The sequence below is a fragment of the Meriones unguiculatus genome, chromosome 8 (genome assembly GCF_030254825.1).
Source record: "Meriones unguiculatus strain TT.TT164.6M chromosome 8, Bangor_MerUng_6.1, whole genome shotgun sequence".
Lineage (NCBI taxonomy): Eukaryota > Metazoa > Chordata > Mammalia > Rodentia > Muridae > Meriones > Meriones unguiculatus.
This window is the reverse complement of record NC_083356.1, coordinates 22,028,381-22,150,276: the sequence shown is the minus strand read 5'-3', so window position 1 is coordinate 22,150,276 and position 121,896 is coordinate 22,028,381. Positions and strand designations below refer to the sequence as shown.

At 53.4% G+C, this 121,896-nt stretch overlaps 3 protein-coding genes across 12 annotated transcripts; 1 reads left to right on the top strand and 2 right to left on the bottom strand.

Moving 5' to 3' along the window:
- Nucleotides 1-4,813: 4,813 nt before the first annotated feature.
- On the top strand, nucleotides 4,814-15,939 carry Maff (MAF bZIP transcription factor F). Of its 2 annotated transcripts, none has more exons than XM_060389050.1 (3): nucleotides 4,814-5,049; nucleotides 13,808-13,874; nucleotides 14,252-15,939. In XM_060389050.1, the coding sequence occupies exons 2-3, from the start codon at nucleotides 13,839-13,841 to the stop codon at nucleotides 14,684-14,686; spliced, it is 471 nt and encodes a 156-aa protein (XP_060245033.1). In that variant the 5' UTR covers nucleotides 4,814-5,049; nucleotides 13,808-13,838; the 3' UTR covers nucleotides 14,687-15,939. The 2 variants fall into 2 exon arrangements, with proteins under 2 accessions (XP_060245033.1, XP_021517277.2); XM_021661602.2 differs by lacking the exon at nucleotides 4,814-5,049 and adding an exon at nucleotides 5,140-5,526.
- Nucleotides 15,940-17,400: 1,461 nt separating this feature from the next.
- Nucleotides 17,401-59,189, bottom strand: Tmem184b (transmembrane protein 184B). Of its 6 annotated transcripts, none has more exons than XM_060389047.1 (11): nucleotides 59,066-59,182; nucleotides 41,794-41,896; nucleotides 34,851-35,100; nucleotides 33,481-33,646; nucleotides 26,899-26,989; nucleotides 26,677-26,752; nucleotides 23,540-23,631; nucleotides 22,612-22,781; nucleotides 22,042-22,236; nucleotides 20,402-20,422; nucleotides 17,401-19,592 (listed from the first exon to the last, which is right to left on the bottom strand). In XM_060389047.1, exons 3-11 carry the CDS (start codon nucleotides 35,040-35,042, stop codon nucleotides 19,351-19,353), a joined length of 1,245 nt encoding a protein of 414 aa, XP_060245030.1. In that variant the 5' UTR covers nucleotides 35,043-35,100; nucleotides 41,794-41,896; nucleotides 59,066-59,182; the 3' UTR covers nucleotides 17,401-19,350. The 6 variants fall into 6 exon arrangements, with proteins under 6 accessions (XP_060245030.1, XP_060245032.1, XP_060245029.1 ...); XM_060389049.1 differs by lacking the exon at nucleotides 41,794-41,896 and adding an exon at nucleotides 54,290-54,337 and having other exon boundaries at nucleotides 59,066-59,160; XM_060389046.1 differs by lacking the exon at nucleotides 41,794-41,896 and having other exon boundaries at nucleotides 59,066-59,189.
- Nucleotides 59,190-71,582: 12,393 nt separating this feature from the next.
- Nucleotides 71,583-109,238, bottom strand: Csnk1e (casein kinase 1 epsilon). 4 transcript variants are annotated; one of them, XM_060389042.1, is made up of 11 exons: nucleotides 109,220-109,238; nucleotides 92,994-93,081; nucleotides 83,981-84,091; nucleotides 83,667-83,815; nucleotides 80,250-80,478; nucleotides 79,447-79,617; nucleotides 78,779-78,927; nucleotides 74,732-74,924; nucleotides 74,504-74,643; nucleotides 73,739-73,803; nucleotides 71,583-72,915 (listed from the first exon to the last, which is right to left on the bottom strand). In XM_060389042.1, the coding sequence occupies exons 2-10, from the start codon at nucleotides 93,067-93,069 to the stop codon at nucleotides 73,771-73,773; spliced, it is 1,251 nt and encodes a 416-aa protein (XP_060245025.1). In that variant the 5' UTR covers nucleotides 93,070-93,081; nucleotides 109,220-109,238; the 3' UTR covers nucleotides 71,583-72,915; nucleotides 73,739-73,770. The 4 variants fall into 4 exon arrangements, with proteins under 4 accessions (XP_060245025.1, XP_021517290.1, XP_060245026.1 ...); XM_021661615.2 differs by lacking the exon at nucleotides 109,220-109,238 and adding an exon at nucleotides 96,234-96,410; XM_021661616.2 differs by lacking the exons at nucleotides 71,583-72,915; nucleotides 73,739-73,803; nucleotides 74,504-74,643; nucleotides 74,732-74,924; nucleotides 109,220-109,238 and adding exons at nucleotides 76,481-77,999; nucleotides 78,095-78,198; nucleotides 96,234-96,412.
- Between the last annotated feature and the right edge of the window lie 12,658 nt (nucleotides 109,239-121,896).

Below are 121,896 nucleotides of genomic sequence, written 5' to 3'. Positions count from 1 at the left end.
AGTGCCTGGCACAAATGATCTCTCTCTCTCGTTTTTTCTAGACAGGGTTTTTCTGTGTAGCCTTGGCTATCCTGGACTCACTTTGTAGGACCAGGTTGGCCTCAAACTCACAGAGATCCACCTGCCTCTGCTTCCCCCAGGGCTGGGATCACAGGTATGTGCCACCGCACCAGGCAGGAAGTGTCTCATGAAGGGCACAAACATCACTATTATAAATTGTTGTTAATTACCAGTAGGAAGAAACAGGTGCAAAACAGGTGGCTGGCAGAATCACTTGAACAATACCAGGTGTCTGAAGGTTCTAGAAAGAATCCTTTTTGCCATCATTTCCACTTTTCGAGGGACCCATGCAGATATGCATGGTGGCCCAGTGCTAAACGGATGTCCTGATGCTGAAGGGGGTCAGGAGGTCCAAATGACATCAGCTCACAGGGACTGGGAATCAAACCAGGGACTAGCAGATGAATGGGTCAAGCTGGACCAGTGAGAATGCCGTAGGGATGTGCAGGCAGAGAGTGACACTCTCTCTCTCTCTCTAGAAACTAGCAACATGGTACCTCCCTGCATGATGAGGTGTCCTGGCAGAGTGAGATCACACCCAACTTGGTGTGACTAAAGCCACTCACCGTGGGATAAGTAAGTCTCTCAGAGGGCGTGTCCTAGGAAACCTCGGGGGCCTCACCTGCATCTCACCCAATACTATTGATCTTCTGTTACACAATAAGCCCGGCATAAAGGCTTATAGGTGTGAGTGTATGAAACTATTCCCCAGCCCACGGAGCAGGCACTGTTACCAGGCCAGCCTGCAGAGCAAAGGAGGTCAGCTCAGAGGGGCAGCCCAGAACCCCGCTCTACTCCTCTCTTGACAGTCTCTGCGTGTCTTCACTATAAATCAAATTTAAAGAAAAACTACAAGCTTAATTTGCTTAGGATGGTCAGTAAGCGTTCCCAAACGTTGCTAACTTTGGAGTGAATTTTAGTGCGTCGCACTCCTTTCTGTCTGTCTTTGCTTTTTGATAGGGGCTGTTATGACAACAGGTCACGGCCTGGGTGGCTCCAGAGCTGAAACTCACTTCCTCACACCTCACACGGGAAACTGACAACAGAGCTACGGCAGGGTGGTTTCTCCAGAGGCCTCCCTCGCTGCTGGGCCTGTGTCTCCCCAGGACTTTCTCTGTGTGGGGCTCTCCCTGTGTGTCACCATTCCTGCTTCTTCTAGGGACCGAAACCAGGTGAAGTCAGGGTCTGCCCTAAAGACCTTATTTTAACATATACTTCTTTAAAACTCTGAGGGCCTGGCCCTTGCTGGTATCTCAGAGGACTCAGCACCCACAGGGTAACTCACAACCACCCACAACTCCGTTTCTGGGGAATCCGATGCCCTGCCTGGTGTCTAAGAGCACTGCACACAGGTGGCTCGAATAACCATATGCAAGTAAACATTCATAAGATAAAATTTAAAACGTCTCACTTTCACGCGCAGTCACATTCTAGCGTGTTAAGTGTGAAAATTCACTATCCATAATTTGGTGATACAGTGTAGCCCATGGCACGATGCCTTAGGATCTCTCTTGTTCTGATAAACGCCACGACCAGAAGCAGCTTGGGGAGGGAAGGGTCTATTTCAGCTTGTGGTCCATCATCCAGAGAAGGCAGGGCGGGAACCCAAGGCAGGAACCTGGAGGCATGTGCGTCAGAGGCCATGGAGGGGTGCTGCTTGCTGGCTGGCTCCTCATGGACCTGCTTTCTAGGACCGTCAGCCCAAGGGTGGCACCACCCACCATGAACTAGGCGCCCCCACATCAATCAAGAAAATGCCCCCAAGGCTTGCCTACCTGTACCAGTCCAGTGAAGGCCTTTTCTCATTGAGGTTCCCTTTATCCAGGCTCTAGCTTGTGTCAAGTTGATGGAAGAGCATCTAGCACAGATTATTTGTACACCCTTATATCTCAAAGCCTTCAGACACAACCAAAGACATGAGGTGCCTTTACCTAAATACTTCCTGGGTGTTTCCTAAAATCATGAACGCTCTCCCACAGCACCACAGAGCAACCACAACAGGGAAACAATGATATCCTGTGAGACCATGGCATTGTCTGCTATGAGCTATCATGCCCTCTAATCTGTCCGTTTGTCCCATGGCTGGTGTCTTAGCTGGGATCACTTAGTAGTGTCTGCCAAGTTTCTCATTGTACAGTTACTATTCTCCTTTTGTAGTTAATAATCAACTCTTTCGGGCCAGTGAGAAAGCTCAGTGTGTAAAAGTACTTGCTGTGCTAGCCTGATGACCAGTGTTTGAGCCCTGGAACCCACGGGGGAAGGAGAGAACTGATTTCTAAACTCTGGCCTTCTGATCTACACACACTTCTGATCTACACACCCACACTCACACACACACACACACACACACACACACACACACACACACCATATACATACAATACTAATAAATAAAATAAAAGCATAAAAATAATAGTTAATAGTTGTCTTGTGGGAAATCACCTTGAAACTATGAGAATCTCCTTTTTAAGGTTTTTTTTCTTTGACTACGTGAGTGTGTGTTTGTGTGTACACATCAGTACAGGTGCCAGCTGGAGGCAGAAGCAGGAAGTGTCAGATGCCCCTGAAGCTCCAGTTACAGGAGGTTGGGAGCCAGCTGATGTGGGTGATGAGAACCTGGCTCCAGTCTTCTGCCTCTAACTGTTGAGCCAACTCTCCAGCCTGGAATAGCCTCTTTTTTATTTTTAAATTTTGTTCATCATCATCATCATCAACATCATCATCATCATCATCATCATTTCTCGCTCCCTCCTTCCCTCTCTCCTTTGTGGTTGTGTGAGACATGCCAAGGTCAGAAGGCAACTTGGTGGGGTCAGTGCTCCTTCTTTGGCCACTGCATGGATTCTGGGGCTTGAACTCCAGTCGTCAAGACTTGCGTCCTTGGGTGGCAAGTGCCTTTACCTGCTGAGTCATCTAGCTGGATTCAAACAATGTGAATATCATGCTTCTTGTTAAACAAACACACCTGCTGATGATCCTTTGCGGAGTGTCTTATGACAGAGGGATGGCTTAATGGTCATTTTCTAACTCCATTGTTCTCTCCGCTTGAGACAAAAAACAAAACAAACAAAACAAAAACAACATTCGGTTCCCCCCACTTTTGTCCATTTTTTTCTCCCAGTGTGAACTCAGTAATTCTCACTTAACAGCTTATGATCCATTGCTGCTCTATTCAAACGCCCAGGTTGTCCCAGACTTGGACGGCTGGAGCTTCCACGGCCTCAAGCCAGAGAGCGCCACTCCACGTTTCTGTTTCTTCAGCTTACAGGAAGGCAATTTATTAACAGAAAATAACCAGAGAAGTCCTGTCCACAGACAGTGACCACAGTGACTTTACTTCCTGTGGGAGTTGTCAGAGGGGCTGAAGGTGACATCCTCAACGGGCTTAACCTTTCATTTCAAGAGGGCAAGAACGCTGAGGTTTGACAGGTCCAGAAGTCCTGTGGCCCAGGGTTTGGTAGAACGGACAACAGTGTGCAATCCTTGGAGCCAACCCCACAGCAGACCTCGTCTTGCTCAGCTTTCACCTTCATTCCACTGGACAAAGGCCTCATTGAAAGATGCAAAGACGTGACAGATAGCAAATAGTTCTCTAGCCAAGGACCTGCTCGTTCTCATTTTCCTTCCCCTTGCAGGGTACCATTTTTGTGCCTGTCTGGGGACTCTGCCCCTGGAAAGAGCGTGAGAAGGCCAGCTCCACTTTTAAATGCAGTGTTGCACAACATCAGCGCTTGGCCATTACCAAAAACGAGGGCTGCTTTTGTGGGCAGTTGGGTGTGGACACTGAGGCCTGACTCTTCTGTCCTCCTAGGCTGAGGATGAGGGTGATGGATCTGGGGTAGGGTCCCCACGTGTCATACAGATCCATTGGATTTCTTCATGAGTTGAGTATTTACTATTTGCCAGACATAGCCTCAGCTCTTTCTGTGTTTGTTTCTTCAAAACAGGGTTTCTCTGTGTAGCCTTGGCTGTTCTGGACTAGCTTTGTGGACCAGGCTGGCCTCGAAATCACAGAGATCCCACAGAGATCCGTCTGCCTCTGCCTCCCCCAGTGCTGGGATTACAAGCATGGGCCGCCGCACCCGGCATCAGAGTTAAGTTGAAAAAAAAAAAAAGTCTTTTTCTTATTTATAACTTTTATGCTTACCTTAAATTTGTTAAGTGTCTGCGTGAGTGCAGGTTTACCACCGTAAGCCTGTGGAGGTCAGAGGTCAGCTTTCAGGAGTCAGTTGTCGCCTCCTGTCCTGTAAGTTGTGGGGAGCGAACCCCGGCCCTCAGAATTAGTGACAGGCACCTTTTTAAACTGCATGGAGGAAGCGGGCGTCACTGGGGCCAGTGGAGGTAAAGCTGACACCCTGTGAAGGCCCAGGGTAGGCGCTCGCTGTGGCTCTGCGCATGCCAACCCACGGCTCACAGGTACAGAGAGGGCACTTCAAACGAGAACGAGACTGGGTGAGATCACCCGGGCAAAGGGTGTAGATCGAAAAGAGGCCAGACAGTAAACTGTAAAGTGAAGCAAGTGACACCTCCACCCACGCCATTCTCGAGAGGTGTCAGGTGAACGCAACCAGAGGACACGGTCCCAGGATGGAGAATCCCAGGCGGACGAGGCTGCGGGCGGGGCCCTAGAGCCGGGCCTAACCGGGGGCGGGGTCTCACTCGGGCGTGGGCGGAGCCTTAGTTCTCCCGGGCCTCTCCGGGGCCGGCTGGAGGCTGGGGCAGTGACGTCACCGCATGACTGGGTTTTTATGAATGAAAGGAATCCTGTGCGTGAGTAATTCCGGGAAGCTCGCCTTACAACTGCGCGCCGCTCCGGCCCCCTGCGCCGCCCGCCCCATAACAAAACTCAGAACGGCGGGGCTCGGAGCCGGGTTCCCAGCGAACTTCGGTCCCGATCGGAGGGGAAAGGGGCCCGAGAGTGACCCGGGACCGCCACCGCGACAGCAGCCGCGACCAGCGCGCGCGGAGCGCCGGGCCTGGGAGAGAACAGTAAGGACGCGTCAGGGACCGAGAGCCCGGAGTGCGCGCTCCGGGTCGTGCCTGGGCCGCGCGTGGGCCCGCGTCCTCGGCGCCCCCTAAGCATCTTGCTCACCGAGGGGCCTCGGAGGGGTTCGCGGGGAGGCGGTACGCGGGCCCGGGAGGAAGCCGGGGCGGAGGCGGGGCGCGCCAGTACGTGACTCGGGGAGAACAGTCCCTGGAGTCGCGCCCAGCCCCGTGTGTGCGCGGTTTGTTTACGTCCCCCGCTGGCGTGCGTGCGCGCGTGTTCCCTGGGGAGCGCCCTGGGTTCCTCGGGCTGCGTGCGCGTCGTGTACCTCGGGGTTTGGGTTTGCGTGTGGCCGCACGCGCTCCCTGGAGACTGACGCTAGCCCGGGACGCCTTGAAGTGAAGGCCGCACCGGTGTCCACTGGAGCAAATGCGGAATAAGAGCCCGAGTGAAGGAAGTGGCTCAGTCCGTGGTCACGCCAGGTCTGGAATTTTTTTTTTCTCCCTCTCCCTCTCCTCCACCCTGCGCCATCCTCCCCCTTTCCCACCAGCCGGTTCTGCCGGGCCCCCGGCTGTCTCCGGAGTTTCCCCTGGTCGGAGCCTTGTGACATCAGTGTTTGTTTCTTACCTAGCGCGGGTGCCTGCAGCCTTAGAATAGAAAAGCGGTGAGCGAGCTAGCCTTCTCCTGGCCACCTGGTGGATCTGGTGCGTGGAAGTTTTTCCTTCGCCCCAGCTCTTCTGTCTGGTTTATCCCTGGACTGGCCCACTCCTCCAGTCTCAGGAGAAACATGGAGGGCCAGAAAGCCTGTGGGCGGAGATCGGGGAAGGCCACGATCCCCAGGCTACTCTGGTGGCTATCGTGGTGGTCTGGGTGTCTGAGGCTTCACCTCCTGGGTCCTAGAGGATGGGGGGAGGCGGCCAGGCCACGCTCCTGGTGGTTTCAGTTCTCAGGCTGACTCGTTAGACTGGACTTCTGTGTGGACTGGTGGACCCCAGGGCTAATTAAAGACTGGGTCAGCTGGCACACCTGGAGGCCAGCCTGGGCCAGCAAGATCGGCAGGCGGTGCTAATCCCGGATCCCGGAGGGGAGGTTAATGTGGGAGGGGAGCGCTGCGAGAAAACACCTGTGTAGGCCGGCAACCTGAGGGAGGGCTGGTTCTGGGAACCCGGTGATCCTACTCAGATTTACCCTCTTGCGTGTACACCAGCATGAGGCTTCTAAAACCCAAGGAGGTGGCAACTGAGCTTGCTAGGGGGCGGAATCAATGATATTTTAACTCTGAGCCCAGTGAGCCCGGCTGCCATTATGGGGACTCCGGTGTCCCTGTCTGCAGCAGGACGGCAGGAGAGCCATGGTTCTGGTAGCTGCGATGCGCAGCCTGTTTTCCAGGGCGATCTGGAAAAAGCAGAGCCAATCCCAAGGCCTGGGGCTGGCGGTGTATGTAGAGTTGGTGGTTGGAGGTTTGCAGCCAGGACCACAGGACCTGGTGGGTCCATCCTCAGACCTGATCAGGAAACATCCCCCAGTAGGGCTGGGGGTCAGAGATGAGGGGTAGTAGTAGCTAACTGACCCACTGACAGACGGGCAGACGGAAACTCAGCATTGAAATGTTCTGTTTTCCCTTGGATCCGCAGAGATCTGCCGAGGCCCAGCATCCCTAGATCATGGACTCTTTTTTTTTTTTTTTTTTTTTGTCTGCATGTCTGTGTTTGCTCCGTGTGTATGCCTGGGGCCAGCAGAGGTCAGAAGAGGGTCTTGGATCCCTTGGAATTGTAGTTATGGACAGCTGTGAGCCATCATGTGGGTGCTGGGAACTAAATCCTGGTCGTCCTCTGCGGGAGCAACAAGTGCTTTTCGCCACCGAGCCATCTCTCCACTTTATTCTTGAGGGGAGGATGGACATGCCCTCATCGGGGCAGGGAGGTGGGACGGTGGGACCTTCACCCATGGCTGTGGTAGTGCGGGGATGCTGGCTCCCATCTTAGCCTTGCACAGCCACTGGGCCAGACGCTGGGGATGAGACAGACAGACCCAGAGACTGCCTTCTGGGGCAGAAGGTAAAGGAGCCAAAGAAATCAATGCAGAGCAGCTGCTAAGATGGGTGGCCTGAAGGGAAAGTCAGCTGGCCTAAGCTGGCTCCTACTTTAGTCAGTGCAATCATGGAAGGTTTCCCTGGGGAGGAGGCTAGAAAGCAGGTGGCTGGTGGTGGCTGTGGAACCCAGAGGACAAGGGCTATGATTCCTCTTTGGGCCTTCAGGGCTCAACCTGGGGGTGGGGTGGGGATAGCTGGCACACAGTAGGTGCTTTGTGGATATGTGGATAGTTGAGGAAGTGAGCAATGGGCCTATGTCCCTTGAGCTCAGTGATGGGGATAGAAAGAGGACTTGGGGTCCAGGGAAGCGGAAAGCAAGACTGTGGGCCCGAGGAGGCTTGAAGGAATCTTCCCCCAAATGAGCAGGTCTTCAGGGTGCAGGTGAGTTTCTGTTTCACACACACACACACACACACACACACACACACACACACACACATCTTCCTTTTGGCCAGAAGTCGTTAGGGAATCCAGCCTACTTTTTTTTCCCCCAAAGATCTTTTTTTTTTTTTTTTTGAAACTCACTTTTCATTTAAGTAGGCATTTGTGCCTTAGTGAATTTTTGTGTTCCACATGCGTGCAGTTGGCTGTGGAGGTCAAAGGGTGCTAGGCCCCTGAAACTGTAGTTACAGGCGGGTATGATCCGCTTGACATGGTACTGAGGACAGAACGCAGGTCCTCTGCAAGAGCAGCAAGTGCTCCTAACCACTGAGCCATCTCTCTAGCCCGATCTTTGCTTTTGTTTTGTTTTGTTTTTGACATAGGGTCTTATGTAGCCTGAGCTGGCGGTGAACTTCTGGTGTTCCCATCTCTGCCTCCTGAGGGTTGCGATCATGGTGTCCGTGACCACACCCAGCTAACACAAAGGTCTTGAAACATGCCAAACATGGTCAAGTTTGTAATAGTGACCCCTTTTGACGCTATCGGAGGTGGAGGCAGAGGAGGGGGCAGGGCAGCGGTGAGGCCACTGTGGTCTTGGTATCGATGGAAGAGGAAGTGGCCCCTAGCCGTGCAGGTGGAGGAGAAAGGAGGTCAGCTCTCATGCCTCTGCCTCCAGGAGGCCCTCCCTGGTTTCCTTTCCTTTCCTCCAGTGCCTCCACCCTGCTGGAGTTTTATGCAGGGCCAGAATCTGACACTGTACACCCAGACATTGCCTTTGCTGGGCGGTACCTCAGGCTCAGGGGAGGTTGGGCACGTTGGGAAATCCGGGCCCGGAGAAAGGGAGTGACGACCTGAAGTCACACGGTGACAGTGTGGGTAGCAGGATGGGGCTGGAAGGCCAGGCTGCTGCTTCCCTACACTGCTCAGTCCTCTCAGGCTTGCGCCCTTCCAGCAGGGAGGAGGCGCCCCGTGCTCGCTGCCAAGACCCAGGCAAACACATTTTTTCCCTCTGTCCTCACCAAGTAAGCACTGTGGCTCGGCAGCCAGAGAGGAACCCATGCCAGTGGGTGGGCCGTCTGCAGCATGTCTCCGGTGTTCAGCAAGGGGCCAGCGACAGGGACAGGAAGGCCATGGCCCCTGGCGGGGCAGCCGTCATGTACCCGGGAATGAGCTCACTCCTGGGTCTCCAAAGAATACTAGGAACCTCAGACCCGGAGTTGGCCCTGCTGGCTTCCCCAGGAAGAAGAGAAGCCTTGAGGGTGGGGTCCCTGGGTCGGGCGGACTGATGGCAGTGGGATATCCGTGCTCTGTGTGCTATAGAGACTGGGGCCTGCTGCTGGAAGCTGGAAGCCAGAAGTGATGGGAAAATCCCCCCTTCTTGTGTCGGGACATTCCCTGTGTGCCTGGCTGACTGCTGAGCTAGGACATTCCTGAGCAGATGTGGGCCCACTCGGACTTCCAGGATGCCACTGAGGGGCCTGAGGCTAGAATGGGGGCTGGCGGGACAGAGGAGGATGGCCAGCTCCCAGCCTTCCCAGGGCCAGCCGAACACTCACTGTCTATAAAGAGCATGGCTGCAGTCCCATCTCTTGGGGAAGCAGGGGAGGCTGGCCGTGTGGAGAGGGATTCTGAGGCCATGTGAAGAAAACAGGGAGGTTTTGAACGACCGAGGGGGGGGGGCGGTGTTTCATCTCTGGAAACAAGTGACAGGTCAAAGCTGTCTGTGCTCAGCCAACCAAGTCCGACCCTGACTTGACCTAAGAACGCCTGCATTTTACACACTGACCCCAGTCTACAAATGGGGAGAACAGGGTCAGGGAGGACTGCTGAGCCGTGAGGAGCCGGGCTATGCTGCCAGCATTCTGGACCAAGCACTGCATCCCAGGACTCAGCAGGCCCTTAGTTAACCCATTCAGGGAGAGACCCTTTCTTCCACCGGGTCTTTTGACTGAGCAGTTATCCACACTCCCAGCACCCCCCCCCCCCCAGATCCACACAACTGGCAAGAAGGCCTGGAAATGTAGGGTTGGTGTCACTCACACGACCCATCTTTCGCCAGCCTAACCCAGGTCCTGGCACAACACAGGCGAAGCTGCTCCCTCTTCACAGAGGCGAGGAAACAGGACTCAGAGAAGGAGTTGTGCAGAGGCCATACCGTGAGGAGGAGGTAGCTGGCTTCAGTCCTGGGCACTGCCTGCCCTGTGTGGCTGTGTCCCCTCTGCCCACCTCTCTGGGCATTACTTGACAGGGTTATCAGGAAGACTATGAAGATGATGGTAGGAAGTGATTGAGAGTCAGTCCTGAAGCCAGTGGGTGGGTAGTGGTGCATGCACCTCCCAGCATTCGGGAGGCCAGGGCAGGCAGATCTCTGAGTGTGAGGCCAGCCTGGTCTACAGAGCATGCTCCAGGGTAGCAGGACACAAAGAATCCTGTCTCAAGGGGGGAGAGGGGAGGTCAGTCCCTAGATTTCATGGGTGTCGGAATTCTGCCCCCATTGCAGACAGGGGGCCGTGTGGCTTCTATCAAGTGACTACCTTGGGGTGGTCTCTAGTAGGTGGTCTTTCTACATGCAATTCTCTAGGTGACTCTGGCTTGCTCTGCTAGGGCCTCAGAGCCAGCTGCAGCCCTGACACCTGGTAAGGCCCAGCAGTTTTACTGAGTTCCCAGATGTTCTCTGCCCCTCTGTTTACATGACAAGCGTCCACTAAAACTGTGGAAGAAACTGTCTCACGCTACAGGTGGGATGGTAGCGACCCACCGGCTGTCTGCTGGAGAGAGAAGCAGCTCTCCCCAGGTCGCACAGCCTGGAGAAAACTCTGGGCTTGCCTCCCGGCCAGTGCCCCTTTCCCTGTTTCCCATGCCCTGATCTAGGCCAAAGGTCACATGGGTGGGGGTCCCTGTGCTGGCTCCAATTCTCCTGGCCCCTGTGTCCTCTGCCCCACAGGGAGGCAGATGACAAGGAGAAGGACGAGGAGGCTACCAACAGGTTTCACTCACACTGCGTTCCCCTAAGCTGGTCTTGGAACTTGCCTGGGACACCAACCAGCTGGGTCACCATGACAGAGTTTCCAACCAATCCTCCCCTCCCCCCGTCCCAAACACACACACTGCATGCTCCCTGCTCCTGTCGGGCCATGGCTGGGCAGCCTCAAACATCCAGGGCTGAATCAGCTGTCTGGTATAGGGACAACGAGGAAATAGATAGTCACACCACCGAGGGAGACAGGCTGGGGGACAGAGGGCACCTAGCAAGACCTATGGGTCAGGGAGGGTTTCCTACGGTTGGAACAGAGGGTGATTAGGAACCTGGCAGACAGACTGAGGAGGAAGATGGTGTCAGAGGGTGGGGGTGGTCTGGAGGTGAGAGGGCAAGAGTGGGAGAGAGGAAGTGAAAGAGATTCCTTCAGGCTAGAGGCAGAATGGAGGGAGGCGGGCTAGTGGAAGCAGGGTGCGGCTGGGCACAGGGCCTGACTGGAGCAGTGCAAGGCTGTCTGGACTCTTGTGGCTGATACTGATCAATGAGACCTATGGGAGGTGTCCATGTGGGCCGAGGCATGTGAGATTTTCTCAGTGGACAGGTACCACCCCGACCCAGCTCCCTGGTGTGTGACTCAGGCAGGGGACTGTTAAAAAAGAAATGCCGCTGCGACCAGGCAGAGTAGCCCATACCTGGAATCCCACTATGGTAACGGAGGTAACGGAGGCAGGAGGATCTTAGGTTCTAAGCGCTCCTGTAAAGTCAAGTGGAATCCTTCACCCAGAATCAGCACCGGAGCCTAGAACTGCCCAAGCCCTGGTCCAGTCCCCAGGTGCAGCTTTTTCCAGCTACCTCGTAAGAGGCATGGTGGCTTTTTGATCTGTAGATACAGGGTCTTGCTCTATCATCCAGCCTGGGCTTGAACTTGATATGTAGCCAAGGATGAACCAATGATCCTCCTGCTTCAGCCTCCCCAACCCTGGGATTACAGGCTGTGTGTCACGCCTGCCCTGGTGGCTCTTTTTAAATTTTGTTTTGATTATTTTGAAACGGTCTCATGTAACCCAGGCTGGCTTTGAATTCGTGACCTAAGAGTAACCTGAACTTCTGACCCTCCTGTCTATCTCCTGAGTGCTGGGATCCCTGGCCTGTGCCTTAGTCCCCAGTAGACACCATTAGACCCTGCTAACCCCAGGGCCACAGTAGCTGTTTCAGTCAAAACAGCGTTTTCAATGTCCAGCTTCCCTTTCCTGCCCCGCCCCTTCCTGCTGACTGAGCGGCTAGAGCCCTGACCTGGTGGGAGTTCCTCACAAGCCCCAGACTGTCTCCACCTTGGCCTGACTCACACCGAGAATCCCACGGTTGCCACGGGAGCATCTTCTCATCTTCAGGGTTGAGAGCACTGTTCTCAACCCTGGGGAAACCATAGGGTACTCGACAGGGTCCCGTCCCCCCTCCCCCCTCCCCCTGCTGTTGGAGAGGGGACATCAGAGGGCAGATGCTGCATGCGAGTGAGTGTGACAGAGGCTCAGCGTGAGACGTGGGGGTTAAGCATGCAGGGTGTGAGTGTGTGTGGAGGCCAGAGGTTGGCGCTGTGTCTTCCTTGATTGCTTGTGGCCTTATATGAACATGGAGCTCCTGGTCCCGCTAGCCTAGCCAGCCAGCTTGCTCTGGGGATCCCATCTCCAGCCCTGTCCATGCTGGGATTACAGGTGGGGTACCACACTCACCCAGCATTTACATGGCTCTTGGGAGCCAAACTCTGGACCTCTCACTCGTCCTCTTAAATTCTCAATACTTAACTTTTATTTCCTTTGTATGAGTGTTTCACATGCGTTCAATCCCCAGTACAAACAGAAAGGGAGAGGGCTGGAGAGATGGCTCCGAGGTTAAGAGCTCACCGTTAACAGCACTTGTGTAACAGGGTCTCCTGTAACCCAGGCTGGCCTCAAACTTGCTGTGTAGCCAACACTGGCCTTGAAGTCTTTCCTCTACCTCTTGAGTGCTGGGATAAGGTGTTCGTCATCACATTAGTTTCCCTCCCTCAGTCTTTAGTCACCTGTCTCCTCAGTGCCAGGTACATGGCAAACTGCAGCTAATCAGGAAATGGTCGCTGAGGGAATGCAAGGCTCCCAGGATCATAAGAAGAAGGCTCTGGGGACCAGTGGGCTGGCTTTAGGCTAGCAGATGGCTGCTATTCCCTCTACGGCAGTGGTTCTTAACGTGTGGGTTGAATGACCCTTTTACAGGGGGTCACATATCAGATACCCCGCGTATCAGATATTCACACTACAATTCATAACGTGGCAAAATTAACAGTTAGGAAGTAGCAATGAAAATAATCGTATGGTGGGGGGAGGGGTCACCACAACGTGAAGAAAGATATGAAAGGGTCTCGGCATTAGGAAGTTGCAAACCATTGCTCCAGGACCATGCTGAATCGCTGCTGGTGGGCAGATCTTGGGCAGTTGGGGAAGCCTTTCTAAAACACGACCTTGGACAAATGCTGCTGGAAAGGAGGCTTGGGCGCTGCATCCTGAGGGGGTACCGATAGACTTTGGACTTGACGGGGTGCTCATTGACCTACACACACATGCTTTGGGCACGTTTCTATAGACAGCCTGTAACCCCAGCATTCAAGAGGCAGAGGCAGAAGCACAGTGAGTTCGAGGCCAGTCTGGGCAAATGACAAAGGTGACATGGCTCTGTGGGTAACGGGGCTTCTGCCACCAAGCCTCAGGATCAGAGCTGGATCCCCTAGAACACGCAGGTGGAAGGAAAAAACCGATGCCTGGGTATCATCCTCTGACCTCCACACAACTGTCAAATGGCGTGGCCCTGGTGTGCCAGACTGACACACGTAAATGTGGTAAAAAAATATTGAAACAAACCCAAAACACGCGTGCCCTGTGCCTGGGGGGGAAAGGGTGAGTGCGGGGACCGCCCACTCTCTCAGCTCACATTTGCTGAGTACCTAGTGCATGCATGCTGACCTTGGTGTGGCGAGGCCGTGGTGAAACTGGCACTTTGCTGGAGAAGGGGGTGGGAGGGACAGACCGTCACCTGGGGTGGGAGGTGGTCAAAGAGGAGGTCATCTCCTAAAAAGAAAAGGTCATCTGGGCAAAGACCAGATGAGGCGTCACTTTGGGGAGCTGGGGCAGCAAGAGCAAAGGCTGGACTGTTGGGGTCAGAGGAAGTTGGTATGAATTCTGAGATAGGCGCCTTGAATGCTGGGGTATGGAGATTGATTTTTATCCTAAGCAAGAACGTGAACAAACCAACCGAGGTGACCTTGAACTTCTCTCCGTCCTAGGCCTCCAGCCCTGAGGGCACCTACTGCGAAAATGTCCGTGGATCCCTTGTCCAGCAAAGCCCTGAAGGTGAGGCGCTAGCGCCTGCGGTCTTTCTCTGCTTCTGCTCCTGGTCGAGTAGCGACATCTCAATTCCCCTTTCCTTCCTGGAAGCCCCAAAAGGGGACTCAGCAGCGACAGGAGCAGGCCACTTCCCATCATGCCCGCTTCCCCCATTGCAAGGGGCTTTCCAGGCTGAGTCTCTCAGCTGGGGTCCAGGATTTGACGCTTGGTTAGTTTGAGCCCCCGGGGTAGACTCCTGTGCTAGCTCACCTTCGGGGTCTTAACTCAAGTCCAGAAAGCGCCAAAACAGGGAGGAGGGGCGTAGGGTGGGGGGTGCACACCGGGAAGTGGGGCGGCATCCCCAGCCCGGGCTGCGTGCCTCAGTTTCCCCCCTCGGTCCTCAGGTCAAGCGAGAACTGAGTGAGAACACGCCGCACCTGTCGGACGAGGCGCTGATGGGGCTGTCTGTGCGCGAGCTGAACCGCAACCTGCGCGGGCTGTCGGCGGAGGAGGTGACGCGGCTGAAGCAGCGGCGCCGCACCCTCAAGAACCGCGGCTACGCGGCCAGCTGCCGCGTGAAGCGCGTGTGCCAGAAGGAGGAGCTGCAGAAGCAGAAGTCCGAGCTGGAGCGCGAGGTGGACAAGCTGGCGCGCGAGAACGCCGCCATGCGCCTGGAGCTCGACGCGCTGCGCGGCAAGTGCGAGGCGCTGCAGGGCTTCGCGCGCTCCGTGGCCGCGGCCCGTGGCCCCGCCGCGCTGGTGGCGCCCGCCAGCGTCATCACCATCGTCAAGTCGACGCCAGGCCCCGCCCCTGCGCCCGCCCCCGCCCCCTGCTCCTAGTACCCGCCGCCTCCCTACCCCCCCCTCCGAAAAACTCCCCTCGGACCCGACTTCCTTCCCAGAATGCCAGAGTGCCTTCCTCTCCCGGTCCGTTTCTCTGCCACCGGTCTGTTTCTCTGCCACCGCCACCCACTGTGGTGACTTCACATTCCTTTCCTGGGCTCTTTCTAGCTCTTGCAGCCCTCCCTCCCCGCCAAGACTGGGATCTGATGGCCCTGGGGAGGGGCAACCTTGCTAAGTTCGGGGAGGGGGGGCGATTTGGGGTTCTGGGTTTCCCTGGGCTGGAAGTCTGTCCTCAGATTGGACGGAAGGGGATGTGGAAATGGCCCGGAGAAGGGCTGGTGGGAGAAGCTTTGGAATGTACCAGTATGCCCTTCCTCGACCCTCTCAGGACTAGGTGTGGCCTTGTGGGGTTGCCTCCTGAGAGGCAGAACTCCAGAGGCCTCCCAACTCTGCTTTGGACCTGGGAATGTCGGGCTTTCCCAAGCTAAGTAAGCTCAGTTGACAGATGGCGAAGCAGTAGGGCCTTGTCAACCCAAGGCCACTCAGCGCTGAGTAGTTGAGCTGCAAGCCCAAATGGGGCCTCTCCCAGCTGCCCTAAGGAACATTCCAAGCATGGATTTCACGGGGGAGGGGGGACCAGTACACAGGGACTTAACAGAGTGGCAGGAGAGCCTCGCTGGTCCGGGAGACAGCTGTCTATGGGATGGGGAAAGAGAAGGTGAAGGAGAGAGGAGGTGACACGGCAGATGAGGCGAGGAGCTGGCCAGCCAGAGAAGGGGCAATGGAGGTGACCACTGTGGTAGGTAGAGGCAGACACTACAGACCTGAAGTGGGGATTGGAGGGGGGGGTCCCTTGGAATTAAGGCTTCCGCTTTGGTCTGGAGTCTCCGTGGTGGAGTCGGGGCTCATCATTGTACCCCTGGGAAGTCCAGCCCTAGCCCCTCCCCAACACTGTATACAGCTGACCCCTCCACACTATTTATTGCACGAATCTAAGTTATTCTGGCCAGCCAGAGCCCAGCGCCTCTTCCCTGGGAAACATACGGGCCCTGAGCTGGACTTTTATTTTATATCTACAAATAAATCACATTTAATCTTATATTTAGGGAAAGCTGGATGGCAGCAATAAGGTTTTTTAAATTGCCCAGCTCCCAGAGTTTATTTATTTTGATGTAAAGTGTGCCAGTTATCTGCCTTGAGTATTTTGTAGACTTTCTGAATAAAGTCGAGTTCTCTTTTTCCACAGAGAAGCGCATGTCCTAGACTGTTTTGTGTGCTGTAAATGAGTGGCCTGAGAAGGGAGAGTGGAAGGGGCTTTTGCGTCACGGGAGGCTAAATCCCACGGCTAGCTTTTGCAAGCAGGTGTGGGCGGAGACAGGTCGGGAAAGCAGTGTGATTGCTGCACAGTCCCAGGTGGAGAGAGGTCCTAAGTTCTCCACTTTGACATAGGTCTGATTTTCTACAGCCCAATGGCAACTACTTCCCAGTGCACTTGAAGGCCCAGAGAGAGAAATGAATTGCTAAGTTCTAGGACAGGCTTCAGCCTTAATCTTAGGTCTGAGGAGGGAGAGATGGTGTGTGTGTGTGCGCTCACTCATGCTGACTCTGCCTTGCCTGGTGAGGAGGAATACTCTGGTCTTCAGGCAAGTGGTCTCTTTTGAGGGGTGGTTTTTACTGGTTTCTTGTAGCTCCAGTTTTACTTTAAAACAGTGGTTCTCAACCTTCCTAATGCTGTGACCCTTTAATGCAGTTCCTCAGGTTGTGACTCCCAACCATAATATTGTTTGTTGCTACTTCATAATTGTACTTTTGCTGTTAGGAATGATGTAAACATCTGTTATCCCACCCCTGTGAAAGGGTTGACTGACCCCACCAAGGGGTTGCAGCCCACAGGTTGAGAACCGGTGCTTTAATTGAGGCATAGTCCAGAAAAGCTGGAAGGGCTGCAAACCCTAAGAACACTACAAATGCTGGTCCACAGAACTAGGGTGCGGAAGTTGCTTGCGGCTGCTCAGGGGAGAGAGGGGCCAAGGAAAGGCGCATGGCTGGAGTGTTTCCAACAGCCAGATCATGTGGCTTGGCGGGACCCACGCAACTTTCTCCCCCTCAGACTGGGGCTGTGCCCAGCAAGATTCCTTCCTGAGAGGCTAAGCTCAGGCCCGCCAGCAGGAAGGGGTGGCGGATGGGGGAATGGGCGTGTGCACAGATGACGTAGGCTGTTTACCTTCAGGTTATAGGCTGCTCAGGAAGTTCCCCCGCCCACACGCATTCCAACCATGCCTGTCACCCACAGGCCAGGCCCTTAGAAAGGCATGGTGCAGGCAGGGAAGGTACCCATGGCCTGTAACCCCTGCCCTAGGCCTCCTGGTTCTCAAGGATGGAGGATGGGCTCAAGGAAGCCAAGGAGGGTGCCCAAGTCTTTGATCTTCTGAGAGATATCTACAGAGTTCACCCTGCCCCTGGGAGAAACAGGGAATGAGGCCCAACCCTCATGGGGATGGGGAGAAGGAACCCCTGTGGTAGGTTGCCTGTGAAGAAAGGAGAAACTGTCTAATAGGGATGTGGAACCCGATTTTGGTCCGTGTAAACACCCCCATGACCTACATACATGCCTCACACAGGAAGAGGGTGGACACCCCTGCCCAGGGCCATTACGCTTCTTCCAGACAAGAGGGAGAAGGAAAAAAGAAACACCTCACTGGTAGGCAGAAGAGATTTCGATATAATCTATATTATCTCATATATATATTTCTTCCTGACTTTATTTGCTTGCTTCTGTCACGCATTTAAAATATCACAGAGACCAAAATAGAGCGGCTTTCTGGTGGAGCGCATGGCAGTCACACGAAGTACAAAACTAGCGGGCTCTGTCTTCTCATACACCATACAATTAATTTTCAAGTATCTTTTTTATGTACAAAGAGCTACACTATCTGGAAAAGAAGTAAAAAATAAATGAAACAAGATAGGTTATGCGTCCTAGGAAGGAAGAAAGGGGCAGTCGGGGACAGATTTCTGTCCCGTGTTCCCAGGGACCACTAGCTTCCTGCCACTGAGCCCCTCCCCCCCAACAGCCTCACCCATCATGGCAGCAGGCAAGTGCTAGGGTGGGTGGGGGCCAGTGGGGACAGGAACCAGCAATATACTTTGGCCTGGAAGGAAAGGAAAAGTCTGAGAAACAAGCCGGTGGAAGCAATCCCAGGAGGGAATTGAGGCCAGGCCCCAAGGAGCTCCCACCTGCCTGCGGCCCTCTGGGCAGCTTGGGACCAGCCGGCCAAGCCCACTGGGTGGGGCTGAGTGCTGGCCTCTGTGCCGTGAGGAAGGTTGCTGGGATGCAACTGCCCCGTGAGGTCCCTCCCCAATGGACTCCAGGGAAGGAACCTGTTTGTTCCAGAGGTGGCCGAGGGGAGAGTTTCCAGTGAAGGCCACAAGACGGGGCTTGTTCTTCTCCATCACCTCAAGAGGCTGCTGAAGCCAAACCCAAGGACTGCTTAGATTCTGCTCGACAGGCCCTTGGCCACCCTATGTTGGAGGCCCTAGCCCCGGGAGGCAGCTCTGGGATGTGAGTGTAGAGGGAGCCAGGGGAGAGAGTGGGTGGTCCCAGACAAGGGTGCCCAACCCAGTGCTGCAGAACCCTGAGTGCCAGCAGCTCGGTAAGGAGCCCCCGGAGGTGCCTGGGACAGACGGGAACTGGGGAGGGGCTTTGATATGTGACTAAGGCACAGAAGAGATGGGCTAGGGGCCAGGTGGGGCAGAACACCAGGCCCTGTAAGGCCAGGGGACCTGGGAGGGTCTGAGACCACTCCTACCTTGGCCCCGCTGCACAACCATCCCTCCGGCCTCCCTCTGTAGGTGATCTGAAATGTGGAGACTCAGACTTCTCTGCCCCAGGGAGGCCAGGACCTAGCAGGAGTCTGACTGCTCCACTGAGGAGGTGGTGAGGAACCTAAGCCCTGGCACAGTCAGGAAATATAAGGGGGCTCTGCCCCAAACTATCAAGAACTGGACCCAAGGGAGAGGGCAGTGTGGGCTGCTGCCTGTCCTCTCAGGGCCGAGTGGTCCAGAGTCTCACGTGTTACCGGAGGGCCCACAGGCACAGAAGCATCCTTCCTAGGTGGGCCCTGAAGCTCCTGGGGTCTGGCTCTGGTCCTTGCAGCATGTCAGGCAGGCCTAGGTTAGGAGAGGGGGAGGGTCCACAGAGCATGTACATCTTCTCCTGCCCAGAATGAGACAGATCTCACATTGGACAAAGGTGAACAGGGAAGGGTGGGCAGGGGGGAGAAGGCCAGGTTGGGCCTGGGTATTGCACGGTGTGGGATGTGCTGGGCCTGACAGCTCGGCAGATATCCTGTTGGGGAGGGGGCTTAGGATGCAGCTTCTGGCCAACACACAAGCATTTGGGCCTAGGCATGGCTGGTTCCAGATGTGTCCCCAGGACAGGATGGGCGGCAGAGGTGTGGCAGCTATGGCCACTGTCCTCTGCTCTTGGCCCGAGCAGTGCAGGGTTGGCCGTGTAGACATATTCCTGAGGCCTGTTCCTCTGGAAGTGATATGCAAGTGTTTCTGGTCCAATAAATAAAAGGGCAACAGCTGCGCTGGCTGCTCCCCAGCCTGGCTGGGGGCTGCAGGAGGCACCGCTCCTCTCCCACCCATGCCCACACCTAGAACTCATCGTCAGAGCTGAGCAACAGAGTCTTCTCGTTGTCCCGGGCGCCGCTGAGGCTGTGGGACCTGGAGAGGCTGTGGGTGCCGCCACGCCAGGCGGGCCCAGGCTCCAGCGTGGACTGCTGCGTGTACTGCTGGTAGGCAGGGGAGAAGTTGTGGATGGCGTCCTGCACAATGTCGTGTGGGCTCATGGTCTCTTTGAGGCTGCTGGAGATGCTCTTCATGGGGGCACAGCGGCCTGCAGGGAGGAGGCGGGGAGGGGGCAGAGCAAGAGGAGGACACTTCATCAGTCCCCGCCCACAGTGGGCTGGGATGGACCCTACCCCAGAGCTTTCTTCACTGTTCCCTCCTGGGACATCAGAGGGGCAGGGCAGGCTGCTGCTGACTAGGAGAGAACAGGGGAGCTGTGATGGAGGGTACGACAAGGACAGGGAGCGCTCACAGGTGGGAAAGGACTGGGCAGAGATGGACAAGCTGCAGGCAGTCACCTGGGACACCCTGAGCTCCAGAGCCAGGCTATGATCCCCAGCTGGGAAGGCTGCTGGGCCAGGAACCAGACTCCCTCCACCCCTTCAGGAGCAGGCTGGCCTATTGGCTATCCCTCTGAGAGGGCAGAACTCGCTACCTTGGCATGTTTCCAACTCGCCCATCTGCGTACGTGTCCCCCAGGTCTGCGAGGTGGGGTGCAATCACAGTGCAGGCCACCACGCCAAGCCGGAGGGGTGAACCCAACCCTGGGCCCGGGACTTGGGACTCAGAGTCTGTCTACCCACTGTGTGTTCTGTCTTGAAAACACTGCTAAATGCCCCTGTAGTGGGGGCACTGTGCCCCAGAACCTGGCAGGGTGTATTTCAAAACTAGAGAATGGATGAAGGCAGCCAAAGCTCTACAAAGGGCAGCCCTCCTAGTCAGGGGCTCAGGGCTCTCGCCCAGGAGTGCCAGCCAGGAGGAGACGGGTACACAAAGGAGCTACAAAAAGACATGCCAGTGACATGACCAGACAGACGTGCGGGACGGACGTGCAAACAGAGTAGAGAACAAACCTACCGTATGGGCCGTACGTCAGCACTGCCCGAGGCCAAACCCAGGGCAAATGCAGAGTAAAGGGCAGGGAGAGGAGCCGGAGAGATTGAGAAGACAAGAGACAGCTGAGTGAGAGTTGCCTGCTCGCCCAGGCCCAGTGAGACACCCACACATCCCCAGACACCCCGGCTGCTCTGGCTGCCCCTGAAGGACGGTGCTCATGCTAACTGCGGTCCCCTGATGGCTGTAGGAGGTCCAGCCCACATCGGAGGACCTGTATTCCCGCTTCTCCCAGGCTTGCTGGAGCCCTGCATGGAACCCTGTTGCCTTGCAAAGCTCATTCCCCTCACAGCTTTGGCAATCACAGCTCAGGGGATGAACACAGAGCAGGGCTGGCTTTTCACTCCAGCCTAGTGTGAAGGGGGACTGGGTGCTGCGACTAAGAGGACGGACTACAGCCTCCAGCAACCTCAGCTGGTCCTGGTGGGGCTGTTTCTTCTAGGGTGGGTACGTCTATGAGGGGTGCTGCCTGAGGGGAATGCACGGAAAGACCGCCAGGTCACCAGCAAAGTGCTCATGCAGAGCTCCCAAAACACAGCACCCCTCTGCCACAGATACCCCGGCGTGCTTCTAGTGGCTTGGCTCCAGGCCTCGCGGCCTGTCAAACTGGGTTTAAGGGACGTAGATGAATGTTATCAGGTCCTTCCTGATGGGGCCCAGTGGGGGTTGTACAGCCAGCAAGTGGCTCAGGACGGAGAGGGGATGCCATCAAGGACCAGGGTGGCAACTAGAGCACCATGGGCAGGTTGGAGGGGGTGAGACAGCACAGTCCAGCAGGGGCATTTGAAGGCCTCTCCCCAACCAGGAACAGTAGAGGGGCTGGGCAGGGGGTCCTGTGCCTCTGGATCCCAGAGACCGTCCATGCCAAGCACAGGGACCTGTGGTGGGCACTGAAGCCTGGGGAGGAAGGCTTTCTGGCCTTCTGCCACCGGGAAAGCTAACAACAACTGGATGGCAGGTGCCCTGACAGGAGGCCTCCCCCTCCCGCCCCTGCAGTCTCTCACTGCATGCCAGTGTCAGCCATTCTCCTCTGAACAGGTCCTCTGGTCCCTGGCCACTGCTTCTCCAGACAGTGACACTACCCAATCACCAGAAAGCTGCTCAAGGTCCTAGCCAACCACAGAGGTGCTTGGGGTGGGGGGTGGGGCAACTCACTGAGACCTTTCTAGGGCACTCTCCTGTACCCCAGGGGCTGTGGAATATTGCTTTAGCAACAAGGATTAGAGCTGTAAAAGCAAGCTGTGGAAATTGCCCTCCGACCCAGAAGACAGGACAGAGCAGATGCCACACACTGCTGTCCACTAGTCTGTCCTCACTTTTACTTCCTTCCTTTTTTTTTTCCCTCAAACTCACAGTAACTCTCCTGCCTCAGCTTCCTGAGTGCTGGGATTATAGGTAAATACCCTCTATACCATCTGTGGGTCTCCACACTACATGGGTGAACTTAGCTTCTGGAAACAAAATGGGGGTTCCTCTGTGCTCTGATAGCCCTTCTGCTCTGACCTCTTTATCCCCTCTTTCAGTACAGTCAAGCTTTACAGGAAGCTGGGGGAGAGGGGTTCTGAAGCTGACCTCTAACCTCTGAAGCTAAACCCAGCCCATACCTTGAGTGTCCAGGCTCTTGTCAGCGTAGACCTTGTAGGTGAAGGCATGCCGCAGGGCCAAGGCTGCGAAGAACATCTCAACACAGATGATGAAGTCCTGGTAGCCAGCAGCCACAGTGCCCTCACCCACTGACACGCGGGCTGAGTTGATCTTGGGGATGGCCCCACACTTCTCTAAGATGGCCAGAAGCATGCCTGGACAGGGAGAGGCACTGTCTGGTCACACACTGGACCCCTTCCCATGCCCTTCATTCTCACAGTGCCACCCAGATAGCCACATACTCCAGGGTACATGAGGGCTCATTTGCTCCTGGAGGCAGGCCTCTGCAAAGCCGACCCTCAGCTACCTGTCAGCCAGAAAACTGGGTCGGCTGCACTGAAGCTTCCTGCATGTCTCAGCCCTCCCAAATGCCCAGTGGCCAAGGTGTCTGTGAGTTCCAGGCCAGGATCTTAAAGGACAGCACTTTGGCCTGGGACCCACAGTTCTGAGAACATGAACAGGAGTGGGACATGGGACTGAAAGGGGGGTGGGCGTAGGCACTGTGATCACCAGGCTGAGAGGAGGCTGACCTTGCCAGAAGGAGAGAAAGATGACGGACTTGACCATGAAGAACTTAAGGACAGGGCTGTAGGGGCTGAGCAGCTCCCGCGTGGCGAAGTAGAAGAGGAAGAGGGCGTAGAGGGCCAGGCTGACTGAGATGTTGTAGATGATGGTCACATAGAGGTACCCACTGGTGACACTGTGGAACAGGCATGCTGTGGCTGGGACCAAGCCTGCGAGGGCACACGGCTCCCTCCTCTGCCCTGCCCATAACCTGTTTCCCATGGGTCATGGCTGTGCTTTCTAGCAAGGCACAATGACCCACTGGAGGGAAGGGACAGGGGATGCGGGACACACCAGGAATGTGGCTCAGGGATGTGCTTGTGCACAGGCCAGCCTTCCATGCACCTCCCTCGCTCATGTGGCAGCCCCGCTCGAAGCCCATTCCTGAGGGAAGCTAGGGCTATGCCAGAGCTCAGAGACTGCTGTGAGGTGACAAGTGTCACGGTGGGTACTCCTAAGCTGCTCTCCCGCCTTGGTGCTCTCGTCTGCCCCAGTGGGCTGTGGTACAGGTTACAGGTGATGGTAAGAACTCAGAGCACAGGCCCAGATGTAAGGCCAACGTGGAGAACCCACAAATAAACAGGTGCATCTAGTTTACACAGCGGGGCCTTAAGACTGCCTCCTGGGGCTTCTTCACTTTCAGAACCTGTTTCAGAGTAGCCACTACCTACTGAGACTCAACCATGGTTGCTACCGTACATCCTGAATATGAACACAGCTGGCTAAGAGCTGGTAAAGATGGCCACTGCCAGGCTCAGGCTCAGAGATTCAGGGAGGTCTGAGCCCTGTGCAGTTTAGGGAGATCACAGGCATGGGCTCTGTCAAGGTAGGGCACCCACCCTTGTGACAATACTCTACTCTACCCACAGATCCCAGAGGAGGACCCCTGCTTACTCAAAGTCCCCGTCCCGGTACTTGCCGAAGGCCTGGAGAATAACGGTGATGACGGCCATGAGTGGCTTCACCACACAGAACTGTAGGGTGGCCTGTTTGGAAGACAGACAAGGCAGGATAAAGTAGGGGTGTGGGATTTGGCAGCTGGGCCTTTGCTGGTTGCTACGAAGGAGGAAAAAGGAACTGTCTGCGGGAGAGGTGCAGTGTGTAAGGAGACAAGAGGAGGCCGGGAACTCTAGGACTTAAAAATGTAGGGCCCCAGGGACCAGGAGTAGAAGACACCTCAGAGAGCTCAGGTGATGAGGGGCCTCAGGAAGGGGCAGGATCTAGTCAGATGGAGCAGCTCCGGGCCACCGAGATGGTTCAGGAGGTAAAGGCACTTGTTTGTCAACCCTGCTGACTTAAGTTTAATCCTCAGGACACACAGGGGAAGGAGAGACCCTCCTGAAAGTCACACACACAAGCACACATGCATACATGAATGAGTGAGTGCGTGAGTGAATGGGGCAGTTCATATAGAGGCTCGCCCAGGGCAGAGTGTGACTAGGACAGGGAGTGGGCGCTCCAGTGCAGCAGCGGGGAGGTGGCTGGGGAGAACAGCAGGTCCAGGACCTCGTGCTCTGGGAAAGAGGGCTCCAGTGAGGAAATGCCCATACAGGGAGTAAGTGAGGGCAAGGGCCAGGGCTTTTCCCATCTTCTCACCCTCCCTGTCTGCTTCCTTCCCATGCTCAGGCCCAGGACAGGGTTTCTATGGAGCCAGGGTCTGAACAGACTGGAGATAGCCTTCAAGAGCAGCAAGTGGGGAGAGGACACCCCTTTAATAGGTGGGAGCCCCAAAAGGTACGTGGGGATTCAGGCCTGGTTGACAATTCGCTGTAGTCACTCAGGCAGTGGCCTGGTCTCTGAGTGGTAGCCATCTGCTTAAACGTTTAATGACCCATGTCCACAGCACAGAGTTGCAAGTATGGGGATGGAAGAGCCGGACAGCAGTGTCCCCTTGAGGCTAGCTACTCTATGCACAGTCAGGCTTTTGCAAACTTGCTCAAACGGGGGAGGATGTGCTAAGCCAGTCCTGCTGTTCCTGTAATCCAGCGGGGTGTCACCCCCAGACTCTCACTGGCTTAAAAGCCATCATCCTCAGCCAGGAGCCCGAGTGAAGGGGAGGCAGTAGACGCGTGAAGCTCTAGCCACATGGCTTGGCCAGTGTGGCTCTGGAAAGGACCAGGGGCTGGAGCAGAAGGGCAGCAGAAGGGAACCCATCTCTACTCCACTGAGGACCTGGCCTGTGGCAGAGCCATGGCAGAGAAACACGTGACAGGGGAGCTGTGTGGTACTATCAGAAAGCCCCACAGAATCCCTGGGCTGCAAATCTCGATCCAAAGGGAGTGAGAGGAAGGGAGAAGGGCAGGGCTTCACACCACAGTGCCCAGTGAGCTGGCAGGGGCTGCTCCCTGTGGGGTACTTTCATCACCTCGATCATGGACAAGGAAACTGAGACACTGAGCTGAACTGGCAGTCTCAGGGACTGGAGCCCAAGGCCTGCTAGCAGGTCCCGACACTGTTGTCCATGGGTCAGTCTGAGATCTACAGACCAGGTGAGATGTCAAAAATGTGTCAGTCCCAGGAGTGAGCAGTCCTTTGGGCTGGCGGTTCACTGATCCGAGAATCTCTACGTCCCTCCCTCTCCCCTTTCCCTGCCTCTGTCCCTTCCCCCTTCCTCCCTTCCCTCTCCTCATAGGCAGTGCTAGGGACAGAACCCAGGACCTCACAGGCTTGAGGCAAGTGCTTTTCTACCACATTGTAGCCGCAGCCCAGGAATTTCCCCTTTTAACAAGCGCTCCAAGAGACTCAGACTCTGGGCTCTGGGCCCGAGGACATCCTGGCCCACCCTGTGGCTCTGGAATGAAGACAGGACTATGTGCCGTGGGCTGGCCTGTGGAGCCTTCACATGCTCCTCTCCTCTCACTGACCTCAGTGCCATGTCAGGGTACAAAAGCGGAGCCTCAGGGCCCAGCGGGAGGGGAAACCATATGTCTCTAGTGGTGACTGAGGTGAGGCTACTGTGCTCTCTACTCAGAGAGCAAAACTTTGAGGACAATGTAATGATCAAAAGCTGCTATGAGTCACAGCTGGGCCTGGACTGGGTAGCTGAACCATGTAAACAAAGGCTCTGCAAGCCCCACCCTGGACCAGGACCGTGTTAACCCCTTCTGGGTCACTCCATGGGAGAGAACCTGATGCTCCCTTAGGGAGGCAGAACTAGCAGCAGAGTCGAAGCCTGGGCATGTCCAGTGACATGCTGTTGTGTGGGTAGCCATGCTGTGGGCCCTGAGCCCTTCACAGAGGCTGAAAACAGGACAGACCTTGGGTAGGCTGCAGTGACCCCAGCAGTGGTAGAGGGGGTGTCATTTCTCTCTTGACTACTTGGTCATGCTGGAGGGACTGTCAGAGGCCCTGCAGAGGCCAAGGACAGTCATGAAGACTGGCACCCTCGGGTGCTAACTCTCTGAAACAGCCAGAGCTGTGCTAAAGGCTCACATCCCCTACCTCATCTGCTCCTTTTAGTCACCCCATTTTAATGATGTAAACATTGCCATCCCCATTTTACAGACAGACAAACAAGCTCAGAGAGGTTAAGTAAATGATCCGAGGTCACACAGTCAGAGAAGCTGGAAGTCCAACTCTAGCCAGGAAGTGGTAGCCAAAGAAACCAGAAGCTATGGCGATGCGACTGGAATGAGGGAGAGGGTAGGAACTGCGGTCTGGTCTGCTATGTATCTTTAATGCCTAAACCCGTTGCCCCAGAAACTGGGATGAGTTTTCAAACTGACAGTCTAGAACCCCTGTGTGCTTCCTGGCTCTTGAACACACAGCAAGATTCAGTCCAAATGAGCAAGACTCTGACCAGCTTCTCTGGCTCCAGGCTGCCCCTGATACTCCCGGGATGTCCACTGCCAGCCTCAGCAGATGCTGCTAACATGTTATCTCCAGAACGGCTTGGGGACAGCTGGGGGCCTGAGGACCTCCACAGGTATGGCACAAGTCAGCTTGGAACATGAATCGCCCTCGGGGCTGCAGGTCTGAACCAGAGCCCCCAGCCCTCGACTCCTGACCTGGGGGTCCCTCGGGACACTTACCTGTTTGCAGAACCGCAGGAAGCCAATGGAGTAGCTCTTCCCCCAGAGGCAGCACGTGCCGTACATACAGCTCGACCTGGGAAAGACAAGCAGAGAGGGCTGGGAGACGGAAAGGGCGGGGCCGGGGAGGGCTGCCCTCCACATCAAACAAGCCCGGGGGTGGGGGTGGTCCATGTGTCCACCTGCGAGCCCCCATGCCACTCGGGAAGCCGTCATACTCACTCGATGGCCTTTCCTCTGATCTCAGACATGATGGCACTCTCCCCCCCAAGGTACTCATAGCACAGGCTCAGGAAGTTGTAGATGACGAAGGCTGTGAAGTTCAGAGCAGAGTGTTCAGGTCAGCAGAATGGCCACTCAAAAGCAAACAGCAGGGACAGTAGCTGAGCCACAGCCACGCTTAGCCCCTGCAGTCTCCCAGTGTCTAACTGTTTCGGGATAATGGGGTAGCATAGAGTTGGGGCAAAGAGCCATGGACCCCTGGACCAGACCGCCCATCTGTGGACCATGCTTCTATTACTTAAGAGCTGTGTGACTCAGGTTTCTCAAGCTCTCTGTGCCTGCTTCCTCATCTGTGACCGGAGAACAAGTGCTTCCTTAGGGCCTGCTGTGGCAAGAACAGTGACCATATGAGGCCCTACCGGAGGTTGGGTTCCCAGGACAGTGCTCAGTAAATGGCATGATGCTCTTTCCAGGCTGTGAACACACTGCAGGTAGGAACTGCGTCCTACCCCCAGTAGGCAAAGCCCTGGTACCTGTGCCCACAGCTGCCACTGAAGAAATGAAAGTCAAGGGGATGGATGTGGCGCCTAGCCCCAGAAGGGGCTATGGCAAAGGCCCAGGGCAGGCCATGGGCCTGCTCTCAGACTGGCTCTCATAGCACTCTCCCTCTGACAGGCCAGGAAGGCAACCTTTCTCGAGGTGGCTCCTCCAGAGAAGCCACAGGGCCCAACACTGCCTCCTCTTGCCAAGCAGTCCCTGTGACGCCTTCCTGTGGAGGACCTGAGCTCACATCCTTCCCTTTCTGTGCCGCAAGGTGTGTCAGCGCGTGCCTGGGCTGCTGGTCAACCATGCCACACCCGTCTGTGAGTGAGTTGCTCCGGCCACCACCGCACTCAGCTCAGGACTGTACCTGAACGCCAGTGTGCTGCTTTACCCAAAGGTCATTAGTGAGTCAATGATGGACCTCATCAATTCTCAGAGAAAGGAGACCGGAGACAACCTCCTTAAACATAACTCAGCCGCTCAAATCAGGGCCCCTGGCCATCTGAAAACATCCCCTTCCTAGAAAAATGTAGGCTCACCTAGATCAGATCCAAACATCCAGCAACGGCGTTTACACCAGAGGCCTCCACACAGGCCAGAAACAAGAGAGGCTGACGTGTGACCAGGATCGGTGGAACTCAGGCAGCAGGTTGTCACCCCGCCACACACTGAGTTTGGTTCTAGATCTGGGCTCTAGGAAGGCCCTATTTATTCTGAATACTTGCCATAGCCTGTATCCCAGGCCGTGTCCTAGGCCCAGGGACACATTAGTGACGAGGAGACCCACAGTGCAGAGGGAAGTGATGGTCTCACATACTCCTGCCCTGGACTATTGGGTATCTAGAACTTTCTGCTCCATTCTAGATACCGCATGTCAAGTTATAGACAGGAGTATGCCATCAGGGGGAAGGATGAGGATCAAGATGAAGCACGGAAGCTTGTCCACACAGGAGACAGGAGCCTCATGGTCTCAGGCCAGATCCCATGAGGGCGTCACTTAACAGAATGAACAAACCTTTCTCCCTCCCTGGTTTTCAGGACAGGGGCTCGTCATGTAGCTGAGGCTGGCCCCAAACTGGCAGAGATCCTTTGACCTCTATCCCCTAAAAGTGCTGGATTACATGCATGTGCCATCATACCTGACTTAGAAAGAATATTTCTAATGAGCATCATCGTCAGAGGAGACTGTGAGCTGCCCATTAGATACAGGTATCACCACAGGCACCCCTTAGTAGAGATGGGATCCCTCTAGCCCTCGGTGGCAGCTTCTCTAGCAGGTAACTGCCTAGACAGGAGACTACAGTCCAAGCCACTCCAGCGCACTCAGTCTCAGCTGTAGTCCCCACAAACAGCACTCAGCCTGGAAGCTCGGGACTTCAGCGAGAACCTGCTCAGAGGAGTCCTCTAGCTGGTCCTGCAGCTGAGCCCCAGGCCAGGAGCTATGCACCAGCCCATGTATACCACCTATTGTACACTAGGTACTGTGCACAGACCTGACGGTCCTTCCTGCATCTGGCTGCTCTTGCCTCTGTCAAAGCTGAGCACCTTCAGCTGGTCTCTGCCCCTGCCACCCAGAAACTGAGTTGATCTGGAAAGACCGAGTTGTTTGGGACATTCCAGATAACTGAGGACATGTCTAAAAAACTGAACTGCCTACTGTGGACTGCACTCCTTTCTGCTTGGTACGCCGAGTCTCAGAACATTCCTTCCCCCTTTTCAGGGGCACATGGCCAATCACAGTACAATGGACCAATCCTGGTGGACGGGGACCTGCCCCTATGTAAATGTTGCCAGTTCTAAGCTGCTCCAAAACCCTCCTCCCTCCTGGTTCCTCATCTGTGAATCTTGCTTGTCCCTGCTCCCCATGCTGCTTCTGATCCCTCTCCCATTGGCCCTCTCCCTTTGCTCAGATCCACTGAGCTCTCACACTTCTTGTTTGTGAGCAGCATTACATGTCAGGGTGTGTCCTACTGGCAGCAAACTGGCCTATGGCTCTTTTTTTAATTACACTGGTTTATTTGTGTGGACACATGTGTGCCACAACATGGGTTTGGAGATGAGAGGACACCTTGCAGGGGCTGCCTCTCTCCTTTCATCATGTGGATCCTAGGGCGTGAACTCAGGTCATTCACCCTGGCGGCAGGTGTCTTTACCCACTGAGCTGTCTCGCTGCCCCTGAACCCTGTCAGGAAAGATGGTTCCTTTGGGGCCACATGTCAAGATCCAGGGTATCTAAAGTTTGAACTCTGGGGCCAGCTGTGATGTTGTACAGCTGTAATGTTGGTGCAAAGGAGGCTGCGGCATGAGGCCATGAATTTGAGGCCAACCTGGGCTACACAGCGAGACCTATCTCAAAAACCAGAATCTGAACTCTGAGACGGGGTGACAGACACGGTACATGTTAAGTCCTAAGGAGTCCACACTTCTGTGGGGGAAAAAGGGTTCTTTTCTTCTCCTTCACCAAGCCTGGCACACATCAAATCCTGGCTGCTAAGAACCAGGCAGGAGTCTGCCTCTCAGTCATCGATATCAGGTAATACTGGGCAAGCTTTTCAGTTCTGCTTTCACAGTGTGCCACGGGCGTGTGACACATGCGCCACCTGGTAAGGGGAGGTAAGAATGTGCTAACGACAATGAAGAGCCCAGGGCAAACTGTGAACGCCGCACAGACATCTGTGACAAAACATACTGGAGGGGGCAGAGGAAGCTGCATCTCCTCCTCGCCTCTAGTCACAGAGCCTCCCAGGCTCCTACCTCACCCCAAACGCGATCAGACAACAAAATGCATATGGCTCATCAGATGAGTGCTGTATGGAGCCGGGGAAAGGTACCCAACAGCTCTGAGACTCAGCTCTTGCCTGGTTGCTAACTAAACAATAAAATTTAAATAACTAAATACATAAAAGGAAAGGAAAAATACCAAAAACCAAACCAAACCAACAACATCAAAACCACGACAAGAGACAAGAAAAGGTCTCGGGCCCTGAGCTGGGGAGTTCCAGTCCACCAGTCCTCCAGTGTAGTGATGATTATTCTGTCTTCTATGAGATTTTGGAACTCTGAGGTTGAAAGCGAGCTCTTAACAGCCAAGGAGAATATGCAAGAGCTAGGCAGGATCAGAATCCAGCAGACTTCCCAAAGGCAGCAGCGGGAGCTAATGCCCGTGAGAAGAGGCTTGTGGGATCAGAGGACACTTCCAACCTGCAGGTGTAGCTCCTTCCCACAGGTGTCAACCACAGAGCAACCCAGAGACACTTCAGACTTTTCACTGGCACCCCAGCACATGCTTTCTCAGGAGGCTGGTGGAAGACGGCCCCAGCCAACAGAGCGAACAAACCACAAACGAAGGAGAAAACCAGTGCTAACAGACCACTGCCTTAGGGAAAGCGGGCTGGTTACTTAAAAATCCAACCGTAGTAGCGTTCAGAGATAAATGAATGACAAGCACAGAAGCCCGGACAAACCCAAAATTAAGACAAGTAGTTAGTAGCTGTAGCAAAACCCAGGATTCTACACAGAAAGGACCAGGAAGGACCTGCAAGCACAGCACCCAGGGGTGGGGACGGGAGGACCAACCCAGATGCCTGAGGAGCCAGTCACAAAACCCAACAACAAAAAAAGGAAGCTGAGCGTGGGGCAGTGCATGGCTCCACTGTGGACAATATTTACACATACAAATGCAAACACTAAACGCACACCCAGAAAAAACTGTGTGTACTCCGGGCTCACCTGCGAGGCGAGGAAAAAAAGAAGTGTTCGTGAGTGTGTGCGTGTGTGCGTGTGTGCGTGTGTGCGTGTATGCGTGTGTGTGCGTGTGTGTGTGTGCGTGCGTGTGCTTTCTTAGTTTGGTCACAGAGGCAGAAGAGATCTGAAAGGAAGTCCAGAAGGGACGGGTGAGTGCGTGGGCCAGGCGGCTGACTCAAGATACTAAAAGCCAGTGTCTTCAGGCAGCCTCAGCTCCAGAGTGGTGCTGTCTGTAGGCTCCCAGGGAGATGACAGGCCAGAGAGAAAAGCGTTGCTAGGGGATGAGTGGCACTTCCTGAGCTGACCCTTCCACTGGCAGCGGGGCTGGCTGCGACAGGTGGGAGGAACAAAGAGGCTTCTGAAGTGGGGGTGCCGCCCGCCATCTGCTGCTACTCTGGGATGCTGAATGAGGATAGACTGGTTGCTCCCCTCGGGTCCCCACTGGTTGCTGGATGCCCTATCTTCGGGGCCCAACAAAGAAGAAAGCCTTTATTTGCCCCCTGGGCTACCGGGAACACAGTGACACAAACACACACACACACACACACAAACGCAGATACCTACACAGCAAGGAACAACCTTTTCCTTCTGAAAGTAAAACCAGATGAGCAGCTGTTCCAGGTGCCCACTGCTGGCACCTGCAGGAAGGACACTCAGCATCTCCCCTCTCCAGCCAGAGGTTTCCCTAGGGATTCTGCTTTCAGAAGTATTGAGCACAGAGGAACACTGAGCATGTCCTATTCTGCCTCTACATCCTCTCCTGGAAGAAACTTATGAGAGTACCAGCCAGGGGGAGGGTGCCTGGGAATCAGTGCAGCCCCACAGAAGGGCTGGGCAGGGTTCGTAATTTTTTATTCAAAAATTATGGAGTTGGCTGAAATACAGTTTAAAGGAAGCACAGGCCTGGCATGTATGAGCCTCCCATTCGTCCAACACACATATACAAGTATTTTAGTTGGCAGAGTGCTTGCTTAGCATAGAAAGCCCTGGCTTCCATGCCCAGCACCACAAAACCAGGTATGGTAGTATATACCTGTAATCCCAGCACTCAAGAGGCAGAGGCAGGAGGATCTCTGTGATTTCCAGGCCAGCCTGGTCTGCAGAGCAAGTTTGAGAACAGCCAGGGCTCTGTTACACAGAGAAACCTTCTCTCAAGGGGAAAAAAAGTAAGAGTTTAAGGCTAGGGGGTCGAGAGATGACTCAGCAGTTAAGAGCACTGGCTGCTCTTCCGGAGCAGCCATCCTGGTTCAATTCCCAACACCTTCTTCTGGCCTCCTCAGGTACCACTACACATACATGGTGCACAGACATACATGCATGCAAGTAAACATTCATATCCGTAAGGGACAGACGGATATGCAAACGATATGAAATGCACACCTTTGATCTCAGAACTCAAGAGGTAGGTTTGTGAGTTCCAGGCTAGCACGGAGATATAAAGTGGAACCCTGACACCGCCCCCAAAAAAGTTTCAGGCCAGCCTAGGCTACATGAGATCCTGTCTCGAAGGGGGAAAAAAAAGGAGTCACGTGCTGTCATGTGCCTGGCTCTGCTCTCAGGGCACATGAGTGCAGCTTCCTCTCAGGGCGGTATCCACTGAAGAGGCAGGCGATGCCTTGCAACCATGTATGGACAAGAAGGAGGTGACACTGGGGAAGAAGAGACAGGATAAAGGTCAGGCCCACACAGGGCCACACAAGGCTGGAAAATCAGACCATGGCAGCTCCCAACACCAGAAAACTACCTGCCGCTCAGCCGGGGTGGAGGCTGATGGGTCTACTGAAGAGGGTGTGACGGACGCAAGAGGATTAAGGGAGGACACGAAGGAGCTAAGCAGAAGGCTCGAGTCCTTCCCTGTGAGACACAGCAGAGCACCACACGGGGGACGAGTGGGGATTGCAGGCCTGGCAACCCCTGTGTAGACCTTCCCACCAAACCTGGGGTTTCTATCCATGGAGGGGCCATTTAGAAGTTGTCAACCCAGCTAGAGAAGCTGTAACTGAGAAACAAATGAGCCAGAGGTGGGGCTCCTGCCTCCGGGCACCTGGGAGGGTGTCCCGGGGTTCCCCATACCAAAGCATGTCTGTAAGGGGACACTCGGGTTATCCATCCATTAGGGACAGATGGACAGCCAGGTGGGGAAGAGGAATCCAGATCAAACAGAGGCTCCAGGGAGGAACTGAAGAACGATGTCCCTGTCCCCCAGATCCTAGAAATGAATGGGGGGGTGCACCCCCTTTGCTCTTGCGGCCCCAGCTCCCCAGGCCTCCCTCAAGTCCCACTGTGTGTCCTCACCCTCATAGCAGTCACGGATGGTGCTGAAGTACACGTAGTACTGGTCGTTGGTGAAGAAGAGAAGGCTGAGCCAGGAGTCGAAGGCATAGATGGGCACGATGAAGAGGATTCGTACAATGTGGCGCTGCTCGTTGGGGCGGCTGTAGCAGCGCAGGTGCATGTAGATCTGGGCGAAGGGCACCAGTCAGTCAAGCCCTACTGCTGCCTCCCCTGCCTCCCTCCTGCCTGTCCGCCTGCTCCCTCCTGCCTGTCCGCCTGCTCCCTCCTGCCTGCTCTGTGGGAGGAGAACGGCCCCTTCCTTGTCTGATGGCCTGATGCAAGTTTACACATCCTGAGCCTCAGTGCTGCTCTATAGAAGTAGATGATAAAACTTCCGTCGTGGGAGTCAAATGGAAGGTGTGGCCGTTATCTGCAGGCCACCTTCAGCTACAGGGGACAGTGAGGCCACAGTGTGGTTGAAGTTGTGTCCTCCATGTGTCCTCTTGTCCGTTCTGCCTTCCCAAAGCCAAGTTCCCAGGGTCTCACAGCGGCAGCACTGAGGGAACTGAAGGGCCAATTAGGGTCACCTGGCCACGGCCCCTCTGCCTCGTCCCTTAACAGATGCTCGAGAGGGTGGGGCAGACGGAAGCCTCACTCTGGAGGACACAGACACACTTCCAGGCTGTGGGCCTTGGCGCTGTGCTCACGTCATGCCTGGTTCCTCAGTCTGCTGAACCAAGGCAGTTAGGAGAGCAATGTCCCCTGGGAGGCAGGAGAGGCAGTGCAACTCTGAGGAAGCAGAGCCAAGAGCGCAGCCCCAGTGCCTGGTCCCAACTCTCATGACATCACTCCTGGCCCGGCCCAGCCCTAGCTGAGGAAAAGGACAAAATATTCCCATCCCCCGTGAGCCAATCTCCTTGGACATTCATAGATCTACAAGAGACTGAGATGTGGCTGGTGAGGGGCCTAAGTAGACTCACCAAACCTCCCTCTTGACCTCCCCAGAGGCCATGAGTACAGCAGACAGGAGACTTGACTGCGCTCCCTGAGCTGCCACCCCCATAGAGCGACCAGCTCCTCAGCCACCTCCCTCAGGCTCTCAAATCTCTCCATTGAAAGGCACGTCCAACATGTACCGTGCCAACAGCTACTGATCGAGGCAGATACATGTCTGTGTGTCTCGTCAGGTTCCTGCTGCTCTGGCTGCTGCAGGGGGGAAGATGACTCCAGACCACCCGCTTGCAGCTGAGCTGGGGTGTGGGAGAGAAATCCTGGGAAGCAGAGCTTACGCTGCTGTCGCCTGGCTTGCCTAAAGCGTGCTTTGCTCGACTGGGGACCACACTTTGTTAGACCGGGCCACTTAGGGAGGTTACCCCTTCACTCCCAGGTACCTGGTGGCAGGTGATGAGGAGAGCTGTCCACACAAAGAAGCCGGAGATGGCCTGGGCGGCGGGGGTCATCAGGAACATGGGCTGCTCCATGGCTGTGGGACTGCCCTCGGGGGTGGCAGAGACGCTAGGTGAGGCTGCTGCGGTGGTGGGTGCTGCTGGGTCGGGGGCCAGCGCAGCCCCCCTCACTGTCATGGTTCCCAGCAGCAGCACGCTCCCTGAGAGAATGCCTTGGAATGAATGACGGGCTGGCCTAGGGAAGAAATCGGAGTGAGAAGAAGCGTTAGAACACTCTTCCGGGTCTGTAGCACTGGCCCCTGCCATGTTCTGCCCTCGCCCTGGCTTCTCTAGGCCGGTACACAGAGTCCTTGTGCTGTTCTGAGACCTTAGTCACATCAGGACCTTTGTCTGCCAAAAGTCCCCAACATTCCCTAGAAAGTTAGGAGAGGAAAACATGGCCGGGAACGCAGGGGGACAGAAAAGCACTGCTCTACAGCTGTCAAGAACAGCCTGGCCCACCTGCTACCCTGGCAGTCCCCAAGTTCTGCTGTTGCAAGCTGGAGCCTAAACAGTCTCCTTTCACTCTCTTTTAGAGGACAGTGTTGCTATGTATAGGCCAGGCAGGCCTTGAGCTCACAATCCTCCTGCCTCAGGCTCCCAGTGTTGGGATTACAGATGTGCACCACCCTGATGAGGTAAATTGTTTTCGTTGTTGTTTGGTTTTGGGAAACAGGGTTACTTAGTGTAGCCTCAACTATCCAGGAACTCACTCCATAGACCAGACTGGCCTCAAAGTCACAGAGACCCGCCTGCTTCTGCCTTCTTAATGCTGGGATTAAAGGCGCGCACCACTACTACCTCGCTTGGCAAAATTGTTTTACTGCTATGGGCATCTACCTGAAGGGCCTAGTTTTTGAGATTTCTCTCTGAATTCCCTAATGGCTACCAGCCAGCCATCCCTTGGGCCCAGCTGTGCTATCTTGGAGATTTTAAGGCTCTTCCCAATTTGTGTACCTTCAAACTACTGAATCCAGGACTTCACATATGCCAGATAAGCACTCTACCACTGAATTGTACACCAGTCCCTAAGAATTACCTTCTAACTCAGCATAGGAATCCTCTTTCCTAAAACCCAGCCCAGACACTCCCCCAAACGGACCCAGCAACCCATTTCACACGCCCTTACTAGTCTCTAGGGAACACACGGTCTGCATTCTCTCCATGTGTTTATCTTCCTGCCTTTTCGGAGGCTCTTTCAGTACCCTATTTCGGTGTCTGAATCCCCAGCACCCAGGCCATTTGTAATGCTCAACTTCATTACCGCCTTTCAAGCCCTATTTCAAGAGCGTGTGAGTGAGGTGCCCCCCACACAAGGAACAAGGCCAAACTGAGGGAATGGACATCAAGGAACTTTCCAGTGGGAAGGCGAAGTGGGGGGCGGATGGTGCCTCTGTGGAAGCAAAGCCTTTCTAGATAGAGAGCTGGGATCCCATCTGACATGAAGAAGGAACCTCCACGTGGCCCAGAAGAGCTGCTGTCAGGTACCCACCAGAGGTTTACCAACAGGAGCAAGGCTGGGCCAGAGGCCGGAGTTACTTTCAAAGAGCAAAGCTTTCTAGGATCATGGGAATGTGTTCTTGGGAGTGCGATGCTTCAGACTGACTGCCACAGTGACAGCACTAGGAGGCGGGGACTTTGGGGGTGATTAGGTCTGGAGGGTGGAATCCTCACAAAGGGGATTAGTACTCTGGTGTGAGACCCCTTTCCTTTTCTGCAACTTGGAGACAAAGAAGAGTTGCTTGTGAGCAAGAAATGGGTCCCACTGGACAGCGTGCTCAGTGCCTAGATCCCAACTGCCCAGCCTCTAGAACTGGGAGGAGCAGGCCAGCGTCCGGGGTTCTGCTGCAGCAGCTGGAGAGGAGTCCAACTGCCCCTCTACCCCAGCTTCGGAGCCCTGCGAGCCTTATCCTCTTCAGTGCTGCCACCTACTGACAACAGTGACTGCCACCCAGCCGTCAGGTGACCCGGAAGACCAACCGCCCAAACCATGACCCCCGCCTGCACCAGTGGAGCACAGCTGAGAGGGTAAGTGGAGAGACAGGGCACTTCCTATAGACTCTGGAGAAGAGGCTGGCCTGAAACGTAGATCCTGGCTTCATCACCGGCCCAGATGGCCAACTTCACAGTCCCTTCCCAACTGGGACCTGGCCAGAGCCCCTTACATTGCTCTTCTCTTTCATATAAACAATCCCTAACCCACCAACCAGAAGACAGATTCAAGACTCAAAAACGGAGAAAGCACCTAAATTGGGAAACTCAAAAATGGAGAAGGTGTCTATATATAAAGATTGGTGGCAAGTTCTGGAAAAAAATAAAATAAAAAAAGATGCCGTGACAGCCTAATAATAGCTGCTGTAAGGCACGGCTGCCAAGTTGAAAGCCAGCGCCTGAGACATTTCTGTAGAAAGGTTTGCACTGTGAAGTAACGTCTTTGCCTGTCACCCTAGATTAAAAGAATAAACATGGGGGTGAGCAAGCAAGAACAAATACCCCTAAATCTCCAGCATTTCCCCCCAAATATTATCTCATGTTTGTTTTCTTTCCCCTGATGGCAACTTTGAAGTGACATTACCTACATTTTGGAACTAGAAAAAGACATGGAACGTGGCTTACAGTTTCCTGCCAAATGATTGGAAGGTTTCTAGAACATTCTCTCAGGCAACAGTTAAAGCAATGCCCTCACTCACAGACACTGGTCCCTGGCCCCCTGGAAAGGCTGGTGTAGACCCAAGACCCACACGGAGGCTGCCGACCACATCTGCAATCCAGCCTACATCACACTAAGCTCTTCGAACTGTTTGTTCACAGTGTGTACCGGAGAGGAGGGATACTGGGTCCCACTGTTCCACACCTATGACAGACAGAAGTCTCCTGGGAGGAAGCACTCGCCGGCCTAGATCCCAGAATAAACAGAGCACCAGCTTGGCTTGGCTCAGCTCAGCACCTGAGCCTCAGCGAAGCAAGAGTGACTGTGGCTGGGGTAACCGCAGCTGGTACGGACCCCTCTGGTCCACATGGTCTCTGTGGTTTCCCATGTTCCTCAAGATGAAGGGAGACATACAAGACAAGGCTCAAAATTCCAGGTGTCCTCTGTGTACAGATGTGCTTGCGTGTGCATGCAGTTGTTTTTGAGGCAGAGTCTCTCATTGGCTTGGGGCTTTCCAATTCAGCTACCTCTTCTCCCTGTTTTCTACATGGCTTCTGGGATCAAACTCCAAAGCTCGCTCTTGTGTGGTTGACACCTTGACCACGAGCCATCTCCCCAGCCCATGGTTCCCACTCTTGGTTGGGCAGCTGTCAACATTCTGCCAGGGCTGCGGTAGAGGACTGCAGGGGTACAGGGCCTCCTCCAGGGCTTGGGAAGATCCGGCTTTGACCTTGAGGAACTCACAGCTCACACTCCTGCACCGCTGCACAGTGCGATGTGAAGGTTGCATCCCGCCACGCTGCTGAGAGGTGACAGCCTGGAGGTCAGTGTGGCCATGCGTCTGATGGGCAAGGACTTAGCAGCAGCATCTAAACACAGAAAAGTCTAAACGCACCGCAGCTAACGTCAAGCTCTGAAGACGCTGCACAGGATTCCCACCAGGTGAGAATTCTTGATCTACAGTATTCCAGGGCAACTATGTAAGTGACAGGGGTTTCAGTTTACAGAAACCCCAAAGATAAACAGGCTTACAGTTAAAAGTGGCCATCGTAGGACTGGCAAGTTGCTTGGGTAAAGGCACTTGCTGCCAAGCCTGATGACCTCAGTTCAACCCCTGGAACTACCATGAAGGTGGAAGTTGTCCTCTGATCACTCCTCACATCACTCACTCACTCACACACACACACACACACACACACACAACCACACACACTCTCACACATTCGCACTCACACACGCACTAATAATAGCAATTATGACAATAAGTAAAATGGCATTTTAAATGAATTCGGGCATAACCATGAGAACCCTGACAAGGACAGAACAGGCAGACTGCAGGGATCAACAACACACTTACAAGGCCTCTAGGGTAGCAACTGCCAAAATAATTAGCAGGGCCTGATAACGGCGGAAAAAGCAGGAGCTGTAAAGAGGGCCTCTTGCAGGACACTGAAGGCCGCCTAGCCTCTGCTGATCTAGGTCGGCTAGTGGTGAACACGACACGCTCTGTCCAGCTGTTCACGACCACCAATTAGTCTGTTTCTGCTTCAGCCTTTCCTCCTGTTACTCGATGTGGATTTCTGTTCAGATAAATGCTGTTTGCATCATTTCAGGCTAAACCTCAAATAAGTGCTTTTCTGGTGGTGGTGGTGCTGGCAGGGTCTCCCCAGGTATCGCTGGCTGGCCTGGAACTCAAAGAGAGCCACCTGTCACTGCTTCCCGAGCACTGGGACCAAAGGTGTGTACCCCCAGGCCTGGCCCTAAATAAATGCTTCTTTATGTGAGAAAATTTTAATGTAAAATGGATTGTGGGTTTTTTTTTTAATTTGCTTTGCGACAGGGTGTTAACATGTGGTGCAGGCTAGCCTTGGAGGAGCAGCAATCCCCCCCTGCCTCAGCCTTTCCTCCTGTTACTCGATGTGGATTTCTGTTCAGATAAATGCTGTTTGCATCATTTCAGGCTAAACCTCAAATAAGTGCTTTTCTGGTGGTGGTGGTGCTGGCAGGGTCTCCCCAGGTATCGCTGGCTGGCCTGGAACTCAAAGAGAGCCACCTGTCACTGCTTCCCGAGCACTGGGACCAAAGGTGTGTACCCCCAGGCCTGGCCCTAAATAAATGCTTCTTTATGTGAGAAAATTTTAATGTAAAATGGATTGTGGGTTTTTTTTTTAATTTGCTTTGCGACAGGGTGTTAACATGTGGTGCAGGCTAGCCTTGGAGGAGCAGCAATCCCCCCCTGCCTCAGCCTTTCTAGTGCTGGGACTACAGGCATTACCCACCGTGTTCACTTAGACCTTGGAGTTTAGTTGATTTTAGATTTTAATTTTTTTTAATGTAAGAGTTGTATGAATATTTTGCCCGCATGTATGTATGGGTACCACACGTGCCCCTGGTGCCCTTGGAGGTCAGAAGAAGGCATCAGATCCCCTGAACTAGAATTATAGATGGTTGTGCGCTGCCGTATGGATGCTGGTTCTCTGCAAGAGCCATGGATGCTCTTAACTGCTGAGCCATCTCTCCAGCCCCAGACTGGGCTTTTAATACAAAGTGTAAAACTATAAAAGACACCAGGTGTGGTGGCACATACCTTCAATGCAGCACTCAGGAAGCAGAGGCAGGCAGAACTCTACGTTTGAGGCCAGCCTGGTCTACAGAGAGAGTTCCAGTCATTAGGAGCTACATAGTAAGACCTCCTCTCAAAAGACAGGGAGGGGGAAAAGAGGGGAGAGAGAGGAGAGAGTAGTGCACATACAAATATGGGTGATTATGTTAATTGAGGTGGGAAGGCCTGCCCACTGTGGGTGACACCATTCCCTAGACAGGGAATCCTGAATGGTCTGACACTGGAGAAAGCAAGCTGGACACAAGAACACATGTATTCACTGGCTTCTGACTGAAATGTTGAGCAGCTGCTTCAAGCTCCTGATGCCTCGGCCTCTTCACCCTGATGGACTATAACCAGGAACTGTAAGCTACAATAAGCTCTTTCTCCTTTAAAAAGCCTGAGAATAGTCCATATATGAAGACTGAATAAACTGCTACATCCAGACCTCAGACTACTCAGCATTAAAAACGAGAGAGACGGCCTGGTAGTGGTGGTGGTGGTAAACATCGTTAAATCCCGGAGCTTGGGAGGCAGAAGCAGGTGGATCTCTTGAGTTCGAGGCCAGCCTGGTCTACAAAGTGTGTTCTAGGACAGCCAGGACTACAGAAAACAGGCTAAAACTCTGTCTTAAAAAACAAAAACCTCAACACTAGGTACAAGAAGCCCTCTGTGTTGGCCAGGACTATTCAGGAGACTCCTAAAACATTCAGCCTATTATTATTAGCCTTGGTTACACTCCAGAGGTGGAAGTTAAACTCCTATTGCTGAAGACACCATACACTTCAGACACACGGCCCAGTGGTCCTGAGCTGCAAATGGCCTGAATGTCTGTCTCCTTAAGGACTAACATCCACAGTATCTGAAGGCCTTATTACATAAGCTTTCAAAAGAGGGAGGCAACCAACAACAGTCCTACCCAGCTCATCAACAACAACCAGCATGACGCTATAACACTAAGGATACAGTAATGGCACGAACACTGTGGCCGCTACCAACAGCTTGCTAACTGAACTTAAGACCTGCTCAAAAAGAGAGAAATCATGCCTGGTACTGGAAACCTAGCCAAACGAAGGAATTTAAAAGGTAAGGTATCAATACACGCCCCACTGGGTTGGCCCCAGGGCATTATGCTCAGTCAAAGCAGCCAAGGCCGAAGTCAGAAACGGTGAGTCCATTTATGGAATATTTTCAACATGACAAGGCTATGAAGGTGGAGCTGAGGTGAGCGGTCAGCAGAGACCAGGGACAATGAGAAAGTGTTGGGCAAGCAGGTTCCTTCCAGTGAAGAAACAGCTGCCGTCTTGACAGTAGTGATGGGCCCACAAATCCACATGAGATAAAGCACACAGAACTACAGACACAGGCACTCCTTCAGGCAGCCACACAGGACTAAGTCGATAACCTGATTCCCATCGTGCTGTGGCCCCCCTGAACTACTCTGATGTAGCTACAGCCAAGGAGGATGTCACCAATGGTGCCACCATTTACACCAGGCCTGTAACTTCCTGCGGGTCTTCCTTTGTTTCAAATAGAGGGTTCGTTTTTGTATTTTAGTCTGGCTTTTTGATCTTAGATTATTTTATTTTATGTGTATGAGTATTCTGCCTGTATATGCGTTCTGTGCACAAGAGTACCTGGCATCCTCGGAGGCCACAGGATGGTGTCGGATCCCCTGGAAGTAGAGTTACAGATGGTTGTGGGCCACCGTGGGGGTGCTGGGAACTGAACCTAGGCCTTCTGCAAGATAAACAAGTGTTCTTAACTGCTGAGCAATCTCTCTAGCCCAAAATAGATTTTTTAAAATCTAGCATGTAGAGATGCATCTTAGTATACTATATGAGTCAAAAAAATAAATAAATAAAATAACATGGTGCTATATCCCCACCCCATGCCCACTGCCCAGGGTCGGCCTTAAGTTCCTGTGTCCTGTGTTCCCAGGATCCTCCTCGGGTAGGGGGAAGCTCAGTTGGCAGCGCGCTTGCCCAGCACCTGAAGCCCTGCGTGCAGCTCTCAGCACTGCACAGAAGTGGGCATGGCGGTCCGCAATGGTAATGCATGGGGGACAGGGGAAAGGGCACAGGGCTCCAGGTCATCCCCGATACAGATCAAGTTCAAGGCCAGACGGGGCTACACGGGTCTCTGTCTCAAAAAGGAAAATAATAATAATAATAAAAAATTCCTCCTGCCCCAGCCTCCCAGAGCCTGAGCTCGATACCCCTTTTAAAGTGAAGAGAGAAAGCGGAGGAAGATCGTATAGGTAACTGCTGAGGGCCACTGTGGGGGAGGGAGAGCAGGTTCTGCGGCGGGTAAGGAATTTTCCATCAAGAAACACTCAGAAGGCCAAACATCAACCCCACCCCACCCGCCAAAGTTAAAAGTAGACGACTGAGGAGGTGCCCAAGGGAGAGACTGTCTCCCACTCAGAAAGGCAATCTGAGTGGCCAAACCGAATAGGGAAACTGAGGTTAGACTGTGCTAGGTGCTCTGTCTTAAGCACTGAAAGAAAGGAGCAAACTGTCCCTCGGGTGGACATTAGTTCTACACTGCTTGTAGGAGGCGAGCTTCCCAGAGCTGCCTGCACAGTGTCCTCAGACACATCTCTGTGACGCCCCTTCACAGGACAGAGCTGCTGTCTGAGAGGCCCAGTGGTATCACTGTAAGAAACCGCAAGCATGGGAGGCTCTGTGCAGGGCTTTCTAACCAAAAATAGTGTATCTGGTAACAATTGAAAAAAAAAAAAGTTCTCAACCCTGGACTCCTAAGATACTATAAAATAGAATTTTCTGCTGATTAAAAAAAACCTCCCAGCGAATCTGAGCGTATTTTGAACGCTTGTGTTAGAGACTCTGAAGCAAAGGCCTTCTGTTTGGTTTATAAAAACATCTGACTGACAGGAAATGGAACTGTACCAGCTAAATTCTGACAGCTCCTTTGCACCGTCAGTAGCCGAGATGGAACAGGGAGCAGCCTGATTTGAGAGGAGCCACAGGAAGAAGCAGCGGCCAGTGCTGCTGCGGCAGGGCAGGGAGCTTTGTCAGGGAAGGCAGCCACAGAAACCAGGCGCGGGGACCCGGAAGGCAGGGCTGGGCCTTCCAGATGCTCCCTCCACAGCGCTGAAGCTCGCCTGCCCAACAAGCCAGCCTAGGAAGCCTGAGAGCATGTGCCGTCCTCAATGCCATCTTCGGCTTGTCCTCTGACCTCTCTGTGGAATGGGTCTTACAGATAGGGGTCCCCGGAAGGGTAAGTTGAATAGATGCTTGTCAGTACATCAAAACCCAAGTATAGGCGGCACATGCTCTTTATTTCTCTGTGGATGTGTGCTGTTTACGTGTGCACCCCTGTGTACATGTGCAGAGGCCAGAGGAGGGTGTCAAGTGTCCTCTATTGCTCTGCCTTATTCTCCCGGGACAGGTCCCTCACTGAACACGGAGCTCACTATTTTCTGGCTAGACTGACAGCAGGCCCTACCAGTCCTAACCCACTTGCACTGGAGTTACCAGCATGCGTGTCCACGTCTGGCTTTTCACATGGGCGCTGGGGAGACAGACACAGGTCCTCATGACTACAACAGAAAGGGCTCTACCCACTGAGCCATCTGACAGCCCAAGTCTGTTTGTTATGTTGTAGCCATTTTTAGACCTGGTAGCCTTGTATGTAGTAGCCTTCCTATGTAGCCTTGGCTGGCCTGAAACTCAGAGATCTACCTGCTTCTGCCTCCTGAGGGCCAGGATTAAAAGTGTGGTGAGGTTGGGGGTTCTGTTGTTGATAGAAGCATGTACTCAGTACGACAGCGAGCCAACGCTGCTGACACTGTCATCTTTCTGAGGTCTCTGTCCTTTATCTCCCAGCACAGTCCCTTAGCCCCCTCAGTCCCTGGCTGCAGATCACACAGAAAGTAAAGCCACGCCCTTGCCTGACCCTCCCAGTGGCCCACCTGCCAGTGCCCGCTCTCAGCCCACCACCCACCACTCACCCGCCAGCGGCAACCCTGCGGAGGCCAGGCCTCAAGCTGGCACTGCCCCAGATCCTCAGTCAGGTGGTAGAGCCGGAATCTGTGCCGTCACCTGAGCTGGGCCTGAACAACTGAGCAGGCTCTTATCTTGGGAGCAGAGCAAAGGTGCGTACTGTCCTGTTGCCATGGCCTTTGAGCCAACGAGCTTAGCAACCAGAACTGCACACGCTTTCAAAAGGATGTAGGCCTGGAAGCGTGGCTCAGTGGTTAGAATGGTAGCTTAGCATGCACGGCACCCTGGGCTCCATCCCCAGGACCCTATAAACCAGATGTGATGGCTCACTTCTGTGATCCCAGCACTATAGGGAGGTGGAGGTAGAAGGCTTGAAAGTTTTTTTTTTAATATTTATTTATTCATTATGTATACATTCTTCTGCCTGTATGTACACCTGCACCAGGTCTCATTGTAGATGGTTGTGAGCCACCATGTGGTTGCTGGGAATTGAACTCAGGACCTTTGGAAGAGCAGGCAGTGCTCTTAACCTCTGAGCCGTCTCTCCAGCCCCGGCTTGAAAGTTTTTAAGACTAGTGTTGGCTACAGAGTGAGCTGAGGCCAGCCTGGGGTGTATGAGGCTGTTCCAACAAAATTGAATACCTAAGTAAATAAATACAGCATTGCATATGGTCTGACATTCCCGAAGGGGTCTAGGCAACCCCCCGAAACCTCCCATGCACAGCACGCCCATGGAGAAAAATGCAGCTCACCCGCCTAGTAAAACCTTTTAGAGGTTATAATTAGTCTCACATCAATTCAGGTCAGATTTTTGCTGCGAAATGAGTCTGCTGCTGACTGAGGAGGAGCCTCTGGGGTTTCTGTGAGATCTGGAGTCTACCGTGGTGGAGAAGGGGCATGGCTGGGGAGGCCCTAGGGCACAGGGACTCACTTCTCCACCTGTGACACCCCCTCTAAGCCTGAAATCCACTCAGCATTGTCATAAGGGTGCTGTGGTCTTGACTCCCCAGCGACCACCGTACCTGGCCTCCTTCCCAGCCTCCTGTCTGAATAGGAGCAGCAGAAGCCCTGTCGCCTGCATGTGAGCACGCGCCTAGGGTCCAAGTGCTTCTCCTCGGCCCTGGTCCTCAGGGTCACGAGACTGCTACCTCTCACCTGGCCATAAAGAGCACCACTGCCCCCAGGCCGGGCCCACTCCAGCACAATCTGACTCGCTGTGCTCGGTGCTAAGGCCAATACTCCTGTCTCCCATGTTCTCCAGCCCCATGAAGCCAGGCATGAAGTAGGAACATGGGAAAAGGCAATTGTGTTAGCAACTGAGCAATGGGGAGCCTGGTCTTGGAGCCACCCAGCCCGCTCTGTGGGCTCTGTCCTGGACCCTCCCCACTGCTGACATTCCGAAGCTTGGCTTGAGCACCTGGGTGTGTGGCTGGCGGGAGGGTGTGGAGAGGGCAGAAGAGGGAAGCTGAAGCACATCCACTGTCCTCCAGCTTGCAAAGGCCACACCAAGGAGAGCAAGGACTCTTCCAGCAAGGTAAAGGCAGGTCTGTGGTTACAGTGCCTTCACCAGCTGTAACGCTCAAGCAAGGGGCTACTGACATTTAGAGTAAGGAAGTTCCCCAGTTAGGGCACTGACTGAAGGTAGGCTCACTCCTGCCTTCTCCGTGACAACACTGCAACCTTCTGGAGGTCAAAGTTCATGTCTTAGGGCACCTGCTTTGGGGACTGGAGTGTTCTGCCATTCTCATTAACAAGCTCTGTCCATCCTCAGCTGCCTGCACATGGCCACGTTCTGTCTTATCCATGGGTGAATCTTTGCTCTTCTGGTCTTTTCTTCCACAGCCTTTTCAACTATGATGCTGTTTGGTCACTTACCGCCTGCCTGGAGTGAGAGGAGCTCCAGGACAGCAGGGTGCATGGCTCTGAGGGCTGGCTGACAGAGAGGGTGGGGGCTAGAATGTATCAGCTGAACACTTACTTGGGGACAGGAGACACACATGGAAAATAGTGTGAGGCAAGCCTGTGCCCTCTTGATGTTTGAGCAGGCTGTGCCAAGACTGCCTCACACAGGGGCAGTGCAGGGCATTGGACAGGCCGCATGTCGCGCTCTGGAGCTCCCAAAACCCTCTGGCCACATGTGAAGTGGATCTTATCTGGTCAGAGCACCCAAACAGATGAGGGTCTTGGGCAGAGCTCCTGTGGGACCACCATGACACAAGGGCCTTGGGCCTATGGCTAATGGGAAAAAAGGAAGCAAGCTGAGCCAAACCTAGCTCAGAATATAAGGAGTAACCAATACAATATCCCCTCCACCTTGCACCAGAAGGTCAAGGGAGCTGAATCCCACCCAGAAGAGGCTTGAGAGCACAGAACACAGAATCAGAGGGGAGCGGGAAGGAGGATCCAGAATAAAATTCAGCCAGGCCCTGGTCAGTGAATTATGCCAAACTCAGAGACCCACTCAGTAAACCTCCTCTCCCCCAATACCACTCACACCTGCAGCGTCCTCTGGGAAAAGACAGGGACGCTGGTCCCTGTGTGGGAACACCCTCCACACACTGCCCCACCATGCTGCCTGACCCGCCCTCTTCAACCTTGAGCCCTGAAGCCACGTCACTTACACCTGACTGCAAGCTCTGCCCCTCCAGCTGTGTGTCAGGGGCAAATTATGCAACCTCTCCCTGCTTGGCACGAAGGGCACATGGACACACCCAAGTCAGAGGCACTTCGAGGAAAAAACAAGGCTCGAGCACCGCAAGCTGCTGCCATTACTATTATTGGTCTCTCTGCCACCACATCCTCCTTTCCCAGAGGGGTGGGGTGGGGTGTCACATTCTCTGAACCCAGGCTGGTCCTGTCTCTAGTCACTGATTTTCTTTAAATCCTGTGTATGTGTAGGTGTGTGTGTTTGTATCTGTACACTCGTGTATGATGTGTGTGTGATATATGTGGAGCATATATGAGGTATGTATGGCATGTCTATGGTGCATGTAGTATATGTATGCATGTGTGCGTGTGGTATGTTAATATGGTGTATGCATGTTTGGTGTGTGTAGTTATGTATGTGCGTGGTATACATGTGTGGTGTGGGGTGTGTGTCTGTGTGTGCGTGTGTGTGCATTACACACGTGCAAGCAGAGACCAGGACGGTGTCAGGTATTCCTTCGAGGAAGGGTCTCTCTCGGAACCTGGAGTTCATGTGTTTGGGCTAGGGCGGGCAGCCAGCAAGCCCCAGCAATCCTCCTGGCTCAGACCCCCACCTCCCCCCCACCCCAGCCCTGGGCTGACGAGCACACAAGAGACCACAGCCAGGTCTTCATGGTTGTGCATGCAGCAAGCACTCTTACCCACCTAGCCCTCCTTCCAGCTTCACCCCAACTTTCCCCTTTTGGGGGGAAAAGGTCTCACTATAGCCCAAGCTATAGCACTTAGGGTGATCCCCCTGCCTCAGCCTGAGTGTTGGGTTTATAAGCATGAGCCACGACACCCAGCCAGACTTTTGTTCATTCATTTCAGATCTGAACCCTTCTAAGCTGTAGCCATGGAGAGCCTGCTCAGGCAGCTGCCACCCACGGGCCAGGCCCACAGGCCAGGCTGCACGGCAACAGGTGACCAGGGGCGTCTCTGGAATCTGAATACACCCAGAGAGGAGCTTTACTCTTGTTTGTCTTATCCCCTGAGGAATCACCATTTTTACCCACCTCCCTCCCCTTCCCAAAGGGGCTCACTTGAATGCTGCCATCTGGGCTCCTGAGCCTGTGGCCTGGGAATGAGGAGCCCCCTGTGTCTCTAGGGCTGCTCAGCTAGATCAACCTCCAGTGGCTGCCTTTGGAGGGAAGCTGACCCACATCAGAGACAGACAAGAGCCCACAGGCTGGCCCTTCTCCAGAGGGGATTAGAGAAATGGTGGCTGGCTGGCAGCTGCCAGCTTCGCCTGGCGAGCCTTCTGAAAAAGGTCACATGCCTCACGACAGGACAGGGGTCTGCTTCTCTCACAATTCTATTCCCATCAAGACACACCACTGAGGAGGCTCCGTGTGCCCCTTCTCCAAAGCCCACGTCCCCACCAAAGTCTGAAGTGGGAGGAAAATTTATCCAACCTGGGCCTGGTTGCTGCTTGGGGGCAGCACCAGAGGAATCTAAGTCCTGCCACAGGGGATTACTTAATTCTGTCTTGAATTCAGTGTTTTTGCTTTGCCCTTCTTTGAGGGCTTTGTTGTTGTTTTGTTTACTTTTTAAGGATGAATTTGACTGTATGTATATGAATGTTTGCATGCATGTTATATCTGGTTACCACATGCATGCCTAGTGCATGCGGTGAGAGGAGGGAAATGGCTCTCCTGGAATTGGAGTTAGGATGGTTGTGAGCCGCCATGTGGGTGCTAGAAAAGGAACCTGGGTCCCTCTGCAAGATCAACAAGTCCCTTAACCACTGAGCCATCTCTCCAGCCCTAAATTCAGTGGGGTCGTTTCTTGGTTTTGTTTGTCGGTTTCTCTAAGACAGGGTCTATAACTGACCTACAACTCTCTATGCAGACAAGGCAGGCCTGTCTCCGATCTTCCTGCTTCTGCCTCCAGAGGGCTGGGATTAAAGGTGTGCACCATCACCGTGCCCAGTAAATCAGCATTTTTGTTTTTAGAGCGCACCAGGCTGAATTCTGGTCACTCAGTTCTCTTCCACACTGAGAACAAAGACATCAAGGTGCAGCCTCTAGGACTGAGCTCTGGAGCTTCTCCAAAATGTCGGCTAGCTAAGATCCCCTCCAGCACTGAGCACATGGCTGCAGAATCCTGAACCTCAACATTCCCACTGCCTTGCGGGAACAGGCCACCTAAACAAAGACTGCTGCAGGTGCCTTTCCCTGGGACCTCAGCGCAAGCCTCAGCCCAGGCTCAGTGGGTGGCAAACCTCAGCCAATAAACTCCATTCACAAATACCAGCCGGCAGGCAGCCCACCCCTGTGCACACCCACAACGGAGGGAGCTAAGGGCTCAAGGCAAGATGCCTGTCTACACAGGGAGGGCTGTGTAGTGTCACGTTCAGCCAGTGGACACCTCCACGGCAGTGGAAAAGAACAAAGGACGGCTGGGCAAAGCTGACACATGGCATGGAGGGGGGAAGCCAGGGACCAGAGAGACCTGCACAGCCATGCGCCTGATGCTCCAACCAGGCAGAGCGAGTACTAGGTGCTGAGTTGTGAGCAGTCCTTACTTGGGAGGCCTGGGGTGGAAAGTCCCAAGTGATAGCAGCAGGGAACAGAGGTGGCCGTGAGAAGGGCAGAGGGCAGTGTGGAGCAGACACTTGTGGAACTGGTACCTGGAGCTGCTGTGGGGGGAAGGGCAGCAGCCAAGGAGCTGGGTGAGCACGGGCATGGAGGCAGGCGGGGCACCAGGGACGCCAGCAATGCAAAAACCAGCTCATGGGGGTGGCTCAGAGGCCACCACGGAGGGGTCTGGGACACCCAGGGCTTTAGCTGCCCACGGGGGTTGGGGGGGGAGAAGCCCAGAAGGTTTCAGAGAAAGTGAGCTGACCGCAGCAGGGATTTAAAGTGACAAAGCCAGCCAACAGCAGTGGGAAGCTGGAGGTCCTATTTACTCAGGAACCCCCACACCCTGCTCAGACCCTTTTGTGAAAACTAGATGTGTTATTTTCACTGGATGAGGTCAGAGGCCCAAGCTCATAGGCTGGCTGCCTATGAACAGGTGGCCTTTCCTGGCCTCCCTACACTGGGCGAGGGTTAAGTTTGCTCAAAGCCTGTTTGATTTTTCTGCAAAGGCTATAACATTCACATGTTTCAGCCAAGCTGGTTGGGGAGCCCTTGTTCCTTGCAGGTGGAAGAGGGCACGCAGGGCATTCAGCAAGCAACGGCCAGCACACCCCACCCCGGAGGCAACATGGTCCCCAGCTTCTTGTGGCTACCCAGAGACCCTCTGCACACAGGAACACTTCCTTCACTTCATAGAGGGGCTTCTGGACACAGTGTCCTCCACCTGCCGCTTTCATTCAGTGGTTTAGCTACTGTGACAGCCCCTGAACCCTCTGCTGCCTCTGCTGTACCTGCACAGCAGTCCGTGGTTGCACAGGCCGAAATCCGGGTCTCCCTGTAAAGAGCTACTGAGGCTGAGTCCAATCTTTGGCTATTTCAAAAGCAGGAGCAATGCCTAGCCGTGTAAACCCATCGCTCTGCTTATGTGGTAAATAACACTTCTGTAGGCTGATCCCTCATGCAGCTCCTGGTGGTTCAGAAATGTACATTTCAGACACGCGAGACAGAGGTGGAGTACACTGCAGTCGTTCACCTAGGACACGAGTCTTAGTGTTGGGAATCACACTTCAGGTGGGGAAGAGGGTAAATGGTAGAGAAATGCTGGGTTTTCAACACCCACGGCTCTGTATGAGGAGATGGGACTGGACCTAGATTAGACCCAACTTGCTCAATGCTCTTCCCACGAACTTGCTCTCCTCACACATATAAGGAGACTCGGGCCTGGGGATGTAGCTCAGTGGCAGAGCCCTGGCCTAGCAATGCATAGGCTCTGGGGTCTGTCCCCAGCACTGCCAAAAGGGAAGGATGAAAAGACTAGACCCAGGCTGTCAGCTCCCAGTTCTAGCTCTGATGCCCTGATGAGCACAAATGGGTCACCAAGACAGCCAGCTAGAACGGATGTCCCTGAAAGAAGGTGCAGTATAGAGGGGTAAAGAAGAGTGACACAGAGAACCTAGGGTCACTAGCTTCCGGTCTAGCCTTTCCGAGGGAGAGAAACACACCTCTCATCTCACCTCGTGCCAAAGCTGTGGGGACGTCACAGTCACGCAAACACACTACATGACACTCGCCCTCCCTGCTCCTGGCCCTTCACTAACTGTTACGTAACCCGTGTGCCCGACAGCCAGCCCATCTGAGCAGCACTCTCCACCAGCCAGTCATGGAAGATGGGGGCAGCCTCAGGCAGGAAGCCAGGCGTCCTCCCTGAGAATGAGGGCAACTGAGGACATGTAGCAGGCAGGATGGGGCTTCCTCCTCTTCTCCAAATCAGGCCCAGCTACTAGAGAGTGTGGATGAAAGAAAAGGTCTCCTGGCCCCGGCTGAGTGGGAGAGACCTCTGCAAGAAAGAACCAGACAGTCCACACACGGGCTCTGCTCCCACAGAGACATCTAGGAACTCCAAAATATCAAGTCCCCTTGACTGCACTAGGATGGCTGCTTCACAGAGCAACGATTCAGTCTTAGCAAATCCAGATGGTCATATGCCTGCTCCCTTCAGTCACACCGTAACACTCATGCATCATACAATGCCTTCCCGGAAGTGAGTCAGGACCCCAAACCATACAAGAAGACTCACCCTACCTCAGTGCTACATCATCTGCTGTGTCCCGGGCCTCTGTGTGCGCGCCGCACGGCCCTCCGTCTGAAGATCCTACCTCCCTCTCCAACTGCCATGATCTACCATCCAGACAGCTTGGGCTCAACTGCTCATCAGCCCACTGCGGGCAGAACAGACTGCTGCTGCTTCCGGGTCCCCACAGCTCAGCCTGGGCCCTCATTACACCTTCTCCGCCTCTGGTAACTTGGTATGCCAGGCTTTCCCAAGAGGTTACATGCTTTCTGGGGAAGAGCAACGTTGGTGGTCACTAAGGCCAGGGGGAGCCAGAAAGCCTGGTTCTTCCTTCCTCAGGCCATACGCAATTCGTCCCGAGTCTCAGCCTCTCCATCTACAGAGTAAGAATAATGAATCTCAGGGCCAAGGCCACTGGGAAGTGTAATTTGTAAAGCCCTACACAAATCATATTGAGGACGGAATTAGAGTGATTACATGCCAACACTATAATATAAAAACAATCACACGTGCCACGCCTTTGCCAGCACCCAGCACCGTGCAGTGCAGGCACCCATACTGGGTGCTGCTGGGATTCCCCCACTCACTGCTAACAGGAGATAAACGGAGATGGAGACCAGGCTACCGCATCGCCTTCAGAGCTTTTTCTATAAATGACCGTGGGCCCTGGGGAACAGCTGCTCCCTGCAGAGTGGAGGTCCTCAGCCATTTGCCACAGGACAGAGGCTCTCTTGGTGTGGCCTGTCCACGGAGGTTCATCAGGAGAAAATTAGAGGTACATATCCCTCAGGGATGGAGAGGCCATGTGATCTGAAAATCCCCTTTGGGGTGACAGGTGTAATTACCTCAGGATGGAGGGGGAGAGAGGGGAACACCCATCTGGGGATGGGCCATGACACCCAGGTAAAGGGCCTGACAGTCTCAGCAAGAGGAACAGTCTTTACAAGAACACCATCCAGACTTCAGGTTGTGAACGAAACAACAGGTGTGTGTAACCATCTTCACAACTACATGACCTGCCAGCCCTCCGAACCATGAGCCTCACCCAGGTAACCTGGCAGAGGAAGGTGAGCAGAAGGGGTAAGATGCCCACTGTGAAGTGAAGCTTGGGAGCAGCAAGCGGCCCGCCCATGCCACTACTCCAGGTTCTAGTTCTGCCTGATGCCCTGCCCATCCTTCATGCCGTGGCGTTGGCCAGGATGGAGGCTGGGGACCTCATCTTTCCCGCTGAACTTCAAGCCAGGCACTAGGACCCTCACCCTCTCCGCCCACGGCCAACTTTTTAACAACCTAGGCAAATGCTCGCGACCCACACTCAGTAAACAGTGAGGCGGCGTAAGCTCCTACCTACAATGAACATCAGACGCAACAGCAATTCCTTCTTTTCCTGGGGGGTGTGGAGGGGCTGGAAAGGGCCCCATGTAGCCCACGGTGCTTTAATCAACAGGAGCCACTCCGCTGGCACCGGCAGGGCCCAGACTGCAGCATAGATCCACGCCGCAGACCTTCCGGCCATTAGCGTTCACCTCCTCGCGTGTGACTCTAGCACAGAAGAGCTGGAAGTGACGAGGCTCAGACACAAAGGCCTTCTGGGTGGGATCTTCCCCCTCCGGTTTCCACCCCTGCCCCCGGCCCCCAGAAGGAAAAGGAGGTGTCTGCTGGGCTTCCTGCCTTAAACGAGCCTGAGGCTTCCCTTACCCGCTGTAGGTAGATACTGGGCACTGCTGGGTCCCAGTGATAGGACCTCAGTCGTAACAGACAATCCTGTTCTCAATGGGGCATGGTGGCGCACACCAGCACTCAGGAGCTCCAAGCCAGCCTGGGCCGCACAACATCTTGCTTCAAACACACAGGGTGGTACACACTGCTAATCCCAGAATTTGGGGAACAGTGACAGGTAGATCTCTGTGAGTCTGAGGCCAGCCTAGTCAATGTAGAGAGTTCCAGGCTAGCCAGGGAAACACAGGGAGACCTTTGTCTAAAATAAATAAATAAATAACTGTCAAGTAAATGAAAAATAAATCAATGGGCATGGTGGCACAAGCCTTTAATCCCAGCACTCTGGAGGTAGAGGCAGGTGATCTTTGTGAATTTGAGCCTAGGACAGCCAGGACTATGCAAAAAAACAAACAAACGAACAAAACATAAATTAAAAAAAAAAAACAAACAACAAACAAACAGGGTGACCCTGTTCTGATCACCATGGAGGAGCCATGGTATATCAAGGGTAATTTCAGCCCCCTCCTGAGTGGCAGTGCCATTAACTGTCCACTGTTCCACGTGCTCACTCAAAACTCTCAGCACCTGCACTCAGCGCAGGCTTCATGCCAGACAGTGACGGCAGGAAGATGCCCACTGGAAGTCACAGGACGGCCACGGCTTGGGCCACACTGTCACAGCAGCACTTAGAATGTGATGCGCACAGGCCGCCTGAGTGCTCAGGCTATGTTCCACTCCTCAACACCCTCCACTGGGGCTTCCTCCTCTCTGGGGTTTAAAATACTGCTGGCTGAGGGCTAGATGGCTTAGGGTTGAGAGCACTTACAGAGGACCCAGGTTCGGTTCCCAGCAGCCACATGGCAGCCCACAATTATCTATAACTCCAATTCCAGGGGATCCAGTACCTTCTTCTGACCTTCCTGGGTATCTGGCACACACGCACACATGCAGGCCAACGCTCACATGTACAAAATAAAAATTAATAAATCTTTTTTTAAAATGCTGCCAGTGACTTGACAGTGTGTTGTACAAGGCACCTCCTTCACAACCTATATAGCAGAAATAGCCCAGGAGGAATAAAGAGGAAAATCTAAAACCAGAGGCCTACCGGTTCCCTCCATGGAGCTCCCCATTCTGCTTCTTCCCTTCCTGGCCTCTGTGAGGGAGAAATCACGTCGGTGAATGTGTATGACAGTCCTGTAGGTTGGTTCTGTGACATGAACTCAGATTGGTTTTGTGACACGGGCTCAGTATGAGATACTCCCCCTGCCCGAAACCCGCGTCTTAATTGTCACTGCATCATCAAAGCGCCTGCCCAGGCAAGAACGTGCCCTCAAAGCATCCACGACAACTGAAATTGTCCTGCAGTTAGAGTCTCTCTCCCTAGCTGGGTGCAGTTCCTCACACTATGCCTGACACACAGGACTCCTGAAGAGATTAAATAGCCTACAAGGAAAGAGCAAAATCTGGGGAGAACGGGAAACAGAGCTTGGTCAGCGAGGTACTGAGTTCAATCCCCAGCACGCATGCAAAAAGCTTGGCCATGTTTGTGCACACTTGTTATTCCAGACTAGAGAGGCAGAGACAGGCAGGTCCCTAGGGCTCCTTGCCAGCCTACCTACCTGAGAGCCTCAGGTCCTACTGAGAGACCTTGTCGCAAAAAACAAGGTGAAGAGGAACAACAAGGCTGACTCTAGCTACGGTTCACATGCTGTGCCCTACAGCAACCACGGGGACAGCCTATAATGCCTTTGCCATTGGTACTTGCATTCTACAGATGAGGCAAACTGCAACTCCTGCCTTTCCCTAGGCTGGCCTAGAACTCACAAAGATCCATCTGCCTCTGCCTCCAGAATACAATTAAAGGCGTGCACCACCATGCCTGGCTACCTTCATTTTAAGAAGCGTGAATTATAACCTGGCAAGCAACCCGCCCAAGGACAAGTGCTAATAAAAGCAAGGATTTGACCTGCAATTCCTAATTCTCTTTCCAGGTCACCGGATCTGCTCAGCTCATTAGCTCCCTCTCTCTTGCTCCAGCATTTTCAATGAGTTTACAATGTCTCTAATTTGAAAATTAGTTTTATTATTACTATTAGTATTTGTGTGTGTGTGTGTGTGTGTGTGTGTGTGTGTGTGAACGTGAGTGCCGAGGCACACATGTGACATTAGAGGACAACTTTCAGGAGTTGGCTCTCTCCTTCCGCCACAGGCTCTTGGGATCAAAGTTGGGTCATCAGCCTTATACAGCAAGTGTTTTTTCTCACTGAGCCATGTTGCTGGCCCAGATTCCTGAACTCTCAACCGATAATACCCAACTGGGCATTCTCCCCCCAGCTCTAATGCTCCCATCCTTCAGCCCACCAGCCCCCACCTCCTCCAGAGCTGCGCTTCAGCAGGATGGAGTCTCAGTCTAGAGAGGGGATGCCACCTTACTCCACATACTCTGGTAGGACTGGCAAGTCACTGCATTAAATGCCAGCCAGCCTGGCACCTGGCAAAGCAGAGCAAGCGCGTCCTCTCGGAGCTACACACAGCTTGCCTGGCCCCAGTCCTGGCCCCTGCTTCTTCCCACCTGTGTTCATAGGCTCCAAGCATGGACCGTGGGTGACAGAGCAGAGCTCCCATGAGAAGCTATGACCCTGGGAAACTGGGGAGAATCTGGAGCTCAATCCCTAAGAAAACAAGTTCAGGGCTGGCTCAGCAGGTGAAGCGCCTCGCTGGCATATGCAGCATTACATAAACTGGGCAGGGGGCTCACGCCTGTAATCCTGGGCATCGGAAGGTAAAGGCAAGAGGATCAGAAGTTCGAGGTCATCCTCAGCCACACAGTGAGCTCAAGCTCTGCCTGGAATATATGAGACCCTGTCTCAATAAAGGAAAAAAAAAAAGTCTCAGTTGTTGTCAGTGGAGCCAGACGACAGAGAGCAGAAGAGGCCAGTAGGATAGCAGAGGCAAGTAACCTCCAGCTCAAAAGATGCAAACGTAAAACAGAAGCACAGAATAAAGAGACACCAGGGACCAAAGGGCAGCAAACAGGAAGGAGGCAGGCCATCTTGGAGTTATGTGCCAGAATAGAGGAAGCAAGATGCAGGGTGATGATACGGCCTCTTGACACAGGGCTGTGCATGTCACTTCCTCTCCAACATTCAAAGGCTCATTGTTGACCACATCAGGATCAAATCCAAAGCCTCTGAGAGGAGAGGAGTTACAGGCCTCCACGTCTGCCTGGAGCTCCTGTGACCTAGAACCCTCCTCTTCTTCCTCAGTACCGCACCCTTAGTCCTTGAGGACCAGGAGGGCACTGGGCACACACCCAGGCCAGAGGGGAAGAGCAAGGCTCAGAGACTGAACCAACTGACCTGTGATATGAAAGGTGGCAGCCCCATCTCACCTGAATGGTGGAGAATAAAATAACTCATGAAAACACTTCGAACTGTGCCCAGCACACAGTAAGTGCTCAAGAAACAAGCTGCTGTTCCTACTGTCCTCTGGGCCCCTTCAGAGTCCACTTCTTGCCCCAAGCAGAACACTCTCTCAAATGTATTAGTCACATGCTGGGCTACCTCAGGCAACCACAGCCTTTGACAGGGAGCAATCTAGGTCTCCGGTCTCTCTTCCCTGATGGCCAGTCAATTCAGGGCACACAGGAGGCATTCAGTACGCACTTGCTGCCCTAAAAAGCCTTGGCCAAGGTCCTGGGGCAGACCCCACATGGAACTCTGATGGCCCAGCTCCAGGCCTCCCAGCGCTCACACCAAATCCCCAGTCTCGTTTGCTGCTACTCGCTTTTCAAAACAATAAAGGGCTGTACCCAGCCCTGCCTAACAGTTTCTACTCCAGGGAATGTACAGAGAGAAATGAGCACAGCAGGGACTGGAAATAGCACTGAGCCCCTCTCGGGGAGAGGACCGGGCAGGCCAGCTGGCAACCAGAAGCAAAACCTCGAAGACAGAGAGTGGGAGAGCGCTGAGGACATGGCTCAGCGGCATCGCCTGCCTGGAGTGCCCAAGGCCCCGCACGGGACAAAAAAAAAAAAAAAAAAAAAAAAAAAAGAGAGAGAAAGAAATAGAGAGAGAAAGAGAGAGAAACAGGAAAAAGCAGCCCGCAGACAGGAGTCCAGGTCCACAGAGCTCAGCCAATGGCTTGAAGTGGGACTCACACCCCTCCCACCTGGAGCCTCTTCTACTTCTCCTATACATCCCATCCCCTGAACAGGACACCCAGGTCGCCTATGGCTCTTGGGGAAATATTTGGGGCCTCTCCACCCACACTGGCCAGTGGGGGTCACCATCTGTGTCTACCACCCTAGCAGACTGGGGGCCTCCAGGGGCAGGTACCAGATCCTATTCCTCCGTGCTCGACTCCAGGGACGGCAGCGAGAGCACTGGGTGAGTGCAGCAGGGCCTGGAGACAGCCAGAGCCTGGCACACAGTAAGTTACATGGCAACTTGGCAAGACACAGGTCCTGACTCAGGGATGATGGACCCTCCCAGAACCTACCAGTATCACGCCGACAAGCGAATCACAAATCCCCATCCCACTCCGCCCCCCTCGACCTGCAGCCTCAGTTTCCTCACCCACAACTATGCTCAATACTCCCACAGCTGCTGTGAGAACGAACTGGGAAAAATATACATGAAAAGCAAAAAGCCTCTGAGGAATGTCAGTCACCTCGACTCAACTGTCCTTTGTGCTGAACTCTTTTTTTTTTTTTTTTTTTTTGCTGGCCTGTTTCTCCCTCACCCCCAGACAGCACTGACCCCACCTCTGCACGCCTCTGCCTTTGTCTGGTGTTTCTGGAACCCCTATAGTTACTTATTTCCAAGTCTGATTCTGCCCAAGCACCTGAGAGTTCCCGGATGCCTGGGATCATCATATCTGTGTGCAGGTGAGCATCAGCCTGGCTTCTGGGGCTTCCCCCACCCCAGGGTTCCAACTCTGGAACCTCACAGAACTCTCAAGATGTTCAGATGTGCAAGGTCCAAAGGCCCACCAAACTTGCTAACAAGGAGAGGGATGCTGCAAACAGCCTGTCAAGAAAACCAGGCCTCTGAGACCTGCACCTCCCCTGATGTTTCGTGTGTGTGCGCGTGTGCTGGCTGAGTCTGCAGCACTAGCCTCTGGGGCACAGATTGTTACTTCTCTCCTTACATAAAGCACCTGGCAGTCAGATGAATAATACATGGGCCTTCACCTCGCACACAGGTATCAGGCAGGCAGACACCTGCTTTGCCCCATCAAGGCCTGCAAGGGAAGGAGGGATGAGCTGTCCAGCCTCGCACAGCACCCTAGAAGGGCTACCGACTAGAAATCCGAGCCCATTCCCCATACTCCTTTGCCTTGCCACTGCCTGAGGCCCCTTAGCCCCGGAATCCTATCCAAGCAAGGTGTTCAAGGGCGTGCCCAAGAAAATAGGCACAACACACAGGTCGGATGCACACGCTCAAACCAATCTCTGGGGTTCCTTTGAAGACCAACATCCTGGGCGCCTCAGATTCCTGTCTGTCCCCCTCCAAGTCTACTGACCTGTGTGCAAAGCGCGCGCACACCCCCATTTACGCGTGTACCGCCTCAAGGGCCGACCACCCGGCCAGGTCAAGGCCACCGCACCAGGGACGGACGCATCCCCGCCCCATTCGATCGTGCCAGGCTGCAGCCACCGCGGCACTCACAGTTCCACCGGTAAGAGGCTGGGTCCCGCGCCGTCCACCCCTGCTCCCCCACGGGCAGGTCCGGTTACACTCAGGGCCCCGCCACGCTGGCGGAGCGGGCACACCCACGGGCCGCGCGGGGGCCTCTGAGTCCCATCCTCCCCGCGAGAAGTCCCCAGAGTGGCACTGTCTCCAAAACGCAGTCCCCGCTCATCCCGCCGCCCGGGTACCTCAGGAGCCCATGGCGCTGGCGACTGCAGGCGGGAGCAGGCGGCGCCGCAGCCCGGTATCCCCGCCACCTCTGGCGCGTCCTGAGCCCCGCCGAGGACCGCCGCGACGCGCCTGCGCAGTCGGAACGCCGCTGGCGGGGGCGGGGCCGGAGCGCGCCCGCTGAGGTCACTCGCGGAGCCTTAAAGGGGCCGCGCTCTGAGAATGCCCACGCGCGAATCTCGGGTCAGGAGGACGGCTCGGCCCTCTGGTTACTTGCAAACGCACTGGGAGAGACCCAAGCCCGGATGTCCGAATTCCACCCATCACAGTCGTGGGATGCACAGACTGACCCTCGGGGTACAGACTGCCCTGGACACTCACGGGCTGGCTAGCGCTTCAATTCTCTGAAGCCTTATCTGCGCCTACGCCGGAGGTGAAACGAGATCTAGTGGCCGTTTGCGAAGTGGAGGGTGGGTGTGGGACCATGGAACGGACTTCCACGGAGCGTTTTGTGTAGTTGCGCAAAATGAGGCTGCAAAGCACCAAAAGAGGCCTTTTCTTTCCACTCCACCCAGCTCCGGGGGAGCTGCCCCACCTCGTTCCAGGCAGCCTAACTAACCGACTTCTGGAGGTGTCATTCCAGCCCCCACCCCATTTTGATTTGTGAGGTCCCCACGTCTCACCCAGTTGAGTGAAATGCGTAATATGCAACCAAGTTTATTTTTATCTCCCGCTCCAACTGTCTGCCGACGCCTCTTACTTAAGAGGGCTCAGCCGCCTCCCCTTCCACACAAGTTTCTTCAAAGCATTCCCCCATCCTTGCTTCTAGTCTCCAAGCCAGGAGGTCTGAAACCATCTCTGAGTTCCCCTCTCCGTCCCGCGCCCCGCCCCGCCCCGCCCCGCCCCACCTGCTTGGGCAGGACATTCTGTATCCCTAGACTCTGACCTCCTCCCTCGTTCTGCACTGCTACCCTGTGGTCCAGGCTCTGCCCAGGTACTGTGAACTTCTTCTGAGACAGCTCCTATTTTCCAGCCTTGTCCTCTGCAGGTCTGTGTCAAGGTGGGAATCAGAAGGATTCCTTTAAAATAAAATCTAAGTCAGGGGAGCCAATGAGTGCTTGCTTAGCATTCACCAGACCCTGGGTTTGATCCTTTCACCACGATGACGATGAAGATGATAATGATGGTGATGGTGATGCCACAAAAGTTAAACTATAACACTTTGCCCAAAACCCTCCACTAGTTCCTCGTGTCATTCCAAATAAAAGCCAACATCTTCAGATGTTGGCACCGGTCTTAATCTAACATTCTCCCTCCCCGGTCTTGCCTGACCTTGGACACCTGGCCTCTTGCTGTCCCTACAGTCAGATGTAAGCATTCAGCTTCCAAGCCTTCCCCTTCTGCTGGGATTGCAGTTTCCCCAGCCATGCCTTCAAAGGCTTGCTCCGATGGCCTCACTTGGGAAATTGAGGCAGCATTGTTCTGAGACAGAGGTATCTCTTACCAGAGTTAAGATGGCTGCACCCTCACAGGCCCTCTGTAATCAACACATTCCTGTGTCCCGTTCTCCCAATAAAATTTAACTTCTAACATGTGTCCATTGTTTTTTTTCTTTTCTCTTATTTTTCATCTTCTTCCAGGAGAACGTAAGTTCCAGAAAGACTGTTGCATTAACTTTTTCTGGGGAGATGTAGACAGACACCACTCCCTCCAAGCAGGTGGGTACCCACAATGGACCAAAAAGATTCCACACAACTCTCCCTCGATGAACCAGTGAGTTTATGAACCAGTGAGTTTATTGGGCTTACTCAACCGGGCTGAGGGGTTACCGAGAGCTGGAATTGTGTGATTTCTCTGTGAGTTCAAGGCCAGCCTGGCCTGTGTAGCAAGTTCTAGGCTAGCCATGGCTACATTGTAAGACAGTTACTCAATAAATAAATAAATCTTTATTTATTTATTTATTTGGCGGTGGTGTCACATACCTTTGTTTGTTCGGTTTTGTTTTTCAAGACAGGGTTTCTCTGTGTAGCCTTGGCTATCCTGGACTTGCTTTGTAGACCAGGCTGGTCTCCAACTCTCAGAGATCCACCTGCCTCTGCCTCCCAGAGTGCTGGGACTACAGGCGCGCACCACCACACCCTGTAAAAAGTCCTTGCCCACAACTCTCACCATATCTACACCACAAACAAACCAGACCTGGTTTGATAGTCCCTGCCCTATGCGGAGCTGTTGGGCCAAACTCTACCCAAAACCAGATTCTTGGTCCCTGCACCCCAGGGGTACTTATGGTCCTCAACTTACAGAGGCCTTGTCTCGCAGGGGCACAGGCAGCTGGTGAGTATTTTTAGTCATGCATTGCCAGAAAAGGGCCCCCAAACAGAAAGTCACCTGACCTGGTGGCAGAGCTTTTGGCAGGTGGTGCTGGGGATCTGGGGCTGGCTGATCCTCTTTAGAAGGAAAAGCTCCTCTCACCACTTGGGCCTTCTAAAAAGATGAGGGCCAGCAAGCTGGCTCGGTGGTGAAGGCGCGTGCTGCCAGGATTGAGGACTGGAGTTAGAACTCTAGGACCCACGTGATGGAAAGAAAGAACGGGCCCCCAGTAGGGCATTGTGGCATGTGACTCCTGCCCCCCCTCCCCATACATACATAAACACAGAAATAAATAAGTGTGAAAACAAAGGTAACCACACATCTCCTCCCCTGCTGCATGGGAACTTATTCTCAACCTTCCGCCTGTTCTTTCTACTCAAAGATCTCTCATCTCTCGCCTTTCTTCTCTCAATTTCTGTGGCCAACACCCTGCTTCAGCCTGCTTCAAAGCCTAGGCCACTCACCTGCCCATCAATGAGGAAGAACCATCTTTCCCCGCCCGCAGTTCCACCCCCTTTCTATTCTGGGACCACCAGCTTCCTTTAGGGACCACAGCAGGCACCAGTTTCTTGTTCCTTTTCATCCTTATTCATTTCTCTTGCTACAGTGACTAGAACCCAGGGCCTCTGCGTGCAGGCCATGCTGCCGTACCACTGAGCTATGCCACAGCTACTATTCTGGTATATTTGTTTCGAGAAAGGGCCTCATTCTGTTGCCCAGTTTAGCCTGGAACTTAATATGTAGCCCACACCGGCCTCCAATTTCCTTAGCCTCCCAGACTGAGGGATTACAGACAGCTCCCTGTTCTGCTTAATTTGTCTTTTCCCTAAGGAAGCATTAGAAGCAACCTGGCAGCCACTGAAGAGAGGCTAAAGAAATTGAGTGATCCATACAATGGCATTCAGTGTAGATATTAAAACAACCTATCTTGTCTTTTTTTATTATTATTAATGTACACGCGTGTTTTGCCAGCATGCACATGCCTGGTGCCCTCAGAAGGTGCCAGGTCCTCTGGTCCTGGAGATGGTTATGAACTGCCATGTGGGGATTGAACCCAAGTCTTCTAAAATAGCAACATATATATATATGTATTAGGAATATTGTTGTATGATAAAGGCAGGAAAAGTTTGTGTGGCAGCCCGGCTTGAACTCCATTTTTTAAAAGTGCTGAAGGGAAAAGATTGGCAGGAGCTAAAGCAGATTGGCCATCAAAAGATCCTCCTAAGTGACAGGGTTATGAGTAGCGATTTTTTTTTTAACTTTCCAAAATTTGTTTTCAAAAGCATGTAATATTTTCAAACTTAGCGAAGAGTTATTTAAAGAAATGATGTGTTATCCCCATCTGTGTTTTCTCGTCACCGTGCATTACAATTCATCTGTCTGCCAGGGGACATAGAGGCTCTCTGGAGGGCAGGGATGCAGGGTCAGTTTATCTTTGCGTCCTCCCATGCCTGGCTTAGTAAATAGCCACCGACATTAAGTCTACTCCCTATGGGGAAGGGGACCTAAGCCCAATATAAGATTACTCCTCTTCCAGTCCACTCCTTGCTTCTGGTGGGGAAGTGAGGAGAGAGCAGAGGCCTCTGTTGTGCAAGCTGATGAGGGGCCCAGCCAGTCCACAGCCTCCGTGTCACCGTGTCACCGTGTCACCAGCGAGTCTCCAGGTACATGAAGGAGGCCCAGTCATGTGCTCAGAGCGTCAGTATGAGCAGCAGGCAGGAGTGCTTCCCAGCAGAGTGACCTTAGGCACATAGCTCTGCTGCTCTGAGCCTCAGTCTCCCCATCCGCCAGTATTTTTGCTGCTGTGTCCAGAGCAGAGGCTGCTGAGGCCCCCAATCCAAGAATCACCCCTTCTGGTCGCAGCAGACTGACACCTTCTGCAAAGCAAGCTAAGCACAGAGGCGATGTGCTCTCTTAAGTAGAAAGTACAAGGTGGAGGATTTGAGATTTGAGGGAGCACACAGTGCCAAAAGGGGTGCCTTTCTGTCAAGGTCCTTCCATCTCTTGCTCCCTCCCCCACTCCCTTTGTGTGTGTGTGTGTGTGTGTGTGTGTGTGTGTGGTATGTGTTGGCTACATTCCCAGCTGCCCTTTCACCCCACTGACTGAGAGTGTACCTCTTTCCCATGAATTCCACTCTGTCCCAGGATTACCTGATTGGCCTGGCTGGTGATAAGGGTCCCCATCTCTGAGCCAATCAGAGAAGAGAGGACATGCTGTGCATGATGAGGCCCCTCCCTGAGAAGCTGTAGGTGGAGAGAGCTCATTTGAACCCAGGGAGGGATTTGGTCAGTACCCTAAGAATGTCAGTATCACAGCCAGAAAGGAGAAGGGGCGCTGGGTAGGAAACCTTCCCAGAGGGGAAGCTGAGGTTACTCTCCCGGGGTCACCCCGAAAAGAAGGGCAGGGGTGGAACTGAAATGCAACCTTAACCAGAGCAGAGAAACAGGAAGTAGGGCAGAGCCACCAGGACAGGGAGGCTTGTAGCCTGCACAATGGCCAAGCCACCTGGTTTGAACTCCAGCTCTGACACTGACAGGCAGAGCAACCTCAGGCAAGACTTTAAGGTCCTGCCAAACCTCTGTTTCCTAAGCTGTACCAGAAGCCCTCTTTCAGGGCCAGGGCCAGTCTGGTTAGATGAAAGTATGCCTGTAACAACAGCACTTGAGAAGTGGAGGCAGAAGTTTGAGAGTTCAAATCCAGCTTTAGATACATAGCAAGTTCAAGTACATGAGACCCTGTACTGAAAAAAAAAAAAAAAAAAGAGGAAAGCTGCTTGTAGCCGCTCACACCTGTAATCCTGACAGTTAGGAGGCTGAAGTAGGAGGATTGTCACAAGTTGGGAGAAGCCGACCTAGACAAAATAGTGTGTTCAGGTTACCCTGGCCTACACAGGGAAAGCCTGTCTCAACAGAGAGAGGGGCTGGTAAGTGGCTCAGTAAGGAAAGGTGCTTGCTGCCCAGGCCTGGCCACCTGTGTTCAATCCTGAGACCTGACATGTGAAAGGAAAGGAGAGGCTCCTGCAAGCTGTCTTTTGACACATGTGCACACACAAAATAAATATAATAAAAAGTGGGGAAAGAGACAAGAGGAGAGGAAGAGAGACTAGGGAAGGTAAGAAGAGGAAAGAAAAGAGCTGGGCTCAGCAAGATGTTGAAAGTTCAAGACTAGCTTGGGCTACAGAGTGAGTTCAAGGCTAGCTAAGGCAATTTAGTGAGATCTGTTGCGTTTGTTTTTAAACTCTATTTTATTTGGGGTATTTAAGCCTCTACCTCTCTAGCACCAACCCTTTAAATGTAGGTTAAGAGAGAAAAGGTTAGTGGGGAGAGGGGTCACAGATCCCTTTACTTCTTCCGGCTCTTTAGGGTCGATGGGTTCTTTGGGGCTATAGCAAGCTCTGTCAACAGCAAATGCAGCAAGCAGTCTCCTCCAAGCTGCTGTACTGAAATATTTCTCCCTATCAGTCCTCCAAGCCTCCGCACTGTCTGTCTGACCTCTCCAAACTGTCAACACCTTCTCTTTCTGTTGGCTCAGAGTCCTAAACCACATCCCTCTGTGTGCTGCATGAGGCAGGCCCTTATCAGCTGGCAAAGACCACACCCCACAGGAGGCAGTTATCAGCTGTGGACAAATTAAAGGCCAAACTAAAATCCCACACTTGGGATTAAAACAAAAATATATTGACGTAACATAACTGAGGTTTGTTTTTGTTTGTTTGTTTGTTTGTTTGTTTGTTTTGTTTTGTTTTTTAAGAAACCAAAACTTCCGTTACAGAGTACTAATGTTTTCACTTGCTTGGCAGGGTCTTAGGTTCAGTTCCCAGTACAGAAAGAGAACATAAGGCTCAGAGAGATGGCCCAGTGCTTAAGAACACTTGTTGCTCTTGCACGGATCAGAGTTCAGTTCCCAGCACCCACGTCAGGCAGCTCACAACCACCTGTAACTCCAGCTCCAGAGACCCTGACACCTTCTTGGGGCCTCTACAGGCACCTGTGTACATGTGACATATACAGATACCCACGTACACATAAATATAAAGAAATCTTGTTTGTTTGTTTATTTGTTTTGGTTTTTGGTTTTTCAAGACAGCATTTCTCTATGTAGTTTTGGCTATCCTGGACTCACTTTGCTGGCCTTGAACTCACGGCGATCCACCTGCCTCTGGCTCCCTGAGTGCTTGGGTTTACAGGCATACACCACCACGCCCAGCTAAATAAATCTTCCTTCACCAAAGAAAAAATGTTATTCACAACACACATCCTGGGTATCTCATCTGTGCAAACTGTGTACAATTTAAAATATGTCTCTGTGTAACCTTGGCTATCCTGGAACTCACTCTGTAGACCAGGCTGGCCTTGAACTCAAGAGATCTACCTGCCTCTGCCTCCTCCAGTGCCGGGATTAAAGGTGTGCACCCAGCTGGCAATTTCTTTGTTTAAGCTATTTTATGGGCACTCTTTTAATCTCAGAACTCCAGAGGCAGAGGCAGGTGAATTCTTGTGAGTTCAGCTGGTTTATATAGCAAGGTTCAGGCCAACCAGGGCTACAGAATGAGACACTCAAACAAAGAGAAAGAATTCTTATTTTATTAATTATGTGTATGTGTGTACATGCATCTATGTGTGGTTGTGTGCAGTTGACTGCAGAGGCCACAGGGGTCAGATCCTCTGGAGTTGCATAGTTATAGGCAGCTGTGAGCCTCACACCCTTTGTGAGTGCTGGGACCCAAACTCAGAAGAGGGCTTCAGATCCCCTGGCACCGGAGTTAGAGGTTCACAGAGCTTTGTTCACTTAACAAACAACAGTGACTGAAACCGAGGCACAGGGACGCAATGTTACTCTGCAAATGTCACCCTGAGTGAGTGACCCTGCACACAGCAAGTGTAATGGCTAATTGTGAGATGAATCTGGGACACTTTCCCATCATCCAACCTGGGGACGGGTCAACAAGAGAGAACTCAGGCAACCCTTCTTGTTGAGGTGGTGACATTTAGGACACAGATGATCACCAGGAAGCAGAACAAAGACTGATGAACTCTGTGTTTCCAGGTTGCACCCATACCTGTCCACACGGTGCTGGAGAGGTGAAGCCCTTGCACTGACAGACAAGCTCATGGAGGCAGGTCCAGGGGCTGATCCTCTAGGGGCTGAGAGCCGGAAACACAGCCCTCCGGAAAGGAAGCTGATGGCTAATCCTTGTCAACTTGAAGGGATTTAGAACCTCTGGGCCTAACTCCAGACACCTCCGGGTGTGGCTCTAGGAAGGTTTAACTGAAGAGGGCAGCATCGGCCTATAAGCTGGACAGAGAGAGACAACCTGCCGGAGCACCGCCATTTATCTCTGGGCTTCCTGAGTGTGGGCACAACGCGCCTGATGCCATGACGCTCCCATCACGACGGCCTATAACCCCACTGTAGGAGCCCAGAGGAATCTTCCCTTAAGCTTCCTCTGTCTGGTATTTTGTTACAACAGGAAGAAAAGCGACTAACACAAGAGAGGTTCCCCTGCAGGCCGGGGATGTGTAGGGAGCTGAGGGGAGAGTCCTGGAGACCTGGATGCCCCAAGTCTCAGCCTGCCCAGGGTAAAACCTGGATGGTTTCACTTCAAAGCACGGGTGGGGCTCACTAGAATCACAGGTGCTTTGTAGGTGCAGAACTGAAAGGCCCCAGGGTGGTGTAATTACCTGGGAAGCATCCTCCAAAGGGAGGGGAGGAGCCAGGCTGCCACCTACTAGCGCCTTGGTGGGGGTCTCCGGGGGAGCTTCCTTAAAGGGGCAGCGTTCTTCACTACAGCCCTAGGATGGGTCTGTAACATCAACAAAACTGCTCACTGGCTGCGTGGAACACCGTCCAATCCTATCAGCCTTCAGTGAACGGGCACCCGGCTGTGTATCCTGTCTCAAGAGAATGAAGGAGTCCTGGGACTGGAGAGATGGCTCAGTGGTTAAGGGTGCAACCTACTCTTCGGGACGGACGCCCTGAGCTTTGTTCAGTGTCCTCTCCAGCTTCTGGGTACCCGCCCACACATTTGATATACACTCACATGGACACATACACTCAAATAAATAAATAAATAAGTAATTCAAGGAGCTAAAGGGAGAAGGGTCAGCTTCTTCTTTTCCACCAGCCTCAACTTTATTTGAACCCGTTGACCATCACCCGTGTTCCAGCCCCCTCCAACATGCTCTGTCCCTCCAGTAGAGCCCCTCCCTGGCCCATTTCCTACCTTTCCTGCTCTCACATCCTCCAGAAATAAACCCCAAAGCTTCCAGATCTCCCTCTCCCAGTCTGCTGGCAGTTCAAGCATCCTTGCCTCCGGCCTGGATGGCGGCCTTAACTCCCTAGCCCTTCTTCCTTCCTCCAGTCTCCCCCGCCTACTCCTGTGCTCAAATGAACATCCATCATGTCTGCTCCAACTCACAGAGGAGCTGATGTAAAGTCAGGGGAGTGGGCACTGAGGTGGCCAAGCAGAGGGAAGACGGCAGCACCTGAGGGGCATGAATGCTCCTCTTACAGATGAGGAAGCCGGGGCTCTGGGAGATGAGCTGACTGGGGGTATCCACTAGTGCCTGTGATCTTAGCTAAGATAGGATTGCTGTACATTTAAATATATATTCTTTATTTTTATTTTATGTGCATTGGTGTTTTGCCAGAGACCCTGGAAGTGGAGTTACAGACAGTTGTGGGTGGCCACGTGGGTGCTGGGAATTGAACCCCAGTTGTCTAGAAGAGCAGCCAGTGCTCTTAACCACCAAGCCATTCCTCCAGCCTCAGGGATCGCTGTATATTTAAGGCTAGCCTGGGCTACAGAGTAAGAGGACAGAGTAAGACACTGCTCACGGCAGAGAGAGCTCAGCGGTCAGGAGCACTGGCTGCTCCCACAGGAAGCTGGAGTTTGGTTCCTAGAACCCACATCAAGTGGCTGTAAGGGAGCCAACACGACCTTTCTGGCCTCCACAGGCACCTTCAGGAACACGTGCACACACACCAACGAAGACAAAAATTTGAAAAATTAAAGAGAGAAAGGGTTGGAGGAAATCACTGCCAAGTTTCTGTTGCCCGAACATGAATACCTGAGTTCCATGCCCAGCACACACCTATCAACACCAATGCTGGGTAAGTGGAGGCATGCTGGTGTCAATGTAGCCATTCAGAGAGGTTGGAGTTGAGTGACACCCTCTCTCAGAAAATAACATGAAGAGCAATAGAGGAAGACCCTCACCATCAATCCCTGGCCTCCACAAGAATGCATATCTACATGCCTTTTGCATGTCCATGTGTGAGTGTATACACACACTCACTTGTTTTTGTCTCTCTTGTTTTTAAAGATGATCTACTTGCAGATAGGAAGTAGACGAGCCTTCTGGATTCATTCAGGTCCACATTTACATAATGTGACCTCAGCCTCCTCAGTTGCCATGGATTGCTTAACGCTTCCCACTGTCCTTCCCCCAACACCCCCAAAAATGTCAAATGAGACCTTTTCTCCACATTGTTTCCCAGGCTGAGAACAATGCTCGCTCACTCAGCTCCACCAAACCTCCCATTTCAAGGTTCAGGCCAAGCATCGTCTCCTCATACACCATCCCTTCTTCCCTTGACCCTGCTTGACAGGGGCCGCCCACACGATCCTCCGTGCTGTTGGTGGAACCCTGGGCCTCACATAGGCTGGGCAGGAGCTTTATCTATCACTGACACACAAGCCCCGACCAGCTCACAGTGCATTCTAGCAGGAGATGAGCCACCTTCCTCACCAGAGTCTTTCCCTTGACAACCATGTGCAGGCGCCTGGCTAGAGCGAAGGTTCGGAGACCAGGCTGTGGAGCAGGGTCCCCTTTTATTGCTTTGGCGTCTGTAACCAGATGAGAGATTATGAGACACTAGCTGTGCTCGGTTGTCACGGCTCGGCACTGATGCCCCGTGTCCGGTTACACTCTTATTTATTCCTGACAGTTCTTGGAAGCTGGCATCACCAACCTCACCTCCCACAAGAGGAAACTCAGATGGCGTCCGGGGTCACAGAGAGGACACCTACTTCTCTGGAATCCATCCCCTGCTCCTCCTCTGGCCTGCACATGGCAAATATCTCTGAGCCCCACAGTGATGTTTGCTGCGTGAGTGACAGTGACTCACCGGATGGCATGGCTGCCCTCGGTCTGAGTAAAACTTCCTGGTGTCTGTTTATTTGGCCTGAATAATTAACCATGGTCAATGTGTCCTCTGGCTTCACTTCCCTCATATGGCCACGGAAGAGTAGGCAACAGGGTCAAGGGAGGATCAGGGCTGGTTCTGACTGCAACTGCTTTGGGTGTTAGCTTTTGTTTTGGGGGGACAGGGTCTCCTTATCTGTACCCCAGGCTCATACCACAATGCACTGGTTACCACAACCCAACCTGCTTTGATTCCAGTTAATAAGGGCTCTCTACGTAGGAACAGCTCACCTCCAGATAAATGAAGCCAAACCGGGAGATGGCACACTAACTCACTGAAACTGATGAGCCAGCCACTCCGTGGATGACTTCAAGTCACGTTCTCGCTCCCTACTCTCACAACACATCAAGATACACCCTAAGGACAAGGAAACACGATTTTTAAATTACTTACTCCGTATGTGTATTTTAAAATTTATTTGTGTATCCTCAAGACCTCACTATGAAACTCACTATGGAACTATGTAGACCAGGCCTGCCTCTGCCTCCCCGATGCTGAGAGTGAAGGCATCCACCACCATGTTTGGCTAGGGGTTTATTTTTTTATGGCAATATTAATATTAGAAGTGTTTTGGATCTTCAAGTTTCTAATTATATTTTGTAAAATTTGTGTCAGAGAGAGAGAACAGGACATGGCACAGACAACTCTCAGGAGTAGGTTCTCTCCCTCCAAATGGGTAGCCTGGGAACTGAACTCAGGTTGTCAGCCTTGCTACCTTTATTCTCAGCACTACCACCCCCAGCCCTGTTCTGAATCTTAAACGTACTCGAGAATATAGCAAAAATAGAAACGTTAGAGCCATTAAGAACCACAACTCAAGCCGGGCATGGTGGTGCACGCCTTTAATCCCAGCCCTCGGGAGGCAGAGGCAGGCGGATCTTCGTGAGTTCATGAGTTCGAGGACAGCCTGGTCTACAAAGTCCAGGACAGCCAGGGCTATTACACAGAGAAACCTTGTCTCAAACAAAACAAAACAAAACAAAAAATCAACAGGAGGGTGGAGGTCAAGGCCATTCTCAGCCTCACGTTGAGTCAGTGAGCAGCCAGGGCTACAAGAGACCCAGTCTCAAACCACCACCTCTTCTCCAAAACAAAAAGCACCCTACAGTTCCCACTGTACAATATGAGAAAACTATGAAGGAAGCAGGTAAGCTTTCCATTTCCATTTTCTCAGGGCCACGCTGTGGCTCTGGACCTTCTGGGCAGGGAAGGGCAGAGCCGCCATCTCCCCCGCACCCCAGCCAGCAAGGGTGCATGAATGAAATGGCACTTCTCAGGGCAAACAGCTGCCTACCTGCTCCCCATTCAACCTTCAATTCCCCGGCTTTGGGTGGGTAACCATCCCTGTTCCAGACACACACAAGAGGGACTAGCAGGAGACCCTCGGGGTGGGGGAGCTTTGAAAGACCTCCTGGGGTGCCCACCCCTCCCAGGGCACACCTAGGATAAAACCTATAGCAAAATGGCCCCTGAGTTACGAAGACACGGTTTACATGCAGTGAGACAAAGACAACACGCATCAGGACCTCACCAGGGCCAGTGGGGATCACCCCTCCCAGAACTCCACAGTCAGTGGAGAGGTCACCAAGAGGCCTGGGCTCTGTCACCAAGGCCGTGACTACAGGCTGGTTTCTGGTTGAGAAACAAGTGTCCCAAACCCACAGAACTCCCCTGTAGATAACATGAAATACTGGGCCGGGGGGGGGGGCACACCCCAGAGCCTTGCCTTTCATGATACAGACCCCGCACCATCTTGAGTGCACTCCTCAGCCAGCAGTCAGAGGTCAGAGGTCAGAGGCTGTACTGTGTCCCTTGAGTTCTCAAAGGCCCCTGGACATACCACGTGACAACAGGTCACAATGGTCAGCCACAGCTGCCTCCTTTCTGATGTGCTGTCCCTGCTAAGTCAGCTGAGGAGAAACCCCAAGAGCAAAGAGGTGGACAAAGGGTGGCCTACGTCACTTTGTCCTTTTCTACTTTATTACTTCAAATTAACAACCACAATAAAGCTCAAAAAAGTCCAATATTTACACAGGAAAAAAGTACAAAATTCCCCCCAAAGTTCTTCAGTAATTTTTTTTTTCAGTTTTTTAAATTACAAAGTAATAAAAAGTTTTCCTCTTTAATTAAAAAAAAAAAGAAGGGGAAAAAGAGGTAAATAAATTAGGAAATACACACACCGAAAAAACAAACAAAAATAAAATTAAAACAAAAAAAAAAAAAAACAAAGTAAAACAAAACAAAACAAAAAAAAAAACAAAAAAAAAAACAACAGGTGTTAACCAGGAAGGGAAAATTCAACACTTAGCCCTGACCCAGGGTCCTCCTCGGAAGTCAGGCCTGGGAAAAAGGGTGACCACAGGTGACTGTAGGACCAGGGAACTGACCCAGAGCCCGCGCCGTCTGGGAGCAGGCTCCAAGAACTTGCCTAAGATCAGGAATGGAAGATGGGGGTGCCACACACTGGCATCTGGGGACAGGTGGTGGCAAGGACTCTATGCCCTGAGGGATGTGGAGGTCATTGTCCCCCCCCACCTTGACTTTAGGGGGATGAGAACAGAAACTTGGCCAGGCAGGTGCTGGCAGGACACCTGCTGCTCTGGAAAATACAGGTCTTTCTCTCTTTCTCTCTCTCTCACACACACTCAACACAAACACACACACACACACACACACACACACACACACACACACACACGCACACGGCATCATGGCCGCCATCCACTGCACCCTCCAGGTCTCTGCAGAGAGGTGACAGGTCAGGGAACCAGGATGCTCAAGAGGGACGTTGGGAAAGCCCAATACGAAACTGGCCACTGTCACTGCCGAGGGGCTGCCGGCCGTGTGTGTCTCCTTGGATCCAAGGCTCAGGAAATCTCACGGAACTTGTCTTTGACTGGCCAAACCACTCCCCGACCCGAGCTCTTCAGGCACCTCCGACGCCCGGCCCGTGGCAGGTGGTGGTGAGGACAGGTGGCCATTGGAGTGTGACCCAATGTCGGCAGAGGAGTGCTGGCAGCCTTCGGGTTGGAAGCAGTGAGCGAGGCGAGGGGACAAGAATCCTCAGTGCTTGGGACATCTTGTGTTTTTGCCATTGGCAAAATAAATCAAAGAAACAAAATTCATTGTCGACTTTGTGCTGGGTTGTGGGTTTTTTCTGTTTTTTTTTTGTTTCGTTTTTTTTCCTTTTTGTTCATTTAAGTGGTTCTTTCTTTCTGTCCTTTGTTTATTTTTATTTTATTGTAATTTATTTCATTTTTTTTTCTTTTAAAAGAAAATGCAGTGAAGACACTAGAAGGGAAATAAACACGTCTGGTCAGTGCCTGGCTGCCTCAGTCTGCTCAGCCACCAGATCCCCTTCTTGTCCCTCTTGGAGCCCAGGGTCTGGTTTTAGGCCCAGCACATAGTGCTCCACTAACCCAAGAGGGGGAACTTTTCTCCTTTGCCCTGGTGGGCCAAGCGGCCATCCCAGCCACTTGTCTGCCTGAAATGGACTAGGGGGAGTTTCTACAGAGTGCAATCTGTTTAAGGAACCCTGGTGTGAAGCCACACCCCTTAATGAGTGAGCTACTGCCTGTTGACAGCCATTCTCCAGGGAGCTCAGTCCCTAGCTAATACTACCAGAGGCACCTGTGGCCCCTTCCCCAAACCAGGCTGATGTATGTGTATTTCAGTACCAAGCCTCAGGTAGCCACAGGCAGTCCAGGCCCAATTCGCCTTGGCCAGGGAGCCTTTCCTGGGCATAAAAACACCAAGGTCCTTCTATATTCTGGCCCCTTTTAGGCTTTGCACAAACTAGCTTTAATAACAGCTAAATGGCAGAGGCAGGCTAACACCCCAGAAGTCCATGTGTGGCCAACAGCCTGGTCTCTCCCGGGAGCCACGAGGACAGAAGAACTCAGGGCTAAAATAGGGTTTCCCAGAAGTGTTACTACGCACAAACTCGGCAGTGTCTGTAGGAAGCCATAGCCTGGACGGCAGGTTTTCAAATCTAAAGCTTCCGTGAAGAGACCTGGATGGGGGAGGGGGACCTCCACAGTGCCACCTGTCACTTCCTCCACTTCATGTACCACTCGGTTTCCTCCTACCCGGGGGCCCAGCAGTAGACACTTACCTAAGCAAAACACTGGTCCGTGGTGGCTCTCCTCATTTCCCAAGATGGTCAAATGGCACGCTTGTCTTCAAGGGGGTGGGCAGAGAGATGGGGGAGGTTTCAAGACAAGTCCTTACGCAGATGGCCTAGGTCATTCCCCAAATCTCTCCCACCTTGAGCTGCATCTGTCACAGCGGGCCCCTCAATCTGAGGGCAAGCTGTGTGATGTCAGGGGTCTGAGGCTGCCCCTGGCCTTATAGCTAGAGCACTCTTGGAGGCCAACCATGATTTAATCTCAGTCTGGGTCCACAGAGGTTTGTCTCCCACAGGCAGGAGGGGACAGAGCTACCTTTTTGCTGTTGTTCTTTTGTTTTGTTTCTCCTGATAGGGTTTCTCTGTGTAGCCCTGACTGTTCTGGAACTCACTCTGTAGACCAAGCTGGCCTCGAATCCAGAGATCCACCCACCTCTGCCTCCCTAGTGCTGGAATTAGAGGTGTGCACCACCACAGCGAGGGCTGTGCCAAGCCCCTTTCCCTACATTCTGAGTCCAAACGTAGCCATTAAGTGGGTCTACCAGACAGGACCTCTTCCCCTCCCCCACACCTTGCTGTTATCAGTGCTGATGGGAACTGCTGAGAGCTTCCTCATGGCAAGGCATCATGCAAAGGACTTTTCTGAGCCCACCTCCACCACCCATCACCAACCCAGACTGGGTCCTGACAGTGACTGCTTACCACCAGGAAAACCTCCACTCTGTCCCTGAGAGGCTTGGAAGGGCAGCTCACCTGTGAGGCTGCAATCCGGGAGACCTCTTGCCGCCCAGTGAGGTCTGAAGAGGAGACGTTGGCAGGCGCACCTCTGTGGAGTCTCATGCTCACCTTCCTCTCCCGGTCGGCCCGTGAGATCGCTCTGGGAGAAGTATTGCCTGGAGGGAGGGCAGGGAGCCCAGTGTGGGCACAAGCGGCCCCCTAACCTCCTTAGGCCCAGCCCAAGGCTCAAGTCCCCCTACTGACCAGCTTGTTGGATGCGGGAGGCCGGGGTGGAAGCCACAGGCTCGGCTGCGCTTCGGAGTCGGTTGGCGGTGGCCCCCGCGGGCGGGCCAGGGGGCAGGGCTCTGGTCGCGGACCCCCGCAACTGCCCCATCCTCTCTTCCCGTTCGTGTTCTCGTCGCTCCCGGTCTACGTCCTCGGGATTCCGGGCTGCACCCTACAGGAACACGAGAAGGGGAGGTGAGTCAGGCCTGTGAGGATGCTACGATATGACCCAGAACCCTGGCGAGACAGGACAGGAGCGAGAGGTGGGTGATCAGCTCAAGGAAGCTGGTTCACCTCGTTCCCACACCCCAAGAGGGCCGGAGCTTATCCTAGACCACAGCACACAGGGACCAAGCCACCCAACACCTAGAAGAGGAAGCTGCCATGGCGGAGAAGCAGAGAGCGCTCAGCCTGTCCTGGCTGACATCTTCAGGATGACTAAGGGTACATCTTGCTCTTTCAACTTGGCCCCCCACCCCCCTCTATGTTCTCAACCAAGCAGGAAGGGCATTCAGAGGCCCAACTGGATGACAGACAGACCATACCCATAGGAGAAAGGCAGGTTCAGAGTCACAGCTCCAGTGAAGGCAGAGCCAGCACTGGGCCAAGGTCCCCCGGTGCCCAATCACAGGGCCACCTTTCCCTGGCTCTTGGACCCAGCCATCGCTCCTACCATGGCATGACAGCCAAGAGACCTAGGGGACCCCATTAATGCTGTCACCTGGAAGCCCAGGGGATAAAGAAAGAAGCCTAGAGGATCCGTGGAGGAAAGAGGTCCTCAGGCAAAGCTAGAGAAGATGCCTTGGCCCCCAGGGGGCCTGTCCTATAAGCTGCCATCCCAAGTCCAAGAAGAAGGGAGAAAGGACCAGAAAGAAACACAATGTGGGAGCAGCGCCTGGCTGAGTTACCTAGCTGGTCCTGGGGCCGTCCACAGGGAAGGGCAGGGGGCTGGCAGAAGGGGGGCCGCATCTGTGGAGGAGAGAGCTACAGGCTGAGTGGGGAGCCTGCTCAGGGGCCGAGGGTATGGGTTCTGCAAATGCTGTCTTTCCAGGTACTGGCTAAGAGGCCCTGCTGCTCTGGGGAACATGGAGGCCGCTGTCTTCAAGGACCCCTAGACCGAATGGCTTGATTGAGGATGATCCCTGAGTCCTATGGGGGAGGAGCCAAGCCAGGCAGGCTCACCCCCACCTCACCACCACTGCTAACATTCTTTACTCTTGTCTTGGGGCCCTCTCAAGGGGAAATGCTTACATCTTTTGTCCTTACTTTGGCCTGGCCAGAGCCTTGTGACCTGCCCAGAGTCACAAAGCTCATACAGATCTGGGGGATAAACAGAGTCCTAGCACTGAGTCCCATTCTGTCCCTCAAAAGGACGCTGTTCAGAAACCCTCCTTGGACACCCCCAATCTTCCACTGCGAAACCAGGGCTCGGGACTGCCAGATTTCCACCCTCTCGTTTGCTACTCGGTTCAGCCAAAACACAGCCCCACCCGAGGGAAACAAGGGCCTGTGGTCCTCACAGTCCCTCCTGTCGCAGCAATGATTTCGGTTTCTTGTTAGAGGAATGGAGGCTTCTCGAGGCTAAGACCATCACTTAGGGGTGCAGGGCTCTGTCACCACCAACGAGGTGGACAGCTGGGGTCTCAGCAGCTCAAGCAGGTTCAGGCTAGGCCTGGCCCCACAGGCATCAGCCCAATGCAATGGACGTGTCAAGAAAAGCACAGCAGAGAGTTTTCATGGCCTTTATTTGCCCGTAAGAAAACACAAAAGTCAGTGTCAACGTCACACATGCCTCTGGCTCCGATGTACAGACCTCTGTCTCCTCCTGGATAGAACAGTGGCTGTGTTCTCAGACAGACATCCCAGGATTCAAGCAGCTGGGGATTCTAGTCCCCTGGAGTGGAACACAGGAGGTCATTCCAAGGTCAAGTGGATCCTTCCAGCCTGTTGCTTGAGGCCTTTATGCGTGGTGCCGGTGATGGCTTGTTTATTGCAGGGCAGGTGGGAAGGCCTGGTCTCGGGGTGATGGCTGTGAGTGTTTCTGCTGTGTGTCCGGCAGATGTCCTCGGCAATGAAGCTGGCCTCGTGGTGATGGGTCACACATGGCGGAGGCAAAGGCTGTCCAGCTCTGAACTCTGGAGTCTACCTCCGAGAAGGCTCCAGGGAAGAGATCATGGTACTAGCAAGGGGGCAGGGAGGGTGCATCTGGTCCAGTTTGAAATTTTGTCAGCTGGCCAGCCACACAAGGGGCACTGTGAAAAAGCCATCTACAGCAGCTGTCCAGAGAATCTCCAGGGATGACAAATGTTCACATTTGCCATGCTGGACGTAGTGGCTACTTGTGGCTTCTGAGTGCAATCTGGTGGGTGACCGAGGAGCCAGCGTCCGCTTCCAGTAATTTTAGTAAATGAAAAGTTATCACTATCCAGCCGGAGGCTCCTCCAGTGGCCTGCACACGTCTAGAGAACACAAAATCCAGTCTTCGAATTTCACTGAGAGGGAGGGCCAAGGCCCATCTGCAAACTGGGACTCATCTAATTTTCTGTAGCACATGTCTGGTGACAAAGGCCTTGAACATCCTGTGATGGTGAAAGCTAGCCTCGGGACCAGGCCCTTGGCCAACATGCTCCAAGCCTGAAGGGAGCCTCGCTGCCCACCTTTCTTTCACTCCAGCCCCAGAGATGAAAGCCACAGATGTTTGTCCCCAAGGTCCCCAGCCACTGATTGGGGCCCAGAAAGAAAAGGAGCCTAAAATTGATTGTGCCCATCATGGTGTAGAGGACAAGGCCGGATGGAGTGGGCCAAGGGCCACTCTGTGAAAAGAGAGGCACACGAGGACCAAGGGAAGGGAAGTATTTAATGAGCTCAGAATCAATACACAGGCCAATGATGGGGTCTAGATGGAGTAGGGTCCTGTGATGTGCTCCCCCGAGCCCCTCCTAGGCCGTGACACTATTCCTTCTTCAGGCTTGTCCTAGCCTTCACGCAGCTGGTTCATTCTTGAGAATCCCATGCTTGGCCTTTTTGTCACACCCTTTCCATTCATCCTCTTTGGAACAGGGCGTCACCCCGCCATCCCGTTAGGATGCTTCCTCAAGCTTGGCTGAGATGGACTGAGACACCCTGGCGGTGTCAGAACTGGGGCCCTGGAGTCCAGACCATAGGCCAGTATCTTTGGGGGGGCAGTTGCTCCACCTCCTCCACCGGCCTATCTGGGGGTCCTTGGGTGCCCAGGGGCGCCGGGCACCTGAAAAGGACAGAGAGAGCACAGCTGAGGCTAAGCCTGCATGCTCGCCGGGTAGGTTACAAATCTCAGAAGGGCCAGGCCTTGGAGATCCTTACCAGTAAGTGGGTGAGTACGTGGGCCCAGCGCAAGGCCAAGGGCGGGGGCAGGGTGACGCGAGAGCTTCATTGTCTCGGGGCTGAGCCTGGCTCGAGGAAGCCCCCTTTTCCAGAAGAGATGTGAGACAAGACATACAATTTCACGGACTCCAGCGCTTCAGGCATGGTTGGTGAATGCTTCTCCCTACTCCCCTCCCCCCAGGACCCTTAGAAGAGGGAGACAGAACAACTGCCTAGTAAGACCCAGGGTCCTATAACCAGGAACAAAGAAGCCGCTCTGATGGGGTCCAGGCTGGCCACAGAGGCCTCAGAAAGGGCTGCCACTTGAGATATGAATAAGAGCAGCAGGAGAGCGCTGACAGCTATCAGGGCTGCGGGCGGTCCAGCCAGTGCCATCCACGAGCCACAGGTGCACAAGAGGGACTGGAGGCCAGGCCAGGTCCTACCCCACCTGGCAGGAGGTGGTGCCTTCCCAGGGCCCTGCCCCCCGTGGCAACACATCCTGTCTATGCCAAGGTGGCTAGAGACAAGGGGTTCTGGGACCCCTGTGAGGTCACTCACACCGTCCAGCTCGTATCTCCCATTTAGTGGGAGCCCCGCCCCCCACCAGGTCACTCTGGCCTTATGAGTCAGGGCCTGCCCTGTCCAGTCCCCCAAGCCCGCCTGGGCCCGCCGGTGACTCACGAATTTGAGCATGTTCCAGTCAAAAACGTAGTCGTAGGAGAAACCCTGCCGGTGAAAGAGGTTGCGGAAGAGCTGGCGCAGGTAGGAGTAGTCGGGCTTGTCATCGAACCGCAGGGAGCGGCAGAAGTTGAGGTATGTTGAAAACTCGGCTGGTGGGTCACAAGGGCAGAACAGGCCGCTGTGAGGCTCACCGTCCCGGGAGCCCCAGCAGCCACCGCCGCCCTAGGTACCCACAGTCCCTGAAACGGTTTCTATCGAAGAGGGGCAGGAGGAAAACCGAGCAGGCTCTGGGCCACTCTCAAGCGGAGGTGCTGCGGGGCTGGGTGCACAGCTCGCCACCCGTCTGTCCGAGCCCTCCGGGGTCAACAACTGCCATACACACTCGAAGGCTGTTCAAGAGTCCCACCATGGCCTAAGCCCAAGCCGGCTTCCACTTCCTCAAACCATCCAGGCTAAGGGTGGACCTTCAGGAAAGGGCGGGAGATGGGGCTGGGGACACCTGCTGGCTACAAACTGGGTGTGGGGCGTAGGGGTTCAGGCATCCCAGCTCCTGGGATGGGGACAGCTTGGGGTTGGGGGGCAGCAGGGGGCGGGGAGGTAGCCCCATTTTTTCGTGGGTGGCCCGGTCTCGCCCCAAGAAGGAAATAGCACCTCCACCAGCTACTCACAGGGGTAGCCTTTGCAGAGGACCTCGATGGGCGTTGACATCTTCTTCTCGCTGATCCGCTCGTACTTCTGCCGCTTGGTGGCCGCTTTGAGGCCCTGCCAGGGCAGGGAGCCCAGGTTGAAGTACATGAGCACATAGCCCAGGCTCTCCAGGTCATCTCGACGGCTTTGCTCTGCACAGGTCAGGAGGTCAAGGGGCCAGTCAGTCTAACTTCTCGCCACGCACCCCTCTCCTCAGTGCCCGCTGGCTCCCAGACACCCTGTTTTCAATGGTGCCCGTTCTCCTCCTCCTCCTCCTCTGGATTGCCTGAGGCAGAGCTTTCTTGTGTCTGTTCCAGCCAGTTTTTCCAGCCCAGGTGCTACCTCACTCAGCAACTGTGGGTGGGCAGCGCCCACCCACCTGCCCGCTGGCCTGGCCTTTCCTGTGCTTGGGGGGAGAGGGGGAGGGTCATGAGATAATGTGAGACGGGACTGGCGTCAAATCCGGCTCTGAGATTCGTTAAGCTGCATGCCCTTAAACAGCCATGTCAAACCTCTGGGCTTGCACTTGCCAGGTATACAAGGGGGCGGGGGGGGGGGGGAGAAGGGAAACATCGCCCACCCACTCAAGTGGACTGCCTAGGCAAGACACACAGCCCGCTTACAAAAGGGTCCACACGGTACAATCCAGACCTGGGCCACAGAGAGTACGGATCTTCTCAGTGAGCCTCTCCAGAAAAATCGCTGGGGTCTCCACCCAGGTAGGGACACTGGCCCATCCTGGCCAGTAAGACACAGCAGGCTTACCCAGGCCCAGCTCACTCACCGATACCCAGGTGGGTGTTGATGGAGGCATAGCGGGCAGTGCCAGTCAGGTTCTTGTTTTCCCGGTAGGGGATATGCTGGTGGGTGCGGGCGTCGCGGTATTTCTTGGCCAGGCCGAAGTCAATGATATAGACCAGGTTGCCTTTCTTCCCCAGGCCCATGAGGAAGTTGTCAGGCTTCACGTCCCGGTGGATGAAGTTCTTGGAGTGGATATACTCAATGCGGCTGATCTGGGGGAGAGGAGGAGACAGCAGGTCACTCAACAGATACTCGTGGCTCCTGCCCTGGCCAGGGACCGGGACCTAGCCTCAGCATGAGGGGCGGTTTCGAAAAGTGGCCAGACTTTCCCGAGCAATGAGGACGACTTTGAAGGAGTTCACAGAACATGATGAGCAACAGAAGACAAAGAGCGGAGTTCAAGAGGCAGGCAGGAAGGCAGCCCAGCCCTACGCACCCTGCCTGGCTCTGCCCTCCCAGGACTCAGGCAGTCAGAGACAGAATCAACTAGATGCGGGGCATTGTGAGAGAGATGGGGCACACGGCAGGACTCCTCACTATCACTCGGCTTCCAAACGCCACCAAAAAGTCAGGTAGACACGCAGCACACTCTCCTTTATGAGATTTTTTTAAAATTAATTAGTGACATCCTCACATTCAAGGCCAGTGGGAAGTACAGAGTGAAACACAGAACTAGAGACACAGAATTCTTTAAAGCTCAAATTAACAAGGCACACATCTTCTGGCAGGTTGCGCTGACGCAGGCCTCCGGTCTCAGCGTGGACACCCTCAAGGAGATCTTGGGGTCTCCCCCCGTGAGAAGCTGAGCATTCTCCTCTGTAGGCCAACCAAGACCTAAAGCTTACAGCAAGATCTGCCCCTTCCACGGCAGAATCCTAAGATTTCTTATTTATTTCTGTGCACGTCTGCCTGTGGACACGGGTGCCACGGCATGCGTGTGAAATAAGAGAACACTCTGTGTATAAACTCTCTCCTTCTACCATGTGGGTTCCAGGGGTCAACCTCAGGCCTTCAGGCTTGGAAACAAGCAACTTCACCGCTCAGCCATCTTGTCGGCCCTGTGTAGTTACTCTGGGTAAGTATGTACAGGTTTGCGGGTATGTGTAAGCGTCGGTGAATTTTTTATTTTTTTAATAGCACTGCTGACTGAAGGCAGGGCCTCCAGAGAACCACACGAGCACCCCAGAACCCAGCTCTGGTTTTTATCTTTGAGGCAGAGTCTGAGTAAGTATCACAGGCTGGTTCCAAACTCCTGGCAAGCCTCCAGCCTCAACTTCCTGAACACTGGAATCACTGTCATGGGCTACTAGGACCTGGTTCTGAATTTGGATTTTCTTAGTTGTTTTAAATAGGGTCTTACACTGCAGTCCAGGCTGGCCCTGCGCTTGCTGTAATTCTCCTGCCTCAGTCTCCTGAGTGCTGGGATTACAGGAGTGAGCTACCACATCCAGATTCCAGTTTTATCTTTTTCATTCTTTATATATATATTTTAATGAAACAAGTCAAACTTTAAAAAGAGGTTTTAGGGGGCCTGGAGAGATGGCTCAGCAGTTAAGAGCATATATTGCTCTTCCAGAGGACCTGAGTTCAGGTCCTAGCACCCACACCACAACTGCCTCTAACTCTAGCCCCAGATCTAACACCTCTGACCTCAGCAAGCACCGGCACACACATATATACACGCCCGAAATTACATATATATGTAATTAAACATTTTTTTTTTTTACTTTTCAAGACAGGGTTTATTTGTATGGCCCTGGCTGCCCTGGAAGGGTGACCTCAAACGTGGAGGTCCACCAGGCAATGCCTCCCAGGTGCTGGGATTAAAGGTATGTGGGACCATGCCCATCTTTTAAATAAATCTTAAAAGTGAGAGCAACCGCCCTACCCTCTACATGGAAGCACTCCCATGTACACATGAGCACATACATACAAGTACATACACAAAAACCACACACACATGTACCCATAATGAAGTAATTTTTTTCTGCCAGGGCCTGGCTCTCCTGGACTCGCTTTGTAGACCAAGCTAGCCTCGAACTCACAGAGATCCCCTTGCCTCTGCCTCCCAAATGCTGGGATTAAAAGCCGGGCGCCACCATGTCCGGCTCCAAAGAAGCAATTTTAACACAAATTTAATTTAAGGGCCCTAACATACATAGGGTGCTCAGAGAAGGGCTGTGCCCGACACAAGTTAAAGTCATCTGAGTGGACGGAGACTGAGCTGAGGAAATGTTTCCATAAGACGGGGCTGTAGGCGGGCCTATAGGCCATTTTCTTCATTAGTGATTGATGAGGAGGGCCCAGGCCATTGTGGGTGGTGACGCCTCTGGGCTGGTGGTCCTGGCTTCTGTAAGAAGGGAGGCTCAGCAAGCCATGAGGAGCAGGCCAGCAAGCAGCACCCCTCCATAGTCTTTGCATCGGCTCCTGCCTCCAGGTCCCTGCCTGGTTCTGAGTTCTTGCCATGGCTTTCCTCGGTGAACTCTGACTCCAGTGAACTCTGACTCCAGTGAACTCTGACTCGGGGATAAGTAAACCAAATTAACACTTTCCTCCCCAACTTGCTTTGGGTCTCGGTGTTTCACCACGGCAACAGGAACCCTGACTAAGATAAGGATGGACATACCAAAGGGTGAGTGTGAACTCCTCATGGAGGGCGAGTGGCCTGGTTTTATCTTTCTGAGAGAGCTTTCCTCTGTGCACCATCAAGGGCTATAGGACCTGACACCTGCTCTGGCCCAGGCACTACCCAGCTCCCCGGGGATGTAAATCAGGGGACTTAGTCATTCCCTTCAGGTAAGGCACTGAGGCAGAACTTGGCAGGGCAGCAGCCACAGGCCCAGCAGGAGGGTCACTCAGTGGGTATGGTGATTTAAATGGGCAATGTCTTCCAAAAAGCTTGGTCATACTGTTTGGATAGGTTATGGGGTGAGGTTTTGCTGGAGAAAGTCTATGGAGGAGTTTGAGAATTTAATGTCTCACCCCACTTCCACTTTACTCTCTGCTCCATGCTTGCGATATGACGTCACCTCTCTGCTCCATGGCTGCGATATGACATCACCTCTCTGCTCCTGCCATCACACCATTAATGGGCTCCCTCTCTGGAACCTTAAGCCAAAATCAATCCTTTCTTCCATAAGCTGCTTTGGTCCCATGTTTCATCCCAGTAAGAGTAAAGTGATTAATGCAGCAGGTTTGGAATTGAGCCTGGGATCTCCACATTAAAGGGGCACCCTCTGGATTCTGCAATGGGTAGCCAGTGTCCCCTGGTCCCTGGAACAGGCCCAGCCTCTGGAGGTGGGATGCAAGGTTGGTATGCAGGGCTCAGGGACACTGTCAAGAGAATCTTGGCTCACACAGCAGGACAGTCACCTGGACAGCCAGAAGGGCGGGGACTCACCATCTGGTCGGCCAGCAACAGCACCGTCTTGAGGCTGAACTTTCGGGAACAGAAGTTGAAGAGGTCCTCCAAACTGGGCCCCAGCAGCTCCATGACCATCACATTGTAGTCACCCTCAGCCCCGCACCATTTGATGGACGGGATCCCCACTGGGAATGTGGAAAAGAGGCCTGGTCAGGGGTGATCGCTCCCCACCCGTGTTCTCAGCATTGTCTCTTCCCTGCTCTCCTCCACCAGGAGGCTGTACCACCCCCACCCTGCCCCTCCTTTCCTTCCACACCTCCCTCCACCTCCCAGCCCCGCCCCTGCCTCACCTCCTCCTTGCATCATCTTGTAGAACTTGCTCTCGATGTGGAGCTGAGGATGCTTCGTCTTCACACATTCCAGCTTGATGGCTACTTCCTCACCAGAGGCAATGTTGGCACCTGCCAGAGTTGGAGGAGGCAGAGGAGTAGGGTCAATCTCCAGGGACCACATGGTCCCTACCCATTCAGCAACTGAGGCTGCCTGAGGCTGTCCAGTCGACGAGGCCGGACGAAAAGAAGTGAGGAGTCGCTGGTCACAGAGGAACCAGGGGGTGTGTGGGTGGGGGTACCACTGGGCACTCCAGAGGCTTTCTAGATAGCATATGGAAGTCTGTGGAAGGGAAGATGACTGCCCTAGATCAGGTGTACCCAGACAGACTGACGCCTGTGGGGGCTGGGGAACAGTTGATGATAGACAAAAGGCTTGCAGACAGAACTTAATCCTAGGGATTGGCAGGTCAGCGGGTGTGCGGGGTCACAGAGAAGAGGAGGAGGGTTCAGGAGCCCAGTGGGGACTACAACTCTGAACCGGCCTAACAACCAAGCCCTCACTCTGTAACAACGGCAACCATGAACTGGAACCCAGCATCTTCCCTTCACCCTATTATACAGATGAGAAAACAGGCTTGGTCAAGGCCACAGGGGTAGACTCAGAAGCTCTCCCCACTTCCGAATCTAGGCCTGAAGGGCCTGTCTACAATCACCGTTTTTCCCATCTCCTCCTGGTTTCTCACAGCTGGGAGCAAGGTGCTCTCTCTACCCAGGAAATGATACACTTAAAGGTCCAGTTTCCAGCCTGGGGCTGTGGTTCAAAAAGTCACAGGACAACCTGGACATGGGGGCTCACACCTGTAATCCCAGGTGAAGCAAGAGAACTTCCTCAGTTCAAGGTCAGCTAGGTTTACATGTGAGTTTCAGGCTAGCCTGGACTATATAATGAATCCAGCCTGGGCCATGGAGTGAGCCTGTTTGGAAGAGAGGGAGGATGGGAGGGAGAGGCTGGGTCAGAAGTAGACTCTTGTAGAAGTTGAGAGAACTGTAGTTACCAGGGGCTGTGTGTATGAGAAGACACAGGTCGGGGAGGTGAGGGAGAGAAGGCAAACCAGAGGCTGGAAACAGGTTTGAAGTTGCCGAGGATGGGAGTTAGGGGCGGTCGCTGCTCCTCGGAGGGATGCAAGTTTGAGGCTTAGCTCAACACTGCAGTAGTAAGGGCCACATGACTGCACACTTGCTGATCCTCCTGCCTCAGACGCAGATCACTGACCTCCACACATACACCACTTGGCACACATGTGCCCACACATGTACACACAAAAGAAATTACAATGTAAAAACAAACCAACAAACACAAAAACCAAACACTCCTATTATTAAAATTTTCTCGAAGAGAGAAGGGGGGTGTGTTGGGGGAGGGGGTTCCTAGAGGAGATGGCAAGAGGGCTCAGGAGGTAAAGGTGATTGCTGCCAAGCCTGATGACCTGAGTTCAATGCCCAGAACCTACACAGAAGGAAAGAACCACTTCAAAAAACTGTTCTCTGACCTCCACACACTCAAGCATACACATACACAAGTAAAGATAAAGTGGGAAGGGGAGACGTCAAAGGTTCCCTCTCCTTCAAAAACATTCAGAACCCCTTCACACTGGCCAAAGCACCAGACATAAGGCCGAAAGAAAAACACACGGTCCTTATCACAGGCTAACAGCTAATGGACAGGAAAGACCCAACGGGAAACAGGATGGAGGATGTGAGCTGACAAGTGCCCACAGAGGCGCGCCTGCAGCCTCTGCACACAAAGAAAACGACCTGTGAAGATGGCTTCACCTAGCCCAGCCAACAGCCCCACCGTGCTGAGGCTTTGCGCAGGCCCGGCTGAGACCACTGGGCTCTCCTCCCTCCACAGCTGGAGGGTGGCTTTCCACAGCCCAGCTGTGACCGGCAGATCTACATTAGGAGGTTAGCCAACCTCTCTTAATTTAAAAAACAAAAAACTTTTAATTTTGGCCAGGTGTGGTGGTACACACCTTCAATCCCAGCACTCTGGAGGCAGAGCTAGGTGGATCTCTTGTGAATCTGACGCCAGCCTGATCTACATAGCAAGTGTCAGGCCATCCAGGGCTACATAAAAAGACCTTGTCTCACCTAGACCCCCCCCACACACACATATGTAGCAGATGTGCAGTGTGGTCAACATGTGGGTCCCCTAACAGTGGGAGCAGGGGCTGTTGCCTGCCTCTGGATCCCTTTCCCCTAGCTGGGCTGCCTTGTCAGATCTCAACCGGGGGATGGGGGGCGGTGGGAAGAAAAAGTTGCATTCAGTCCTGCTGCTACTTGAGGTGCCAGAGTGGGTTGGTACCCCCTGGGGGCCTCCCCTTCTCTGAGAAAAAGGAAAGGTGGGAATGAGGGGACGGAAGTGTGAGGATGGGACTGGGAGGAGAGGAGGGAGGGTGGCTGGGATCAGACTGTAGAGATTAAATACAAACATACATACACAGATAGAAAAAATGAGGGGAAAAAAGACCTTGTCTCAAAAATAAAACAAACAAAAAAACCTTTTTTATTATACGTATATGTGTTTGGGGAAAAGCGACATATGGATCTGAATACAGGTATCCACAGAGGCCACAGCACTGCACTAGATTTCCCTGAAGTTGGAGTCACAGGCCATCTACTATAGGTGCTGAGAGCCAAACTCAGGTCCTGTGTAAGAGCAGAATGAACTCGTACTTTTTCCTTTTTATCTACTTTTGTTGTTACTGTTTTTCTCTTTCCAGATAGGGTTTCACTGCGTAGCCCTGGCTGTTCTGGAACTCGCTCTGTAGGCTTCAAACTCAGCCATTCAACTGCTGGGATTAAAGGCACGCACCACCACCACTCAGCGCTTTTTCTTTTTGAAGGCTGGGCCTCACCATGTGGCCTGCACGACCCGGTACTCAGAGATTCACCTACCTCTGCCTCGACTACCCCAGGGCCCATGAAGCGCGTACACAACTACAGAGCCATCTCTCCAGCCTAGTCAACCAGCGCCCTTGTATGGTATAAGAGCCCGTCACGGCTGTTCACTGTCCAGTATTTGCAGTAAGTGAGAGCTGGAAAGCCACCCACATGTCTGTCTTTCAGGACCGGCTAAATAAAGAAGAGCTGATCCGTAACAGAGCACAGTGGGGAGAGGAGGAGGAAGCTGGCCCTGGGTAGCAGTGGAAGGTCTGCAAGACACAGGAAGCGAAAACGCAGAGCACAGACCACGGATCCTGTCCTCCCTCAGAGAGCGTCTGTGCCGGGCCGCTGTCACACGAAGAAGCAAGAATGGCCGGCTGGGGAGGCATGTCATGGGCACCTCATCATGCGTCGTTCTTTTACTGGAGCGCTCTCGTTGAAATGTAACATGCAAGCTATGAGATACGGCCACGGGCACTGTGAAACTGTTTATTGTCGAGATGGCCACGAGGCTGTATGACCCGTCTCATGTCAGTCTGAGAAAGTGTCCAACGCAGCCTCAAATGCCCATGGCCCTTAGTAAGCGTGGCCCCACGTCCTTCCTCTAGCTCCTAGTAACCACAACTCCTTTCTGCTTACAGACTTGTCTAGTCTGGACACTTCAATGAAATAAAAGCACCCATTATGTGGTGGTCTGTGTCCTTTCATTTAACACATTAGTCTAACTTTTTTGCATCTGTGCTTTGATTTCTGAGCTACATAAAAGAAAAACAGATTAGATGACTAAATCCAGGGAGCAACTGAAGACTTGTTTGCAAACTACTTTTAAAAAAATTAAAGTTATTATTATTACATTACTATTATTATTTGTGTGTATGTGTGTATGTGCGTGTTGGTACATGCCAGAGGTTGGTGTTGGAAGTTTTCCTCAGTCACTCTCCACCTTATTAAGACAGGGGCTGGAGAGGTGACTCAGTTGTTAAGAGCATTTGCTGCTTTTTCAGGGGACTCTGGTTCAGTTCCCAGCACCCACAGAGGAGCTCACAGGCACCCCTAACTCCAGTTCCAGGCAATCTAGCGCCTTCTCTGGCCTCCGCAGGCACTGCGCACATACAGCGCACAGACATGTGCAGGCAAAACACCCATACACACAAAATAAAAATAAACCAATCATTGGAGACAGGGTCTCTCGTTGAACTCCGAGCTTGTCCAAGCAAGACTGGCTGGCCAGCAAGGCCCAGGACTCCTCTCTCTCTGCCTCTGCACCCCAGTGCTGGGATCACAGAGCCGCCAGGAGCAGGCACTTCCTTTTCTTCCCAGCTCCCCGTGAAGTACTCCTGACACATCAACAGTCACCTTTCCACAGAGCCCACAGTTTTGGGGGGTCATGAGGACATGGCACAAAAAGGGACCTGCAGCCCCACGGTGTACCCTGCCTTGCCACGGGCACCAAAAGCAGAAGAATACAGTGGGTGTGAGTGAGTGGGACGGTGTACACTTACATTCCCAGCACTTGGGAGGATGAGGCTGGAGGATGGTGACTTTGAAGCCAGTCTGGCTACATACCACATGCCTGTCTGCGATAGAGCCAAGTGGCTGGATCCTAGGTCCTGATTCTGTCACCGCCTGGCCATGGGATGATATCATCATCATCATCATCATCATCATCATCACCATCACCACCACAGGACCTCATCATCATCATCATCATTGACAGTGTGTGTGTGTATGTGTGTGTGTGTGTGTGTGTGCATGCACTTATGTATATGTCTATGCAGAATCCAGAGTTGGTGTTGACAGTTTTCCTCAATCACTCTCCACTGAATCTTTTGAGACAGAGGCTGGAGAGATGGCTCTGATCTACTTCTGAGCCCAGGTGCCTCTCCTGCGAACTGTTAGCTGACCTTAGCTTGCTGGGCTGCCTGTGACACAGAGGAGCTCGGCAGAGCCCCAGGACATAGCAAGCACTCCACAGTGAGGGCCGGTGAGAGGACTCACCCCAGCCAGAGATGGGAGCAAGGGAAGAGGGAGAACACAGAGTTCCGGGTAAAGGAGAGGAGCATTTCCCTAAAGAAGAGGCTGCTTGTTAACTCCTGGGACAGAGACAGGGCTTTGCCAGACACACTGGGGACATGGAATGTGCGAAGGCCTGGCAGGAAGGGTGCAGTGGGACCGGAGGACAGTGACAGAGGTAGGCAAGGGTGAGGGCTGAGACCTGAGGGGATAAGATCACCCAGCTGAGGGTCCCAACCAGCACAAGCGTGCGGTGGCAGGGTTCCCAATCTCACTGTCCTGATATTTGGGGGTAGGCAACTCTTTCTATTGGTGTTTAGCAATGTCCTTGGCTTCTATAGACTAGATGCCACGGTCACCCCACCCACACCCCTGAGTTGTAATAATCAGAAATGTCTTCAGAATTTGCCAAATGCCCTCCAAGAGACAAGAGTCACCCCCCCCACACACACACTAAGAATCACCACTGTGTAAGAAAGGGATGGAGGGGACTTGAGGAGCGAAGGACAATCTGGGAGGCCACAGCAGGCTGGCCAAGCCCAGATGAGCTTGTGACTCAGCAGTTACACAGGGGTCCTCCATCCCTTTGAACTCTGACACCGCCCTGCCACTGCCACTGTTGTCTCTGCCTGACACATGGAAAACCCAACACATCAAAGGTGAATGACCATATGCCACACAACTTCCCAGGCCAGGGATCTGGCACCTAAACTCTCAGGCAAAGTCCTCTGACCCCCCCCACTCCCCCAGACTGCTCCCTCTCCCACTTCCAGGCCTTTGGCAGCCTGGCTCCCATCAGGGAGGCAGCCAGTCTTTTCTCTGACTTCCCTTAATCCTGCCAACCACAGAGAGAAGGTTCAGTGGGGCTAAGTGACTGGCCTAGGCCAGACAGAACTGGCTGGAGCAGAGCCAGGATTTCAAATGTCTCCCAACGCCTCTGCTTCTTCCTCGGTGCCAGTTCCCAAGCTCCCGGTTCACCGTAAGCTGCAGACCTGTCCCAAAGCTCCGCTCACCTTCTGTGGGGGTGACAGAGGGCAGGGCAACCACAGAAGCAGATGGCAGGGATGGGTGCCTCGCTGAGAGGCGACACGTGCAAAGACTCGGAAGCCACAAGAAGTGATCTGCTTCCTGGCCCACAGTGCCCCCCAGCACCAAAATGGAGGAACTGATGGGTCCCCCAAACAGTCTTGTACAGAGAGAAGGTGCGAACCTGGCCACCTCCAGATGGACTAGAAACCTGGAAAGAAGCTAGAGGTAGAGAGGGGGTAAGCAGCTCCTTTAGCTCACTATGGCTGCCCATGCAGACACAGACTGGGACAGGGGGGTGCCCAGCCCACCCACCCCAACAGCAACAGCAACTCTGACTCCCATATCAAAAGGCTGAAAGCCGTGTGTGGTGATATACACAAAGCCTCAATCCCAGAACAGGGAGGCAGAGGCAGTCAGATCTCCGAATTCAAGCCCAGCCTGGTCTATCAAGTTCCAGGCCGGCTAGGGCCACACAGTGAGACCCTGTCTCAAACGAACTGCCTGCTCCCTACCCCTTGTAGGTAGGGTTGAAGCCCAGAGCCTCCCTGCATTTCAACAGCTCTACAGGGTTCCCCCGGGAGGCGCAGTCAACCTTATACCATAAAGACAGGGGGATATGGAGGGACACGAAGGAGGGCTGAGGGCCTCACAACCACTCCACAATGCTCTCATCCCAAGACTTCCTCGAGGTCAATCCTGGAAAGCTCCACGGGGAAGCCTAGGCTGGCCCCACCTGTAGAGGCCGTCTGGAGTGAGGCCCTGGCCCGACACCATGAGGAGAGAGTGCGGCCAGCACTCTGAACAAAGCGTGCCTGCAAGGCCAGTCAAAGAGGACCTTCCTGTCACCACTGTTCACCACTGAGCCTAGGATGGTGCCGGCACCCGGTACCCACCATGCACACCCCCAACACAGGTGCACCCAGTGCCAGAGCTAGACAGAGGGAGAGCTCTCCTCCTCTCAGGTCCCCAGAGGACTGAGATCCCCAGAAAGAAACAGCCCATAACATAGCCGAAGGTGGGTGCCAGGCCTGCACAGGCAAGGGGTTCATGCAGCACGGACCTGCTTCTCACAGCTCTACCTCAGATGGGGAGGGAACCAGGGCTTCCGGCTAGCAAAAGGAAAGACCCAGGGTCGGTTTATTCCAGAGCTGACACGAACAGGAGTAAGTCTGGACCTGGCAGATAATCGAGGAGACGACACAGATAAACAGGAAGTCCTGCCCCTCCCCACCAGGGAGGTAGGCCACAGGAACAAGGGACCCTGGCCTTTCCTAGTGACCTTGGGCTGTGTCTATCTATCCACAAGCTTTTACACACCTTCTGCAGAAGAGGGGCCAGCGCTCGGTGTTGCCTGATAGCAGACGCAATACTGTGTCACGCACACACATGCATACATGCACCGGTTCCTCACACTTGTGCCAGGCTCAGAGAAAGGGGCATCCCAGGTCGCACAGCAAATGGAGAGCACTGAGAACCGGCAACCGAACCACCCAATTCTCAAATCCCTACTCTCTCTCATTGAGCCTTTTACGGGCTACGCCCCACCCCCTCACTCTTCACTTCTCAGGCCTTCACTGGATATCCACCGTGGGCAGGCCTGAGCACTGGGATGGGGTCAAGGGGGCAGACACAAGCTTACGCCAGCTCCCCCTGAAAGGAACGACAGGACCCCAAAACACCTCGATCTCAACGGCTTGGCCATTAACTCCTGGGCTCAAGCAATCTTTGTGTCTCAGCCCACAGAGTAGCTGGGTCTACAAGCATACACCACCGCCATACTCCATGAACACCAAGCTGCTGACTGGGCACAGAACTACTTCACGGCTGCTTCATTTGTGTCCTGCAACAGTGCCTGGTCACCTGGGGACACAGACGGGGGACACTGCGGTCCTCGGGCAGCTGCACAAGGTAAGGCCTAGAATCCAGGTCTGTCTGTCTCCCGTTCTGCCTCCCACCCTAACCCTCAGTGGAGCTGTGGCATCAAGACCATCCTAGCTAGTTTTCTGGAGCAATTGCTGGTGGCCACTTTAGCCATGCTGCGCCTTGGGCCGCCCGCCAGACTTTCCAGGGCTGCCTTAAGGGTGACAGTGTTCAGAAAGGGGCTGTAGGTAGCAGCTAGGAAGCCATGGCCTCTGAGGCTTGCAGAACTCATCCTGGAAGGGGACAGGAACTCTGAGCACTAGGGAAAAGAAACCCTTGAACAAACTGCTTCATGATTACAGTGTCCTGCCTTGTCCATTTTCTCTGCCCAAGACAGAGCAATTCATTTTCATTCTCTACAGAGGGAAACAAGAAGCAGCTGTGTCCTACTCCTGAGAGGGCGGGGGCGGTACCAAGGATGACCTAGGAGGCTTGCCTGCCATCGCACTCCAACAACTTCCAGACTCCCAACTCCATCTGGGCAGTTACCGAGCAAACTCCCCGCTCCAGGCCAACAACACTCAAAGAGGCGCACCGCAGGGCTAGGAAAGCAACGCTGAAGAGGGGTGGGGGCTTATTTCTCCTCCGCTGGAGGCTGAGATGTCACAAATCTGCTCAAAATGACATCAGGGCAAACTCAGAGGTCCAAAAGGAAACACACCCAGGGACAGAGAGCTCCCAGAGGGCCGAGACCCTCCCTGTGTCATTCCAAAGCAGGCCCAGGCTGCATTCCAGAAAGCCACAGCTAAGGGAGAGGCCTGGACTTCCTGGGAGCCTCCCCAGGGGGCCAGGACGGCTGAAGCTTTTTCTATCTATCAGGATCCTTCTGTCAGGACCCAGGGAGTGGGGACGCCAACCCCACCAGGGCTTTCCCACATCCCGATGGAGACCCAGGTCAGCTGCAGCTGGAAATTTGCTAAATATATCTGCTTTCTGCTGTCGCAGCCTACTGAGCCCTGCCTGCCAGCTGTGAGAGGCATCCCCAGACCACCTGAGCCTCCTCCTGGCTCTCGGATGACCCAGGAGGCCTGCAAGCTGTGCCACATGGCCAGAGCAAAGTCCCAGGCTCCCTCCTCCCCATCCCCAAAGCTGTCCCAAGGGCCACAGCTGGAGGCCCACTTACCCAAGTAGATGTCTCCAAAGGACCCACTGCCGATCTTTCGGCCCAAGCGGTATTTATTTCCCACACGCAGCTCCATGCTTCAACCTTGCTGTGGGGGAAGCAGAAACAGGTCAGGGATGGGACCTCCATCACCAGAGGGCCCGGACCCTTCCTCCACCGGAGGCTGGCATTTTCCTCCCACTGTCTAGGAAGCAATCTGGCTTCATTTGGCTTAAGGGCAGCCAGGTGTCAGGTAGCTCTCAGGCCCACACACCTGGGCACAGCCAAGGCGGTTTTAGAACAGGTTTCACTTAGTCCAGAAAAGGTGGAGTCTGAGCCAAGACGCAGCAAGGGCACGCCAAGCAGACCCTCCAACACAAGCCCCCTCAGGGGGAGGCTGGTTACAATGGGCTAAGGCCCTAAAGGAACGTCAAGGACGAAGGGGGTAACAGGGAAGAGCCAGGAGACCCAAGTCTTGCTTCTTATGCTTAGCAGTGAATCTCCACCAGTGTCTCCAAGTTGCTTTATCTGCATGCACTCTGAAGACAATCAAAATAACCCAGGCAGGTCCCGGGCCCCAGATAGCCTCCACCAACAAGTTCCAACCTCTAGGGAGTGAAAGGGAAAGGGAAGGGAAGAGCCCCACAGAGCCCCTCAGCACTAGGAGACTCCTGAGGACACAGGGTACCCATCTCTATCCCTGTCTCCAGGCTGCTAGGCCTGCACCGGGCTAGGCTGGCCAGTTCCAGCAGGCCCCGCATGAGAGGGCCTGATCCCCACTCAGAAAGGGAAAGGAAGGTACCTCACAATGCCTTCCAGGCTCTACTCAGGACGCAGAGAACCATTCCTAGTCCTTTCTACATACATCGCTTTGGGTGGATTCTCAAGCATGCTTCCTTGAAGAGTAGGAGGGAGGGTTTCCCCGAGAGAGAGACAGAGAGAGAGAGAGAAAGAGAGGGGGGGTCTGGGCATAGCAAGATTTTAAGCCGTCAGTCCCTGTGGGGCTGATCTGAATAGACTCCTCCTGCCTGAGACACGTTGGATGCCTCAAGCCCATAGATAACAAGGCTTGGGCCATCACGGCAGTGGTTCCTCTGTACTGGCCTGGTAGAGGTCTGGGTACCCGAGTTTCAGGATAGCCAAAAAAGAAGACTGGGCTGCTGGGGGATGGGGAGGCAGGAAATAGTAAACTATGAAAGAAGGAAGAGGGGTCTCTGAGACCTCTGTTTACATAAGAGCTAGCATGAGCAAACAAGAGAGGACTCCTTTTGCTCGCAGAGGGGAATCAGGGCCTGCAGTGGCCTTGCTGCCACCCCCAATACCACCCGGCAGCAAGTCAACAGCACAATCTCAACCTAGGACCAAATAGGGGTCAGGCTGGCCTGCCTGGTGGCCTCCTGCCCAGAACATCAGAACATGTTTCATTCCAGGCTTGAGACGTAAAACTGGAAGGTGAGACGGTAACTGTACTGGTTTAGGGGATGGGGGGGGGGGAACAGCCCCTTCCCTGTGCTAAGCCAGGCCTTGGAAGGAAGCCGGGAGACGTTCACTAGGGCTCCTCTATCAGCCAAAGAGCCACGAGATCCGAGCCAGGAGAGACACCCCAGCCTAGTACTAGCTCCCAGAGAGCCACCACAGTCCTTCCGCCAGCCACAAGGAAGAGACTGCCACTGGGTGCCAGCCAAACTCTGGGCTCTCCATCATGGGCCTTTGCCCACATGGCTGGCCTGGCCCAGCTGAGTTGCCCTAGTTGCCAACAGCAGCATTGCCTATCTGCAGAAAACCCACCAGCCGGTCACCACAGGCCCACACATGGTCCAACTTGCTAAGTGCACCCGCCAAGGGAAGATGGGGGCAGAGCCTCGCTCACACTCATGATCCCTACAGGAAGGGGGAGGCTGGGTGTGTGTACTCACAAACAACCCCCTCCCCCAAGCCGGGTTTCCACCAACACCAACTCGGAGGCCATAGACGGGAAAGCCACAGGTCAGGAAGGGAAAATAAATATACGGCATCCTACATTACATAAATACCCGCGCCAGGTTATATAAATACCAGTGCCCTCTGTCTGGGAGTCTTACATAAAGGCTCTGCACATGACCCCCCAAGCCCCTCTCCACTCACGGCTGTCTGCACGGAAGAGGAGAGGGCTACAGACCATCGCCCCATCACCACAGGGCCCCGCCGACGCTAGGATCTCCCCATCCTGGGGACCCAGAGCCCTGATGGAAGCCTAGCCTGTCCCAGCTCTCCTCCACTTAAGAGACCCCTACCCAAAGTGACCGATGGGGGGGCTTCTTCAAGGAATTAAGAGTAGCTTTCCGAGTCTTCACTCCCTGTCCCCCTAAGGGAGGGACAGGCGGTGGGGGTGGGGGGAGAAAGTTAAAAAAAAAAAAAAAAAAAAAAGGTGGCCATGAGGGAGTCAAGACTTCTCAGCCGGTTAGAAAAATTACAAACTACAACCAGCCAGCCACATGGGCAGTCCTGCCCCCCACCCCCACCTCCTTCCGACACACACACACACACACACACACACACCACCCACCTTCCCCTGCGCCAAGACCCCGTCAATGAACCAGTGAAAGAAAAACTGGAGGGATACCCCAAACCTAGGAAAGGCGTCCCGAACACAAGTATTCATCGGAGCTGTACCCCTCTCTCTCTCTCTCCAGACCCCCTTCCCAGGGGGAGGTTATGCCAAGAAGATATGTGGGAAAACTCTGGACAAAGTGTAGGGGGAGGGGGCTGGCCTAAGTCGGAGCCCTGCCTCAGGCGCCCAGGCGCCCAGGCACCCAGCTTTCCGAGGCTTGCAGCACAAGGCTGTCTCACACACCGCAGTGAGAATCCAGGCGATAAATAACCCCCTCCCTTCTTCTCGCCACAAAGGAAAACAAAGCCGGTGGCCCGGGTGACCACGCACCCCATCACTTAGGACCCCGGGGCGCCCCCACCCTGCACGCGAACGGCCTCGCTGACCCGGAGCCCAGGGCACAGAGGAGGGGCCGCGGCTGGCCCGAACCCGCGCGCCCCTGGGACCCCAGCCAGGCCCCAGCCGCAGGTCCCCCGCCCCAGCCCGGGGCCGCCTCGGTGCAGCCGGCGGCCTGCGAGGCGCCCGTCCCCCTCCTCGTCCCCGGCCGCGCCTTTGTCCTCACGGGCGGCGCCCCCAGCCCTGCACGGACGCGCGTGTCCGCCCCGCGCTCGCGCAAAAAGAAAACACAAAGAGGCGGAGGGAACCCCGCTTCCCCGGCCCCCGATGCTCACCGCGCCGGGGCGGCCCGCCGGGGCGGATGCCAGAGGATTCGCGGGGCCGCGGGCGCGCCAGCCTCTCCCCGGCCCGCTGCGCTGCGCTCGGCCCGGCCGGGCTCAGGCTCCGCGCTCCACCGCCGCCGCCGCCGCCGCCTCCCGCTGCCCGCCCCCGCCGCCGGCTCGCGCGCTCCCGGCTCGCGCGCGCGTCCCCGCGGCTCCCATTGAGCCCCGGGCCCGCCCGCTGATGTCATCCCCCGCCCGCCGCCGCCACCCCGGAGGATTTAAAGGGCCCGCAGACCCCGGGAGCGCCCGCTGACGCTGCCGCTCTGGGCGAGGGGCCACACAGAACTCGGATTTCCTCCACTCCCGCCTTCTTGCCCCGTCTCCGGCCAAAGCTGCGGAGGCCCGGGAAGAGCGGCCAACACTCTAGGGCACTGCTAAAAGAGATTTAGGGCTCCGTGGCCTGGAGCCTGCACAGAACACTGGCCAGGCGCTTGGGGGCTCGGGATGGAGGGGCATGGACAAGGGTCAAGGAGGTAGCCGAAGAAAACTCAGGGCAGACCCTTTTCTTTACTCTTTCCTCTGGGCAGCTCAGCTTCACTGTGTCAGGACCTCAGAGCCCAATGAAGTCTCACCCATTGAACCCCTTGCCCCCACCAAGAACCCCCACTGAGTCAGGGGCCCAGAGGTGCTCATTCAGCCAAGTCATGTCCCAGACAAGGCCTGGGTTTCCTTAACTGCAAACGAATGAGGAAGCAGGACCACCCCCTCCCCAGGTCACAGGAGAGTTAATGACGGCTTCCAGCCCAGCCGTGAAAGGTCCCAGCACAAGGCTATTAAAACGATGATATTTACACTGGGTCATGCAAAGCTCCAATTTATGACACACCTACATTCTCACACACACAACTGTGACTATGGACACGGTGCCTCTGATCGCCCCGGAAGCCCTGAAAGAGTCACCTCATTATAACTGCAGCTTCTCCCCAAGGCTGAGGAGCTTGATCAGAAGCTCTCCAAATGGCTGGGAGCCCTACAGACAGGTCCCATCACAGGACAGGCGATTGTGGCCCAGAGAGGGCAAGAGGTCTGCCCAGGCCCACACAGCCCAGCAAGATGGCCAAGTTCTTCTGGTGGTCCTGGGGATGCTGACCAGAAGAGCAGGAAAGCCAGGAGGCATCTGTGATGGAAAACTGGGCACTAGCTCTCCGTACCACCTTTCCCCAGGCAGGGACCATCAGCCAGATGGTGGGTTGACCTTGGCCGGGCTTGCTTCTTAGCTTTGTTTTTGTCAACTGAGGCCCACATTGTCTTAAAATCTTTGGCCACACTGGGCACAAACCTTCACCAGGGGCAGCTGGTCTGGGTAGCAGTGAGCTCCGTGGTCAGAGCCCAGGCAGTGGGGCCCTGGCGAGACTGAACAGAACCCAGCAAGCGCCAATGTCCTATCTTCGCCACCCCCAAACCTTCCAACCCAGGCCCAGCTTTCCAAATGTGGGCCTGCTCTTCCTCAGCGCCAGGAGAGGCATCTAGCTCATTTAACCCTCTCCAGTGAGGGTGGCAGGCAGGCAGAACTGACATTCGCTCCACGGTTTCCAGAAAGGGAACTGGAAGGCTCCTTAGCACTGACTCAAGAGCACAGGTCAGCCAGTGCTAAAGCCACTAGAGCCACGCTCCTCCCACTTCCTGGCCATCACATGCCTGCTGGAACAAAACTTCTGTCTGTGGTCCTCTGTCCCAGCTTTCCCTCCTCATCCTGTCACTTGCCCTCCATTCCAGGACTTGTAGCCTCTTCCGAGTACACACCCTCCCTTTGTGCTGACCTTTGTGCCCCTAGATCTGACACCCACGAACCTACTGAGACGTACAGGGTGGCTGGACCCTTCTAGGCCCTTCCCAGACCTGCCCCCCCTTAGAAGGATGCTTTCCACACAGTTGTCTGCTTCCTGATCCTCTTCCTTCCTACACCCCCATAAGTCCAAGCTGTGAGTCCTCTCCCGAGCTTTACAGCTGAGCTCGAAGGGGAAACAGCCAGTGACGCAAAACCCAGGAGAGGCGAGGGAAGGAAAGGAGGGGAGACTTCTCCCAAGCAGGGAGCCTGCCTGCTTCTAGCAGCCAAGGGCTTGCCTTCCGCATGCTCTGCGTAACCTCTCAGCTTCCAACTCTCAAGCCCAAAGGTGTAGCCAGATGCGTTCCCTCCACTCACCCACAAGACGCAGGCAGAGGAACCCAGCTCACCAGGGGCCACAGCAGCTTTTTACAGTTCCGTGTGGTCATGAGCAGCAGCTTTCCCCTCTCCCTTCCAAACTGGACATCTGTACTGTTTCTTATTTTCACACCCCTCATGACCACTGAGCACCCCAGAGCACTGCTGCATCATGTCCCTGCCTGCCGCTTTGTTTGTGTTTGTTTGTTTGTTTGTTTGTTTTTCTGAGACAGGGTGTCTCCGTATAGCTCCGACTGTCCTGGAACTCACTCTGGAGACCAGGCTGGCCTCGAACTCATAGAGATCCTCCCGCCTCTGCCTCCCAAGTGCTGGGATCAAAGGCTTTGAAGCCTTGGGGCTGTCCTGGACTTTGTAGACCAGGCTGGCCTCGAACTCACTTCGATCCTCCCGCCTCTGCCTCCCCACGATTACAGGCGTTGGCTCTCCTGCAGTTCTCTTGGCCGTCTAGTTATGAGCACCTGCCCTGGCCCTGGCCATTCAACTTCCTGGCACCCTGTCCTGAGAGCGCACCATGCACTTCCCTGGGGCTCCGTGCTCAGGCCTTCCTGTCTCCTGATATAAAATTCTTCTCCCGGGCCCCGGCAGGACTGGCCGATTGACTAGAGTGCCTACCCTGCAGCAGGCCTGAGGACCTGAGCTTGAGCCTCCAAACCCAGGCTAAGATAGGAGAGGACTGATCTCACAGGGCTGTCCTCTGACCTCTACACGGGCTCCGAGGCACGAATATACCCCTCTCCACATCTCGTCACGCAAAATTTAAAATTAACTGTATGCAATCCATTCTGGACCTCGGGCCCTAGACCCCGTGGGGTTGCCCTCGCTCTGCACTCCCTTGCCCACCGACGCTCAGTGCTGTACACACTCTGGGTGCTACCTTTGTTGTTGCTCATCTCTGTCTCCCGCTTAGCGGGACTAAGGTTCATAAAAGCGGGGAGTGGATGCTATTTTGGGTTCCTCTGTGCTATGAATATCTGTAATAGTGTCTGGCACCTGGGGGAAATTTAACGAATAGCTGATGAATGAAAGGACTGTGAAGAGGCCTCTGCCCTCCCTCCCTCCTTCGTCCAAACGTGAAGCGTCTGCCCCTGGTGTCAGGCCCTGGCAACAGACCACATTGCCAGCCTCAACTCAGGAAACAATCCCCTCCAGCCCCGGGGGAGGCAGTGGCCGGCTAGAGCTTCTTCACCCAGGCTTGGGAAGGACTGAGCCCTTGGCACCCTCCTTCTGGCTCCTGTTCCAAACTGTCCAGTAAAGAAGCAACTCCCAGAGCCGTGGAGAATGTACGGGCACTGGCAGCCAAGCCTGACATCTGCTTCCCGGGACTTTGTGGTGGGGGGAGAGTACTGACTCCAGCAAGGTGTCCTTTGCTCTCCACAAATGCCCCCCCCCCGGGCACACACAACAAATAAATAAATGCAAATTTAAAGTACTAAAGTGGCTGGAGAGGTGGCTCAGCAGTTGAGGGCCGCCAGAGCCATGTCTCCAGCCCCCCATAAACATAAAAATTGAAAAGTTAAACGTAAATATGTTAGCCACGTGTGGCGGTGAACACCTTTAATCCCAGCACTCGGGAGGCAGAGGTAGGCAGATCTCTCAGTTTGAGGCCATCGTGGTCTACAGAGTGAGTTCCAGGACAGCCGAAAAGAAACCCTATCTCGAAAAATAATAATAAATAACTATTTGAAAGCTCAGGCCTCCCAGTCAGAGAGCTGTGGGCTCCCAGGGGCTGCCTTACTCGCCTCTACCGACTTCCGTCCCTACAGACTGAGGTCTAAGGAGGCTAAGAGCCTGGTTGGGGAGCTGGAAGAGGCTGGCTTCTGGGCGTGGGGATAGTAAAGTTCACATTCCCAGCACTTCAGAGCAGAGAGGCAGGAGTGGGTTTGAAGCCATCCTGATCTACATAGCAAGCTCCAGACCAGCCAGGGCTACGCGTCAGAGACCCTGTCTCAGACAACAACAGCAGCAAAACCAAAGACTGGAGAGATGGGACAGCAGGTAAAAACTCATACTGCGGAAAGCCCCTGCCAACCAGCACGCAGCCACCTGTAACTCCAGCCAGGGGGCCCAACACCTCTTCTGGCTTCCACGGGAACCCACACTATGTGCATGCAAGACCTCACCACCACACACACACACACACACACACACACAAAATTAAAATTTTAAAATAAGTATAAAACAAAACAAAGCAATAACAACAACAAAAAGCAGCTGTCTTCAAATGCTGAATCTTCCACTTTCTAACAGGACAATGCTAGGGCAAGTTCCTTCAAGCCTCGTTTGTTGTCGTGTCTTTGTTTTGTTTTTGTTTTGAAACAGGGTTTCTCTGTTTAGCCCTACCCATCCTAGAACTCACTCTGTAGACCAGGCTGGCCTTGAACTCTCAGAAATCGGCCTCCCTGTCTCCCAAGTTCTAGGATTAAAGGCCTGCGCCATCACCTCCCCAAGCCTCATTTGTAAAGTGTACGATGGTACAGATTAAAAAATCCACACATCGGCGGTGACTAATGCCTTTAATCCTAGCACTCAGGAGATCAGAGGCAGGTGGATTTCTGATTTCGAGGCCAACCTGGTCCACAGAGGGAGTTCTGGGACAGCCAGGGCTACACAAGAAACCCTGTCTCAAAAACAAACAAATCCACAAAAACCACTTTGTTTGGAGGACAGCCTGAGTGGGAAGCAGTCGTGGGTACCTTTTCTGCTCTTAGGAGAGCTGACTTAAATCAAAGCCTCTTCACTAGGGTTCATTTTAGTGTTATAAGCTATGCCTGGTCACTGCCTGCCTCCTTCACCCTTCCTCCAAAGGACCATAACCAGCCCCTTCAGGGGTGGACGGGTTTGGAAGGCTGCAGATCTACTTGTACTTGAACCACTAACCTTGCCCACCTTGCTCTGAGCATCTGGGCCACCAGCAGGGAGCTGCCGGGTGTCTTTTTGGAGCCTGCTGAGGTGTAGCTTACCCAAGTTCCGAGGCATTCCCCCAGGGGCCTGCCAGCCTGTGGGTGCTGCCCTACTGCTCTGTGGGGCCCAGCTCCCTGTCCCCAGATGTTCTGAGAGGTTTTCTCTGGTCCTTCCAGCCACAGGCTGGGCCTTTGTTTTAACTCTCAGAATGCTGGTAACCCCATAACAAGCCATCCAGGTCAGGCCCCTGACAGCGGCTCCTCCTGCCTCTGAGATGTCAATGAGTCTCGGGATGTCAATGGAATCTGGCAGAGTTCAGCTCTCTCTCTCTCTAGGGGTTGATAGAGATGACCTGCACCCTGTGTCCTGGGGTGGGGCTGGATGGGAACCATCTCGGTGTTCCAGATCCAGGTTCCGTGTTAGAGAACTCCCAGGGGATACATGAGACTGTGCTCGGTGGAAACAGGCTTACATCTTGCCACCTCCTACTCACAACTGAGCTAGCCTCTGTATTGTATGTCCCCACTCTACTCTGAATCCTCCCAGCAGCCTCTGCTTTTCACCTGGACACTACAGCAGCTGGATAGTTGCTAAGAACCTACTCTCAGCTACGGATATACACCCAGAGATAAAATCCACACTCACGACTGGATAGCGGTGGCGCTCACCCTTAATCCCAGCGCTCAGTGGCAGAGGCAGGTGAATCTTTGGGTTTGAGGCCAGCCTGGTCCACAAAGAGAGTTCCAGGATAGCCAGGGCTACACAGAGGAGAAAATGTCAAAAAAAAATCCACACTTGCTCCAGGACATGCTGATTTGGCTCCTAAGTACCTCAGGCCCCATTTCACACCTCACATACTGGTCTCTTTCATTTCATTTCATCATTCCTCAAAGCCTTTACCTAGAATGACCTGCCCCAGACTCTTCAACCAATGCTGCCTGTAACTATGGCTCAAATCACTTCTCAAAGGCTTCCCTTGACCACACAGCAGCCAGGGCCTTGCAAAGCTTTGGCCTTAGTCCTCTTACTACTTTTTGATTTGAGGGAGAGTCTCACTAAGTTGCCCAGGCTGGCCTTAAGTTTGCAAGCCTCTCTGTCTCTTCAGCACCTGGAAATCTAGGACTCCACCAATAGGGTGTTTTGTTTGTTTGTTTGGTTGGTAGTTTTGTATGAGTGTGTGTTTTTCAAGACAGTTTCTCTGTGTAGCCTTGGCTATCTGGGACTTGCTTCATAGACCAGCCTGGTCTCCGACTCATAGCAATCCGCCTGCCTCTGCTTCCCTGCATGCTGGGAATACAGGGCGTAGTTTGCCACTACGCCCGCCTTTTTTTAGATTTATTTATCTCATGTGTCTGAGTGTTTTGCTTGCATGTATGTACGTGCCTACCAATGGTTGTGAACCACCATGTGGATCCTGAGAAAACCCGGTTCCTTTGCACCAACAGTAAGTGCTCCTAATTGCTGAGCTTTCTCTCCAGCTCCCAACTACATGGTCATAAGTGGACTTCTCTGTCCTCTGGAAAATAAAGCCTGTTTTATTTTCTTCTCACTACTGAGACAGGCAGAAAGACTATTTTCCCTGTCCTTGAACATAAGCTGCAGGAGAAAAACCCTGGGGCTGGAGAGATGGCTCAGCAGTTAAGAGTGCATACAGCAATTCCAGAGGACTGGCGTTCAGCTCCCAGCATCCATCTGGGGTGGCTCACAACTGTCTGTAACTCCAGCTCCCTGGGATCTGATGCCTCTCGCTTTTGAGGGCACCAGTGCTTATATGCACTTGGCTGTGTGTGTGTGTGTATGTGTGTGTGTGTGTGTGTGTGTGTGTGTACATGCATACTTGAAAATAATAAAATTCAAAAGATATAACCCCCACTTCATGCATGCCCACGAATGCCCCCCACAGTGAAAGATCCAGAGAGAGAAGATGGAAGATATTTCCTTCCAAGGCCAGTCTGTATCTCAGTCTTCCCTCAGGAACTGCCCTGTGGCTCGTTCTTTCTCACAGTGGCTCTCTGTCATCCTCCTGTGCTGGGCCAGAGGTGAGCAAACCTTACCCAGCAACTGTGGGTCTTCTTCAGGGCATCAGTTCCTAGAGAGGCCAGGAGTACCCACAAGAAATTATAAAATCTCCCACATACCCCAAAGCCCCTTCACCCTCCCCTCAGCTCAGTCCCATGTCCCTGCTCCTCTGGGCTCCTCTAACTGCCATTCAGCAACGTCCCTGGTTTGTAAGGCTGTCAACAGTCTCCAAACACATGCTTCCTCCATTCTCTGGGAAGTGAGGATTCTCTTCCTAGGGACTCACAACCACTCATTATCTGGGGCTTGGGGTGAGGAGGATAATTTCTCCTCTTCCTCAGCTCAGTGACTCGTGTGACTTGTGTCCTGGCCATGTCACATGTCTATACACAAACACTTCCTGATGCCAGCTCCTTTGAGGGGCCTGACAGCTCTACTCACGGACTCACAGTCTGCTCACGGACACTCGACCATCAACCACAGGGCCCGTCATGCGTAAGAAAGATGGGCAAGCAGTACTGAGAGAACATTCTAGACAGGAGTTGAGTTACCCTCTTGCTCTGTACCCAGAGCATCCCTGTTGACTGTGTGGTGGGAGGAGCTGGTGTAGCATGGAGGATTTGAGCAGAGGTGGAGGCAGGAGTCTGGGGAGGTTACCCCAGCAAGCACTTTACTTCAGCCGTTTCTGCTCTTGGGAGGCCAGTTGGCTAACACTCCGGACCCGCTCTCACCCTCTCCTCTAGTGCAGATGGTCATACTCTCCAACAACCCTAGACTGTGCAGAATAGTCTTTGAACATTGCATGCAGATGAGGGTTGGGGGCGAGAGGCAGGGGAGTGCCACAGTTGGTGTGTACGGGACAGACGATGCCCCTGGCTGCCCCTTAGGCATTTTTCATGCATTTGATTTAATTCCACAGCAGTCCCGTGGACAGAAGGTAACCCTACTTGTATACATGAGCTCTTGTATCACAGAGCTCATGAGAATCTGAGTTCAGGAAAACTGTGAAAGACCAGTGAGCTTCAGCAGACCCACCTTGGAGTCTGGAGCCCACTTGGCCTCTGCTTCCTTCATACCTGCCCTGGTAGCAGAAGTCCTCACTGAAAAGTCCCCTTGTCCTTCTACATATCACAAATCCACTCCCCAGGGATGCTGGTAAACCCAACTCTCGGAAGGCAGAGGCAGGGAGACCTCTTTGAGTTCCAAGTCAGCCTGGCCTATGGAGTCCCAAGCCAGCCAGGGGCACATAGTGAGACTCTATGGAAGGAAAGAAAGAAAGGAAAAAGGAAGGAAGGAAGGAAGGAAGGAAGGAAGGAAGGAAGGAAGGAAAGAAAAAAGAACGGAAAACAAAGAAGCCAGGCAATAGTGACCAGGCCTTTAATCCCAGTACTTAGGAGGCAGAGACAGATGAATCTCTGTGAGTTCAAGGCCAGCCTGGTCTTCAGAGCAAGTTCCAGCTACAGAAAGAAACCCTGTTTCAAACAAACAAACAACAAACAAATAAGAGAGAGAAAGAAAGGAAAAAAAAAGAAGAAAAGAGAAGGCAATCAAAACCACAAACAATACTAAATTAGCTGGTTGAGTCCCTGTACCTAGTAAGAGCCAGTGAGCATAGACAGAAGGAAGAACTACAATTTGTGTGCTTATTCAGCTTCCAGTTTAGTCTTCTAGCTGTTTCCATGTGTGTGCAGGCACACACTCACAAGAGCATGCACTCAGGTGGAGGCCAAGGGCTGACACTGAGGATCTTCTTTAAATATTTATTATTTGTTTGTTTGTTTGTTTGAGACTGGATCGCTATGTAGCCTGGGCTATCCTGGAACTCCCTACATAGACCAGACTAGCCTTGAAAATGTCTGCCTCTGTGGAGAACCACCTTCTTTGGGGGGGGGGGGGGCTGGGAGCCACCTTCATTTTTGACATGGGGTCTGTCAGCAAACCTGGAATTCTCCGGTTTGTCCAGACTTGCAGGCCAGAAAAACCCTAAGGATCTGTCTCCCTAGTACTAGGAGTAGAGACAGCAGCTCCTGAGCCTGCCTTTTCCCCAGGAGTGCTGGGGTGCAGACTCAGACCTCACGTTTGCATGATAATCACTTTATCGTAGTATTTACAATGCATCCGCCAGCATGGCAGAGTTCACGTGCTATGAACTTGTATATAAAAGCACAGAATGCACGCTCAAGGTATTTTTACAGGCCTAGACAAGTGGGCCACATGTGTGTGTCCACATGTATGTGAGGACACCAGGTCCTTACTGGCTGCTCCGAGGTCATGCTTTCCTAACCTTTCCTAACCTCGGTTTCCGGTCTCAGAAATGGTCTGGTGGGGTGACTCAGTGGTTAGGAAGCCTGACTATTTGAGTCCCATCTCTGGAACTCACCGTGGAAGGGGTAAACTAACTCTACGAGCTGTCTTCTGTCCCCCACAAGGATGCTGTGGCAAGCACCCCATAAACACACACACACACACACACACACACTAAACAAACGAACGCGTAAACAAATGTTTCAAAAATTGTGGGGCTACAGAGACGGCTCAAGAGCACTTGCTGCTCTTGTAGAGGGCCTGAGTTTGGTTCGCGGCACCTGGTTACAGGCAACCAACTGTAGCCCCAGTTCCAGGAGATCTGATGCCATCTTCTATCCTCTGCCAGTATCAGGCATGCATGCGGTATACAAATATACATGCAGGCAAAGCACTCAAACAGAGAGAAGCTGGTACACTCCCAGAAGAAAGAGGCAGCCAGCATAGAAACAGGAGCTGGTACAAGATGGGCTGGATTTGCATCTTGGCTGTACTTTGGGCCGGTCCACTACTCTGTGCCTCCGTTTCCCTGTCTGTGAGATGACAGCCTACCTATTTCATGGCGTTGCTCTGAGGGCTTGGATGTACTTAGTGCTAAGGCACTTACTTAGCAAACACAAGTGCCTGGGTTCAGTTCCCAGCACAAGAGTAAACTATGGACTGGGGATGGCTCTCACCTGGTACGGTGCTGGCTGAGCATTCAGGAAGCTCTGGGCTCAAGCCCACATATACTGGGGCATGGTAGCCCGTGTCTATACTCCTAGCACAAGAGGGTCAGAAGTCCAAGGTCATCCTAAACTACATAGCAGGCTCAAGGCAAGCCTGGGCTGCATCTCAAAAATAAAATAAAAAATATAAAAATAATAAACAAGCTTGGTATTGCTGTAAAAGAAAGACACTGAGAGATGGCTGGGCCCGAGGCTTGTCAGGTGGTCTATTCTTTTATTTTGTTATTCTTTGTCTCTTGAGACAGGCAGTGCAGCTAAGGGTAGTGAGGAACTCTCTAGCTCAAAAGCTTCCGCCTGCCTCCACCTCCCGAGTGTTGCTGCCATTCCAGACCCGTACCTCGGAGCCTGACTGGAGGTCTGGTTCTTGACCAGATCAGTGGAAGAGAAGTGAGTGGGGCCCGGGCCAAAGGCAGGGACTTGATTCTGAGTCCTGGATCTCATTGACACAATAAATGTTTAAAACTGTGGCTACAGGGGGCTGGAGAGATGGCTCAGAGGTTAAGAGCACTGGCTGTGCTTCCAGAGGTCCTGAATTCAATTCCCAGCAACTATATAGTAGCTCACAACCATCTGTAATGAGATCTGGTGCCCTCTTCTGGCATACAAGCATACATGCAGACAGAACACTATAAATAAATAAATAGACAAATAAATACATAAATCTATTTTTTTTTAAATGTGGCTACAGCCAGGTGGTGGTGGCATAGATCTTTAATCCCAGCACTCCAGAGGCCGAAGCAGGCGGATCTCTGTGAGTTCGAGGTCTACAGAGTGAATTTCAGGACAGACAAGGGCTACACAGAGAAACCCTATCTCAAAAGAACAATTAAAAAAAAATGTGGCTACAAAATGAAACCTACTGTCTGTGAATGGCCTTAACTCTCGCAAATAGCGGAACACCCGCCCTCTTGGATCCCTGGGTGTAAGGGGGCCTGATTCCCTATCACCCTGAGGCATCAGGCCAGGCCGGAAAAAGACACCTGATGGACTGTAGACCCTAAGTGCTACCCCAGGCCTAGGCCTTGGAGGACCTGGTAAGAGCACATTGGGGCAGATCACGGGCAAGCTCAGAGTCCCAAGGAGGTCGGCTGCAGGGCTGGCCACAGAGGGAGATGGCTGCCCACCATAATAGAAATAGCCACAGTTCCGCCAGAGTCCACTGCTGCTTTAGCTGAGAAGGTGGCTAGGGAGCTCAGGAGGAGAGAGGCAAGGTGGGGTGCGCCCCTCACAGCAGGAGGCCTGGCTTTCCAGTGCGCAGACTGGTAGTGAATGCAAGTGGGTGCTGTCAGACCCACATCACAGAGGAGGAAGTGGAGACTCAACAGAGACTCCTGTTTGCTCTAAGCAAGCCTTAGCTGGTCCCCGGGCAGCGATGACTCACCCTTGACCCACTCTCCTCTTATCCCAGGGAAGCTCCGAGATGCTGTGCGCGTGCGCGCGCCGCCGCAGACTGTGTGGAGGTGAGAGGACAGCCTCCAGGAGTCAGCTCTCAGCTCCTACCATGAGGCTTCGGGAGTCACATTCATCTCCTCAGCCTTCGCAGCAAGCCACTTACCTCCTGGGCCATCACACCAGCCGCCCTCGTGTGGGATTTTAATTTTATTTTGGGCTTTTAAAAATATTTTTAATGGCTTATTTATCCTTGTTTTATGCGCATTGGTATTTGGCCTGCGTGGATGTCTCTGAGCCTTGTGGGTGCTGGGAATTGAACCTGGTTCCTCTGGGAGAGCAGCCAGTGCTCTTAACCACTGAGCCATCTCTCCACCCCACCTCCTACCCCCTGGGGGTCTGTTTTTTAAGACAGGTCTCATGTATCTTAGGCTGGCTTTCAGACTCAAAATGTGGCTGGGGATGAACTTGAACTTTTGATCTGGCTCTGCCTCCACACCCAGAGAGCTAAGACTGCAGGGGCGTGCCAACACGCCCAGTTGGAGTGGTGTTAGGGATCAAACCAGGGCTTTGTGCAAGCTAAGCTAGCACTCTAGCAACTTAGCTCTTCCAGCCTCCCCACCCCCGCTCCCGCTTTTTAATATTTTAAAGACAAAGGCCCATACAGCCCGAGCGACAGCAGAGGAGCACCTTGAACTTCTGATCCCCCTGCCTCTGTTTCCCCAGGGCTGGGATTACAAACCTGTACCATCCTGCTCCTTTAAATCCTCACACACCTGGGAGAGTAGTTCCCTGACTTTTCAGAGAAAGAGGGTTTTCCCCAAGCTCCTACTGTAGGGGTAGAGCTCCTGACCTCTGCACCCCCAAAGGCAACTTTCTATACCACCCCCATCTCCCCTCACTTCCTTCCTCGCCCGATCAACCGCCCATCCCTCACTTGGAACACTACGCAGCCATTAAAATGAATGATTACACACACATACCAGGATGACTAATAGCAACACCAGAAGATGCTTATGTGATGCTGAGAGAAAAGCAAGACATAAAAACTGTAAATACAGTACGAGAAAGCGACGCCAACATCCCCACAGAGCGCGGAAAAGCCTGCAGGTCCATACCGCCAAGTCCCACGGCCGCAGTTTCAACCCGTGTTTCAGAAACACCGAGGACTTGGTCCCTAGTTCTCTCAGTTCACCAAATAGTTACTCAGTGCACACTTCTTGCTAAGGTCCAGCATAATATAAGACAGTATTAATGTATCTGTAGTTCAAGTATCTGAGACCAGATCTTCCGGCTCAACTTCCCCAAGCTTCAAATCCCTCCAAGGCCTATGTTTTCAGGTGAGTTTGGGAGCACGGCACCTCCAGCCGCCAGGACCCAGCCGATCCAGGCTTTGCCGAGCTCGGCCTCTGAGCGTCTCCTGTGGGGCTTACCTGATACAGGGAGGTCAGCCTCCGCGGCTCGAGGACGCGCACACCTGCCACTCCAGGTGAGTGAGGACTTGACTGCCAGCCGGGAGCCCAGGGGGAGGGAGCCGGAGTGGGCGGGGCTGACGTCAGCCTCAAGCCCCGCCCCCGACTTCCCGGTCCCGCCCCGGCTTCCCAGCCCCGGGGGTTCGTGGTTCTCATGCTTGTTGGGTGAGATGCTGGACACTTCTGTCGACACTCACGCCCTGCGTGCCTGGGCTCCTGGCCATCTGCCCTGCCTCCCTACCCCCACCCGCTCCCCTGTTCATATAGAGGCGTCAGACTCCAGGTTGAAGCAGGCCGGGGTAAGGACGGACACGGGACAGGGGGTAGGGATGATGTCCCAGAATGTTTTCTTCCCTTTGTGCCCTCTCCCTACCCCGCACCCCGACTTTCCCTCATCCCGCCTCGCCCTGCTAAGGGATCCGGGAGACAGCGTTATGGAACCCTGTGGCTTGGGGTAAAAGTCACCTGGTTGAGAATGCCCCTAACATTCACGCCACGACACAGGGGTGGCACAGGTGCCCCAATGCTTAAAAAAAAAAAAAAAAGTGCCTTGAACCAGCACGTCAGTTTTTGCAAATCTGTCCCAACAAAGTCATCCGGGATCCATGTATTGTGGAGGTTTTGTTTGCTTGTTTGTTTGTTTAATACTGGTAAAAACTGGAACTCATCTAAATGTCAAAGCCGGGGGACTGCCGAGCCGCAAGGATACACACACAGTGGGATGTTACGCAAGCATCACAGGGCATGTTTACAAACAGCTTAGGGTAATACGAGGAAATGTTATAATATTAAGAGAATTAAAAGCAGGATGTGGACACAGTCACAATCGAAAACAAAACACAGTTTGTGCACTGGGGAGAAAAATGCTCCTCTGCCCTTTGTGGGTGGAGGCATGATGAGGCCTGTTGGAGCCTTCCTTTTCAACTTCTAATGGGCTTATTTCGCTCTGTGCAGTTCTTTCACTTTGCTCTTGGGCCGAGGGCTTTGTGAATGGGAGACAAGCACTCTTCCACCAAGCCACCGTCCAGCCCTCACTCCCTGAAACGTTCACATTAGTGGGGCGCCTACCACAACCCGGAGAACCCACACACACACACACACAAACACCCAGGCCCTGAGTTAGGAGCAGGAAATGAAGGTCTGAGGGGCCGATTCTCCAGTCACGTGACTAGAAAGGGTCAGAGAAGGATTACTCTGTCCCAAGGCCAACCAGGCCTCTTAAACTGACTTCTGGGAAGTCCCCAGGTCAAAAGGGCCACCAGCTCCGTTGGGCTAAGAAACTGGGAGGTGGTCTTCCTCGGCAATAGCCTCAAAGGAGTCCATGACTCGGGGAACCACCTCATATGGGGACAGCCCTAGCTTGCCCTCCTGTAGAGGGTGGGCTTCTTGGGTTCCCAGGGGTGACAGCTGCAGCAATGGGTCAGAGGCTCCTAGGGGCAGTTGTGGTCTGAAGCTATAGGAGGGAACTCTGCTCATTTAATAGCTTTCATAGCTTTCTGACTAAGGGGTGGTGGTAAGCTCAACACTTGGAGGGCTGAGGCAGGAGGATTGAATTTGGGAACGAAGGAAACAGAACCATTTCAGACATGCTTTAGTGAATCTCTCTGAAGAACAGCTGGTTCTCACCAGTCAGCACACCCCATCCTTCCATACTCCAAGTCAATACTAATCTGGCTCTTCAATATACATACACCACCATCACCGTCATCATCATCATCCTCATCACCATCATCACCACCACCGAGGGCCTCTAGGGGCTGGAGAGATGGCCCAGTAGTTAAAAGCAACTGTCTGCTCTTGCAGAGGACCTAGGTTTCATTCCCAGCACCCACATGGTCTATAACTCTAGTCCCAGGGGACCTGACACCCTTTTCTGACCTCCGTGGGCACCGCAAGCATGTCCACCTACAGGCAAAGCACCCCCAAACAACCAGAATAAAATAATTTTAATAATTTGTAGATTAAAAATAAATAATTAATACCCCTTCCTCCCTGACTCCCATCACTGGTATTCTCCTGAAGGAAGCTGCCACATTTTTTTGCCAGAGATGACTTAATGAAATGTATAGAAAGGTTGGGTATCACCACCCCCCCAGGCTCACCCCACATCTCTCCCCATCTCAGCTTACCTACCCCCTACAGAAACAGTCGCCATCTCCCGTCTTCCGTTTTCTTTATTTTTCTTGTGACTGGCTACTATTCTTAGTCATATTTACATTACACTGGTGGCTTCCCCCCGCCCACTAGGGATTCTTTATATATTACAGAAAGCATGACTTGTCCCCATTTTTTCTTCTGGATGCCCGCAGAGATTTTGTGAGAGGGTGCTTCCAATTGGAGTTGCAAGGCTCTTTTCAGATCAGTAGTTCAGGGATCTGGGCTTTGGCTCAGGGTCCAGAGCCGTGCCTGAGGTTCTGGCCTGGGGCCGTTTCTCCTTCTGGGGTAGAACTACCAACCTTCCCACCTCTATTTCCAATTGTTTCTTGTCCTGAGCTTTTTGGTGTCTTTAAAAACCCAGTTACATTATGTAAACATGTTTTCATTTTAATCCCAGGTATGGGGTAGGGGGCTGCTTCAGATTGTCCACAGCAGAGGACTGCGTGCTCTGGCAGGGGCGTGATTCTGCCAGCTGAAAATAGTTTAATGCGAGGAGGGAGGGGCCTTGGTGTACCAAGGCCAGAGCACCAAGAGAGGATTCCGGGCTGTTGCTCCTGCTGGTTCTTGTTGCTGTTTGTCAGGTGGTCGTGAGAAAAGAGAAGGCAGAAATTGGATTGGACTTGCCCCAAGGAACTCAAGTAGTTATCAGGAAGTAGTCTAACAAGATCTCAACGCCCCCTCTCCCCACTAACCTTCTTTCTCTCCTACCGACGACGACGGATAGTGGTGGAGAACGATGGTAGACATAAGCACTGAAATAAAGTAATGTGAACAAATATGCCTGCGGTTTCTTGGTTTGGTTTGGTTTTAGACAGGGGCCAGGCTGGGCTGGCCCTCACCGTGATCCTTCATCTCAGCTTCCTGAGCATTGGAGTTACATACGTGTGTGGTTGTTTGGTGCCCGTCCTGTCTCAGGGCAGACCCACAGCGGGGAGCAGACCCAGACTTCGCCCTCCTCCTCTGACACCTGGCCGGGGCCCCGTGTACTCCTGGATCCATACCAACGTCCACTCACTCTGAGCATGCCAGGGGCCTGTCTCTCCTACTTCCTCCTGCCCAGGGGCAGACATTTGTGGTAAGTTGTCCTTGGCCACAGCTCAAATCACACCTCAGGCTTTACTCAGGTGGCGAACCAATTCCTCTGCCTTTACTCCACCATGGCAACCTCCTACACATATTTTTGAAGGGCAGCTGTGGTACACTTCCTCTGGGAGGACTTTGCTATCTTACCTCTTTGATCTTGGATGGTCCCTCCAAGTCTGTTCTCACCAGGAGGGAACCACACAAACTGCTGATGTGAATTACCAGATCAAAGGCAGGCCCCCTCATGATCCGGGCCTCGGTTTTCCTCATTTAAAAAGGGCTATCGTGGCGCTAAAGCCAGCCACCAGAACCCTGAAAGAGATTTGGCCGAGGAGTCAGTTTGTTGTAGGCACAACCTCGTGGCAGGGGCCCGACAATGTCTCCCTGTTGGAAATTGACTTAAAGAATAAAGATTATAGGCCAGTGAGCTGGCTAGTAAGCGTGAAGACCTGAATTTGATATCTAGACCCACATGGTGGAAGGAGAAAGATTTAGACCGAAGAGAACAGGTGCCATAGACACGACAAGCCAGCTTACCCTCTGGGGTAGCATGTACTCCTTCCGGAGCCAGGAGCACAAGCTGGCCTGGGATTCCTACTGAGTCCCATGCAGAAGCAGGGGGATCAGAAGTTCCGTCTAAATTTTCTGGTCATTGCCCAAAATGGGCCATTGTTCACCTAATTCACGCTGCATTTTTGAAGGGCTAAACAAACTGAGTGTCCAAGGGCTGGAACGGTGGGTCCTGGCTCACCAGGACCGTCATCCAGCAACAGTGGTTTGGAGTTTACACCAGAGCAAGCCAGCATGTTCCAGCTTTCTGAATAGGCCAAGATTTACCGGGAAACGTAATTAACTTGTTTTAAGTGATTTACTAGGAAACGTAATTAATTTGTTTTTAAGTGAAATCATCAGGATTGCTCTTCTGATTAAATTATGGCTCCTTCTTTCAAGGTTTGGGTTTCCCCCGTCTCTGGAACTTTTATAGCTCTTTCTGAGGAGCTCCCAAGATTCCCTTGGTTGGTTTTAAAGGCCTGTCTCTCATTAGGTACCTCAAGCCCTGGATGGGTGACCTTCCTGAGCGGCCGCCCTCAAATGCCCCACCCAGAATTCTGTCTCTTCCCCTCTACTCTCCACGGAGGCCTAGAAGGTCAAGGAAAACCGTGGGGTGTGGGAGGGAGAAGAGCCCACCCTCTCTGGAATCCTGACACTGCTGGCCTTTGGTGTAAAAAGGCTGTCAACACGGAGAGTGGAGACCAGGCTGTGCCCTGCTCCAGGTCACTCCATATTGTGAAAAACACTGACTTTTCAGGCTGTGAATTGCCCTAGGAGATGCCATTTTATAAGAAGACATTTTATTTTTATTTTAGAGACGGTCCCAGCTATATAGTCCTAGCTGGCCTAGAACTCTCTGTGTAAACGAGGCTGGCCTGTGTTACAAACGATGAATACGCTCAGTGTCACACTCAGTGTCACACACACACACACACACAAAGTAGAGGCTCCATGAAGCAATTCTTTTTGTGAAATGTTGGCTCCAAAAACATGAGGCTAGCAACACACCAGGACCAACATGGCTTCTGCCTTTTATTCCTGACTTAGGTGGGAACTCAGTCTGACGTGACTAGCTAACTGACGTGAGAGGGTTCCAGAAATATGAATCCTGTCTGTGAAAAACAAACAAACAAACAAACAAGAAAGCCAAACTAATTCTTCTTTTTAAAAAAATAATTAATTACGTATATGGGCATTTTGTCTGCATGCACACCTGCCTACTAGAAGATAGTAGGAAGCTGTGAGCTGCCATGAGTGCTGGGAATTGAACTCCGGGACCTCTGGGAGAGCAGTGAGGACTCTCAGCAACGGAGCCATTCTCCAGCCTCCAACGAACCACTTCTTATGTCTGGAACCTGGAACTCACCACAGAGACCAAGCTGACCTTGAACTGATCCAGAACCGCCTGCCTCTGCCCTGAGTACTGGTGCCAAAGGCGGCGGCTTTTACCCCCGTTTGGGGGGAGAAGGATGATGGCAGCCCCTGATGGGCCCAGAAAGAACACCTTCTGAGAGGCCCCGCCCATCCCGTGCAGACTGATAAACGGCCTGTTCTTGGGAACAGACAGGGGCCTCCCTACAAGTTTCTTGGGAAGAACTAAAACTCTGGGGTCACGTGGAGCTATTCAAATCCCGTTGGGAAAACCAGGCCTGGAAACTCATCAGATCGCCCCAGGCCGTGGATAGAGTGTAACGCCCCCACCTGGACCCCACCCAGTGATGGACGCCTAACTCGAGGATGGCACTGCCACACACCAACCATCTCACACGTGTGGTGCGTGTTGAGGACAGAGTGATTGGTCCCTGTTAGTGATGTCTTCTTAACTACTTCCTAGGTTAGACCTGGGTCCCGCCTTCTCCTTCCTGCTCTGAGCCCATTCAGTCTTTTACCTCCTAAAGGAATCCCGCAGTTTAGTCAAACCTGCCCCCCCCCCCTCGGCAGCAGCACGGGCAGTCTCCAGCAACAGCAGCAGGAGCAGCAGCTCCCTCCCAGAATGTCTCAGCCCAGTGTGAAGCCTTAGAACTCCACTGCGGCCCCCATCAGCTCGGACCCCTATCCAGGCATCGAGACGCATAGGTGTATTTATCGTGCACTGTAGGATATGATGAGAGTTAGCACTGGTCATTAAGATTGCAATAAAAGACCCTGCACACGCCTTGGCCAGGCTGCCAATGACACATTGCTGTCATTCGAACCTCCAAAGTTGGTGAATTTATTCTTGGGCAAAGTGTGCTCCTCTGTTTCTGGTAGAGCGTACTCAGGACATAAAGTGGGTATTTTCTATTTCCTTTCCTATATAGATATTTTATGATAAAATAGCAATGACCTTCAAACCTTGGGTGGGGCCTGGTCCTTTCCCAAGATCTTTTCTGGCAATCCCAAACCAAGACTATGAGCTTTGTTTATAGTAAAGACATGGACCTTCTCGCCACGGACTTCACCTTACCAGCTGCCCAGCTCTCCACCCTTTGGCACTCCTCTCCTTGGTTACCCCTTGTCTGGAGAGGTGAGGGAAGCACAGGCTGCAGGGCAGGCTGGGAGTAAGCCTTGTCCTTCCCAATGAAGGCTCCAGGCCTTAGTTTTCCCACCTGTAAGTTGGGGGCAAGAATCCCACCTTGAGGACCTCCCAGAGGTAAGGCCCAGTACATGCATCCAATGGGAGGAGGAGGGCAGAAGCAGAGCCTGAGGAGTCTGAGGTCCAGGCAGCCTGGGGATCCTGGCTGGAGGTGCTCTCCAAAGACGGAAATTCTTTGAACTTCTTAAGGATGATGGGCTGAGGAGGAAGACGATGATGTCATAGCTCTGGCCACGCCCTGACATTCCAGCAGCTGGGGTTAGCTCAGTGAGTGCTGAGTGAGTGAGTGCCCAGCCATCTGCTACAGGGATGATGACCTTGGCACTGTCCCCTGGCATGCCCCACCCACAGGCTTTGAATCTGGGTGACACCCCTCTCCAGCTAACAAAGCACATCCTATGGGAATGACTACCCGGCAGATGACATTTTCTAGAAGATTGTAACTGTAACGACAGCCCAGAGAAGGAGAGACACTTACCTGGGGTCACACAGTAAATGTGGGGCAGGGCTGGAGCACAGAGGATTGTCCTGACCCTGGCTGTACACCAAATGCATGCTGGGTAGGATTTGGAGTTTGAGCTGGAAAACGTGTGCACACATAAGCAGCTCTCGAGAGGTGTACGTGGCAGCTAAGTGGGGAGACTCCCCAGCTCCCTGTGTCCAGGGGTGCAGGGGTGCCCTGTAGGGTCTTGTCCAGTAAGGCTCAGGGTGGAGGCTCTGGGGGCTGGGTGGGAAGTGAGGGTGTGCTGCCAACGTCACCAGCCTTACTCGCCCACCCTGTCACAGTCAGTGTTCACATTCCTTGTGGGGACAATCTCCTTCCCCTTCCATGGTTTCAAGGAATGGCCTCATTTATTTATTTATTTATCTATACGTTTCCCACAGCGCCTCACTGTGTAGACATGGCTGGCCTGGAACTCGCTATGTAGATGAATAGAGACGGTTAGCTTGGAACTCACAGAGCTCTACCAGCTGCACAGCTCAATTTGTGTTGTTTGTTTGTTTGTTTGTTTGTTTGTTTTTGAGATAGGGTCTCCTGTAGCCCGGGCTGGTCTTGAACTCCTGGTCCCCCTGCCTCCACCTCCTAAGTGCTGAGTTTGTGGGTGGGCGCCATCACAAACAGCTTTCTGTTTACTTCTTTTCAGCTCTTTAAATGCAAGTGACTATTAAAATAGTAGTGAGGCGGATACCACGTGAGGCTTGCTATTTCTAAGGTCTAGTGATGTCATACGCACTCACAAACATCGCCACCATCTGTCTCTGGAACTTTCCATCACCTCAAGCTGTTCTGGATTTCCCCCTTAAAAAAAAACACCAGCTCCGCAGCCAGCCACCCTCAGCCCCTAGAACCCACCTTCCTCTCTGTCTCTGTGAACTTCTCCACTCCAGGGCTCTTCACATAAATGGACCCAGACATGCCACCTCCCTTCATTGTGTGTGTGTGTGTGTGTGTGTGTGTGTGTGTGTGTGTAGGGGGGAGAGGCTGTGTTAGGGTTTGACCCCAGGACCTTGCACATGCTAAAGCAAGCACTCGGCCACTGAGCTGTATAACCAGTTCTAACCTGTTCATTTCTTAAACCCCGAGACAGGTACCTCTGCCTAGGAATAAGACCAGAGGTTTGAGCAAGAAGCCTTAGGCCTCAAAGGTCTTCACTAGACCTGTGACTCTTGGTTCTCTGCTTGTGGAAGAAAATTCTTCCCATATCTTTGAGTTCCATGATAGTGATGATGGTGATGACGATGATGATGATGATGATGACAGTGGTGATGATGATGGTGATGATGATGATGATGATGGTGGTGGTGGTGGTGGTGCTGTTGCTGACAATGGGCAGGAGGAATCTCACACTCTCATTGGCACACTATCTGGAGCTGACATACTTCTTAGCCGGGCTTTCCCACCCTCTGACAAGACTGAGTCCAGCTGAGTTGGATGTGAGGTGGTGGGAAAGGAAGGCCCCAGTTCCCGCCCTAAAGGCACCAGCTCTTCTCTGCCCCTCCCCCACAGACACTCTGGTTGTCCCTGTCCTCCTTTCTTTCTCTTCTCAACCTGGCATGCTCCCAGCCACCCTGCAATGCTGGCGCTGGGTTCCTGGGGCTGAAGGGCCTTCAGGTTTGGCTTGGTCACACAGCAGAGGAAGTTGCTCACAGGCAGCCTGCCCTGAAGTGCCAGCTGCCCCAGCTCTCTAATCATCATGTGCTCCCTGGGCTGCTGGGGAAGGCTAGGGAAACTGAGGCACGGAGCAGTGTGTTCTCTAGGTTATCCCTGATAAATGCCCTCTCCTCAACACAGTTTGGGCTCAGAAGACACACTAGAAGGGTCCCTGCAAGAGGTGATACCCAAAGCAAAGCAGAGGCAAGATCAGTAAGCCTCCTTTCCAGGTGGTGACTAAGCCTGGACTCTAAATAGGATGCAAGATGACCACCCCCCTCTGTGGGTGCAGCTGTGGCACCCAGCGGGCAGAGCCCTTCGGGTCAGAGGCAGACCCACCCAAGGCTCTGAGGACATCTCCCCTCACTTTCCTTTTCTGTGCCAATTGTGAGGTGACAGCTCACTGTAGACAGGCCCAGAGACAGGGACGATCAGGTCTCTCTAAACCTCAGGATCTTTCTCTCCCTCTGATGGCCGCTGTGCTGTGACCCTGGACCAATGGGTCTCAGGGCTACAAAGGCCACAGCTTGGTCCTTCGTCCGGAGAGCAAAAGGCGGCGCTGCTGAGGGCGTTGCTGATGTTGGAACGGGAAGAGCAGAAGTCCTGTGCGGTGGAGAGGGTGGTGGTGAATGAATCCAGAACCCCGGAGCAGCCCTTCCTGGGCGCACCGGGGTCTGTAGAGAGTGGACGGGCAATCGAGGACAGGCCATGGCTGCCAAGTCCTCAGACCTTGAAGGAGGCGACCCCTCCATTCAGGGTGCCCTCGCCTGTCCTCATGTTAGGGGTAAGAGGCGGAAACTCCCCGCCCCTTTCAGGACTCAGCTTTGGGTTTTCCTTGGACCACGAGCCAAGCAATGGTTGTGTGGCCTCCAGGAACTGGGCTCCGGCCCCCAGCTCCTCCTCTTCCTCTGCACACGCCAGGCTTTTGTGAATCCCACTTTGTGAGCAGGGAACACTTGACCTAATCCTCGGGGACTGACAGATCTAAAATACCCTTGCACTCAACATAGCTCACTCGATATATGGGGAAACTGAGGCTCTTGGGCTGAGCCCGCTCAAAGATCTTATCTCCAAGATGTCCATTGGCCCTGCACTCTTGGACCCCTTACCGCCAGCACAGGCTGATGCACTCAGCTGCACTCGGCTGCTGCCCCCGCGTGGTCACCTTGGGTACTACATGTAGGGTGCGATGCCATTTGGCCCTAGCCTGAGCGTGTACATTTCGGCAGGTGTAATCTAAGCAAGTTACAGGATAGAGAAACATCCCTTGTTTCGTCATTTTGAAGAAAGAAAAGCCCCATCCCACGCAGGTTGCAGCTAGATGAGCCCATTCTGGATGAGTGTGACAAGAATGACGTTGTCCAAGAGGTGGTTCAAGCGATGCTGGATAGAAGGGCCTGAAGCCCAGCCAGCAGCCTGCTCCTCCAGAATCTTGATGTAAACTTGTGCAGAGTGATCCCTTGGAGTCCCAGCCAGAGCTAACCAGGAGAGCATGTTCCTGTTTCGGAGATGCCATTTCTCCCTACTGCCCTCCAGGCCCTCCCCACCTTACAGCTGGGATGCTTGGAATTGAACCAGCCCAAGCAGTGGTGAAGACAGAGGCCATCTGGGGCTCTTGAGAAGCTGCAGCACTTGGGGGCTGGGAGTGGAGCCAGGAAAAGATGACCCTAACAGGGCATTCAAGACTGTGGGACTAGCCCCGGGGGCAGGAGAGGTGAAAGAGAGCCCAGAGGAACGGTAAGGGGTAATGCTATCCTCACGACCCCAGTCCTGGACACGCTCCATTGTCACGAGAGCGAGGTCCAGAGATCTAGGGGAGAGCAAGCCAGGCCAGGCACCAAGGCCACCAGTGATGAGGACTGGTGAGTGTCACTACCTCAACCTCTGCCCTGTGGCGTTGCTGCTGGGAGAGCCGGGCTCCTCCGAGGCAGGAGCCCCCAAAGAGGCCAGGGCACCCTCAGAGGACCCACAGAGACAACTCTATTGGTAGTCTTGGCGCTGCCTCACCTCTTGGAGGCGTGGTTCTAAAATAATATGAAACTCCTCCTCCAGAGGGAGAGCTGGCTCCGCCCCTCACCGGCTGCAGCCAGCCCTGAACCTTGCCTGGGCGGCACAGCGTAACTGGACCTGATCTCACGCACGCAGGTGAGCCGGCCCGAGGGCATGAGAGGGGGAGGGTCCCTTGCTGGCTGTGACACTGAACGAGCTAGCTGGGGCAGTGCTGGAGGGCTTTCCCTAGTGGTGTGGGTACAGGAGAGGTGGCGGGCTGGGGCCCAGATCTAGGACTTTGAGTTGGCGCACCCCCCAAATCTAACCCATTCTACGAACTGCTGGAAGTGTGAAGGAGCCAGTCCTAAGGCTGCAGGATCTCCACGACACAGGGCAACAACAGGATATTGAAGGGGGGTCCCGGCGAGGATCCAGCATTGATAGTGTAGAAGAAGCCAGAAGCCTCAAAACGGACCAGTGGACTCATTGCAATGAACATTTGCAAGTAAAGAAGTGTGGACAAAAGGGTATAAGGGGGCCCACTGTGACACGTTACAGCTTCCATAAGGAGATTTTCCCTCCCTTTGGGGGGAAAGGTTGCAGGGCAGATGGCAGATACAAAGGGATGGGGAGACAAGTGGGATTGGGGTGCCATAATGTGAAATTAACAAGGAGCCAGTACAAAGGTTTTGTTTTGTTTTGTTTTGTTTTTTTAAAGCCTCTATCTAAAGAGATCGGGAGTGGTTTATCTAAGTTTGTCTGCGCTATCCTGGAACCTGAACTTGCTAGCCAATACTGAGCCACACTCCCAATACTTGAATTAGGAGGATTAGGATTTTTTTTTTTAAAGGCAGATTTTAATTTTAATTTTATTTATTTATTTATTTGAAACAGTGCCTCTCTGTATATAGCCCTGGCTATTCTATCACTATGTAGACCAGGCAAGCCGGCCTCAAACTCACAGAGATCTGCCTGCCTCTGCTTCCGAAGTGCTGGGATTAAAGGCACTCACCATTCCATAGGGCAATAGATTAAAAAAAAAAAAAGATTTATTTAATTTTAGTTATGTGTAGATATACGTATGAGCTGTGCACAAATGTGTGCAGGTACCCAAAGAGACCAGAAGATGGCATCAGATGCCCTGGAGCTGGAATTACTGGCAGATGTGAGCTGCCTGGCATGGGCACTTTGAACCAAACTCCATTTCCGTCCTCTGCAAAAACCACAAGCTGAGCTAACTCTCCTGCTTCCTCCCCACACCCTGTTTTTTGTTTTTTTGTTTTTGTTTTTTTTTTTTTTTTTTTTGACAGGATTTCACGTATTGCAGGCCGACCTCAAACTTTTTATATAACCTTGAACTTTGAATCCTCCTGATACCCTTTCTGAGTGACATGACCATAGACAGGTACTATTGCCTATTGCATCTGGCTTAGGTGGTTCTGGGAAAGAACCCAGGGCTCTGTGTGTGCTGGGCAAACACTCTATAAACTGAGCCATATCCCTGCCAAGGTTCAGGAAAGTTACATTTTTTTTTCTAGAGATAGATTTGTATGTTTGTTTGTTTGTTTATTATGTATACAGTGTTCTGCCTGCACGTATGCCTGCACGCCAGAAGAGGGCACCAGATCTTGTTACAGATTCCCGGTGGCTTGCTGAGAATTGAACTCGGGACCTCTGGAAGAGCAGCCAGTGCTCTTAACCTCTGAACCATCTCTCCAACCCCCAAAATTAGACTTTTTTAAAGATTTATTTTGCTTTTAATCGTATATACGTGTGCTCTCCTATACATACGATTCTTGGAAGCCAGAAGAAGGCATTGGGTTGGACTTACAGGTGGTTGGGAGCCACCTGGAGTGGGCTCTGGGAACAAAGCTGTCCTTGGCAAGAGAAGCACGTGATCTTAAATGCTGAGCCCTTGCTCCAACCCAGATTAAACTCTGGAGCATGGGAATTCCAGACTCAGTGACGTAGGGTCAGGAAGCTTCCCCCCATTCCTTCCATTTAGACAAGAGGCAAGCTCCCCCACCCCTCCATCCAGGGCCACTGGGCTGAGGCTTGTTTTTGAGAAGGAATGAGCATTGGCTGAAGGAAGAGGACACTCCTCTCATGGCAGGAAAACTTGACCCACAG

Bases quoted from the DNA above. Each gene is read 5' to 3' on its own strand.
- Tmem184b (XM_060389044.1), bottom strand. From the start codon at position 52,883: ATGGGGCCCTTTCCAGCCCCTCCACACCCCCCAGGAAAAGAAGGAATT. The intron at 23,632-26,676 runs GTAAGTGTCCCG...TCTTCCAAACAG, and splicing joins TCCTGCGGTTCTGCAAACAG to GCCACCCTACAGTTCTGTGT. The intron at 19,593-20,401 runs GTAGGTTTGTTC...TCCTCCCTGCAG, and splicing joins GCTGACGTACGGCCCATACG to GCCGCTGTGCCCCCATGAAG.
- Maff (XM_021661602.2), top strand. From the start codon at position 5,474: ATGCGGAATAAGAGCCCGAGTGAAGGAAGTGGCTCAGTCCGTGGTCAC. The intron at 5,527-13,807 runs GTCTGGAATTTT...TCTCCGTCCTAG, and splicing joins TCAGTCCGTGGTCACGCCAG to GCCTCCAGCCCTGAGGGCAC. The intron at 13,875-14,251 runs GTGAGGCGCTAG...CTCGGTCCTCAG, and splicing joins TGTCCAGCAAAGCCCTGAAG to GTCAAGCGAGAACTGAGTGA.
- Csnk1e (XM_060389042.1), bottom strand. From the start codon at position 93,069: ATGGAGCTGCGTGTGGGAAATAAATACCGCTTGGGCCGAAAGATCGGC. The intron at 74,644-74,731 runs GTCAGTAGGGGG...CCCTCCCTCCAG, and splicing joins CTCCCGCATCCAACAAGCTG to GCAATACTTCTCCCAGAGCG. The intron at 73,804-74,503 runs GTGAGCTGCCCT...ACCCCCTTGAAG, and splicing joins CCCGGATTGCAGCCTCACAG to ACAAGCGTGCCATTTGACCA.